Below are 144,179 nucleotides of genomic sequence, written 5' to 3' on the forward strand. Positions count from 1 at the left end.
ATAAGGGAATGGAGAATTTGGATATGATAAATGAACTAGATTTAACATACATTTACAGAACACTGCACCCCAAAACAACAGGATATACATTCTTCTCAAGGGCACATGGATCATTCTCCAGGACAGACCACATGTTGGGTCACAAAACAAGTCTCAATCAATTTAGAAAGATTAAAATTATAAAAGCATGTTCTCTGACCATAAGGAAATGAAGCTGGAAATCAATAACAGGTGAAGAACTGGAAATTTCACAAGTATGCGGAGGTCGAACACCACACTCATAAATAATCAGTGGGTCAAAGAAGAAATTACAAGAGAAATCAGTAAATATCTTGAGACAAATGAAACCACAAATACACAATATCAAAACTTATGGGATGGATGAAGCGAAGGCAGTACTGAGAAATTTGCAGACCTAAACATCAACATTCTAAAAAAAAAAAGCTAAATCAAATACCTAACTGCACACCTGGAGGAACTAGAAAAAGAACAGAAGTCTAATCCCAAAGCAAGCAGAAGGAAAGAAATAAAGATTAGCACAGAAACAAATGAAATTGAGAATAAAAACCAATAGAGAGAATAAACAAAACCAAAATGTTTCTTTGAAAAGACCAATAAAATTGACAAACCCTTAGCTAAACTGACAAAGAAAGAAAAGGGGAAGATGCAAATAAATCAGAAATGAGAAGAGGGACCTCACTACTGACCCTACAGAAATAAAAAGTGTCATAAGAGGTTACAGTTTGGCAGTTCTTCAGGAAGCTAAGTATAGAATTACCATATGACCAGGCAATCCCACTGTACTAGGTATTTACCCAGAAAATTCAAAGAAGGGTCTCGAACAGATATTTACACACTGATGTTCATAGCAACATTATTCACAATTGCTAAGAGATGGAAGCAACTCAAGTGCCCATCAACAGACAGATGGATAAATAAAATCTAGTATATACATACAATGGAATATTATTCAGATATAAAAAGGAATGAAGTCCTGATGCATGAGTCAATATGGAAGAACATCGAGGACATTATGCTGAGTGAAGTAAGTCAGACACAAAAGGACAAATATTGTTTAATCTCACTGATATGAACTAATTATAATAAGCAAACTCACAGAGTTAGAATCTAGAATATAGGTTACCAGGGGATAGACTGGGGTAGAAAATGGGGAGCTGGTGCTTAATTTGTAAGGAATTTCTATTTAGGTTGATTATAAAGGTTTATAAATGGATGGTGGTGATGGTAGTACATTATTGTGAGTGTAACTGAAGCACTGAATTAAGCATGTGAATGTGGGTAAGTTTAGAGTCATGTATGTTATCAGAAGGAAAGAGAGGTTAAAACAGGTGAAGGTACAACACCAGGGAATCTTGTGGTGGACTATAACTGTGACTAACAGTACAAATAGAGAAAAGTTCCGTCATGAACTGGAACACATGTATGACATTATTACAAGAAGTTAATAATAGAATGGTATATGGGGAAAAATGAACCTATTCCAACTATGGACTATAGTTAACAGTAATACCTTAATATGCTTTCATCAACAGGAACAAATGTACCACACCAATGCTAGGGATCAATGACAGGGCGGGGATAAATGGTATGGGTTTTTTTTTTTTTTTTTTAGTAATGTTCTAGGATTGATTATGGTGATGAATGCACAACTATGAGATGATACTGTGATCCACTGATTGTATACTTTGAACGGATTGTATGGTGTGTGAATATAACAATAAAATTGCATTAAAAGTATAAAGATGTTCTTCCAGAATTATAACAAATGAAGAACACTAATACAGGACCTAATAATAGGGTGGTGTAAGGGGAAAAAATAAACCTAATGTAAACCATGAAAAAAATTATTACACCAAAATTAGGCAATTTTTTTTTTAATTCAGTTTTTTTGAGATATAGTCATATACCATACAATCATCCATGGTGTACAATTAACTGTTCACAGTACCATCATATAGTTGTGCATACATCACCACAATCTATTTCTGAACATTTTCCTTATACCAGAAAAGAATCAGAATAAGAATAAAAAATAAAAATAAAAAAGAACACCCAAATCATCCCATCCCACCCTATTTTTCATTTAGTTTTTGTCCCCATTTTTTTTAAACAATGCCTAAGAATTTTTATTACGTGTCTGATAAATAACTAATGCCAAATAAAGTATCTTCAATAGTAACAACGTTGAAAAGCTGCAGCCAATAGAACGGACTGTACAGTTGATGTCCATAGTTATTATAGAAGTACACTGTTATTACTTTTGTATGTGTGGTAATGAAAATGTTCAAAAATTAATTTTGGTGATGGACACACAACTATATGGTGGTACTGTGAACAATTGTATGCTTTGACTGTATGGTATGTGAATATATTCAATAAAGTTGAGTTATTAAAAAAAAAGAAAATGAAAACACCATTCTTAGCTAGTGGACCCAACAAAAATAAAACGTAGGCCAGTATTGGCCTATGGGAAATAGTTTGCCAACCCATCCGCAGGTAGCTTTATAGCAAGCCATTAGATCAGGTAATGAATGTCACACATAATAGGGGAAAAAAAAAGTACATTGTTAAATATTTTGCACATATGAAGAGTACATTTAATGTATATAAGGTAACAGAAACTCAAAAAGAAACAGAGACCTTCCCACTTACCCACCATGCGCTTATCTACTAGAATAGAGCATCACCCGCAAGTACATCTGAAGCCTCTCTCTGGTTTTAGGCAAGGTTTTTAAACAGCCATGTAAGTTTTTTTGGTGTCACTTAAAAGATGTGTTAAAATATTTCTGAATGTTTATGAAACCAATTGAAAATATTCTACCATTAATAATTCAGCATGGAAATCAATCATCTATGGGGTTTGTGAAGTGATTCAGGGTTTCCTAATGCTGGTTACCAAAATAACTTGGGAGAGAAGAGTAACTGACCCCATGTCAGACATACACAATTACAATCTCTAAGGAGGCTTTTAGAAATTTATTTTTCAAAAGCCCCTCCATGTTTTCATAATTAGGCAGATTTGTGTTAATGTTGGTGCCTATGAGATAGTAACCCATTTTCTATTTGTGCAAACTGATTTTTTTTTATTAGAGAAGTTGAGTTTACAGAATAATCATGCATAAAATACAGCCTTTCCATTTACCACCTTATTACTAACACCCTGCATGGTGTGGAATATTTGTTACAATTGATGACAGCACATTTTTATAATCAACTACAGTCAGCAACGGTAACAGAATAAACATTTTTTAACATCCATGTAACTACACTACACAAATAGCAAGTTAATTTTTTAAAGCAGGTGTGGACTTTTAGTACAGAATTGTTCTCACACACACTCAACCTTTTTATCATGATTCTGCCTTTTGGAAGAGACCATGCCAGTTGTCTTGTAGAAGTGACATGAACTCATACTTGCTCCTCTAAATATTCATCCAACATTTATTGAGTAAATTGCGATTCAGAGATAGGCAGTGACGACAGAGGGGAACAGACCATCTTCAGACTCACAATAGAGATGCCTTAAGCACATGAAACAGTGCAAAATATTTTGTGCTATCAAAGAGCTGGGCTGGCAAGGTTGAAGGCCCAGGAGCACCCCAAATTTAGCTTTGTAAAGGGGTAGACGTGGGACTAAGGAAAAATGACTCAAAGGTGATAGTGCTTGAACTTACACTTGTGGGGCAAACATGCATTGCAGGTAAACAGGGCTTAGGAAATCGCACGTTCGCAAAGGGATGAAACCATGGTCCCTAGTGCTTGAGAGTTGCTACTGCAGTAAGATACACCTAGAGAAAGAATGGACAAGAGCCTTTTATATCATGTTAAGATGATCTGGCTTTTAATATGATATTTATATTTTAAGACAACCAAGCCACTCGGACTTGGAGAATAACTTAGGGAAAGACAAGAAGCACGGTGGCCCTGAGTACTTCTGTGGGTATTTACAGCCAGCTTTACACCTGTGATTTCCTGACTTTTAGATTTCTCCCACATTTCCCACTAGTCTCAATTTTTAGAGCTCAGCAGTGAAAAGGGAGAAACAAACTGATCAAGGACCTATTTCTTGGTTAACCAGACTGAAATTTATTTCTGGGTTCTTCATTAGTTTCAGAAATTCTCTGAATAACTATGATCAAGGAGAACTTGACAGATTCTTTTCTGCAGTTACCTTAGGGCAACAACTTTCTTCTCTATTAATATTCAACAAATTCAAAATAATCACTGAAGAAGCAAAACAACAAAGTAAGTTTGATTTATACTTCAGGAATATCAGCAAAAACACTGAGCTTAGTTTCTGGGACTGGCTTCCTAATCTTTTCACCATTGCCTTTATTGCATTTAGAAATTACATCTGACCATGTCTAAGCCTTAAAATTAAGACCATTTGTATTTAATAGCAAATTATTTTACATCTGATGTTGTCTCAGTGTCATCAGTACTGCCATTTGGGATTTAATTAACCAAAAATATGTCCCGGCCTTTAGAGCTGCAGATTGAAATTTGGTCTAAATTATAGGAATTAAATTACACTCAGTAGTTTCCCTTTGCTTAATTTATTGTAATCAACATTCTCTGAAATTCTGGGTATCATTACGAACATCCCAGTTACCGGGGACAAATACAAAGCATTTTCATTATTATATCTTGTATATTTATCTCTTTAGCCTCTCCCAACATCCTCTAAGAAATAAATACTTTTACTCACTTTCTAAGCACAGGAAACTTAAGGTAAGTAAATCATCTAGGAATAAGTGGTACTCTAATACATCTGAACCCAAAATGTGTGGTCTTTACCTCTTAATCCCCAAGTAGAAAATTTCACTTGAGTATAATCCAGTAGCTCTCTACAGAGGTGATTTTGCCTCTGGGGACATCTGATAATGTTTGGAGACATTTTTGGTTGTCAGTTTGGGGAGGGGGCTGTAATGCTAGAAGCATCAGTGGTTAGGGGCCAAGAATGCTGCTAAACCTCCTGCAAAGCAGAGAACAGCCCCCCACAATGAAGACTTATCTGGCCCAAAATGCAACAGTGCCAAGGTTGAAAAACCCTGGTATAAACAAAATATTCCTCCAAATGTCTTCTTACAGAAACACCATCTCATCCTGGTTTTTCCTGAAATCACTGTTTAGAATCAATGAAAACAGTTTTAAGCCATGACTAGTGTATGTATTTAATGCACATAGGCATGCACATTTTTAATGCATGTGAAACACCTGAGTTCACACTATAAATTCTGAAATCATAGAACTTCAGAGGTTTCAACTCCAAATATCATATCATATATATCATTATCATATATCATAAGCACTGTCAAAATCAATGCACACTTACCTGTTTGATATGGTTTCATTCATGTGTGACTGTTGTATTTTCTATTCTGTTTATTAAAGGCTATAAAGGAAAAAAGGAAATCCCAACTCAGGGAAGTAGGGAGGAATAATATATTGACACTTTAGTAGACATTAAAAAAAGGCACAATAAAGCCACACCACACTGAATTGTGAGGCAGAAAACTGCTTTCTTGATTTTATTTCAAAAGTATACAAGGTCACAAAACTAGAGCAAGTTTTTTTTTTTTTTTTTAAACAAATTTTGTTTTTACAAATTTCAAAATCCGCACCACTGAATACTTAAGCCAGAAACTTTAAACACAAAATCATTTTAAAACTGACACTCTCGATGCATGTGTAAAGTGTCAAAATGTTTTTTTCTCAGTAGTACAAGTGTATTTATCACTGAAATTTACAGGTAGGGACAAGAGTAAGTTAATCAATGAACTGTGGTTCTCTTTAACACCTGTGTCAATAAAAAAATTAATAGAACACACAAAGTTCTCCCTTGATTAGAGAGCTTTTAGTGTCCGTCCCCAGAACCAAACCCAACTGAAATTCACCGTATTTTTAAATTTTAAAACAGGGTACTTTGTAAAGCTTGATTTTATTTAATACTAAGAGGCCAGATGCAGCAAATACTTGCTAGTATCATCAGCCATGAAATAAATGATCAGCCTTACCTACAGGTATAAACAACCACAATTCACAAGTTTATTCATTATTCTTTCTTGTTTTATAATATTTATAAATGGAAGTTGTGTTCAGTTATAGACTAGTTTAGTGTCACAATAGGCAAATGAGTGATAAGTCCTAATGCAGAATGCATTGCCTTTATTGCAGGAATATCCAAAGGCATTTGAAATATTAAAACTTGCCCAGAGCATTTATACTACTAAACACAGGAATGTTCTAAAGTTTTATGTATATATATATATACATATATATATAATGCCACAAGACACTAAAGTTAAAATTGTGCCACCATTTTCTACAAACTACTCCTATCATGACACATCAAAGCATTAAAGACATAAAATATGGACTTTTTCTGTTCACACTAGAATAAGGCATCTGAAAGCCCTAAACACTGTTGAGACAAAAATTGAGGGGAAAAAAAAAAAAAACCAAAAACTTTAAACATTCATATAATTTCAAATTTACATGCTGTACACACACACAGACACCAAGAATAGTTATTTTAAGAAGCCACAGATTACAGAATTTGATATCCAACCTCATGCAACGGGTTCTTTTTATACTGAATCAAAATGTTTGTCTCTTGAGTTAATGCTCCCAATTTCTAGAACTCAATCTTAAATTAAACATAAATTGAACACAGGAATGGTAAAAGTAACCACATAAATTGATGCCCTTATCTTGAGGCAAATAATATTTCTTCATATCCACACTCTATAAGGATAATGGTTTGAATTTCTTTAAATTACCCCCCCCCCCTCCACCCTAAGACACACTCAGGTTGTGTTTCCGTTGGAACAACTCTATGGCAGATAGTCCAAACTGAAAGCAAGTTATTTGTTTGATCAATGAGACTTTATTTCTTTCTAACGGGGGAAAATTAGGATTGTCAATAAGAAAAACAATACTTGTAAACTACTCTGTATTCAAATCACAGAATCACAGAGCCTATAGTATCATTTCTTCTCAAGTTATCCTAAGTAACTTGAAAAGACAGTGTCAAGACTCTAGGTGTAATGTAAAAATGAACAATTCTGCTTTGGAGATGCAATCCCATCCTTGGCTGATGTTGTTTGGCTCTCTAATGGAAATGCTTTAATAATTTTTTGTGGAAATCCTTGGAGATCAGTAATAGTATTCTAGAACAAATATTTGATCTCTGGTTCAAGTGACAGTATCAGTGAGCATTTGGGGGAAGTTATCAGTGATATTTTCTGACCTTTGGATCGAATGCAATTTAATGAAAGTAGCTGGAGACATAAGCCTAAAAAACTAAATATCTGTCCCCTAAGCTTAATCACACCCACTAAGTCTCTTCAGGTTACACATGTGATTTCTTTATAAGCTTGATTCTCAGGTTGGAGTTGCTATTGATCTAAATATAAAGGCTTTCTGGAAGAGGCTACTGGTAGCCAAATCCTAGATAGACATGAAGGCTAAGGGAAAGGAGGTCTTACAATGTGTCCACCTTTTGCAGTAGTTTCTACTTAGATTAATATCATAATCTTCATTATATAAAAATCAAGAATAGGAAGGACCAAAACTTTTGTATTATTAAAGTTTGTGTTCTGCTTTTTATTTATTCTTTTGTCTTAGAAATAAATTATAGTAGTATAAAACAGGCCAGACACCTGGTATTCAAAAAGAGCTACTGTTATAAAATCAGAAGCCATGAATACATTCTAAGAGTGTTGGGGAGGGTGAAATTTTTAAATAATCTAAAAAGCACAGAGAACAGTCAAGATTGAAAGTGAGGATAGAAAGGTGTCACAGTGATGCATTTTGGAAACAGTACCTTCACCTCTAGCACCTGGCAGGTGATAGCATAGCTCATAGGCACCAGAAATTCATAATAAAAATTAAATTACCCAAAAGGCACAGATGAAAAGGTTAACACAAGTATAAAAGTAATTTTATGCAAGATTAAGAACCTATTTTTTAAATGCTTCCAAACATGAAAAACTACAGACTAATTCATCACACATTCAACTTAAACTTACCATGAGAGAGTGTATACAACACTCTGCCTAATAGCAAATTCATGCCAACAGTAATTTATAATATGGCATTGACCATCACAGCACCCAAACAGATTAACAGAAACCACTTCCCTATTAAAATCTAGGGAAAAGGTTTTAGAGACAGTGAAATAATTTATTGCAGACCTTATTCACTATAGAGAAACTGTTGGCTCACTCTACTATACCCACACTCCCTTACAATCCTAAGGGAAATACAATAAATTCACTTTCTTCTTCTAAACAGTACTGAACACATTTGGCAGTTAGAAGTGTTTTGTTTGTTTTTTAACTCCTTTTATTTCTTTTCCTTTTTTTTTTTTTAAAGAACAAATCACTTTCACAAAACTAAGACAAACTTTTTCAAGACCCAACTTGATTTTCTGGAACGACACAAAAAACATGTTGGCCATACAACAGCAAATATACATCTTCCCAAAGTCTCAAGTATAGAATTGATGGAGGAAACTTAATCTCTTTAAAATGTATTTGATCATTCTGCATCTATGAGGAAAACTTCCTCCAGGAACCACATTCAAGAGGATAAATTTAGGATTACATGTCTCTAGAACACAAAATATGCAACATCAAAAAACAAAACAAAACAAAACCAACCAGGAAAAAAATTAACTTGGAACCAATATTTAGGGAATTCCACTATAACTGCCAAATGATAAATGTGTAATACTTTTTTCTTATTAGGAGAGTACCACCTAAAGTAAACAGGCAGTGTTTACTTGGCAACAGCCTTTCACTGCGAAGAGCCTCAGTCAGTGAGTTCAGTGAAGAAAGCACACTAGTAAACCCCAGGTCCTGGACCTGGCCGGTCACTCTTCTGAAGACCACCAGACACCTCAGGGCTTCAAAGGCCTCGTATCACTCATCAACAAAATCCATGCCCACTACTGCACCAATAGTGTCATCTCGGCACATAGCTGACAGTGTCTTCCAACTGAATCTGATCGATGCTCCTTTACTTCAGCAAATAAAAGAGCCTACTATGTCCTTGTTGCCTGTAGTAGTCTATCAATTACATAGGTAAATCATTTCATAGACAAGGTTTATGACTAACTCAGACTAACTCAGAAGTAAAACCAGTAATTTCTAAACCACTGTAGTGTTTTCTATGCTATCAAAGTTATTCTAAACACATCAAGAATTTTAAAAGAAGCAATAACAACAATAACAAACATATATGTATGTCTTTTTGCCAATTTTGGGGTGGGGGAGGGGACAGGACTATTGGCTCATAAATTAAGTGAGAAAGGCATCCTGAAATTAATGGTAGAAATTATAAAGTACCACTTTCAGATGATTCAAGTATCAACTTGGTGTGCATGCAAGTTCACCAATTTCTTCACCTATCATTTTGTATTCAAAGTGCTACATATTACTTAAATATTGGTATTTAATCACCTATAATTCAACCTACTAAAGAAAATCCATCTGTTTTACATAGTGACTTTAACTTGAGCAACTTTAATGCCTTTACTGTTTCAATATAAATAAGCAAAACTTTTGAAGTAAATGTCTTATGGTCTCTGATGAAATTCTTTTTGATATATTTTAAGGGTGGTAACCTAACTTAGAACAGAATGGGTTTTACATGTCAAGAGAAGAAAAGAAACATGGAGAGCACAGAGGAAAGGCACGGACGCTCTCACACGATAGACCCATCCTTGCTCTGTGCAGGAATCATCACAGGCACTGCTCCCATTCTACTCAGATTAGGGGCAGCTACCTTGGCAGGTGCCAAAGTTGGGCTCTGAGGAGTACGTTCAAAGTCTTCACTTGGGACTTGGTTATACTGAGTCTTGGAATATCCTTCCATGTTGGAAGGAGACATGGATCCCAGGGATGAATGGTTGCTGCCGATGTAGCTCCTGGCTGTGGACGTGCGGCTCTTTGGAGGAGGCACATCTTCCCTGAAAAGTAAAGTCCTCAAACAAGTTAAAAAGAACAAGTTTTTGAAAGCCTATAATTATGTCAGCTGTGAATCATGGATAGAGAAAAGGGGGAGGATCATTCATTTAAGTACTGTGATGGTTAATTTTATCTATCAACTTGGCTAGACTATAATGTCAAGTGTTTGGTCAAACACTGGCCTTTATGTTGCTGTGCAGGTATTTTGTAATGGGATTAGCCCCTAGTCAGCCGACTTCAAACTATCCTTAAAAATGTGGGTGGGCTTCATTCAATTAGTTGAAGGCCGTAAGGGCCAAAAAACTGACATTTCTTGAGAAAAAAATTCTGTCTCAAGGCTGCAAAAATCAACTCTTGCCAGAATTTCCAGCCTGCTGAGCTGCCCTATAATTTCAGGTTTGCTAGCTTCCCCATCATGTGAGCCAGTTCTTCAAAATTAATCTCTTACCCTGTTGGTTCTGTTTCTCTGGAGAACCCTGACTGTACAAATACCAAGTATATAAAAAGTATATTTAAGTCACACAAAAAAGAAAGCAGAACAAGAGGCAAAGTTATGAACTGCATATATGTTCCCAATTTAACATTTTAATTTAAGACTGTATACCTTCACAGAAGATATAACTAGTTACTTATGTAAGATCTTAACTGAAAGCCTTGCTAACTTAAGTTTGCAAAAACTGGGAATTTAAGCATAAGAATTTTCCTACCAAACAGCAGCAAGGAACATATATATATACATATGAGTTATCTAGTGCATTTAAAAAATATAAGTGTCCAGACCTCATCCTCTAGTTCTACCGAAGGCCAATTTTTCCAGGGTATTACTTAAATCATGTGTTACTATAGTTCTATGAACTACCCATCTCACTTGATACAGCGGTTGGGGTAAAGTGGGGTTCAAGAAAATTGGTGGGGGTGGGAGGAACACAATGAAGGGTGGCTGATGCACTTGAAATTGAAAGAAATAGTTTTCAAAGGTGTTGAGGGGAGGAGCCATAGTTTTTATCCAATTCTCAAAGAGGTGATACTTTGAATGGTTAAGAGAACTAATACTTCAGAGACATCATAAATCTGAAATACACCAGTCAATCCCTGTTTCATTTAATTACCTGATATCATGATGAACTTCCTTTTCATATTTTTCTTCTCTGCGCTTTTTACGACAGCAAAAGATGATAAGACCAATGAGCACAAGAGCAAGCAAAATTCCTATAATAGCTCCCGCAATTGTTCCAGCTCTATTTGAAGCTAGAATAAGATATTAATAAGAATATAATTAAGTACAAAATACTCTATTTCATATTGAAGGCAGGATATATATTGATTACAATGCATGTATTGCATGTATTAACTTCCAAAGACAAATTATTGAGCCTTTCTTGATACAAGAGGGAAAAATCCATTTAAAGGACTTTCCTCTGAAATATATAATTTATTTCAAGTATAAAATATGATAAAGCCAGGCTAAAATATTTTAATGTTCAAAGCTATCTTGGTGAGCATATAAGAATGCCATAAGCTGCTCATACTTAAAATGGCTAAAGGTGGTACACAAGAGATGATGTGACATCTCTTACCATCTTAATATAATGTCGCTACAATAATTAAGGATTTATTAATAACCAAGCCACAGAGCACTTTGCTCAGTTAGCACCCAACTGCCCTCCATACACACTTGCCGACTGAATCAAAGGAGGGTTGTACAAAGATAACTGACACAAACAAAACAATGTTTTTTCAAAAGACAGAAAAAGGTACTTACGAGGAATAACGTCCAGGCTTAGCTTGCACTGATCTGAACCCACTCTGTTTCTGACTGTACAACTGTATGTCCCCGAGTACTCAGTAGTGGCATTTTTTATAGATATAATAGGTGAAGTCATTTCTTTGAGAAGAATGGGGGGAAAAAAAAAGAACAAGACCAACTTTTACAATATTATTTCACTCTTTGCTGAGATTTTAGTAAAGGCAAACCCTACCAATGTTGACAATCCAGTTAAAAGCACCATGGGCTGAAGCTGGGTGTAGAAAAGACTTCCAGAGAGCTACATTCTTATCTCCAGTGTTCAAACAATCATGCCTCCAGTTCATTTGTATCAAGGGGAAAGTACCCATGATCCCCTTAGCCAGGCATCAGGATCCAAAGCTGAAGCAGACACATGCACTGGTCCAGGGCACAACAGTGCACAAACCCATTTTGGGCCCCAGTACCCCATGCCACAAAATCTCTTCCATGCAGCAGGGAAACTTAGAAGCACCTATCTTATTCCCACAGACGGAAGAAACATAAAAGAAAAAGTCAGAAGGGATCTTAGACCATTTAGGTGGGCCTCTTAGTTCAAAAAAAGAAACAGAGGTGGAGAGAATTCCTACTTAAGGCCAGGGAAAGGAGGATGACGGGAGGGTAGATCATGTTCAAGTATTGCATTCCTGAAGCTGGTAATCAGTTTGAACTAACAGGTCAGTTAAAACAAACAGGTAACTTTCTAGTTAGCATTGCACAGGTTTTCTTATTTATATATCTACCATGGGTAAATTACCATATTTCCAATATGAATTATTAAGTAGGCAAAGCATTCAAGATCCAGCTCTTGTTATAATTTAGCCACTATCTAATGTATGATCACAAACATTTCCCATCAGTTATACCATCAATTAAAAAAAAATCCATCACAAAATAACTAAGAATAATATCCTAAAAGATGAAGTCATCATAGAAATATCATGTATTCCTTTAGAGTAAGATGCCATTACAGAACACTGAGTAAATTCCCATGAAAACTCTGACTGTTCTGTATAGAAAAGGAGAAGAAATTTTGGAATTAAAAAAAAAAAAGTACACAAACACACACAAGCCATACTACATTTAAGTCCAAGTTGTGTAATGTGCAGTACCTGAAAACCATGAGGTGGGCATTTTCTGTGAGTTAGACAATTTTTGCCATTCATATTGTAATGGAAGAGAACCTTCTTTTGATTCACATTTTAGTTTAAAGTCATTTCCGATTTCTTCTGATCCATCAATGTAACACCTTATACCTGAAGGCTTAACTGAAGAAGAAAATAAATTTTAACTTTATACAAAAGAATGGAATTTACTTTTGGAACGGATACATAAACACACAGCATGTTGCACAAACACGGACTCATTATCATTATCAGTTCATCCTGGATTCAGACCTGAAAAAAAAAAGATCTGAAAGCCACAATAGGTTCCCGACATCTGTTTACTCAGCTTTAACCAACACAAAACACGCAAGAATGAGCTCTGGCAAATAGCAGGTGCTTAGGAGGTCTAGCAACACCTTAAGTGCAGCTCTGTGCCCCTTCATTCCACAGGGTGTGCTTGAAAAAAGCAAAGATGATGTGGGTTGAACCACTGAAGACTCTACAAAGCTTCTCAATCCATTACTTATCTATGTCATTTTTTAAAAATTTAATTTTGAGATTGTTCACATACAATTATCCAAAGATCCAAAGTGCACAATCAATTGCCCACAATACCATCATACAGCTGCGCATCCATCACAATTATTTTTTTTCAATTTTTAGAAAATTTTCATTACTCCAGAAAAGAAACAAAGACAAAAAAAGAAAACTCAAATTCTCCCATACCCCTAACCATCCCCTCGATTACTGACTCATAGTATTGGTATAGTACATTTGTTACTATTGATGAAAGAATCTTAAAATACTACTAACTGTAGTACATAGTTTGCAATAGGTTTATTTTTTCCTATATACCCCTCTTATTATTAACTTCTAGTTATAGAGTCACACATTTGTTCTAGTTCATAAAAGAGATTTCTAATATTTGTACAGTTAATCATGGACACTGTCCACAAGATTCACTGTTTTATACATTCCCATCTTTTAACCTCCAACTTTCCATCTGGTGACATACGTGACTCTAAGCTTCCCCTTTCCACCACCTTCATATACCATTCAGCACTGTCAGTTATTCTCACAATAATGTACTACCGTTACCTCTGTCCATTTCCAAACACTTAAGCAAACACTTAAGTTCACCCCAGTTGAACATTCTGCTCATAATAAGCAACTGCTCCCCATTCTTTAACCTTGTTCTATATCCTGGTAACTTATATTACATGTCTATGAGTTTACGTATTATAATTAGTTCATATCAGTGAGACCACGCAGTATTTGTCCTTATGTGCCTGACTTATTTCACTCAGTGTAGTGCCCTCAAGGTTTCTTCATCAATCCGTCTTTTTTAAAAGACCTTTTGTTCACCCACCATACTTTCTGTCCTAAGTAAACAATCGATGGTTCCCTGTATAGTCATGTATTTATGTATTCACCACCATCACCACTATCTATATAAGGAAATCTCCATTTCTTCCACAAAGGAGGAAGAGTCAAAGAAGGCAGAGAGACAAAAGAAAAAGTAAAAGAATGAAAAACAAACAAACAAACAAACAAAAAATGATAGCTAAAAAGCAACAAAAGGAAAGAGTTAACCTAAAGCAGAATAAAAGAGTTAGACATCACCAATGCCGAGAGACCCATACCCCTTCCTTACGTCCCCCTCTTAAAGGCATTTAGCTTTGGTATATTGCCTTTGTTACATTAAAGTACACATAATACAATGTTTCTGTTAACTATAGTCTCTGGTTTGGTTGATTGTATTTTTTTCCCCACTACCACTCTATTTTTAATACCTTGCAAGGGTGACATTCATTTGTTCTCCTTCATGTAAAAACATATTTGTACCTTTATCACAACTGTTGAGCACCCTAGGTTTCACTGAGTTATACAGTCCCAGTCTTTATCTTTCCTCTTTCCTTCTGGTGTCCCACATGCTCCTAACCTTCCTCTTTCAACCATACAGTCATCTTTGTTCAGTGTACTTACATTTTTGTGCTACCATCACCCAAAATTGCGTTCCAAACCTCTCACTCCTGTCTTTTCTTATCTGTCTGTAGTGCTCCCTTTAGAACACCCAAATCATCCCCCAACCTCCTGCACTATTTTTCCTTTAGTTTTTGTCCCCATTTTTCTAGTCATCCATCCATACACTGGATAAAGGGGAATGTGATCCATAAGGCTTTCATAATCACATTGTCACCCCTTGTAAAGTACATTGTTATACATACATCTTCAAGAGTCAAGGCTACTGGGTTGCAGTTTGATAGTTTCAGGTATTTACTGCTAGCTATTCCAATACATTAAAATCTAAAAAGAGTGCCCATTAGTGACCTCTCGACTCCATTTGGAATCTCTTAACCACTGAAATTTTATTTTGCTTCATTTCGCATCCCCCTTTTGGTCAAGATGTTCTCAATCCCACAATGTTGGGTCCAGATTCATCCCTGGGAGTCGTATTCCGTGTTGCCAGGGAGATTTACACCCCTGGGTGTCAGATCCCACGCAGTGGGGAGGGCAGTGATTTCACCCAAGTTGGCTTAGCTAGAGAGAGAGAGGGCCACATCTAAGCAACAAAGCAGTATTCAGGGGGAGACTCTTAGGCACAATTATAAGCAGGCCTAGCCTCTCCTTTGCAGTAATGAGCTTCATAAGGGCAAGGCCCATGATAGAGGGTTCGGCACATCAAACCGCCAGTCTTCAATATCTATGAGTACATCAGCAACCATCCAGATGAGGAAGCCTAACATCTGTCAGAAAATATTTTAAACTCTCCCTCATATTTGAAGGACAGTTTTGCCAGATATAGGAGTCTTGGTTGGCGGTTTTTCTCTTTCCTTATCTTAAATACATCACTTCCTTCCTTTTTGCCACCATGTTGTCTTGCCTCCATGGTGTCTACTGAGACATCCGCACATAGTCTTATCAAGCTTCCTTTGTATGTGATAAATCGCTTTTCTCTTGCTGCTTTCAGGACTCTCTTTGACGCTTGATAATCTGATTATTAAGTGTGTTGGTGTAGGTCTATTCATACCCATTCTGTTTGGGGTACGCTGTGCTTCTTGGGTCTATAATTTTATGTTTTACAGAAGAGATGGGAAATTTTCATTGATTATTTCCTCTATTATTGCTTTTGCCCCTTTTCCCTTCTCTTCTTCTGGGACACCCGTGACACATACAGTCATGCGCTTCAAATTGTCATTCAATTTCCTGAAATACTGCTCATATTTTTCCATTCTTTTCCCTATCTGTTCTTTTGTGTGTAGGATTTCAGATGTCTTGTTGTCCACTTCCTGAGTGTTTTCTGTCTCTTGAGATCTGCTGCTGTATGTCTCCATTGTGTTTTTCATCTCTTGTGTTGTGCCTTTCATTTCCATAGACTCTGCCAGTTGTTTTTTCAAACTTTCAATTTCTACCTTATGTTTGTCCAGTATTTTCTTTATAGCCTGTCTCTTTTGTTATATCTTCCCTGAACATGTTGATTTTTTTTAATTTGCTTTAGCATATTTCTAGGAAAATCTTTAATAGATTCTTTTATTAAAGTGAAACAATATCCCAACTGTATTTTGATTGAGGTGTAAGTTTGTTCCTTTGACTGGGCCATATCTTTGTTTTTCTTAGTATAGATTGTAGTTTTCTCTTGTCTAGGCATCTGGTTTCCTTGGTTACTCCAGTCAGATTTTGCCAGAGCAGAATGAGTTCAGGCCTCAGAATGGGGTTATTTTCAGGGTGTATCTTAGAGGTATGACAGAGTTTCCTGTGAGGTTTCCAGTCACTGTGCTTTTCCTAACCTGCCCAGCAGGTGGTGCCTGTCAGCCTGTTGCTCCCAACTGGTGTAAAGAGGTGCGACCCCTTCAGTTTCTGTTTTGGCTGTTTTCCCCCAGGCTCTGGGGTCTGGTTCTGAAGGGAAACCTGGGACTCACCTCCCTCTTCTTAGGGAAGATATACCCCCTAGAGAGTTACCATCAGCATTTGAATTGTCTCTCTGACTTTGTTATCTCTACCCATGTCTGGGTCAGAGTGCTGTGAACTGAAAACGGCTGCGGATTTCTCCTCTGAGCCCCTCAGGTTGAGAGAAAAAGGGACAGAAAGCCCCTTTTTAGAGCCAGTACACGGCCCTCCAGTTTCATTCATTGGCCAGAGGTAACAACTGGTCTTCTGGGCTCCCCTTCCCAGGACAAATGAGTTCTGGTTCTTTAAGGTCGTCGTCACTAAAAGCCTCTGTCTGCTTGTTGGGGGGTTGTAGCTTGTATTCAGCAGTGCACATTTGTTAATTAAAACCCCAACTGGAGCTCAGTTGAGCTGTATTTGCTTGCTGGGAGAGTGCTGCTTTCTACCACAGTGAGGTCTGCAGCTAAGCCTGCCATGGGGGGTGGGGGCTCCTGACACAGTTCCACAGTTTTACTTACAGATTTTATGCTGTGATCTCAGGCATTCCTCCCAATCCAGGTTGGTGTACAATGTGTGGACAGTTACGGCTGTCCCCTAGCAGTTATTCCAGATTATTTACTAGTTGTTCCTGGTTGTGCATTAGTTGTTCCAGGGGACTAACTAAATTCCACTCCTCTCTATGCCACCATCTTGCCCCGCCCCCACCTATGTTTTCACTCTGTGCTTGACATGTAGCCCTTTGGGACTATGTGCCAAGTCACATCCCTCTGGATGCTGCTATGTCAACCAGGGAGTTTACAATAAATAATTCCACTTTCAACCACATTCATGTACATAATTCAGTGCTGCTAATTACACTCAAAATAATGTGCTACCATCACTCCCATCCATTTCCAAACATTTATAATCAACCTAAATAGGAATTCTGCACAAATTAAGCATCAGCTCCCCATTCTCTACTCCAATCTACACCTGGTAACCTAAATTCTAGATTCTAACTCTATGAGTTTGCTTATTATAGTTAGTTCAGATCAGTGAGATCATACAATACTTGTCCTTTTGTGTCTGGCTTATTTCAGTCAGCATAATGTCCTCAAGGTTCATCCATGTTGCTGCATGCATCAGGACTTTCAGGACTTCATTCCTCTTAGAGCTGAAGACTATTCTATTGTGTATATACATACACACAACACATTCTGTTTATGCATTCATTGGTTGATGGACACTTTTGCCTCCATCTTTTGGCAATGTAAATAATGCCGCTATGAACATCGGTGTGCAAGTATTGTTTGAGTCTGTTTTCAATTCTTCTGGGTATACCAAGTAGCGGGATTGATGGTCATATGATAATTCTATACTTAGCTTCCTGAAGAACTGCCAAACTGTATTCCACAGTGGCTGCACCATTTTATATTCCCAGCAGCAATGCAAGAGTGTTCCTATTTCTCCACATCCTCTCCCAACACTCGTAATTTTCTATTTTTTTAATCATAGCCATTCTAGCGGGTGTGAAATATCTCATTGTGGTTTTGATTTGCATTTCCCTAATAGTAATGTTGAGTATCTCTTCATGTGCTTTGTTAGTTATTTGTATATCCTTTTTGGAGAAATGTCTACTCAAGTTATTTGCCCATCACTTAATTGGATTGTTTGTCTTTTTATTGTTGAGTTGTAGGATTTCTTTATATATTCTGGATGTTAAACCTTTATCAGATATGTGGTTTCTATATATCTTCTCCCTTTGTGTAGGTTCTCTTTTCACTTTTGTGACAGACCTTTGGGCACAAAAGTTCTTAGTTTTGAGGAAGTTCCATTTATCTATTTTTCTCTTTCATTGCTTGTGGTTTAAGAAACCACTGCCCACCACAAGATCCTAAAGATGATTCCCAACATTTTCTTCTAGGGGTTTTATAGTCCTGGCTCTTATATTAAGATATCTGATCTATTTTGAGTTAATTTTTTGTATATGGTGTGAGATCAGGGTCCATGTTCATTCTTTTGCATATGGATATCCAGTTCTCCCAGCATCATTTTTTCAAGAGGCTATTCTTTCTCAACTGTGTGGACTCGGCAGCCTTGTTCAACTGATGAATGGATAAACAAAATATGGTATATACATATGATGGAATATTATGCAGCTGTAAGAAGAAATGAAGTCATGACATACTTGACTACATGGATGAACCTGGAGGACATTATGTGGAGTGAAATAAGTCAGACACAAAAGGACAAGTATTGTATGACTTCATTAATATGACTAATTATATCTAGAAAACTTAAAAAAAAATCAACTGGCCATAGGTATGAGGGTCTATTTCTGAACTCTCAATTTGATTGCTTTGGTTGACAGTATGTACATTTTTGCATCACTTCTTTTATTCAGCTGGTGCTTTTGAGATTGATTCATATCGTTGTACATACCAGTAGCTCATTGTTATTTATTGCTGAGCGCTACTCCACTGAATGACTATAAAACAGGGATGCTTATCTTTCACCTGTTGATAAGCATTGTTTTTAGTTTTGGGGCTACTGTTAAATCCTAATCAGCCAAAACCACTGATAGTGTGTTGTCTGTCAAAACCTGATCGACTGACCAGCGAGGAAGCCACTATAGAGACACCATGGAATGCCACTGGACAAGAGAGAGGAGGAATTCGGAAGGATTCTAAAATATCTACAGTAAGCAGACATCAATTCTGAATGGGATGCTGTTTCTGGGGCAGGATTAGGAGAAGCAGAGATTAAACAGGGACTGGGTGCTGTCAGGAGGTGAGGGCAGTTTAGCAACTGAGTATCTCCAGGAAAGGATGGGTAGTTTAAAGGGGGTCTGGGGGCGACATCAGGAAGACAGCAGTAGCCCTGTATTTTAATACTGCTCCCCGACCGTGGAAGAAACAATGTTTCCTATAAACTGGCTTTATCTGTGCCTGTCCTCTCAGCCTGGAAAATGGAAGGACTGCTTCCCTCCCCTTTTTTTTAGTCTGAGCTGATTTTCACTCTTCCTGTTCTTAATGGATTTTTCTTCTTTCACTACTATGGATAAACATAAATGAGTATTTACAGTTTTGTGCCACTGTGAAAGCACTGCTTGAGCATGCATGTTCATACTGGCATACTTCTTCTTTCTCTTGGTGATTGCTGTGTCATGTGGTAAGTGTATATTTAACTCTGTAAGTAAGACACTGCCTGTTTTCCAAAGTTGGCCAATAGACTTTGTCATATTCAGTGGGTTATATTCAATTAAAGCTGTCAATCACACTCTCACTCCTTCACATGTTTCTTGGTATTCTCCCCTTCATCTGTTACTACTTGTAGTTTTCAGTAAGGATCAACAGATGCTTCTAACTACTTTGCTGATTTTTTCTAAACACATCTGTTTCTTTTTCAGACTTCCTAGTTACTGTGGTGATTATTATATCAACTGGACGTTTAAATCAATTTTGCAAAATATTTCACCAATGAGTTTTCACCAAAGTAAGCCTTGTTCTCCTCCATTTCTTCAAACTACCAACAAATCCTTTATTACATAAACTAGCAGTGGGATATTAAAGCAAAGCTTTGTACATCAAACTCTTGGTAATACAGTATTCTAGTCTTAACCCTTGTCCTTTCTACTGAAAAGGTCCCTTTCCCATATACAAAACATATTCAATAATGGCATTTCCTAAAAGCCACTATTCAGGAAATTCAGGGCCCTACTGGGTCTGGGATCTCAACATATTCCAGCCACATAAGACTTAGATTTTACTAACACTGGTTTCCCAGTGTCATGCTGGAGCAGCCCACCTGCTTTCCACTGGGAGGAGACAGTACAAGTCTTACATCCCCAACCCCCCACCATTATGCCATTAGAAAGATTAAATCTTAATCCATGGTCCTCTTGCTGGAAGGGAAGAAACATAAAACCACAAAGAGAACATAGATAAGGCCTTGTCCCCTAAATGCTTCTTATCCTTGGAATTCCAGGATACCTGGCCACTTTCCTCAGAACATGTGACTCCATAATCGTTAGCTCAGGCAACAGTCCTTTTGAGTTAAATGCACATGACCCCCAGGTTGTACCTGGCCATGGTGTCCCACCAATTTAGTAATGTGCTCCATAAACAAATTGCAACATCATGCTTCCGTGCTGGTGGCCTGCTTGGTTTATAGGAAAAACACTCGGAATCTCTAACTGGGACAGGATATACTTTGATCATAATATACTTCCAGGAATGCCTTTTCTGCCTTGGACAGAAATTCCTTGACTCTGACAAATACTGTATGATCTCACTGATAGGCACTAATTATAATAAGCAAACTCACAGAGTTAAAATCTAGAGTATAGGTTACCAGGGGTAGTATGGAGTAGAAAATGGGGAGCTGATGCTTAATTTATACAGAATTTCCATTTAGGCTGACTGTAAAGGTTTGGAAATGGATGGTGGTGATGGTAGTATATAATTTTGAGTGTAATTAGCAGCGCTGAATTATCAATGTGAATGTGGTTGAAAGGTGAAGTTTTGGGTCATGTATGTTACTAGAAGGAAAGTTAGGAGATAAAATATATGGGACTGTGTACCATAGTGAACCCTGTTATGGCACAAGTATAAGAATGTTCTTTCATGAATTATAACAAATGTATGATATTTATCACAAGGTGTTAATAATAAGGTGGTATATGGAGAAAAAATACACCTAATATAAACTACGGACTATAGTTAAGAGTACTATTTTAATACCTTTTCATCAATTGTAACAAAGGTACCACGCTAATGTCAAGTGTCAACAATAGGAGAGTATATGGGAACATTCTGTTTTTGCTTTTTTTTTGTATTTTGTGGAATGCTGTATTTTTTACATGACTTTTCTGTAAACTTACAACTTCTTAATTAAAAAACAATTAAAACAAAAAATCATTATGCTAAGTGAAAGAAACCAGACACAAAGTACTACATATTCTATGAGTTCATTTATATAAAATGTAAATATAAATAAATTTATAGAGATAGAAATAGATTAGTGGTTATGCAGGGCTGGGGAAGGACAGAGGGATTGAGAAGTGATTGCTAAGGGGTACGGGATTTTTCTTTTGTGGAATAATGCAAATGTTCTAAAATTGATTGTGGTGATGAATTCACAACTTTGAATATAATAAAAGCAACTGATTGTACACTTTGGATAGACTATATGGTATGTGACTATATCTCAATATAACTGCTTAAAAAAAAATACCCTGACTCTGGACAGGATCCATCATAGATGCAAAAATCAGCAGACAAAAGTTTGAGGAGAAACTAAACATCCTGCATAGTCTCAAAGTACCTCCCCCAAGGTAGTTGTTAATTATAGAGGGACACATAGTAATTTTATAGTGGAAAAACCCATCAGACAAAATTAAACCAAGTGATCCTGACTAACAAGAAGACATATAGACACCATGTGGTATGATTGGATTTCTCCAATAAATGCAATGTGGATCCTGGACTTGACCCTAGTACAAAAAGGACATTAGTGGGAAACCATGAAATTCAAATTAGGTCTGTAATTTAGTTAATAGTGTTGTACCAATATTAATTTCTTAGTTTTGATCACTCTACTACGATTTTTGAAGATGTTAATGGGAAACTGGATGATGGTTAATATAAGAATTCTCTATTTTATAACTCTTGTATAAATTAAGATTATTTCAAAAGTGGGGGGAAAAAGAAAAAAAAAGCCCTGCCACTACACACTGTGTTCTGGTATCACCAATGCAGTTTGAGTGTACCATATATGTCCAGGAAACTGTTAACTGTATATGCTCTACTTTTCAAAACAACTTGGTCAGTTTATATAAAAGGTCTCAACAATAGGCCCTTTCAGAGCTCCAGAGGAAGTTTCCAAGGATATGCAGCCACCATATTAACCTATCAGCTCCCTTTGTGACCATCAGGACCTTTCAGCTTTTGTAGAGTTGCATCCACATGTGCTTTTGGTGTATCTGAAAGAGCAGGGCAGGCTCCGGCATATGGGGCAAGCTGCAAGAACACGTCACTGATCACATCCAGGCAGCTGACAGACTCAGGAGCATTCATAGCCATGCAGCGCACAGTGCATCTCCCCCAGATTTCCCAAAAAAGAACCCAAGTAGGAAGCACAGCTACTAACAGTGAGCCCACAAGAGCTCCTATGGACTACCTACCATTTAGTCAGGTCACCAGAGGGCACTTCTTATATTTCCTCCAGATAACCCAGGCAGCATTTCGGGCAAAGCTAAGAGATAAGCTTCAGTCCAACATCACTTTTAAGAGAAAGCAATTCTGGTGGTTCTCCCAGCAGTGGCCATGACTCATATGAAAACATGGAAGAAAGAGCTGGAGAAATTCTCTGGCGCTCAGAGAGCCTTGACTCATCACAGTATTAGTCACCCCTACTTCCCGGTTCCTTTCCCTCTGGCAATCACTTCTCCCTTTTTTCCTTTTATCCCTGGATTTAACCTAACCCTTTTCTCCCTCTCTAGACTGAAGCAGGGACTGCTTGACTGTGATAATCTCCCACAGGGTTATCAAAAGGAGTAACTGTGTCAACACTTGCTGCTTATCTATCCTGAAGATTTAATGTTAAAGGGCCTAACGTCCTCCTACTGAGTGCCACATTATGTACCATCACCACCCAACCCAGCTTCCTTCTGGGATATGTACTGCAAGATTTTAAGGTGTAGTTGCATTGTCTTGTGCTACAACGATCCCTTCAGCTGGGACCTGCAAATTCTACCCAATACCTGTTCCCAGGAGATCCAGCAGTATACACGCACATACACGTGCAAATTATACTTTGCCACAGCCCTTCTGGGAAATACATCCAAATTGCATTCCTCCTGGTACTGTTGCGTCATCAAAGAGGGGTTCCATGATAATAATATTGATAACCAGTTATCAGAATCATGACTCAGAATCATATCAGAATCGTAACGCTTGGTACATCATGAACTATTTAAAGTTCCATGCATATCTTAAACTCATTATTTCCTGGAGAGCAGTGTTGACAGAAGGTATATCTGGAATCACATTCCCAGGGATATTTGGCTCTGTAGTAAGATTCAGACAAGCTGTTGAATTGTTACAGGCTAACACATTTATAAAAAAGAAAGGTTACTCCATGTTTCCTTGATATAGATATACAGAGCAAGCCAAGATTTCCACCATTACCATATACCTTTCCCTAGTTCCTTCCTCAGGTCTAATCACTGACATACCATAACACACATTTTGAACCAGTGCCCCCTAGGAAGCAGTGCTTTTCACCAGGACACTCTTTTGTGCCCACTTGTTGATGCCAACAGTCATCTGGCTGTTTAAGCAACTAATACAACACCTGAAGTTGTCACCAGGATGCACCAACATCAGTTTTCTTGTTCCTAGTGTCTATCTTCTCTGATATTGACTTATTAGGGAAAAAAAATGATGTTCAGTATGACTCCGGAACCCAACACACCTGACTACTTCTCCACCCCACCTCTAATCAATTCTCTGCAAGAAAAGGGACAAGGCATTATCAACTGCCTTAATTAGTTTGTTTCCAGGTGCATGCTAAGCAATTTCAGAAATCAGCATTTCCTATGTAAGGGGGGTCCTTCAAGTATGCCCCAAAACAGGAGACCCTGGGTCCAAAACAGGGAAATTACGGTTACAGAACAGAACTAGACAGCTGTCTTTTTCTACATGGTAGCCATTTCACATTTTATGAAAAGTCTATCACAAAGTTTCAGAAGTAGATTTATGAATTATAACATTTGAGAGTTTCTTGGTTTGAAGGGGTTAAGATTGACAGTGTGTAGTACCACAGGATATAGAGGATAATAAATTTTGCAGCCTCTGACATTTTACAAAGCAATTCATACTTACTTCCTTGCTAACTATCAGATACAGAGTTATAAGACACTCTAATGACCATCTGTCTAATCCCGTCACTTTAAGGATGAGAAATAGTGATGCTCAGGGAAGTGAAATGACTTACTCCAATTCAATATTCCTTCTACCACATTCTAGCCCCTTTTCTACATACTCCAGTTATTCATCTCGGAAACCTCATTTATTCTCTGGGTAATAAAGGTAAACACTTAACTCACACAAAGAATTCTGAATCGAGTGAGATCTCACGGATTAGATTTAATAATTAAATCTTTTTATATATGAAAAAGGTAGGCCGAGGCCTAGGGAAATGAAGAGCTTCTAGTTCTTTCTGAGAACAAACAAAAGCAAAAAACCTGAATCTTCTAACCCCCAGTTTAGAGTTCTTCCCCCCATATAGTACTCCATTTATTTTAAACATGAATTTCACAAAGAAGTTGGCCACATTTTTTCTATCAAAAAGTGTGCTATCTTTATGTTTTATGCCATTTGAAGACATTAATAGTACTCTAAATCTTTAAAATTATTTCTGTAATAAATAGGCTTTTGTCTCACACAAATGCCACTACTTAATGTGATAAAGTAGCACTGTTAATAAGTAATATTAAAGCAAATAACTTACCAAGAACTGTGAGCTGAATCTTTTTATTTCCAACACCAGGAGCTTTTTTCACTTTGCACTGATAAGTGCCAATATCTGATAACTGTAAATTTGTTACATTTATTGAGGCATCGCCCGATTTGACATCACTGCTTGTAAAATGCACTCGTCCTTTCAGATCTTGATAGTAGTCATCATAAATCTTGTCTCCGGAATATAAAATAATCTAAAAGAAAACCAAGTAAGAGAGGGCGAAACAAACAAACAAACCTCTCTTTCATTAAAGGAGATCTGAAAACACCATGCTACTGTGCAATAAAGAAACAAAATAAGAACACAGCATTATGAGGAAATCTACAATTAACCAAATAACAGAATGAGAAAACGGCAAGGTCCAAGATGATTGACTACTATGGATGGCCCGATATAAAGGAGCTGAAATTGATATTGGACAATCACAAAGACCTGTTGATTCCTATACACTCTATTTTTCAACTGCCTCAGAGGTTGCAGTATGCCAATCAAGTGCTTAATATCAAGTTTAACACCTTCCCTTCCCAGAGGCTTATGATAATTTACCTATGGAATCAAACAAAAAAAAAATAAAGACTTTTTTTTCTTGTTACTTGATACTAAATGTCTTAAGATGTGTACCCAGGCTAACATCTTCTAAAGAAACTTCTGTGACTAAGAACAAACCCCTTCCTAATTCCACTGAACTTGCTGGACCACTGTTACAGGCTTTGACAGAGGTAACTGAAGGTGGCTAAATTTAGAGGCAAAGTAAAATTGCATTCAATTTGACTTAGAAGAGAACTGTAATAGTCATCTCTAACCATCACTAAAATTAATACAACATATTCTATTACATTTCACATTTGCTAATGAAATCCTTAATTCTGGCCATGAGACCCAAGAGCAGTGGTGCCAAACTCAAGAAAAGAATCAGGAAACAGGACTATACAGTCTACATCCTGCATATATATATATATATATAATCTGAGATGCTAATCATGGGCAGTACAATCAGATTAAATGTCACCAAGAACAGCTTTTCTAAGGATTATTCTGTAAGAACTTCATAAGGATAGGGACTTGGGTTCTTTCCTGTGTCATCTCTACCACCATGTTGACTCCACTTCTAATCCACTTAGGATCTTTTATTTACATTTTAGGTGCCTGCATCTAGGATGCATTTAATACCAGTTTGCTAAGTAAATACAAGAAGCAGTTAAGGGTCCAGAGCTGACTGACTCAGTAAACACAAGCCATTACTCTATTTGCTTCATTACCTTGTCACACCCACTCATCAGCAGCAACAGTGAGAACTCAAGGGAGGCAGTTATATCTTCCATTCTAACTACTGAGTCATTTGTTGTGAAAAGCTGTAGGGTTCGGCCCACCATGGTTTTGATCCCTCCATGTCTGCTTTGCAGACATTAATAGTCTTTGAAGGAAGTCCTGACAAACTATGTACCCATTGTTAGTAATTTCATAAACCATCTTGGTATTTTCCCATGGAAACAATATTATAAACAGTGTGTGAGAAACAATGAACTATCATGGATAGGCAGTTTTCATTGATTCCTCGTGACAGTCCTAAAAGGATGGTGGCATTAACCACATTTAACACTTACGATGAGGCAAAGCTGTGGTACTCACCCACCAACTTTGCAACTTTATACTGCTAAGATGCAAACGAGATCCACTCAAGATTAGCACAGTGTACTGACCTTTACTCAATCTTGCACCACTTTCAAGCTTACAAAATACTTGTGCATGCAGTAAGTCAATTCTCCTAACAATCCTGAGAGGTAGGTATACGTGTTACTATTTTACACACGAGGAAACTGAGACGTATGAAACAAACATGGGAGGTGGTACAGATAGTGGGAAGGATAATCAAAGCACAGGTCAGGTGTAAGAATTAGAGACCAGGGTTCAAACCCCAACTAGGTCAGTTACCAGTGTATGACTTTGGGTGTGCAGCTGTGTGGCCCTGGGTGTGTTCCTTCAAATCTCTGGGCCTCCATTTCCTTCTCTTTGTGTTTTTAATTCTCATTTTAGGGAGGTTTTTTAAGGCTTAAATAAGAAAATATAATTAAACTACATTAAAAACACTGCGAAGCACATAAGAAGTACATAATACATAGTAACAGTTTGCTGACTAAGGAGATCACATGGGGAATAAGAATGGAACTGTCTCCAGGTCACTCGTCCAGGTCCTAGTCCTTATCCACACTGTCTGCTTAGATATACATAAAGGGGGCTCACTGAAATTCTACCTAAGCATCCGTTTCTGCATCAATCTTTCCAAAACCCTTCTACCTTTTTTTGGTCTGATTTACTGTGTTAGAGGTTGGTTTTTAACCCAGAAACAGACACTCAAACCCCACTCCCCAGTTTCACACTTAACTCCTGTAGTCAGAAAGATGATTGCCACTCAGCATGGAAGGTTCTCTGTTCCCCTCTTCCATCCACTCACTAAAGACTACATGTAGTGCATTCAGGGCTTCTTGGTCCTGTATGCGCCTTGACTCAGGACTTCACCCGTGAGATAAATGTCTTAAGTCAGAAGCACTCATGCCCTCCATCTACCTCCCAAGCATCACTAATCTTAACCCAGGGGGGATCAGAGTCCTGGGCTCTGAAGGGGTGGGGGGCTGCTCTGGCAAGGGAGAGGCGGGATGTGCAGGATCTCAGGTAGAAAGAAGCCTGGATTTAGGATACTGACATTTCTGCAGAAAAAGGGGAAGAGCGAGAAAGAAAGGAAGCAGACCATCTGGGCTGGAGAGACAGAATGAGTAAGAGTCAATTTATTTTGCTTAGGGAAAAGAAGGAAGTTCCTATAACAGAAAATCAGGGTAGAGGTGAGTCCCTGGAAGGGGTAGCCACAGTCATTCCCAACATGGGAAAGTACCTTAAGTATTTCCTTCAAATAGTGCTGTGACTTGCTAAAAATCTCAATTACCCAACTGCACTGATTCAACTATAAAATGGAAAAATTTTGCTTTCAATTTTTAAATAACCTGTACTTTTGTATATACCATAAGTAAAAATAAAAATTCTTCCCCAAATACATATATTACTGTATTCCCCTAAATATGTGGGTTTTCTGCCCCTGCTCTAATATAATTTGTTAAAATTGAAACTTTTTTGTTCACTATGTCAGACAAAGCTACAAGGCAACATTCAAAATGCAACGAAATATTCTGGAAAGTTTAAAGAAAAGTGGGATATATATGTATTTGAAGGTGAGATTATTGGGCAATTTTCCTTCTTTGTGCTGTTTGACTTTCCAAGTTTTCTACAGAGGGCTCTTACTACTTTGTAATTTAAAAAGAAAGTCGTTGCACAGGATTTTAATTTGGAGAAACAAAGAAAATAAGACTGCAATAACAGTATACACCTTTGTTAGACTATCTCATGCTTAATGACCCTTCTAACACTAACAGAATTCTTGTGTAAATTTTACACATCAGTTCTAACTTTCAACAAAGCCTCCTTTACTCACAACCTTTTAATGCATTATGCCTATTTCTGCCATGCTATCACATCTGTTCCCTCTAACCCCTCTGATACACTCTGCCTCCGATGCATTTCCAAACCCAGATTTTCAGAACTATCACAAGTTCCTCTTCCTCCTTGAAGCCTTCCCTAAGAAGTCCAGTGACCTTTTCTTCCTCTGAAATCTGATGTCACTTATTATCCCTATCACTCCATTAGACATTACCATGTGTCCACCACCCTCAACAAGACTATAAGCCCGAGAAGCCTGCAGCTTTCCTCAGTCCATAATGCACCCAGTCCAGGTGATGAGCACAGAGAACAACACGTAACCCAAGTTACACAAACTTCTGCTGAATGAACAAGCACTATCAAAACTTACCACTTGATCCACCTTCTGATTATCGGCTGGTGATAGCAGCCACTCGATGTCCAGTGGTCCCTGGTCATCTGGACTCAGGGTGAATTTGCATGGCAAATAGGCAGTTTCCCCTTTGGCTTTTTCAATCATCTGATCAGGAGTTGTTATACTCAAACTTCTGGTCAAATCTGGAGAAAGAAACACGTCCATAGACTATCCATCTGCTATTAAATGGTGCCCTGCTTGGCACGCCACAGCTATTAAGGAGGAGCCCGTGATGTGGTGGAAACAACGGCTCTGGGACCAGTGTGACTGAGGTCAAACTCAGCAATCCCCAGTTTTTAGTTCATGGCCTTGTAAAAATGGCAAGACAATATTAACATCGGTCTTATTCAATAAAATTCCTTTTAAAAGTACTGTGAACTTCCCAATATTATATAAAATACAAGGTTTCATTAGTAGAGGGTATTCTATATTCAAGCATACATTTAAAACTGAATTGAGGAGGCGGGGCAAGATGGCAGACTGGTGAGCTGTATGTTTTAGTTACTCCTCCAGGAAAGTAGGTAGAAAGCCAGGAACTGCATGGACTGGACACCACAGAGCAATCTGTCTTTGGGCATACTTCATACAACATTCATGAAAACGTGGAACTGCTGAGATCAGCGAAATATGTAAGTTTTTGCCGCCAGGGGACCCGCGCCCCTCCCTGCCAGGCTCAGTCCCGGGGGGAGGAGGGGCTGTCAGCTCCGGGAAGGAGAAGTGAGAACTAATGGCAGCCCTTATCGGAAACTCATTCTACTGATCCACCCTCCAACCATAGATAGACTGAGACCAGACACCAGAGAATCTGAGAGCAGCCAGCCCAGCAGAGAGGAGACAGGCATGGGAAAAAAACAACACGAAAAACTCCAAAATAAAAGCGGAGGATTTTTGGAGTTCTGGTGAACATAGAAAGGGGAAGGGCCCTGAGGCGCATATGCAAATCCCGAAGAAAAGCTGATCTCTCTGCCCTGTGGACCTTTCCTTAATGGCCCTGGTTGCTTTGTCTCTTAGCATTTCAATAACCCATTAGATCTCTGAGGAGGGCCCGTTTTTTTTTTGTTTGTTTTTTTTTTTTAATCCTTTTTTCTTTTTCTAAAACAATTACTCTAAGAAGCCCAATACAGAAAGCTTCAAAGACTTGCTATTTGGGCAGGTCAAGTCAAGAGCAGAACTAGGAGAGCTCTGAGACAAAACGCAATAATCCAGTGGCTGAGAAAATTCACTAAACACCACAACTTCCCAAGAAAAGGGGGGTGTCCGCTCACAGCCATCATGCTGGTGGACAGGAAACACTCCTGCCCATCGCCAGCCCCATAGCCCAGAACTGCCCCAGACAACCCAGTGTGACGGAAGTGCTTCAAATAACAGGCACACACCACAAAACTGGGCGTAGACATTAGCCTTCCCTGCAACCTCAGCTGATTGTCCCAGAGTTGGGAAGTTAGAGCAGTGGGAATTAACAAAGCCCCATTCAGCCATCATTTCAGCAGACTGGGAGCCTCCCTACACAGCCCAGCAGCCCAGAACTGCCCTTGGGGGACGGCACTCACCTGTGACATAGCACACTCATCCCTCAACAGAGGACCCGGGGTGCACGGCCTGGAAGAGGGGCCCATTTGCAAGTCTCAGGAGCCATACGCCAATACCAAGGACTTGTGGGTCAGTGGCAGAGACAAACTGTGGCAGGACTGAACTGAAGGATTAGACTATTGCAGCAGCCTTAAAACTCTAGGATCACCAGGGAGATCTGATTGTTAGAGCCACCCCCCCCCCCAGACTGCCCAGAAACACGCCCCATATACAGGGCAGGCAACACCAACTACACACGCAAGCTTGGTACACCAATTGGACCCCACAAGACTCACTTCCCCACTCACCAAAAAGGCTAAGCAGGGCAGAACTGGCTTCTGGAGAACAGGTGGCTCGTGGACGCCACCTGCTGGTTAGTTAAAGTGTACTCCACGAAGCTGTAGATCTGATAAATTAGAGATAAGGACTTCAATTGGTCTACAAATCCTAAAAGAACCCTATCAAGTTCAGCAAATGCCACGAGGCCAAAAACAACAGAAAATTATAAAGCATATGAAAAAACCAGACGATATGGATAACCCAAGCCCAAGAACCCAAATCAAAAGACCAGAAGAGACACAGCACCTAGAGCAGCTACTCAAAGAACTAAAGATGAACAATGAGACCATAGTACGGGAGATAAAGGAAATCAAGAAGACCCTAGAAGAGCATAAAGAAGACATTGCAAGACTAAATAAAAAAATGGATGATCTTATGGAAATTAAAGAAACTGTTGACCAAATTAAAAAGATTCTGGACACTCATAGTACAAGACTAGAGGAAGTTGAACAATGAATCAGTGACCTGGAAGATGACACAATGGAAAATGAAAGCATAAAAGAAAGAATGGGGAAAAAAATTGAAAAAATCGAAATGGACCTCAGGGATATGATAGATGATATGAAACGTCCAAATATAAGACTCATTGGTGTCCCAGAAGGGGAAGAAAAGGGTAAAGGTCTAGGAAGAGTATTCAAAGAAATTGTTGGGGAAGACTTCCCAAATCTTCTAAACAACATAAATACACAAATCATAAATGCTCAGCGAACTCCAAATAGAATAAATCCAAATAAACCCACTCCGAGACATATACTGATCACACTCTCAAACACAGAAGAGAAGGAGCAAGTTCTGAAAGCAGCAAGAGAAAAGCAATTCACCACATACAAAGGAAACAGCATAAGACTAAGTAGTGACTACTCAGCAGCCACCATGGAGGCGAGAAGGCAGTGGCACGATATATTTAAAATTCTGAGTGAGAAAAATTTCCAGCCAAGAATACTTTATCCAGCAAAGCTCTCCTTCAAATTTGAGGGAGAGCTTAAATTTTTCACAGACAAACAAATGCTGAGAGAATTTGCTAACAAGAGACCTGCCCTACTGGAGATACTCAAGGGAGCCCTACAGACAGAGAAACAAAGACAGGACAGAGAGACTTGGAGAAAGGTTCAGTACTAAAGAGATTCGGTATGGGTACAGTAAAGGATATTAATAGACAGGGGAAAAATATGACAAACATAAACCAAAGGATAAGATGGCTGATTCAAGAAATGCCTTCACGGTTATAACATTGAATGTAAATGGATTAAACTCCCCAATTAAAAGATATAGATTCGCAGAATGGATCAAAAAAAAATGAACCATCAATATGTTGCATACAAGAGACTCATCTTAGACACAGGGACACAAAGAAACTGAAAGTGAAAGGATGGAAAAATTTCATGCAAGCTACAGCCAAAAGAAAGCAGGTGTAGTAATATTAATCTCAGATAAAATAGACTTCAAATGCAGGGATGTTTTGAGAGACAAAGAAGGCCACTACGTACTAATAAAAGGGGCAATTCAGCAAGAAGAAATAACAATCGTAAATGTCTATGCACCCAACCAAGGTGCCACAAAATACATGAGAGAAACACTGGCAAAACTAAAGGAAGCAATTGATGTTTCCACAATAATTGTGGGAGACTTCAACACATCACTCTCTCCTATAGATAGATCAACCAGACAGAAGACAAATAAGAAAATTGAAAACCTAAACAATCTGATAAGTGAATTAGATTTAACAGACATATACAGGACATTACATCCCAAATCCCCAGGATACACATACTTTTCTAGTGCTCATGGAACTTTCTCCAGAATAGATCATATGCTGGGACATAAAACAAGCCTCAATAAATTTAAAAAGATTGAAATTATTCAAAGCACATTCTCTGACCACAATGGAATACAATTAGAAGTCAATAACCATCAGAGACTTAGAAAATTCACAAATACATGGAGGTTAAACAGCACACTCCTAAACAATCAGTGGGTTAACCAAGAAATAGCAAGAGAAATTGCTAAATATATAGAGACGAATTAAAATGAGAACACAACATACCAAAACCTATGGGATGCAGCAAAAGCAGTGCTAAGGGGGAAATTTATAGCACTAAATGCATATATTAAAAAGGAAGAAAGAGCCAAAATCAAAGAACTAATGGATCAACTGAAGAAGCTAGAAAATGAACAGCAAACCAATCCTAAACCAAGTACAAGAAAAGAAACAACAAGGATTAAAGCAGAAATAAATGACATAGAGAACAAAAAAACAATAGAGAGGATAAATATCACCAAAAGTTGGTTCTTTGAGAAGATCAACAAGATTGACAAGCCCCTAGCTAGACTGACAAAATCAAAAAGAGAGAAGACCCATATAAACAAAATAATGAATGAAAAAGGTGACATAACTGCAGATCCTGAAGAAATTAAAAAAATTATAAGAGGATACTATGAACAACTGTATGGCAACAAACTGGATAATGTAGAGGAAATGGACAATTTCCTGGAAACATATGAACAACCTAGACTGACCAGAGAAGAAATAGAAGACCTCAACCAACCCATCACAAGCAAAGAGATCCAATCAGTCATCAAAAATCTTCCCACAAATAAATGCCCAGGGCCAGATGGCTTCACAGGGGAATTCTACCAAACTTTCCAGAAAGAACTGACACCAACCTTACTCAAACTCTTTCAAAACACTGAAGAAAATGGAACACTACTTAACTCATTTTATGAAGCTAACATCAATCTAATACCAAAACCAGGCAAAGATGCTACAAAAAAGGAAAACTACCGGCCAATCTCCCTAATGAATATAGATGCAAAAATCCTCAACAAAATACTTGCAAATCGAATCCAAAGACACATTAAAAAAATCATACACCATGACCAAGTGGGGTTTATTCCAGGCATGCAAGGATGGTTCAACATAAGAAAATCAATCAATGTATTACAACACAGTAACAAGTCAAAAGGGAAAAATCAATTGATCATCTCAATAGATGCTGAAAAACCATTTGACAAAATCCAACATCCCTTTTTGATAAAAACACTTCAAAAGGTAGGAATTGAAGGAAACTTCCTCAACATGATAAAGAGCATATATGAAAAACCCACAGCCAGCATAGTACTCAATGGTGAGAGACTGAAAGCCTTCCCTCTAAGATCAGGAACAAGACAAGGATGCCCGCTGTCACCACTGTTATTCAACATTGTGCTGGAAGTGCTAGCCAGGGCAATCCGGCAAGACAAAGAAATAAAAGGCATCCAAATTGGAAAAGAAGAAGTAAAACTGTCATTGTTTGCAGATGATATGATCTTATATCTAGAAAACCCTGAGAAATCAACGATACACCTACTAGAGCTAATAAACAAATTTAGCAAAGTAGCGGGATACAAGGTTAATGCACATAAGTCAGTAATGTTTCTATATGCTAGAAATGAACAAACTGAAGAGACACTCAAGAAAAAGATACCATTTTCAATAGCAACTAAAAAAATCAAGTACCTAGGAATAAACTTAACCAAAGATGTAAAAGACCTATACAAAGAAAACTACATAACTCTACTAAAAGAAATAGAAGGGGACCTTAAAAGATGGAAAAATATTCCATGTTCATGGATAGGAAGGCTAAATGTCATTAAGATGTCAATTCTACCCAAACTCATCTACAGATTCAATGCAATCCCAATCAAAATTCCAACAACCTACTTTGCAGACTTGGAAAAGCTAGTTATCAAATTTATTTGGAAAGGGAAGATGCCTCGAATTGCTAAAGACACTCTAAAAAAGAAAAACGAAGTGGGAGGACTTACACTCCCTGACTTTGAAGCTTACTATAAAGCCACAGTTGCCAAAACAGCATGGTACTGGCACAAAGACAGACATATAGATCAATGGAATCGAATTGAGAATTCAGAGATAGACCCTCAGATCTATGGCCGACTGATCTTTGATAAGGCCCCCAAAGTCACTGAACTGAGTCATAATGGTCTTTTCAACAAATGGGGCTGGGAGAGTTGGATATCCATATCCAAAAGAATGAAAGAGGACCCCTACCTCACCCCCTACACAAAAATTAACTCAAAATGGACCAAAGATCTCAATATAAAAGAAAGTACCATAAAACTCCTAGAAGATAATGTAGGAAAACATCTTCAAGACCTTGTATTAGGCGGCCACTTCCTAGACTTTACACCCAAAGCACAAGCAACAAAAGAGAAAATAGATAAATGGGAACTCCTCAAGCTTAGAAGTTTCTGCACCTCAAAGGAATTTCTCAAAAAGGTAAAGAGGCAGCCAACTCAATGGGAAAAAAATTTTGGAAACCATGTATCTGACAAAAGACTGATATCTTGCATATATAAAGAAATCCTACAACTCAATGACAATAGTACAGTCGGCCCAATTATAAAATGGGCAAAAGATATGAAAAGACAGCTCTCTGAAGAGAAAATACAAATGGCCAAGAAACACATGAAAAAATGTTCAGCTTCACTAGCTATTAGAGAGATGCAAATTAAGACCACAATGAGATACCATCTAACACCGGTTAGAATGGCTGCCATTAAACAATCAGGAAACTACAAATGCTGGAGGGGATGTGGAGAAATTGGAACTCTTATTCACTGTTGGTGGGACTGTATAATGGTTCAGCCATTCTGGAAGTCAGTCTGGCAGTTCCTTAGAAAACTAGATATAGAGTTACCATTCGATCCAGCGATTGCACTTCTCAGTATATACCCGGAAGATCGGAAAGCAGTGACACGAACAGATATCTGCACGCCAATGTTCATAGCAGCATTATTCATAATTGCCAAAAGATGGAAACAACCCAAATGTCCTTCAACAGATGAGTGGATAAATAAAATGTGGTATATACACACGATGGAATACTACGCGGCACTAAGAAGGAACGATCTCGTGAAACATATGACAACATGGATGAACCTTGAAGACATAATGCTGAGCGAAATAAGCCAGGCACAAAAAGAGAAATATTATATGCTACCACTAATGTGAACTTTGAAAAATGTAAAACAAATGGTTTATAATGTAGAATGTAGGGGAACTAGCAATAGAGAGCAATTAAGGAAGGGGGAACAATAATCCAAGAAGAACAGATAAGCTATTTAATGTTCTGGGGATGCCCAGGAATGACTATGGTCTGTTAATTTCTGATGGATATAGTAGGAGCAAGTTCACAGAAATGTTGCTATATTAGGTAACTTTCCTGGGGTAAAGTAGGAACATGTTGGAAGTTAAGCAGTTATCTTAGGTTAGTTGTCTTTTTCTTACTCCCTTGTTATGGTCTCTTTCAAATGTTCTTTTATTGTATGTTTGTTTTCTTTTTAACTTTTTTTTCATACAGTTGATTTAAAAAAGAAGGGAAAGTTAAAAAAAAAAAAAAACAAGAAAAAAAAAAGATGCAGTGCCCCCTTGAGGAGCCTGTGGAGAATGCAGGGGTATTCGCCTATCCCACCTACATGGTTGCTAACATGACCACAGACATAGGGGACTGGTGGTTTGATGGGTTGAGCCCTCTACCACAGGTTTTACCCTTGGGAAGACGGTTGCTGCAAAGGAGAGGCTAGGCCTCCCTATGGTTGTGCCTAAGAGCCTCCTCCCGAATGCCTCTTTGTTGCTCAGATGCGGCCCTGTCTCTCTAGCTAAGCCAACTTGAAAGGTGAAATCACTGCCCTCCCCCCTACGTGGGATCAGACACCCAGGGGAGTGAATGTCCCTGGCAACGTGGAATATGACTCCCAGGGAGGAATGTAGACCTGGCATCGTGGGATGGAGAACATCTTCTTGACCAAAAGGGGGATGTGAAAGGAAATGAAATAGGCTTCAGTGGCAGAGAGAATCCAAAAGGAGCCGAGAGGTCACTCTGGTGGGCACTCTTACGCACACTTTAGACAACCCTTTTTAGGTTCTAAAGAATTGGGGTAGCTGGTGGTGGACACCTGAAACTATCAAACTACAACCCAGAACCCATGAATCTCGAAGACAGTTGTATAAAAATGTAGCTTATGAGGGGTGACAAGGGGATTGTGAAAGCCATAAGGACCACACTCCACTTTGTCTAGTTTATGGATGGATGAGTAGAAAAATAGGGGAAGGAAACAAACAGACAAAGGTACCCAGTGTTCTTTTTTACTTCAATTGCTCTTTTTCACTCTAATTATTATTCTTGTTATTCTTGTGTGTGTGCTAATGAAGGTGTCAGGGATTGATTTGGGTGATGAATGTACAACTATGTAATGGTACTGTGAACAATCGAAAGTACGATTTGTTTTGTATGACTGCGTGGTATATGAATATATGTCAATAAAATGAAGATTAAAAAAAAAAAAAAAAGACATAATGCTGAGCAAAATAAGCCAGGCACAAAAAGAGAGATATTGTATGTTACCACTAATGTGAATTCTGTGAAAAATGTACAATGTTTTATACTGTAGAATGTAGGGGACCTAGAGATAGCAATTAGTGGAGGGGGAATGATAATCTAATAAGAACAGATAAACTATGGAGGGTAATCTCAATGTTATGGGAATGCTCAGGAATGATTATGGTTTGTAAACTTTCTTGGATATAGTAAGATCATGTTGGAAGTAATAGAGTTATTTTAGGTTTTTTTTTTCTCTTATTCCTTTGTTTTCTTAGGGGTTGTTAATTTTCTTGGGGTATGGTAGGAACATGTTGGAAGCAATGTAGTTATTTTAGATTATTTGTTTTTCTTACTCCTCTGTTTGGACAGGGTTTATTAATTTTCTTGGGGTATGGTAGGAACATATTGGAAGCAAAGTAGTTATTTTAGGTTATTTGTTTTCCTTAATCCATTGCTTTGTTTGAAATGTTGTGGGGTTTTTTTTGGTTGTTGTTTGCCTGTTTGTTTTTAATTTTTTGATAAACAAAGTTAAAAAATTGAAAAAAAATCAGTAGAAAAATGGGAGTAAAAACTAAATGACAAATAGGGTGGGATGGGGGGATGGTTTGGGTATTCTCTTTTCACTTTTATTTTTTATTGTTATTCTGATTCTTTCTAATGTAAGGAAAATGTTCAGAAATAGATTGTGGTGATGAACACATAACTATATGATCATACTGTGAACAGTTGATTGTATACCATGGATGACTGTATGGTTTGTGAATATATTTCAATAAAACTGAATTAAAAAATAAATAAATAAAATAAATAAATAAATAAATAAATAAAAACTGAATTGAACTAAACCCTCGAAAAGGTCAGTTATGCCTAATTCAAGGCTGTATAAATTCAAGCTTGCCATAGTGCCACATGCACACTTGGAGTTCACTGTTGGTAGGGCACATACTAATGGATTTTGACAAGTTTTCTGCCAGGCTTTTAAAATCCTAAACCTTTATTATATTTAGCCTATAACCCTTACTGAATGTCTGCAAATATTTCTAAGCCATACATTTTTTTATTATTTTTATTTTAAATTCAGTTTTACTGAGATATATTCACATGCCATACAATCATCCATGAATCACAATCAACTGTTCACAGTACCATCATAGTTGTGCATTCATCACCCCAATCTATTTTTGAACATTTTCCTTATACCAGAAGGAATCAGAATAAGAATAAAAAATAAAAATAAAAAAGAACACCCAAATCACCCCCCCCATCCCACCCTATTTTTCATTTAGTTTTTATCCTCATTTGTCTACTCATCCATCTATACACTGGATAAAGGGAGTGCGATCCCCAAGGTTTTCACAATCACACTGTCAGCCTTTGTAATCTACATTGTTATACAGTCGTCTTCAAGAGTCAAGGCTACTGGGTTGGAGTTTGGTAGTCTCAGGTATTTACTTCTAGCTATTCCAATACAATAAAACCTAAAAAGTATTACCTATATAGTGTGTATGAATGTGCACCAGAGTGCGAATCTCTACTTCATTCGAAATCTCACAGCCACTGAAGCTTTTTTCATTTCATTTTGCATCCCCCTTTTGATCAAGATGTTCTCAATTCCATGATGCCAGGTCCAGATTCATCCCTGGGAGTCAGGTCCCACGTAGGGAGAAGGGCAGTGTGATCCCCTGCCAAGGTGGCTCTAACCCATACATTTTAATGAAGACACATCAGAGAGAACACTATAAATTTACATGTGTTAAAAAATTTACAAAATGTTGATCTCAATTTCATCTTTAAGTGATTTCCTATGGATCAAGATCCTTCCTACTTCCCTTTTGAAAGTCACCAACCATATGTTTTAAATGCTTTTTCAAAAGACATCTTAAAATTCCATAGCTTATTCTGAAAGTTGTATTCTAAAAAATCTCATGTATTTGGGGTGTTTGGGGTTATGATAATTGTTTAAAACTGAGAGTGATGATGATTGTACAACTAAGCAAAATGGTATGAGACATTGATTCTTAGACAAAACATATGCCATGTGAAATTAGGAAAGCCCTGATTAGTAAATCAAGCCCTTGATCTTGAGGCTTGCTCTAGTGAAACTTATGGCTGTAAAGGGGAAGCTAAGCCTACATATAATCATGCCTAGGAGTCACCTCCAGAGAACCTCTTTTGTTGCTCAGATGCCTCCCTAAGCCCAACTCAGCAAATTAATTCATTAACCTCCTCCCTAAGTGGGACATGACTCCCAGGGGAGTGAATTTCCCTGGCGACGTGGGATTCCCGACTCCCAGGAATGAACTGGCCCTGGCACTGAGGGATTGAGAATGCCTTTTTCACCAAAAAGGGGAAAAGAAAGTAACAAAATAAGGTTTCAGTGCCTAAGAGATTTCAAATAGAATAGATAGGCTATCCTGGAGGTTACTCTTATGCAAGCTCCAGCTAGACAATCCGAATGCCCACATTATTCCCAGCCTTCATCAACAGTAGTCCTGAAAATACTAAATACTGAGGACCCCATCTGACACTCTATAAAAGTTTCACTCATTAAATTTACTTTTCAGAAACTTAAATCCCCAGAGTGTTCCTATGCCAGATAAATCCCCAGACCCAGAGGCAACAGCCTCTCCAAAAATATCAACCAGATACATCTCCCTTCTTCATAATGTCGACACCCCTTTTCAATATGAACAAGTTAGGGTGGTCACTGCCCAGATATCCCCGAAGACTGAGAAAGTGATCAAACCAGACAGAAGAGGGGTAGCAACTGAAAAGACAGGATTTATCAAAGGATTATGAATACTGAATCTTATATATGTATATATATATAAAATATATATATATATTATGTATATTAGTTTCTAAGGTACTAGAATAGCTAGAAGGAAATAATTGACATGGTGGAACTGTAACATATAACATGCTTCAAAATTTGCTTGATTGCTACTTGTTAAATCGTACATTGAAAGTATCACATTTCTGTATATATGTTATACGTCACAATAAGGAACGACCTGAAATTGTGGAACTGTAACCCATAACACTCTTTGAAATTTACTTTCTAACTACTTGTTAAGTAGTACTTTGAAAGTTAACCTTTTTCTGTATATATATTTCACAATTAAAAAAATGTAAAAAATAAAATTCTCATGTAGATCAAATGAAAAAGAGAAAAATTAACGCTGAATGGCAATTTTTTGAAATACAAATAAATGCCCAAATAGGAGAACCTGAACTTCAAAAATAAATAAATAAATAAATAAATAATAAAATAAAATAAAAATAAAAATCTCCACAGACATTTTTCAAGTAGTGTTTGTTAAAAAGAAATGACTTAACTTGGCAGGTGAACTCATTGCCCCTCCCCACCCCCCCGACATGGGACCTGATTCCCAGGGGTGTAAATCCCCCGGGCAATGCAGGATTTGACTCCTGGGGATGAATCTGGACCTGGAATCATGGGATTGAGAACATCTTCTGGACCAAAAGGGGGATGCGAAATAAAACAAAATGAAGTTTCAGTGGTTGAGAGATTTCAAATGGAGCAGAGAGGTCACTCTGGTGGACATTCTTACGCACCACCATAAATAGCCTTTTTTATGTCTTAATGTACTGGAATACCTATTAGTAAATACCTGAAATTATCAACTGCAACCCAGTAGCCTTGACTCATGAAGACAATGTAGCTTACAAGGGGTGACAGTGTGATTATGAAAACCTGGTGGATCGCACTCCCTTTATCCAATGTATGGATGAATGAGTAGAAAAATGGGAACAAAAACTAAATGAGAAACGGTGCGATGGGGGGATGATTTGGATGTTCTTTTTTATTTTTATTTTTTAATCTTATTCTTTCTGGAGTTAAGGAAAATGTTCAAAAATAGATTGGGGCCTATTAAATTCAACAAAGGAAATATACCAAAGCTAAATGTGTTTGGGAGGGGAACATAAGGAAGGGCTATGGGATTCTTGGTAGTGGTGTTATTGTCTGATCCTACTATTATATTGTATTGTATGATATTTTAATTTTCTTTTTATTACCTTTTTTATTATTCATTTAAAAAAACTTTTTTTTGTAGTAATCAATATGTTCAAGTGCTGACTGTAGTGATAAATGTACAACTGTATGATGATGCCATGAGCAACTGACTGTACACTTTGGATAATTATATGGCACGTGAATACAGCTCTATAAAATTGTAGGGAAAAAATACAAATAGGGATAAAAGTGCTGGAGAAAACAAGGAAAAGAGGGATGTACGTATTTACTGTTGGTTAGGAGGCAGAATAGTATAGCCTTTTTGGAAGACACTGGGGTGGTTCCACACGAAGCTAAGTATGTGGGTGCCATAAGGTCCTGCAACCTCATTAGGGGGCATTTACTTGGAGGACCTGACAGCAGGGACATGAATGGATATTTGCACACTGGTGTTTATGGAGAGAGTGTGCATGATTTGCAATGGGTGGACGTGGCCTAAGGGTATATTGACTGAGGAACAGAATGGTGAACTGTGGTGTGTACGTATGATGGAATACTGAGCAACTGCAAGAAGGAGTGAAGCTGTGAGACATGTAACGAGGTGAATGGAACCTGTAGACAGCATTTTGAGTGAACTATGCCAGAAACAAAGGCAAACACTATAATGCCTCACCAATATGGACTAACTGCAATGTGTAAACTCAGAATTGAACCTTAAGAGCACAGCTTATCAGGAGAATGCTTATTGTAATGGTCCCTAGATTGTAAGCTCTTACAGTAGTCATATCTATTCCTGAATTGTAACGGCTATCTCCAGATTCCGAGATGCTGATCCCTTTATGTATAACCTGATCGATCCCTGGAACTTTGGGTATCTGTGTGACACCTGAAACTCAGAGCTAGAACTCGGCAGATATGAATGTCAGTAATAGCGCATATAGCAACTGTTAAAAAAGCTGCAAGAGTCCAGACTTCAACTAGAGATATGAATGAAGCAGATGTGGTTAGGACTAGGGCAAATTGGCCAAAGGGTAAAGGATGATACTGACTTTGTTTTGAAACTTCAAATTCCATATTAGACCAAGGAAAGAGATGTTTAGTTGGTGATATGCAGGGCCCCTCCTGAGGAGCTGGGGGAAAATGCAGAGGTGTTGGGCTTCCTCACCTGGATTGTTGCTGATGTTCTCACAATCACTGAGGACTGGTGGTTTGATGTGCCAAGCTCTCTATCATGGGACTTGCCCTTATGAAACTCATTACTGTAAAGGAGAGGCTAATCCTGCTTATAATTGTGCCTAAGAATCTCCCTGAGTACACTTTATTGCTCAGTGTGGCCCTCTCTCTCTAGCTAAGCCAATTTGGTGGGTGAACTCACTGCCCTCCCCACTATGTGGGATCTGACTCCTGGGGAAGAATCTGGGCCCAACATCGTTGTGACTGAGAACATCTTGACCAAGAGGGCGATGCAAAATTAAACAAAATAAAGTTTCAGGGGCTGAGAGATTCCAAATAAAGTCGAGAGATCACTCTGGTGGGCATTCTTATGCACTATATAGTTATCCCTTTTTAGGTTTTAATGCACTGGAATAGCTAGAAGTAAATACCTGAAACTATCAAACTGCAATCCAGTAGCCTTGACTCTTGAAGACGATTGTATAGCAATGTAGCTTACAAGGGGTGACAATGTAATTGTGAAAGCCTTGTGGATCACACTCCCTTTATCCAATGTATGGATGGATGAGTAGAAAATTGGGGACAAAAAACTAAATGAAATATAGGGTGGGGGGGTGATTTGGGTGTTATTTTTTACTTTTTTTATTCTTATTTTCACTTTTTCGGGTACAAGGAAAATGTTTGAAAAATAGATTGGGGTGGAGGAGGAAGAAGATGGCAGCATAGAGAGAAGTGAAAGTCAGTTCGTCCCCATGGAACAACTAATAAACAACCAGGTACAACTAGTAAATAATCTGGAATAACTGCTGCGGGACAGCCGCGACTGTCCACACATCGTACACCAACCTGGATTGGGAGGAATGCCTGAGATCGCAGCATAAAATCTGTAAGTAAAAACTGTGGACGAGAGCTGAGAGACCCTTCCCCCCACAGCAGCCAGAACTGCAAAACCTTGCTGTGGTAGAAAGCAGCATTCCTGGAGCAAGCGAATACAGGTCAGTCCAGCCCCAACTGGGGTTTAAATTAACAAATGTGGACTGCTCAATACAAGCTACGAATCCCCAACAAGCAGACAGAGGCTTTTTGTGATGAGTGGCCTTGGAGTGCCTGAGGACCTCTCTGGGAGGGGAGTGGGCCCAGAGGACTGGGTGCTGTCTCTAGCTGACGGGTGAAACTGAGGGTGGCCACGGACTGGCCCTGAAGGGGGGCTTTCTGTCCCTTTTTCGGCTCAGTGGAGAAAGCCTCAGCCATTTTCAGTTCCAGCACACTGACTGAGACAAGGGTGGAGACAGCAGAGTCAGAGAGACTATTTAAATGCAAATGATATTTCCCCAGGGGGTGTATCTTCCCTAAGAGAAAAGAGGTGGATCCCAGCTCTACTACCCAACTTCCATCAGAACCAGACTCCAGAGCCTAGGGGAAAACATTCATGGACCACACTTCCTTAGACCAGTCTGGAGCTACAGGCTGACAGGCACCACCTGCTGGGCAGAAAAGTACAGTGACATGAGGCCTCATGGTGTACCAATCTTCTAAGACACCCTCAGGGAAACCGGATACTATTCCCACCCTCCTAGACCTGATCCCATTCTGGTCTGGGAAAACCTGATTGAGGTAACCAAGGAAACCAGATGCCTAGACAACAGAAAACTACAACCTATACTAATAAAAACAAAATTATGGCCCAGTCAAAGGAACAAACTTACACTTCAACTGAGACACAGAAATTGAAACAATTAATACTATATCAATTCAAAAAGTTTAGGGAAGATATGGCAAAAGAGATGAACCGTATAATGAAAAAACTGGGCAGACATAAGGTAGAAATCAAAAGTTTGAAAAAACAACTGGCAGAATCTATGGAAATGAAAGGCATAACACAAGAGACAAAAGACACAATGGAGACATACAACAGCAGATCTCAAGAGGCAGAAGTAAACACTCAGGAACTGGAGAACAAGGCACCTGAAAGCTGATACACAAAAGAACAGATAGAGAAAAGAACGGAAAAATATGAACAGCTCCAGGAACTTAAGGACAACATGAAACACATGTTTCATGGGTGTCATGGGTGTCCCAGAAGGAGAAGAGAAGGGAAAAAAAGCAGAAGCTATAATAGAGGAAATAATCAATGAAAATTTCCCATCTCTACTGAAAGACATAAAATTATAGACCCAAGAAGTGCAGCGTAACCTGAACAGAATGGATCTGAATAGGCCTACGCCAAGACACTTAATAATCAGATTATCAAACATCAACGATAAACAGAGAACCCTGAAAGCAGCAAGAGAAAAGCGATCCATCACATACAAAGGAAGCTTGATAAGACTATATGCGGATTTCTCAATAGAAACCATGGAGGCAAGAAGGAAGTGGAGGGTATATATTTAAGATACTAAAAGAAAAAAACTGCCAACCAAGAATCCTATATCTGGCAAAACTTTCCTTCCATATGAGGGAGAGCTTAAAATATTCTCTGACAAACAGACAATGACAGTTTGTGAACAAGATACCTGATCTACAGGAAATACTAAAGAGAGCACCACAGACAGATAGGAAAAGAGAGAAGTGAGAGGTCTGGAACACAATTTTGGGTGACAGTAGCACAGCAATGGAAGTACAAAGATGACTGTGAGTATGGTTGAAAGAGGAAGGTTAGGAGCATGTGGGACATCAGAAGGAAAGAGGAAACATCAAGACTGGGACTCTATAACTCAGTGAAACCTAGCGTGCTCAACAATTGTGATAAAAGGTACACGTTTTTACATGGGGGAGAATAAATGAATGTCAACATTACAAGGTATTAAAAAATAGGGTGGGATTGGGGGGAAAATACAATCAATGCAAACTAGAGACCATAATTAACAGAAACACTGTATTATGCTTCCTTTAATGTAATAAAGGCAATGCCTTTAAGAGGGGGACATAAGGGAGGTGCATGGGAGTCTTGGCATTGGTGATGTTTCCTGACTCTTTACTCTACTTTAGTTTAATGCTATCTTTCCTTCTGTTGCTTCCCAGCTGTCATGTTTTTTTTTTTCTCTTTCTTTTCTCTCTTCACCTTCTTTGACTCTTCCTCCTTCTTTGTGGAAGAAATGGAGATGTCCTTAGATAGTGGTGATGGTGGTGAATACATAAATACATAAACCATTGATTGTTTACTTAGGATGGAATGTATGGCAGATGAACAAAACCAACTTAAAAAAATGGGTTGATGAAGAAACCTTGAGGGCACTATATTGAGTGAAATAAGACAGACACATAAGGACAAATATTGCAGGGTCTCACTGACATGAACTAATAAGAAAATGCAAACTCAAAGACATGAAATATAAGTTACCAGGATATAGAATGAGGCTTAAGAATGGGGAGCGGTTGCTTATTATGAACAAAATGTTCAGCTAGGGTGAACTTAAACGTTTGGAAACAGACAGAGGTGATGGTAGCACGTTGTGAGAATAACGAACAGTGCTGAATGGTCTGTAAATGTGGTGGAAAGGGGAAGCTCAGTCATGCATGTCACCAGAAGGAAAGCTGGAGGTTAAAAGATAGGAATGTATAAAACAGTGAATCTTGTAGTGGACAATGTCTGAGATTAACTGTACAAATATGAGAAATCTCTTTCATGAACTATAACAAATGTATTACACTATAAGTAGAAATTAATAAAATTTAGGGGCCTATATGAAAAAAATATATTACCTATTGTAAACTGTATACTACAGTTAGTAGTATTTTAACATTCTTTCATCAACAGTAACAAATGTATTGTACCAATACTATGAATCAATAATGGGCAGGGGGTGGTCAGAGGTATGGGAGGATTTGTCTTTATTTCTTTTCTGCAGTAATGAAAATTTCTAAAAATTGAAAAAAATTAATTGTTGTGATGGATGCACAACTCTGTGATGGTACCATGAGCAACTGACTGTACACCTTGGATCTTTGGATGACTGTATGGTACGTGAATATATCTCAATAAAACTGAATTAAATGAAAAAAAAAAGAGAAAAATGGCTTAAACCACCGTAACTCTGCAAGAGCTGAAAGAAGTGTTTCCTCCTTGCTGCTAATACTTTAGTAACAATAATAGCATCTCTCACCTGCATATAGGTTTAAACAAACTATGAGCAAAATGTCACTATTTCTTGGGGAAAAAAGTTATAATTCTGATCTTATAACATCAAAGTTTAAACAAGCTAACTGGATTTAAAATGCAAACTCAGTCTGTAAATAAACTGTCACACAAAACTTCATGTGTTTACTATTTATGCTGCAAAGGTTTTGTACAGCATTAGTTCATCCCGTCTTTATATTCTTTGTGATGACCTAACATTTTCTTAGGTGTAAATTCAAATACCTAACATATGCAGAATTTTACGTTTCAAACGAATACACCATCCTCTTTTAAGCAGCTCTCCCACTTTGGACCTCTTTGTCACCTGACACTGACATTTATGGGCCATATGATGACCTGGAAGAGGCCCTAACTCTAAGATTATGGTGCATGGGGCTTGCCTCAACCTGTTCCCCCCACAAAAATGAACACAACAGAGCAAAATCACGGGTAAATAAATCCAAAGTCTTAATTCTCCATGATGACTACTGTGTTGCTATTTTATGAATAATAAATTTCAACAGAACAAATAACTAAATTATTCACCATCTCATGTCCTTTTTTTTCATTTGCCCTAAAATAAACTTAACACATATGGGCCACCAATAGTACAGTAATAATAAACTATTAATAGAGTTGAAGCCAACAGATTGAGAACAAAAGAAAAGTCAGCTTACATTCAACACCATTTATATTTGGGCACCATTATAAGCTTCTAATCACATTCAAGTACACCTCTTACGTGGTACATGAAAAATGGGCACAATCCTCTGCAGTTCCTCCTTCAAACCTGAGGCTGGCAGTTTTGAGCCATAGAATGTGGCCTCAGTGATACTGTGACCTTTCCACTTCCACTCATGCCCTAGTGAACACACTGTGGAAGAGAACTGAAGTGTCCAACCAAAAGCTTCATGTAGCCTAACATGTAGCCTCCCTAGAACACTCAGACCAGCTGTCTGCAGCCTCAGGACGGAGCTCAGATATTCCAATATCTCAGCCTGGCCTAAACTGCTAACACATAAAATCATGAACTAACGTTTTTTTGTTTTAAGCCTCTCAGTTTGGGTTGGTCTGTTACACAGCCAAGATTGAAGATACACCACCCAAACTGACGAATGCAGTCCAAATGGACTGCTTATCATGCCCCCCAAAGTCCATACTATTCCTGTCTCCATTTTAATTTCCACTTTCCTATTTACAACCATATTCTTTGATATTTATGCTTATAATCTGAAGTGCTTCTCCCCAACAAATATTTAATCCTCTGAATAAACATTATGCACTGTTTCTAATAAACTCAGTTCCATTCCTACCACATTCGCTAAAGGATTCTTCTACTTCTCCAACATACAATGATTTTTCTTTCCTTCTTTCTATGCATGTTCACATAGCTACAATTTCTACTATCTGTTCCACCCATTTGGCACCTTGTATTTTCTTTTTAATTTTATTGTTCAGCTGACTTCAGAAAGCTCCAGGGTTCTGTCATATCTCCTAGAGGTTGATGAGTTTCTTATCATCTCCTACAATCTTTTATTTTTAATCGCATGTCCTGATTTACCAGTGCATGTCATTAGCTATGTTAGAGTAGGAGAAACTACAGATAGCTCTATTTCCTATTTTGGTTCCTTACACACAGTAGGAAAGAACTGGCAATGAGATTGAAAGTTTGATCAATTTTGGAAAAAACTGATGAACTGTATGGTATGTGAATACATCTCAATAAAACTGCTAAAAAAAAAAAAAAAGGGAAGAAAATACATTAATCTACCATATAAAGTTAGCAGATTTTTCCTGCAACTTCAGGAGCTCCTTTCTATAGCTACTGAAATAGTCTGCTCCCTACATTTAATTTGTTTGGGTATTAATACTTTATGTTCTAAGTAAGATAAAAACAATAAGTACACTCCAGGAAGAAAATTTCATTTCAAAATCCATCAAGAGATAGCCCAAAAATATGGAGGGTAAAAACACACAAGTAAGAATGAAGACAAATAACAACTAAAATGCCTTGGTAAAATGTATACTTCTAAAGTTTTTATTCTATGGAAATAAAATAAAAAGCTAAATGACATCAATAAGACATCTAAATGGGTAAAAGTTCAAATCCTCCTAATCCAAGCTCTCAGTATTTCTACTACACAAAGTCATCAGAATAAAATGCAACTTAGTTTTTATTATACAATCTTTCATGTTTCTTGTTGGCTACAAAAAATACATACATATCTTTTTTTATTTTAAAAGAGTGACTTAAAAACAGTTACATATATGTGTATCAATGATCCAGAAAGATACACACCACACTGTTGATGGCAGTTATTTTTGAGAACTGAGATTTTAAGAGCGGTGATTGCCCATATCTGTCTTATATTGAGATTTTCTTATTATGTGTGTACTGCTTAAAATTTTAAAGATTTCTAAATGGTCTTTTGAAAAGCATACCTTTTTCAAAAACTGTTTAAAACATTTCAACTGCTCTTGTTGTGCTGCAGTAAAAATGAACCAAAATCTTCAAGATCATACAAAACAATTACTGGGTTTCCTAGCAACATTTAACGACCTCTTTTCACAGAAGCATGGTTTTTCTGTACTGAAGTATGAAAGAGCCATAAATTGTGTAACACAAAAGGAAGACACTTGAATTTTTTCCTAATACTCTTTATAGATTCTTTCTTAATACACTCAATTTTATTTATACAGCAAATGAGTGATAAATTTAACTTGCAAAATACTTGCAGGTTAAAACATGGTCTGAAAATTAAATCAAGTAACAAACCGTCTTGTAATCATATTCAAAATTACATTCAAAGTGTGATGAAACATGTAGCACATCATCAAGCCACAAGTACTTTCAGGGTCCAGTACGTAAGCACACAGCTCTGGATTATATAGATAACAAACTGAATCACATCCCACTTGGCGGTGACTGAAATAGTATCTCCCAGTTTTCTGCTGCTTCTTTTTTTTTTATCTCCAAATTCTCAGTCTCTTGGATCATTAGAGCTTCTCTTCTTCCCAAACTGCCTTCTACCTGAGCATCAACTTTTGACGCAAATTCATAAAAGTGGATTTTAGTCCTTAATGATGCCATGTCCCACAAAGGCCTTAGAAAAAAGATCCATCTATATCCTAGGGATGAAACCTGCAGAGCTGGAGATAATGGCAGAAGCTGAATTTTGAACTGATGACCTTCCATTTCCTTAATTTCCTTTTTCAGGTTTAAGCTGTATATTAATCTGGATGGTCTTCAGATACCTTTGTCTACTAACAATCTTGAAATCATAGAAATAAAGTGCTCATGAAATTTGTGGTTGATTTAAAAAAAAGTAGTAAACGTGAGAAATTGTAATAATGTTTTGAGTGAGGAAAACCTTAGAAAAAGGTAGGGAAGAAACACAATAGGTATGAAGAAAAAGACATAAAATTTAACTATATTAAATTTTTTTAGGTTATAAAATCAACATTTGGCAAAAAGCACAATATTACTCATTCCAGATAAGAATCATCAATGGATGCTGAAAATTAGTAGGCAAAAGTATGATGAGAAACTAAATATTTACAGTCTCTAAGAATCTTTCCACAAGAAATTTATGTATTACAGAGGGAAACATTTTAACTTTATAATCGAAAACCCTGGCAGAATCCCCTTAACCAGCTATTCAAACTTACTTTCACTAGAATAAATGAACACATGTGATATGAACACTCCTGATACGATGTACTTAAAAATGATGCAGCATTTACTTTGAAGGTACTGGCAAGAGCCTAGAATCACATTTTGGAAAGCAGTATGGCAGTGCCACAAAAAAAGTTAAATATAGACCTGCCCTTGTCAAGATAGTGGAGTGAGACACTTCAGAGCTCCGTCCCCCCACAGATGTTCTGACAACTAGCAAGAACTGGCAAAAACATCTTTCTCAAAGATTCATAAAATTAACCAAAGGACACAGTAACAGGGAGAGCCCCAGTCAAGAAAAAGACTACATGAAAGTGGCTCCTTCTCCACCCCTCAACAACTGATCCCAGTGCAGATCCCTGGTCCAGGTTCTGGAGGGAGCAGAATAACCCCCATGCACATACTGGGAGCATTTATGTCTGGCCCAATCTATCTGGCGTTGACCTGACGGACTTGCCATCCCAGAACTTGCCCTGTGTGTAGAAGGCAGCTCACAGAACACAAGGACAGGCATACAGACCAATGAAATCAAACTGATTGTTCAAAAATCAACCCTCACATTTATGGCCAACTGATCCATGACAAGGGGGCAAAGACCTTGTCTTTCGCAAAGACAGGGAAAGAATAGTCTCTTCAACAAATGGTGCTGAGAGTACTGGATCCTCATTTGAAAAAGAATGAAGGTGGATCCCTACCTCATACCCACACACAAAAATTAACTCAAAATGGATCAAAGATCTCAATATAAGTGTCAGAACTAGAAAACTCCTAGAAGAAAACATAGGGGAGTATCTTCAGAACCTTGTTAGATAATGATTCCTTAGACTTTACACCAAAAGCACAAGCAACAAAAGAAAAAATAGATAAACAGGACAACATCAAAATTAAAACTTTCGCTTACTTTATAATAAAAGTAAAACAACCCATACCATGGGAGAAAATACTTGGAAACCACATATCCAATAAAGGTTTACTATCCACAATATACAAAGAAATCCTTCAACTTAACAACAAAAGACAAACAACTCAATTAAAAAAATGGGAAGAGACTTGAATAGACATGTCTCCAAAGATATACAAATGGCTAAAAAACAGCACATGAAAAGATGCTCAACATCATTAGCCATTAGGGAAATGTAAATCAAAAACATAATGAGATCCCAGTTCACATCACTAGAATGGCTACTATTAAAAAAAAAAATTACAAGTGTTAGTAATAGGGTGAGATATGGAAACCATGTGTTTTATGTATGATATTTCTGTAAACCCATACCCTCTCCAACTAAAAAAAAAAGAACATAAGTGAAACAAATGGCTAAATTCAAATAATATCTACCCATTAAATACTGGTACAGTATCACTGTTAAACTCCTGATTTTGATTACTGTATTGTGGTCATGTATGCTTACATATGAGGAATTCTTTTTTACTGTTTTTGTAACGTATTCATTAAGTCTGAAACTATTGAAAAAATGAAAAGTCAGAAAATTTCAAATTAAAATTTTATATTTTGTAAAGCATAAATAGCATACTCAAAGACAAACCCTTGTACATATCAATACGGGAGATATGTACAACATTTTCTTATATGGAAGAGACTTGGAAATAATCAGAGAAAACGACCACACTGAGACAAAAATAAAGCTGCAGTTCATAGAAAACTAAATACACTTAACCAAAAACTAATGAGGATTTTCAACCATACACAAAATTAAGGAAATGCAAATTAAAACAATGCGATACCATATCTTATCTATAAGACTGGCAGGGATAAAAAGTTTAACAAAAGCCAAGCTTAGCAAGCGTCGGAAACTGACACTTGCATATATTGAGAATAAATGAGTACAACCTATTGTAAAAGCAAGAGAAGACCTGGAGGATTGTATGTTATGTGAATGTATCTCAATAAAATTGCATTTAAAAAAAAAAAAGCAAGAGAAGACCTGTGAAATGCAAATGTGCAAGTTCACTGTGAGGAACTGAAACTGAACTCTCACAAGTGAGGATATAAACATTCATCAAAGGAGTATGTACTAGGAAAATATCTGAAAACAATGTACATGTCTAATAACAGTCAGGAAAATGGGAATAAGAAATCCAAGCTCATCTACCTGAGATAAGAAGCCAGGGCAAATATCTGAGGTGAGAGCCAGTCCCCTCTAGCAAAAAACCTTACTAAAATTTGGCTTTGGGGTGGTTCAATTGACTCCCACTCTTATTAAAAGAGTATAACTAAATCTTACCGCAAGTTGAATTCCATTTAACAGTTAACAAAGATAATCATCTAATCAAATTGGAACTTACAAAAGGGTCATAATCTTAAACATATAATAAATGCTTTTAATTTTTTTTTAAACTGCCCGCAATTCCCTGGAGTGATGCAGTTTTTCATCACAGAAGAGGTATGATGCTGTTCAAATGAATATGAGGTTAATGCATTCAGAAAAACTCTCATGAAGATTAAAACAAATTGAGAATTCACAAAACAATGGGAAAAATGTGCTTATCAATCCATAGCCAACAGACAACTACATGGGATCTAGTTGGTAGATCCTTCCAGCTAAGAGGGAAAAATAATTTATGTGACTTAAGTGTAAAGGAATTTACACTAACTGCATTATCTATAAGTTAGGCATTGTGCAAGGGGATTTACATACATTATTCCATTTAATCCTCACAAAACCTGTGCAACAGGCATTATAGACAATGAAACCAAGGAATAGTTTCATGTGAAATTGAGATAAATTCCTTAATTCAAACTACTATGGAAGGAAAAGACAGAAGATAATGAAGGCACTGATGTAAGGAAAATGAGGAAATGGGGTAAAAGAATTCAGAAGAATGAAAAAAACTGTTTAGTAATAGTGATATGTTTACAGAGCCCTAAGAATCCAAAATGAGGAAGGCACAAACCACTAATGGTTTTTAAAAACTGGCTGGAAGAACCCTTATAGCCCAAGAAAATAGGATGGTTAATTTTAGAATTAGATCCACAAACCTGATATGGGTGGGTAGAGGGGGGAATAATGATATCAAATTGTGATGGTTTTGTTCCCAGGCCCAATCCCAAATGTCTCAGATGTATCCCCTATATCAGGAGTCTACAACTATCACTTTCTCTAATCAGTTCATGCTTAAGACCAGACACATAAAAACAGCTGCAATCTACTTGCACCAACCTGGAAATAAAATTAAAGAGAGGAAGACTGTCAGTGTTCACTTCCTGTCTCATTCAAACAAGATGTTCTTTTACTTCTGCATCCTTAATATATCCTAAATCCAACTTTTTATTTTTAACCTAAGTCCAGGCCATTATTATTTCTCAAAAGGACTAAATCTAATTGGCTTCCCTGGATCCACCCTTCCTCATTCTAATCCATTCTCCATAGTTCACCCAAAATGTTCACTATACAATTTTTTTTTTCTTTTTTAAGAAACATAATGTCACTGCCATGTTTGAAAACCTCAGGTGTCTCCCCATTGATTCAGATATCTTAATTAACCTTTCAAGGTCCTTTCTGATGAGGCACTTCCCTACTTCTAGTCCCTTATTACTCCCCACTCCCACTACCTGCTTTAGCCAGTTCATCCTCTCTCCCCAATGAGCCTTCTCACTCATTATGATACCTCCTTCTATGATCCCTCACACCTTCTAAGCAAACTCCTACTACTTTGGTCTCAGTTCGGATTCACTTCTTCCAGAAACATTCCTTTGGCTCAAATAGGGATTGAAACAGATGTCTTCTTGTACTCCACAGGCAACTGATAATGCCTCCATCTCAGAAGCACTAATCCCACTTTATTGAAGTCACTTTCTTACTGTGTATCCCCTTCCCACTCCTCAGCCCCAATGAACATTTCACATTTGACTTTGAAAACAAAGATCATGCCAGTCTTGATCATTATTGGTTCCCCGAGGCTAGCAAAATTTCAGGAATTCGGCAAGCATTCAAACATTGGCTGAATGCATGAAAGAAGGTTTTCTGTTGTTCTATCACTGAGAATATGTTTTGAAACATATTTTTCAGTTTTTGCCTATACCAGTAAGATCCTAATTGTGAAGTCTGATCAGTGACTGCATATGCACAGAGATGTATAAGATCATGTCTGAGTGTAGAATTTAAGTAGTGAAAGGTGAGGTCCTTCCACCCAGATGTGAAGAGCACTATGAATTAGGAGATGGGCAACTACATGATCTGTCTTGAAGAGGAACAATTCATCACAACAGAATAAAACAGCAATCAAACAACTCTGGGTACCTAGTGGTAAGCAGGTCACAATTTCGGGTAATGAAAAGTATTCCAAGAAACCACATTTCAACAACAGTCAAGGAAAGAGGAGGCCAAGCAAAGCTCCTAAGCAAAAGTACCTTACTATAAGAGAAGGAAAATAGAGAATCCACCAGAGATGAAATAGGTACATATAAAAATAGTAGAGAAACATTAACAAGATGATAGGCAGCTAAAAGGCGATAAGAATAAGTTAAGATCTTTTTCTAGTAAAGACTGAACAAGAACAGTGAAGGTGTCCTGGTCTGGGGCCAATCAGAAAAGGAACAAACTAGGAGAAGCACTAAGGGGGGGTGGGGTGCAGACTAATAAATCAACATTTGTGAACACTCCGTTTGTGCATGCTTTCCCTTACATCTGAAACATCCATCTTCCCCTTTCTCCACTTTCTCCCACTCACAGGATCTCCAGCCATTTATTAAAGTACGTCTTGCCTGTCACTTGCCTTTGAAGCATTCTCTGATCCTCACAGGCTGTATTAATTGCTTCCTCCTTTGTATTACTCAACCTGTTCCTCTATTTTAGGTTGCTGTTCACATGTCCCTACATTTAAGTCCACACTTTTACTCACTTAACAGGGTCTCAGTGCCTCATATCTGGAGGGCATGGACCAAGTCTTAACAAGTAGCCCAAGACCCAGTGCTGCTGAACTTCAAGTAGTAGGAGGGTGCTCCAAACTGAGGGTAAGTGAAGGAGACCTTAGAAAGAGGAGTGGTGATGGGAGAGGGGACCATCAGACCTTGTGCAGGGAAAGCAAGGGAAGGAGGGCCACCAGGGAAGCAAAGGAATGAAACACAGCCAGGAGATACAGCTTAGAGGGAGCTGAGGGAGCCTGGTCAGTGTTGACTAACCATGTGCCCTGATGGAAGCAAACACAGAATACTTATTATTTAAATATCCATATTACAAGAAATGCTAGCAAATCTGGTAATAAACTAAGGTGAATATTATTTTTTACATAGCTGTGTTACCATAAGAGAAGTAAAATGTTTAATAAAAACCTTAACTTGAGGGCATTCTAAAATCAAAACTGCAGATGAAAAAAAAGTTGCTTGTCTATCTTCCAATTAACTCTAGGACAACTTGAAGCAAAAAGGAAAATACAATGATGCATGGTTTCTCTCTTAACAAAATTAGCAATAAAAACAAGAGGAATTTAAACTACATTCCAAAAGCCTTGCATATTTCTTGGAAAGGGTTGTGTCATGATGACCTTAATGCCAACTGTTATGAATGACACATTTAATACTGAACTTTCAGAGAAATGTCAAAGAATGTCAAAAGGGTTACTAGTTCAAATAATACTGCTGAGTTCAGATCACAGAATTCAGGAACCTTACTATATTATATATTATATAATAATAATGATAAAAGATTCACTAGAATAATAGAAAAAAAATAGGAGAAATCAGGAACTAGTTATTATATTTAAAGGATGGACCAGGACAAGTAAAATGTTTTTAGTGTAGATGTCTGGGTTAGTAAACAAGTGACTGGGGTATTCCAAAATCTGTGCAAAAATGCAACCACTGTGTTTTCTGCACCGTCTCCTTTGCCCCTTTCACCAGAGCCTAACTTCAGCCTATGCCCCATCTCACAGCAAGGGGTTGGCGGTATTTGTAAGTCATCTAAATAGTGAGTGTCCCTGTTTCTGGAAAGAAAAAGAAAAATATTTATATATGTTGATAGTAATTAACTACTCCAACTGGGCTCTAAATATTGCTGGGGAAGAAGAAAAAAGCTACATGGAGGAAGAGATCATGCTCCTTGCTGTGTAGGAGTATTAGTTTAATTCCCATGTGTGCTACTCAGTATAGTATGTTAATAAGTACTTAGAGTTAAGAAAAGTAATACTTACAGTCAGGTAAGTTAATAACAATAAGAAGCAGCATAAGTATACTTATTTGCTCTTCTATGTGGTTCTTTTCTATCAATTCTCAGCTCTCCCCACCCCACAACGAAAAAATGAAAAGCAGGCACCGAGGAACTAAGGTGAACTGGAAAGGGGGAAACCGTCATCTTAACAATAAATAGCAAATCACAGCAACCGAGCACTTACCACCTACCCAGCACTTTTCAAAATACTTTATACATATTAACTCTTTCAAGTCTCCTAACAACCCTTCAAATTATCCCCATTTTACAACAAAGAAACAGACATTGAGAGATTCAATAATGAGCCCAGAATCACATGCTACTAAGGGAGCAAGATACGAATCTAGGCAGATTGGCTCATGAGTCACAACCATCCTGTAAGCAGAAGTTGACTGATGAACACACCTAGATCTTGAGATTCCATTTTTTTAAATCACTACAAAACACAATGAGTACATTATTGGAAATCCCACCGCAATCTTCATGGTAGAGGAAGCTTTAGAAATTACACTATTCTTTCCCATACAAAATTTCTAAGTAGCGCGGCAGGCAGCACAGGATTCAGGAGTCTGGGTGAACCTTTTTTTCTTTTCTTAACAGAGGAATAAATTCCAGACTAGGAATTTATTTATCAAATTTGTAACCAAAGAGCTTGTATTATTTTGGACAAGTTGCTTCTCTAGGGCTCAAATATAAATTAAGGGTATTGAACTAAATTATCTATTTCACCTCTAAATATATTCTAACCCTACACCATCAGTCAACCAACAAGAAGCCTTACCCTGACATCCCCTCCCTTCCACTCACATCTGAAGAGCATTAGAGCCAGTTCTCTGAGCTCACCTCAAAAAACGTGCAGGCATTTCTTAAGCATTAACACACAGAATTACAGGAGCAATTCTGCCCGTTAGCAAATTCTGGTTCTATCCTACTGCATGACTATGGGTGTTTCTTACCTCTTTAAGACTCAATGTTTGTCTCTTTAAAATGGGGAATTATAGCAATGATGATGATTTTACTGTGAGAATTAAATAATGTGTGTAAAACTCTTGGAACACATTTCCAGGTAACTGCCTGGTAGTCATTCAATAAACAGTAGCTTTATGACAATTTACTGACATTATTAACTACTAAGATATAAACTCCTTAAGCATTGGGAAAGTGGCTTTTAATCGTTTATCTCTAACACTTAGTGCCCTCCATACAGTAAGAAGTTAAAATTTGTTATATAAATAAACAACATGAAATGGATCCACTAGGTTTGACAATTCCTAGGCCAAATCTGATTTAGTGAATGCTTTGTGGAGTTGCAACAAGATATACAGTAGTGCCCCGGTATCCACTGGTTCAGTTACCCGCTGTTAAATATGGAAAATTAATGAAAAATTGGAAAATTCCAGAAAATTGAAAAACAAAAACAAAAAATGGCTCATAAGTTTTATAATTGCCCACTGAGTGAGTACAGGCTGTAACATGGTGAAGTCCCTGCCAACCCAGCACATGACTCATCTCCCTTTGACCCCATATCCATGCTATTACCTGAAACCTTCCTCCAGTTTGCCCCTAGGGTTATCCCTAATTGCAATCATTGTAGGTTATCCTCATCTCAGTGCCTTTAAGGAAGCCCTGTTACTGTAATAATGGCCCCAAAGCACAAGAGTGGTAGTGCTCGCAGGGCTTCTGGTAGTGCTTCTAAGCCTAAGAGAAGCCATGAAGTGCTCCCTGTTAGTGAAAAAAGTAAAACTTCTTCATGTAATTGAAAAAGAAAAACTTGTATGTGGAGACTGCCAAGTTGTACTGCAAGAATAAATCTTCAATTCGTGAAGTGAAGAAAGCACGCGACAAAAGTCAAGCTCGTTTTTCTGTTGCACCTCAAACTTCAAAAGTAACTGCTAACAGTGCTTGATGGGGTGCTGGTGTTTGCATACATTTGCCATTCCAGCTGTCCATGGTAGGTCTTGGAACATATTCCCCATGGATATGGGGACCCTACTGTATCTGACTATAGGCGTTGACAACATACGAGTAGAAGACAGATGGACCTGTTTTGAGGAACTTGGCTCACAAGGGAAGGAGAAAAAAATGCAGTAGACATAGGGTGATTAGTGGTCAAGGAAAAGTTGTTTTCAAATGAGAAATGTTGATTGTGTTTATAATATAAATTGAAAAGAAAGAGCAAGTAGAGCTAAGAGAATTTGCACAATAGCCTCGATTTCCCCCATGAAAAAGGAGGCACGCAATATTTACTTAGGATAGAAGAGCAGAAAAATGTGGGTAGGGGTTTTGGAGACTGGTCCAGTGTGAAATATCTGTGAGGACTAATGGGAGAAATGAAGGACTGCAGAATGGCATCACGTTTCCAACTGAGGTGACTTGGTAGTTGGCAAAGCTGACTGAAAATTTATTGATGTTTGTTATACCATTTTCTCCGGTTTTATATGTTTGAAAATTTCCATACTAAAAATATTTTTAAAAAAGCCTACACACTGAGATGGTACTATGTACCATCAGAATTGCCAAAAAAGAAAAAAAAAAATCAAACCAACTATGGAGAAGATGTGGAGCAACTGGAACTCTACAACTCTATTCAGGTGCTACTCTGGAAAACAGTTTAGCAGTATCAACTAAAGCTAACGTGTAGAACCCAGGAAATAAAGAAATTCCACCCACAGGTACAGAAATGTATGCATATGTGAGCTAGGACACACAGATGAGAATGTAATGGCAGCACTATTCATAATAGCCAAAAATGGGAGTGGGGTGGGTTCTCAACAGGAGAATGAGTAAATCAGTGTGGTACAGTCTCACAAGGGAATACCATATAGCAATGAAAATGAATAAACTAGAGCTTGACAACATGAATAACCTTAAAAACATCAATATAAGTGAAAGACATTAGACAAAATGTATATACTATATAATTCTATTTACATAAAGTGTTAACATAAATTGTTAGGAGAGGAGAATGAGAAAATAACTAGAAGGGACACAAAGGAGGCTCTCAGATGTGGGTTATGTCCTATTTCTTGATCGGTGTAAATAATTATACAGATGTGTTTACTTTGGGATAACGCTCTGAACTGTATACTTCTGATCTGTGTACTTTATGTATACACATCATTCTTTAGTAAGAAAAAGTTTATTTAAAAGAAATTTAAAATGCTGAAGGAGCCAGACAGAAAATAAAAGTTATCTTAAAATTTTCCATGTTAAAGGCATAATATAAAAACAACAGCATAATGTAATAATGCTTTATAAATGTACTTAATTACAAAAAAAATTAATAACCCAGCCAAGTTGGACAATAAAACAATGCAGTGTCCCCAATTCATATTTGTTCTCTTTCCCCAGCTGTGTACCACAGTTCATGTACAGGAGCAAATAAACAGGCCCATAGAAGTGATCCATGGGCAGGGACAGGTGCTAGGGTCTGAACATGAGATCCAGGGTTAGTAAAGAAATTCTAGTTTAAAAGTGGCCAGAAAGACTGCCTTTAAAAAAAAAAAAAAAAGTGACCAGAAAAGCAGTGGTGGGGTGGGAAGAAGGCAAGGCCCTAGAGATTTCACAGATATGAAGCTGTGATGGAAACATGAGAAAGTTGGGAGACAGTGACATAGCAGAGTTTTAAGATTTCAAAGGTGGACAACTAAATTTAAGGAGAGGGTTGCCTAATTAAATGGACAGGAAGACATTATTTGAAAGGTCAATGAACTGTGACATAAGGATGTGAGAAAAGTGAATTTTAAAATGTAAATACCAAAATGCCAAGATGATGCTTACAAGTGGGCGTGGATGGGTAATGGGTAACTATGAAATAGAGCATTTCTTCGTCAATGTGGAGAAGCAACTAGAAGTATGGTATAAGCAGAGGGAAGAATTCTCCAATGATGAGGGTTGGTACACAAGATGGATGGGAAATGGTCTGGAGAGGCCAATGAGGCCGAAAACTGTAAGTTTTTATATTGTGCTTCAGCTAAGATCCCTACCTTGCTGTGCCTGGTTTTATAGCTGCGTGCAATCGTCTGACTCCTCCCTCCAGAGAGGATGGGAAGGATGTCTTCCTCATTTGTATCTCCTGAAATACCTATTAGAATGCCTTGCCCCTAAGTGCACATCACATCATTTATTTATTCCCAAACCTCTTCTACAGGGACCGGGGTTGCTTATAAGAAGTATTTAATAATATATAAATCTAAATTCACACTAAGAAAAATATACATTATAATGGGAAGCCAGACAGGAGTTAAGAATGTGGACACGCAGACAGATTTTCTATAAGTATTTACTGAATCGGACTGTGTGCTCCCCACCCCCACCCCATACACACATAATACACTTACGCATACACACTTCATCTCAGGGAAGCACTCAAATTTCAATTATGATCAAAATTATTCCCATTGTTTTCACTCTAAATATCTTTCCCCTGTTCGCCAATACCCAGATGCTAATTCAAAATTGTCTGGTAAACAAAAAGAGAGAGAGAAAAGAAAAATGCAAATAGAGTATTTTGCATTATGGGTAAAGCAGACTGGTTGCCATGGTGAATATTTTCATCACCTTCATAAAATACTACATACTGCTCCATTTTAAGAAATCTGCCTTTGCCTCCTTGCTTATGAAAAAGACCCTCAAACTCTTTTCTCATCCTTTTTGATTAACATTAAACAGGAAAAGTGACTGTGTACTTGGCAAAAACAAAACAAAAAATATCCAAGTGAAGTGTCTTCTAAGAGATCAGAGACAATAGGAAATCAAAGAAATCGATAATATTAAAATAAGTAAATAATCTATCTCCTTATGGAAATTTCCTGAAATTATTAAAGAAAAGGTTAATTACAGTAAGAAAATCATCCCTGATTTTCCTGAGCATCTCTGAGCATGTCTAACCTGATTGCATCAATCTTGACATTAATTCCTTTCTAACATCCTGAAGTAAATGTGAATTTCCCCAGCAATCCATACCAGGGGCCATTCTATTCCTGCTCACTTTACACCTCTCAATAAATGCATTTATTCCCCCCACAGGAAAGTTAAAAGCATGATTTTTGTGCATATATTTATTTTTCTGCTTCATACTTAAGAAGGGAATGTCTATAACTGTTTGACAGGAAGAGTTGATACAATTTTTGTCCGTATAATACTCTATTTTAGAAGTGAAATCTCATGAGAGCAACTCCAAAGGCAGTTCCACTCGACAAAGCTGTTTTGATGGCACACCGCACCCACTCTTTAAGTCCAGAAGGTAACCAGAACAAAAGCTCCAACTTCTAGACCTGCGCTCTTCAATATGGTTATCTCCTAACTGCATATGGCAACTGGTGACTTGAAATGTGGCTACTTCAAATTGAGATGTGCTGTAAGTCAAACACAGACTAGATTTCTCACAATTGGAATGAAAACTAAGTATGAAAACTTTAACTATTTCATTAATATTTATTTTTATCACATATGGAAATGATAATATTTTGGATAGATACATTGTGTTAAAACATATTAAAGTTAAATTCAACTTTTTCTTTTGACTTTTTAACGTGCTGGTAGAAAATGTAAAACTACCTATGTGGCTTGCTTTATATTTCTGTTGGACAGCACTGTTCTTGACCAATGCCGTAACTTATTGGGCTTGGCCTTAAGACTTGATTTCCATAAAATGAGAATATCATGTGACCTTCCCATCCCAAAGGCATCAGAAGAGTGGATTCAACTGAGAAGTTGTGTGTGAAACTGTCTTATAAATATAAGGTATTATCACTTCTCAAGCCCAGATTTAAGATTTCATTCTAAAAGTATCAGATTTTACACTGTACAACAGAGGTAGGCTAAAGTTTTCTCAATTCTTACTGCCAAAATACCTTGGCACTAACAAAATCAAGCAAAAGTTTTTGTCCAGTCCATTAGAGAAAACCTCCCTGGGAATTGTCCAGTATTGAGGAGTTCAAAGCACTCTTTAGTTGCTAACTGAAAATAAGACTGAGGCAGGTCAGCTACAGCCAATTTGACAAAGATTTTGTTCAACAAATCTGGTTCACTTGTATCTGGATATCCCTTGGGATTCCTCAAGAATGCTTATCTGCAGCCAAACCATCCTTCCTTTGGAGAAACCCATAAAACTCATACAGAACATACATCTGCACTATGGAAAGCTAAAAAAGTAATCACAATTAGTTACGTTGTTTCTTCTTGAAATCTAAACACATTTTTATTTCTTATAGATAGACAAAATCAAAATCATTCCCATTTCAACTTGCAAAATATCTTTGAAAGAATGAAAATGATTTAATACTTTCCAAAGAAATTTGTATCATCTCAGTGTACACAAATGTTGAAATGCTGGTTAATTTGACTGTTGATGCTTTTTCTCACCAACTAAGAAAGGACAAGTTGAACCATGCCATAGATCTCATACCTACCCAAACAAGAGATTATCTCCCTCTCTTATCTTACCTTCCCTTTGTCAGAGGGCAATAGTCTTTTCTTCTACATGCAAATACTGAGTCAATTAAGACCTGTAAGACCTAAATTCTAACCGGCTAACTCCTTATTAGAAATCAAACTGGGTGAGACACAAAATGGATCAATGACCTAACTATAAGCACCAGAACTATAAAACTCCTAGAAGAAAACATAGGGAAGCATCTTTAGGACTTCATGTTAGGCACTGGTTTCTCAGACTTCACACCCAAAGCATAAGAAAAAAAGAAAAAAACAGATAAATGAGACCTCATCAAAATTAAGAACTTTGTGCATCAAAGGACCTTCGCAAGAAAGTAAAATGACAACAATCTACTCAATGGGAGAAAATATTTGGAAACTCCATAGTCAATAAGGGTTTACTATCTAGAATATACTAAAGAATCCTTCAACTCAACAACAAAAAGACAAACAATCCAATTTAAAAATGGGCAGGACTTGAACAAACATTTTCCCAAAGATACACAAATGGTCAAAAAGCAAATGAAAAGATGCTCAACATCATTAGCCATTAGGGAAATGCAAATCGAAACCACAGTGAGATACCATTTTATACCCATTAGAATGGCTACTATTAAAAAAAGAAGAACTACAAGTTTTGGAGAAAATGTGGAGAAACAGGAACACTTATTCATTGTTGGTGGGAATGTAAAATGGTGCAGCCACTGTAGAAGATGGTATGGTGGTTCCTCAGAAAGTTAAGGATAGAATTACTACATGACCAGGCAATCCCACTTATAGGTATATATTCAAAAGAACTGAAAGCAGGGACTCAGACAGGTTTGCACACTGAGGTTTACAGCGGCATTATTCACAATTGCCAAAAGATAGAAGCAGGGATGATTTGGGTGTTCTTTTTTTCACTTTTATTTTTTATTCTTGTTCTGGTTCTTTCTGATGTAAGGAAAATGTTCAGAGATAGATTGTGGTGATGAACGCATAACTATGTTATCATACTGTGGACAGTGGATTGTATACCATGGATGACTGTATGGTGTGGGAACGTATTTCAATAAAGCCGAATTTAATAAAAAAAAAAAAAAGAAGCAACCCAAGTGTCCATCAACAGACGAATGGATAAGCAAAACATGATCTATACATACAACTGAATATTTTTCAGCCATAAAAAAGGAATGAAGTTCTGACATGCAACAACACAGATGAACTTTGAAGATATCATGTTGAGTGAAATAAGCCAGACACAAAAGGCAAAATATCATATGATCTCACTAATGGGAAATAATTAGAATAAACAAATTCATAGCATCAAAAATTAGAAGACAGGTTACCAGGGGCCAGGATGGGGGTAGGGAATGGGGAGTAAATTTTACATCAAACAGTTTCTATTTGGGGTGATGGGAAATACTGATAATGGAAGGTGGTGATGATAGCACACACTGTGGATATGTATTTGAAAGTGGTTAAAAGGGGAAATTTTAGGTTGTATATATGTTAACAGATTAGAAATTTTATGAAAACCATAGGACTATACAACACAATCAGTGAACCCTAACGTAAACAATGGACTCCAGTTATTAGTACAATCAAAATAAAACTCTGTCGTCAATTGTAACAAATGTACTACACTAAGTCAAAGTGTTAAAGATGGGGGAGGGTCTTCATGCTTTAGGTGGGGGTGGGCATTAAAGATTCCAGGCCGTTGGCTGTAGGCCACCTCCAGCATGGTGGGAGGTAGCACGGGGGACCCCAGCCCCCAGCAGAGGCAGCCAGGAATGTCTACCATCACAGGGAGATCTCTGCCCCCTGGGGCTGAGAGACCCCAACCTTTCCACAAGCTGAAGCTGCAGGGAATTGAGGTACCAGCCAGATGTCTTCCCACAGAGGATCTGTGTGGCACAAGGCAATGGGGCTCCCACCAGTAACAGGGAAACTGACATGGTGGAACTGGCTGAACTGGGACCCAGCTAGAAGAGAAGAGCAAACAGGGAACTGCCAACCCAACCAAAGCTGAAGAAGAGCAAACATGCCCAGTGCCCCAGGAAGAAAAGGAAGAGGGGTGGGTAATTGACACTTCCCCTTCAAGCCCACCATGCCATGGAGAATATGGAGGAGTTTGCATATAAGATCTGGGAGGGATGTTGGAGGGTCACCCCACATTACGCGTCCGCCGACTGGCTGAAGGACAATGACAACCTGCTATATGGTCACAGACCACCCCATGTCCTCCTTTTGGGCTTGCTTCAAGAGCATCTTCCACATCTGTGCCAGTTTGGATGTGTTGTGTTCCCCCAAACGCCATTATCTTTGATGTAATCTTGTATGGGCAGACCGATCAGTATTAATTAGACTGGAATTCTTTGAGTGTTTGCATGGAGATGCACCCCACCCAACTGTGGATGATAACTCTGATTGGATCATTTCCATGGAGGTGTTGGCCCGCCCATTCAGGGTGGGTCTGAATTAAATTACTGGAGCACTATATAAGATCACACAGAAGGAGCAAGCTTGCTACAGCCAAGAGAGACACTTTGAAGAAAGCACAGGAGCTGCAGATGAGAGACAGTTTGAAGATGGCCATTGAAAGCAGACTCTTGCTCCGGAGAAGCTGAGAGAAGACAAATATCCCAAGTGCAACTAAGAGTGACATTTTTGAGGAACTGCAGCCTAGAGAGGAATGTCCTGGGAGAAAGCCATTTTGAAACCAGAACTTTGGAGCAGATGCCAGCCACGTACCTTCCCAGCTAACAGAGGTTTTCCGGACGCCATTGGCCATCCTCCAGTGAAGGTACCCGACTGCTGATGTATTACCTTGGATACTTTATGGCCTTAAGACTGTAACTGTGTAACCAAATAAACTCCCTTTTATAAAAGCCAATCCATCCCTGGTGTTTTGCATTCCAGCAGCATTAGCAAACTAGAACAACATCCTTACAGAAACTGGTTGGTTTTGTGCTGTTTCTCTTTTTGGAAATCTTGACCATGCTTAGGCCAAATAGGTACTTCATGGCCCCTCTACAGGAGAAGGTGGTTTGAGAATGTTCTTTTTGAGTGCAGTGCTCTGCCTCAGTTTCTCCTGGCTCTTTCACACTGTCTGTTGTCATTCAAAGAAAGTCTCTCAGACTTTTTCCAAATTTGGACTATGTGCTCAAACTCCTGAGTGCTTCTTTCATGGAAAGCCTGACATACGGTTCCAGTCTCATCAGATTTTCCACGTCCTGGTGGTAGCAGCTGCCTCTGTACACTTTTACGGGGTCTCCAATCTTCAGGAATTCTGCTAAGGCCTAGAAGGTGGCTGTACTGATGATTCCCTTCTCCGAGCCTTCCCACCAGAGGGGTAGTAAGGAATTTCCCAAGTGCTTTTAAAAATAACTTCTTTGCTAAAGGGACAGGAAGAATCTGAGTTGTCTGTTTCTAAAAGAAGCCTCTTAGAGAATTCTTTACCATCAAACCTTCAGCCCACATCACACTCACTGGGCAAAAACTTTCCATTTCCATTTCCCTAGCTGGGGAAGAAGGGGATGGTACAACTTAGCCATTGTGTTCCTCGGCAAGGCAAACACCACCCCCCTCAAAGAGACAGTACTTTGATGCTCATGTTGAGATTTTACTCCCTCCTCAAACCATTTTGAGAAAACAGTGATGGACTGGGACTCTTCAGAAATTCTGTTTCTGAAAGAAAATGTCCCACCCTTACCCCCATCCTTACTTTGTAACCTGGCATATAACAGACCACCCATTTCTGTAGCATACATTTTAAAAACAACTATAACCTGGTCAAATCCTTCTACAGCCTAGATCTGATTACACAACAGCAAGAACAAAGCCACCAACTCTTACACAGCCTGGCTAATGATGGAAGTATGTTCAGCCTTCAAATAACTTGAGTTTTAATTTTTTTCTTGGCAGAGTAATGTAAAATTAAAATGGGAAAAGACATTTAATACTTAATACTAAGATTTAAAAAGAATCCTGTCCAAAAGGAGCCGAGAGGTCACTCTGGTGGGCACTCCTGCGCACAATATAGACAACCCTTTTTAGGTTCTAATGAATTGAGGTAGCTGGCGGTAGATACCTGAAGCTATCAAACTACAACCCAGAACCCATGAATCTTGAAGACGATTGTATAAAAATGTAGCTTATGAGTGGTGACAATGGGATTGGGAAAGCCATAAGGACCACACTCCCCTTTGTCTAGTTTATGGATGGATGAGCAGAAAAATGGGGGAAGGAAACAAACAAACAGACAAAGGAACCCAGTGTTCTTTTTTACTTTAATTGCTCTTTTTCACTTTAATTATTATTCTTGTTATTTTTGTGTGTGTGGTAACGAAGGTGTCAGGGATTGATTTTGGTGATGAATGCACAACTATGTAATAGTACTGTGAACAACTGAATGTATGATTTGTTTTGTATGACTACGTGGTATGTGAATATATCGCAATAAAATGAACATTAAAAAAAAAATTACATCGTATGTTATTCACCAACCCAGAGTTTATCTAAATATGCTATTTCTGTTCACTGATAAAATCAGCTTTGAATTTTCATATGGCTGACATGAAAGCACACATCTACAACCTGTCTCAAGGCAAACTGGGTTCAGTTCCACCTCTGCCCTGAATTCAGAGAGAAAAAATGGTGTATATTGACATGGAAGTTCTGTTCTTAACACAACTGTGGATCTGTTAAGCAAGACTTTTATTGCTTTGGTGTTTTAATTTGGAGATGAGAATACTGCTGCCTTACCTTTACATCAAAAATGTTTTAGGATAAATAAAATAACACACAGTGAAAGTGCATGCATGTTAAAAGTAGAACAGGGAACAGGTATGACTAACATAGGTTTATTTCCAAAAAACAAAAAAAAAAAAAAAGAAGCCTGCTGGAGACGTAAGAAGATGGCGACATAGGAGTGGAAGGTACTTTGTCCCCCAGAACAACTAATAAACAACCAGGAACAACTAGCAAATAATCTGGAATAACTGCAGGGGGACAAACATGACCGTCCACTCATCATACACCAACCCGAATTGGGAGGAATGCCCGAGATTGTAGCATAAAACCTTTAAGTAAAAACTGCAGATCCCAGCCGGGAGCCCCCTCTCCCCACGGCCTGAACTGCAAAACCTTGCGGTGTTAGAGAGCAGCACTCTCCTGGCAAGCGAATATAGCTCAGCTGAGCACCATCTGGGTTTTTAATTAACAAATGTGGACTGCTCAATACAAGCCATGAATCCCCAACAAGCAGACAGAGGCTTTGGGTGACGACTGACCTTGGAGAGCCGGAGGGTGGCCATGGACTGGCCACGAAGAGGGCTTTCTGTGCCCGTTTTGGCTCAGTGGAGAAAGCCTCAGCCATATTCAGTTCCCAGTGCTCTGACACAGACAAGGGTGTGACACAGTATGGGCAGAGAGAGATCACTCGAATGTCAATGACCCCTCCCTAGGGGGTTTACTTTCCCTAAGAGGAAAGAGGTGGGGCCAAGTTCCTTCCATTCAGAACCAGACCCCAGAGCCTGGGGGAAAACAGCCACGGGCCACACCTCCTTACACCAGTCTGGAGCTACAGGCTGACAGGTGCCACCTGCTAGGCATTAAAAGCACAGTGACTTGAGGCCCCACAAGGTGTACTAATTTTCTAAAACTCACCCTCAGGGAAACCAGATACTGAATGTTTCTTCCTTCTGGGACCTGAGCCCTTTTTGGTCTGGGAAAATCTGATTGGGATAACCAAGGAAACCATGCCTAGACAACAGAAAACTACAGCCTACACTAAGAAAAACAAAGTTATGGCCCAGTCAAAGGAACAAACTTACACTTCAACTGAGATACAGGAATTTAAACAACTAATACTAAATTAATTAAAAAAGTTTAGGGAAGATATGGCAAAAGAGATGAACCGTATAATGAAAACACTGGGCGTACATAAGGTAGAAATTGAAGGTTCGAAAAAACAACCGGCAGAATCTACAGAAATGAAAGGCACAACACAAGAGATGAAAGACATAATGGAAACATAGAACAGCAGATCTCAAGAGGCAGAAGAAAACACTCAGGAACTAGAAAACAAGGCACCTGAAAGCCTATACACAAAAGAACAGATAGAGAAAAGAATGAAAAAATATGAACAACAGCTCCAGGAACTTAAGGACAAAATGAAATGCAGGAATATACATGTTACTGGTGTCCCAGAAGGAGAAGAGAAGGGAAAAGGGGCAGAAACAACAGTAGAGGAAATAATCAACAAAAATTTCCCATCTCTTATGAAAGACATAAAATTACAGATCCAAGAAGCACAGCGCACCCAAAACAGAATAGATCTGAACAGGCCTATGCCAAGACACTTAATAATCAGATTATCAAACATCAAAGATAAGAGAGAATCCTGAAAACAGCAAGAGAAAAATGATCCATCACATACAAAGGAAGCTTGATAAGACTATGTGAGGACTTCTCAACAGAAATCATGGAGGCAAGAAGGAAGTGGGGTGATATATTTAAGATACTGAAAGAGAAAAGCCACCAACCAAGAATCCTATATCCAGCAAAACTGTCCTTCAGATATGATGGAGAGCTTAAAATATTCTCTGAAAAACAGACAATGATAGTTTGTGAACAAGATACCTGCTCTACAGGAAACACTCAAGGAAGCACTGCAGACAGAAAGGAAAAGACAGGAGTAAGAGGTTTGGAAAACAATTTTGGGAGATAGTAGCACAACAATGTAAGTACACTGAACAAAGATGACTGAGTATGGTTGAAAGTTAGAAGCATGTGGGACACCAGAATGAAAGACAAAAGATAAAGACTGGGATCGTGTAACTCAGTGAAACCTAGGGTGCTCAACGATTATAATAAAATGTACAAATATGTTTTTACATGAGGTAGAACAAATGAATGTCAACATTGTAAGGTGTTAAAAATAGGGTGGGACTGGGCAGTAAATAGAATCAATGCAAACTAGAGACTATAATTAACAGAAACATTGTATTATGCTTCCTTTAGTATAACAAAGGCAATATACCAAAGCTAAATGCATAGGGGGACGGGGGACATAGGGGAAGCGTATCAGATTCCTGGCACTGGTGATGTTGTCTGATGCTTTATTCTACTTTAGTTTAATGCTATCTTTCCTTTTGTTGCTTTGTAGCTGTCATACAGGGAACCAATGATTGTTTGCTTAGGATGGAATGTATGGAGTGTGAACAAAACCGTCTTAAAAGATATGGGTTGATGAAGAAACCTTGAGGGCACTATATTGAGTGAAATAAGACAGATACATACGGAAAAATACTGCAGGGTCTCACTAATATGAACTAATTATAATAAGTAAACTCATAGACATGAAATATAAGTTACCAGGATATAGAACGAGGCTTAAGAATGGGGAGCGGTTGCTTATTATGAGCAGAATGTTGAGCCAGGGTGAACTTAAACATTTGGAAATGGACAGAGGTGACGGTAGCACATTGTGAGAATAACTAACAGTGCTGAATGGTGTGTGAAGGTGGTGGAAAGGGTAAGCGCAGAGTCACATATGTTACCAGAAGGAAAGCTGGAGGTTAAAAGACGGGAATGTATAAAACAGTGAATCTTGTGGTGAACAATGTCTGTGATTAACTGCACAAATATTCGAAATCCCTCCCATGAACTAGAACAAATGTATGACACTATAACTAGAAGGTAAAAACAGAGGGGCATATAGGTAAAAAATATATACCTATTGCAAACTATATACTACAGTTAGTAGTATTTTAACATTCTTTCATGAACAGTAACAAATGTACTATACCAATACTAAGAATCAATAATGAAGGGGGGTGGTTAGGGGTATGGGAAGATTTGAGTTTCCTTTTTTTGTCTTTATTTCTTTTCTGGAGTAATGAAAATGTTCTAAAAATTGAAAAAAAAATAATTGTCGTGATGGATGCACAACTGTATGATGGCACCATGGGCAACTGATTGTACACTTTGGATCTCTGCATAATTGTATGGTATGTGAAAAATCTCAATAAAAAATTAAAAAAAAAAAAGAAACCTGCTATCACTGCTATGTATCTTGATGCAAAGACTGATGATAATAAAAGAAAGTACAGAAGACACTTGGCATTCAAAGATTTAAAAAAAAAAAAAAAGAATGGGGAAAGGGAGGTATATGAGAACTCTATTTTCTGCACGACTTTTATGTAAACCTATAACTTCTCCATTAAAAGAAAACATACTATATATATGAATGAATGAGACAATGAGGTGAGAGAAAAAAGGGTGCTGAAAAGACAAAGCACAAGACATAAAATGTCTCCCTAAATCACCATTTTGTCAGTATAGCTCTCAATGACCATGCAGAAACATTTTCAACTTTTTTTCCCATTTTCTTTTACATGGAGAGAGTAATGGACTCAACAAAATGAATGAATTATAAACGAATACCATTAACACTACTTCAGGAGACCACCAAACCATGGACTTGGATCCAGTTTCTGACCCCTCACTTCAGCATGCAAGGCCTTGTTCTTCTGGCCCCCTCAAACTCCACCAAAGAGATTAAGTAGAAAGTAGGACAGAGAACCAGAGCTAGAAAAGGTTACTGCTCTTTACTTCTACTTAGCACATTCTTAAAAGAAACACATTTAAATCCAAGACCAATATAGTAATTATTATTACAGATTGTTAGATTTGTTCTCCTAACAAATGCAAGACAGATTTTAGTTAGCTTCTAATAGCTTTCTTTGTTAGCTTAGTAATTATTTTAAACTTCACATCCACTACTTGCTGGCCACCAAACAAGCCAAATCAAAAGCTCCCAACCTCAGTTCTTTCCTTTACTTTAACTGCAGACAGCATCAAGTTCTCACCTGAAATGACTTGTGTATTTTAGTAGAGGGAAAGGGGAGGGGAGTGACAACAGGCTGCGAATAAGAGATTAAAATTCGAAATTGAGGTGGCCATATAAATTAACTCAGTTACTGAACATACAATGAAGCTGACACACACCTGACCTGTGCAGGCTACTGAGGATGTGAGGATAACCTGCTCACCTCCTCCAGGCTTGATCTTCAAATGCTCATCATCTAGGTCCTTACTCGAGGAACACACAACTGTGCTATATACTAGGAATGGAATTAAGAGTAAATATACAGCCCCTGACCTAATGAAATGTACCGTTTGGAGAAAACAATTACAACAAAGGCATGCTTAATAAGTTAGAACATGTTACAGTAATAGATGGTACCTTAATCAGAGACCACTTTATCAGGGAACAGTTATGAAGATATTACAGTAAGCTTCAGAAATGATGGTGCAACCAGGAAACAGGTAGTGGTGGAGAGGGAAGAGACTTAGAAGCTGACTGGCGGTGAGCAGGTGAGAGAACAGGAAGTCAAGTTTGGTGCCCAGATCTCTGCCTGCAAATTTTGGTGGCTGACGGTGCCATTCAACAAGGGAGTAAACAGTGTTTGGGCAGGTTCCACTGGAGGCGCCTGTGAGAAGTCTAAGCAGAGATGTCAAGTGGGTGGCTTTAAATTATGGATAAAACTGGGAGACAGACCAGAAATAGACTGGAGGCAATAAGCATATAAATGGTAACTGAAGCTATAAACTGAGGAACCCAATATTAAGGGAAAAAATATTGTAAGGAAGAATGATGAAGTAAGTAAGATTCAGGTCAAACTGGGGGCTGCTGGCCTGGGGGAGGGAGTGGGGGTGGGGAGCATCTGAGTCCTGAAAGTGCCTTGAGGTTTGGGATGGGCTGTGGAGTGGGGATATGCGGGGCCTGGGTTCTGGGTCTCACCCCTGCCCTGCCCGCTGGAGAGTACCTCAGGAACACCCTCAGGGTGGGGGAAGCAAAGGAATTTCTATTTGCTGGCTTCTACCTACTTTCTCCCCTGGAGTCTGCTATTTCCTTCTGGAATTAAGGCTGCATGTGCTGCAGTGTGTCCCTTTGCTGTCAAACCAACTTCAAGTGCAGTTATATTTTTTATTCTCCACTTAACTGATGCCCAGTTTTTGACCTATTAAAATCTAGCTACATTCTCACCACTATAGAAACTGCCCTCCCCATGGAATCAACAACTTTCTGAACATTATCAATAACCTCCTAATAGTAAGATCCACAGACCTCATTTTCTGCATCGTCTCTAGGATACCAACGCCTCTAGATTATCATTATTGTTCCCAGGTTCCTCATCTTCTGTCTACTTATTAGATGTTGATGTTCCCCAGGTTCATTTCACCTTCTCTTCTTGTTCTACCTGCTTTTCCTGGTTAACCTTACACAGATGCCACCTATCAGCTACTATTACCAATTCTATATGATCAGTCATTGCCTCTCTCCTGAGATTCAGTCCTTTGCTTAAATCTTCTATGGGGCATTTTTTTTTTTACCTCCGTTCCCCATAAGTACCCCAAATAGAACCTGTCCAATCTTAAGCTCATATCATCTCCCTAAAACCTACTACTATTTTCTTCCTGTAGATTAGTGATATCCCACTCACTCAAGCCAGAAATCTTAACTACTTTTCTCCAACTTCTTCTTGCCACTCAACCAACGAGACACTAGGTTCCCATGCATGATCCTCAGGAAAACTTTCCAGATCAAAAAGGATGGCCCAATTCGGTGCTCTGCTGTGTTCCAACAGGGGCCACCTTTGTCCAGATCATCCCCCATGAATTCATCTTTTAGACCTATTGATCTACCTACCTGTGGAAAGCCGCCTCCCGAATCGGGCCTAGCGTATGCGCTGCAGCCTGCTCTAGAGTTACCCCCGCCCATCGAGTGAGCCAAGATGGCGCCTGCATCCTGTTTCCGCATAGTGACGCATGTATCCGCCACCCGCTCCTACCAATCGAAATCCTGTATACGCGATACTAGCCTAGAAGCTTATTGGTTGTTAATTGTGTATAAAAGGTCTTACCCGGACGGGGTAGGGTGAGACAGCCCACAAGGAGCCGTGCCTGACGGCCACATCGAGGCTGCTCTCCCACGAGGCGCCGTGCCCCGTGTGGGAACCAGTAACACAGAATGTTCATCTAGCTGTAGTAAAGGGCTTGCTTTCACAACTGCCGTGTGGTTCGAGTCGTGATTCATGACCAGGTTAGTTCGCGCAGTCTGCATCTCTCTCTCTCCTTCCCTGTTTCCCCTCGCCGGCCGGGAACCGGGGACCGAGCGGGGCAGCGCCGGACAAGTGGTGGCCCGTACGGGGAAGCTCCTCCTCCTGCCTCGCTCTCGACGGTCCCTCTGTGAGGAGAGCAGCGCTGCGCGTCGAGCTTACGGCGGACTTCCCGCGCCTGATCAACGCGAGAAGGTGAGTGCGTCTTATTACATGATAGTTAGGGCCCGTGGGTTTTCAGGTGACCCCGGGGGACTCGGAAGAGCTCTCCGAGTGACTGAAGTATAGTGCCGACTGCAATCATGGGGCAGTCCGGAAGTTCACCTCTCTTAGCTCCCTTAAAGAACCTTTTGAAACAACGGGGTATCTCGGTCAGGAAAAGCTCCCTTCAGCGTTTTCTTGATGATGTTGATACTTTTGCCCCTTGGTTTGCCTGCACCGGCAGCCTTAGCCTACCCTCTTGGATGAAGCTCGGTCGCGACATAGACCGAGCGCGCCAGACGGGCGTGTGTATGGACCCGATTCTAGTACCCGTATGGGAGACCGTCCGTGCGGTCCTTGAACTAGAATCGGCTACCGGCCTAAGCCCGTCCTCTGTCTTGCAAGAAGCACGGTGCGCGCTCCAAGAAACCCAGTCAGTTTCGTCAGCGGACGGCTCCTGTAAGGGCAAACCGCCGGAGTCCAGTGACTCTGACTCAGAGTCAGATAGCGATACTGACGAGAAGGCGGAAGCATCCCCGCTAATTGAGTGGGAGGAGCCTCCCGCCACACCCGTGCGGCCTTCCGCCCCGCCAATGTCTACCGCTGCACCCCCAGGGACACCCCAGCTCCCAACTGACGCCTTGGGTGGTCCCACCAAAGGACCTCGCCGAGAGCTCCCTCTAGTGGCCATGCCCAGTAAATGTAATTATCCTTTGCTGCCAGACCCGGAAACCCCGATGGGTCGGTCAGGGGAGGGGCAACCTTTGCCGTACCCCCCGCCCGAGTATACAGGCCCTCAGGACCCTTTGCCATTAGGTAGTGGTGGGAGACATTTCTGGAGATGGAACCCTTTCACAACATTTAGACCTTTTGGCATGCTGGGTGGCTACCAGCCACTTGAGCCGCAGCCAGTCTCAGAAATGTACCCGGTTATTATCAATCCCCAAGGTGGCAATCGGCACGAATCATATGATTACAAACTATTGAGGGAATTGAGGCAGGCCGTCCATCAGTATGGCCCCAATGCCCCTTATACCTTGAACATGATCGAGAACCTCTCTGCTCTAAATCATACACCCGCAGATATTTTTCAGCTAGCCCGTGCTTGCTTGCCGTCAGGCCGATTCATAGATTGGAAAGCATGGTTTGAGGAGTTAGCTGAAGAGCAGGCCGCAAGGAATGCGGCGGGGAGACGTGGCGGGTGGAATGCTGACATGCTGTTGGGGAGAGGCGCCCATGCCCAGAACCAAACGGGTTTCCCACAAGAGGTCTATGCCCAGATCTTCCGCTGTTTTGTGGGTGCCTGGAAAAAGCTAACAGGTGAGGGAGAGGCTCAGGCCTCACTCAGCAATATACACCAAGGCCCCACAGAACCATTTGCGGATTTTGTAGCCAGGATGCAAACCGCAGCTGAGAGAATCTTCTCAGATCCAGGAGTAGCAGAGACTGTGGTTAAGCAAATGATTTTTGAGCAGTGCAACAAGGAGTGCAAAGTTATCCTGGCACAAAACAGAGCAAAAAATTTGACAGAGTGGGTCAGGCTCTGTAGAGATGCTGGCAGCCCTTTAACTAATGCAGGTCTAGCTGCCATGCTAGCCAGCTCCCTACAGGTGGCTACAAAAAGCCCGAGAACCTTAGGGGCAAAGTCTAACGGGTGCTATGGCTGTGGCCAATCAGGGCACTTTAAGAGAGATTGTCCCAATAGACGTCAACCCCCTGCCACTCAACGGTTTGGCGAACCAGGTGCAGCAACCAGGCCGTGTGGCCGTTGCCACAAAGGCCCCCACCGCGCAGAAGACTGTAAATCGGTTTTCGATGCGCAGGGTAGACGCCTCTCTGGCCGCCCCGAGCAGATTCCAAAAAACGGGAAGAGGGGGTCCGCCCTTTCGACGGACCCCCTTGCATGCCATTCGACAACACAGGATCCGATCAAATTCGTGCGTCCCCCGGCTCAGCAGGACTGGACCTCTGTGCCACCTCCAGACTCGTACTAACCCCCTCCATGGGTGTCCAGTTAGTAGGGACCTCCTTCAAGGGGCCCTTACCGGCTGGTACTGTAGGGCTCATATTGGGAAGAGCATCCACGGCCCTGAAAGGATTAACAGTTATACCAGGACTTGTAGATTCAGATTTCACAGGCCGTGCCCAAGTTATGGTTCAATCTCAGCGGGGCACCTTAGTCATTGCAGAAGGTGATAAGCTGGCGCAGCTCCTGCTCTTACCCAGCTTACATGCAGTCTTTCCAAGCAGAATCAGACAGAGAGGGGAAAAAGGGTTCGGATCCAGTGGAGCGATTTTTGAGGGACTCCATATGTCCCTGGAGTCTCGACCTATGCTAACCATTAAGGTGCAAGGCAGATCTTTCTTGGGCCTGCTCGATACAGGGGCCGATCGGTCTATCATAAGACAACAAGAATGGCCCCCCACCTGGCCAACGAGCAGGGCGGAAGAGCCCATTAGAGGAATAGGCCAAATTTCAGCGCCCATGCTCAGTGCAGCTGCCCTTCATTGGGCCGATGAAGAAGGACACCAAGGCAGTTTCCAGCCTTATGTATTAGCCCTGCCTGTGTCTTTGTGGGGAAGAGACATTCTGACCCAAATGGACGTTACTTTAATTAGCGGCTACTCCCCAACCTCTAAGCGACTGCTAAAAGAAATGGGGTATACCCCCGGCAAGGGTTTAGGAGCTTCACTGCACGGACGTGCGGAGCCTATACAAGCTGCCCCCAAGTCTGACAGACGAGGCTTGGGTTTTTCATAGGGGCCACTGAGGAGAGATTCCCACCCACACCTATAAAACTAAAATGGAAAACCGAGGCTCCGGTGTGGGTGCCTCAGTGGCCCTTGCCACAGGAAAAACTTGCAGCGTTGCACGCCCTAGTATCAGAACAACTAGAAAAGGGCCATATCGCCCCTTCCACGTCACCGTGGAACACCCCTATATTCGTAATAAAAAAGAAATCTGGTAAATGGAGACTGCTACATGATCTAAGAGCTATTAACGATTGCATGGAGCCTTTAGGGCCCGTTCAGATGGGACTGCCCCTCCTCTCGGCATTACCGGAGCACTGGTCGATTTTCATCATAGATCTGAAAGATTGCTTCTTTTCTATTCCGCTCCACCCTGAAGACACCCCTAAGTTTGCCTTTACTGTGCCCTCTAGTAATCAAGAGGAGCCCTGTCAACGCTTTGAATGGACAGTCCTGCCCCAAGGCATGGCTAATAGTCCTACCATGTGCCAGCTGTATGTCGCTGCGAAGCTAGCTAGCACTCGGCAGCAGTTCCCTCAAGTGAAAATCATCCATTATATGGATGACATTCTCTTAGCCCATAGAGACACAGATCTTCTTAAAACAGTTTTGTCACATTTAGTCCTTAGTCTTAGAGAAGCTAACCTAGAGATTGCCCCTGAAAAAATCCAAATGACTGACATTACCACTTTCCTGGGGGCGAAAGTCGCACCCACTCATGTTTCCCCCCAAAAGGTGTCTCTCAGGCTAGACAATATACACACTCTCAATGATCTACAAAAACTCATGGGGGATATCAATTGGATCCGTCCATACCTAAAAATACCCAATGTCAAACTAACACCTTTGTTCGACCTGTTGAAGGGGGATTCTAATATAAACTCACCTCGAAGCTTCACTCCAGAGGCAAGGCGAGCACTATGCCAGGTGGAACAGGCGCTCAGTGGCGCTGCATTGAAGAGAATAGACCCTGATGAGCCTTTTGAAGCCTGCGTGCTGCCGACAGAATTACAGCCCACTGCGGTACTGTGGCAGCGGGGGCCGCTGCTCTGGGTCCACCCTGGAGTTTCCCCCAAAAAAAGTCCTAGAGCACTATCCTACAGCGGTTGCAGACTTGGCCCTAGAATGCATTAAAAGGGCTGTGCAGCATTTCGGTCAGCAGCCCAAAAATCTCAGGGTGCCTTATTCTTCCCAGCAGCTTGAGATACTCACCGGATGCATAGATCAATGGGCCATTCTCCGGTGTACATTTCTTGGTCCCATTAACAATCAGTTCCCTAAGGCTCCTCTCTTGCAGTTTGTCACCCGGCACCCAGTGATTTTTCCCAAAGTAACCTCTCCTAGGCCACTAGCAGGCGCCCCCACCGTATACACGGACGGCTCCAGCTCTGGAACAGGGGCGTATTGTGTGGAGGGGGACACTCCTAAAACAGTGCTCTTCCAACCACAAAAGCCTCAATGGGTAGAACTGCAGGTTATCATTGCAGTCCTGGAAAGCCTTTCCGAGCCCTTAAATGTCGTCTCGGATTCTGCTTATGTTGTGAACTCTGTACAAATTTTAGAAACGGTGGGCATTGTTAAACATTCCTCTACAGTAAGGACGTTCTTTGCCAAACTACAGGAGGTTATATGGACCAGGCAACACCCTTTTTACATAACCCATATTAGAGCCCACACAGGTTTGCCTGGCCCTATGGCCCAGGGGAACCATAGCGCAGATGTAGCCACTCGACAGCTGCACATCTTTCCGACGCTGGTACCGTATCAACAAGCCCGAGAATTCCATGCCAAGTTTCACATCAACGCAGGTACCCTAGCTAAGCGGTTCAGCATACCACGTGCAGCTGCTCGAGATATTGTCCGAGCCTGCAACAATTGTGCAGAGCAGAGAGCAGTCCCCTCGGTTGGGGTCAACCCTAGGGGTCTCACCCCAGGGGATACTTGGCAGATGGATGTCACTCATCATTCAGAGTATGGTAAGATCAAGTACTTACATGTGTCGGTGGACACATGCTCCCAAGTTTTATTTGCCTCTGCTGAACCAGGAGAAAGAGTCTCCCACGTCATTGCACACTGCCTTGCTGCATGGGCAGCTTGGGGTAAGCCAAAGACGTTAAAGACGGATAACGGGCCTGCCTACACTAGTAAATCCTTCCAAAAATTTTGTGACAACATGGATGTCCAATTAAAACATGGCATCCCCTATAACCCTCAGGGGCAAGGAATCATTGAAAGAGCGCACAGATCTCTCAAAGACTTGCTTAAAAAACAGAAAGAGGGTATAGGCCACGGCCTGTCCCCAAAAGCTCGACTGTCTGTAGCCTTGCTCACATATAATTTTTTAAACGAAAATTCACAAGGAATGACACCTGCCCTGCAACACACCACCCTGAGTCCTCCGCATAGAGGTCTAGTCCGTTGGAAGGATGTCCTGTCGGGGCAGTGGAAAGGCCCTGACCCGGTGCTCAGCTGGGCCAGAGGCTCTGTTTGTGTTTTTCCCCAGGAACCAGGACGTCAACCAGTGTGGGTTCCGGAAAGACTGGTGAGAACCGTGACATCACCTGAAGAAGCCAAGGAACAGCTGTCAGAAACGCCAACGAATATACAACCTGAACCATTAGACCAAGCCTCCGACCCTGCTGATGATGGCGACGACCGACAAGACGATAATAGTAGGACTGACCACCCCGCGGTTGCCCAAAAAGAGGATCGGTAACTCTGTTCTTTGCTCTCCTATAGCAATCCTTCTAATCTGCCTTTTTCTTTTTAGTGGAACTATATTTCCTCCACAAGCTTCAACGAGTCCTTCCCCCTCACCAATGACACACTGATCCTCTCTTTTGCTAACCTCTCTGTCAAGGTTGTCAACACCACAGTTGCGGCGAATGCTACTTGTGAAACTGGTAATGGCGAGTTAAGTAAGGGAGTCTTGCTTGAATTTCTTAACGTTACAGGGAAGAGCCGCCAGTCTTGTGAAGGGATCTTGAGTAAAAAGGAGACTCAAAGGTGCCTTTTCCTTCCAGGGCTTGCTCCTACAGTCTGCAACCGTTCCAACGACCCGGATGCCTCGCCGCCCCGCTATCCTAGTGTATCGCCCAAGTTATGTCTGGCTCCCCGTCAAGGCAACCGACTGGGTTGGCCCTGTTTCTCAAGTTGTTTCACTTAACAATACCCCCTTCTCTAAGTCTAGGCGTCCAAGAGGCATAAAAGAATGGCTATCGAATGCTGCCAGTGTAGCTTCCTCTTTGTTTGTCCCAACGATCGGGCAGGCTGTGCTACAAGCATGGACAGATCGGCAGCTCGCCATAACGATGGAAACGGTAAATGGCTTGGTCAACCTTACCCGAGACGTGCTACGCCGCCACAATCAGATGCTGAACTTAAATTTCCAGGCCATTCAGAAACTCCAAGCGGAGATAGATGAACTTGGACTGGAAATAGATGGACTCTGGAGAGTGCTTCAGCAAACATGTGACACCCGGTGGCTTACGGTTAAACTCTGTGTCACTCCTGTCAGGGCCAACGTGACCGGAAGCATTTCCAGAGTCTCTGATTGGCTGAAAAGGTCATATTTTCCTGAATTTGTTAATCTCTCCCAACAGGTGGAATCTAGTTTAGACACAATTGGGGGGATCAAGTTAAAAACCCGTTAAAGTCGATCTCTCCGGGTTAGGCGAGGTTCTACAGAAACTATTGCACAGTGTTTCTTCCTGGTTCTCTTGGCCCAATTTAACTAATTGGATCCTCATTGCAGTGGGATTATTGGTGGGATTAGTCGTTGTTAAATGTTTGCTAGAACGCCTGTTTCAAGCGCAGCAGCAATTGCGTGTTACCACTATGATGGCTATGACTCCCACCTCTGTTACCCCCGATAGTGACCGATTTATTAACCATACCCCTTCCTGGTCGCCTCAGGTGGGGCGCTTTGGAGCAAAATTTGTAGCGAATCGCATGGCTGTTTCTCGGGTGTAAAAGGCGACACCAGTAGTCATAATTTTGTCTCAGGTGGGTCTCTAGGGCAGAGTCCTAGTTGTGGCCAGACTGGACCCTAGCCATTGCACAGAGACACCTAGTGACACCCCCGACTCTGGTTACTGCTGTTCCTGCCCCCGTCGTTGTTCCCCAGTTGCCAGGCAAAGCACTGCAGGGAGAGTCACGTTGTTTCCAGCTTACGGACTCTCCGGTCTCCATATGACGTGAGCATTCTGGTTGGTGCTAGAGGCTCCGCCGCTGGATGGCTGAGGCCTAGTCCAGACTCCCCAAAGCACCAAAGAGGTTGTGAACCATTTGGGTTCACGGGAGCACGCTCATCACTGGAGACACTGGGTCAAAAATAAATAAGAAAGGGGGAGATGTGGAAAGCCGCCTCCCGAATCGGGCCTAGCGTATGCGCTGCAGCCTGCTCTAGAGTTACCCCCGCCCATCGAGTGAGCCAAGATGGCGCCTGCATCCTGTTTCCGCATAGTGACGCATGTATCCGCCACCCGCTCCTACCAATCGAAATCCTGTATACGCGATACTAGCCTAGAAGCTTATTGGTTGTTAATTGTGTATAAAAGGTCTTACCCGGACGGGGTAGGGTGAGACAGCCCACAAGGAGCCGTGCCTGACGGCCACATCGAGGCTGCTCTCCCACGAGGCGCCGTGCCCCGTGTGGGAACCAGTAACACAGAATGTTCATCTAGCTGTAGTAAAGGGCTTGCTTTCACAACTGCCGTGTGGTTCGAGTCGTGATTCATGACCAGGTTAGTTCGCGCAGTCTGCATCTCTCTCTCTCCTTCCCTGTTTCCCCTCGCCGGCCGGGAACCGGGGACCGAGCGGGGCAGCGCCGGACACCTACCTTCAGACCATGTTCACTACTGTACAGTTATACCAAAAATAAATCTCAGGGTATAACCACACTTTTTAAAAACCTCTATAAATTCTTTAGAGTCACAGGGGTAAAATAAATGCACTTTTCTCCTACCAAGCCTCTCCATACAGCTTTTCGATCTTTGCCCACCCAAAGAGTGGCTCTCAGACAGGCAATGGGGCAACACTAAGAAAAGAAAACGTTAGAAAAAAAACTCAGGCCCCACCTCAGACTTCCTTAATCAAAATGATTCATATGCAGTTTGATAAATGCTGCCTCAAATCCAAAATGTTTAGATCTTTAGTAGACTGTTAGACACTGACGTTTTTGATTGTATTAAATTCCCAAAACTAGTCTAAAAACTGGTTTTCTACATGCATGAATTCTATTTTATTCATCTTTTGGCTTAGATATTACTCTTGTCTACTCTAAACTGCCTCCTCCCTTTATTTAATTTTTATTGTGGTAACATATATACAACACAGTATTTCCTATATTAACCACTTTTAAGTATACAATTCAGTGATGTTAATTACAGTCACAATGTTGTGCAACTATCACCACCATCCATTACCAAAACCTTTCCATCATCCCAAACTGAAACTCTGTACCCACTGAGCATTACTCTCCTTTCCCCACTCCACCTCTGCCCCCTATACCCTGTAACAGGTTCTTAATAAGTAACAGATGATTGCTGGTAGAAATTAAGATGGTGATTAGAGGTAATCAAAAAGGGAAATGTCTGCTGCTTGAAAGGTAGAATAGCATAGTGGTAAGAGCAGTCGCCAACAGCTTGTTTGTATTCAATTCTTAATTCTTGGATCACCATTTACCAACTTTGTGATCTTACCAAGTTATATAACCTCCCCATGCCTCAGTTTCCCCTCATGTATACCAGGAGTAATTATAACACATACCCTCTAAGGTTGCAGATAGATTGAGTAATGTAAAGCTCTTTAAATAGTGCCTGCCATCTAACTGGTGCCCAATTAAGGGTTTAATTTTACTGTCCTTGCTACTGCTACTGCTCTACTACTATTACCACTACTATTACTAGTAGTATAACTTGCTACTAGGTTGGCAAGTAAAAACGCATTCAAAGGAATACCACTAGCATTTATAATACTCTTTACAAAGTATATGGAGACAGACTAAAGGAAGATCTATCAGAGGCAGCATGGCAATTCCCAATATAGCAAGCCACAGCCTTATTTTGTTAAGGTAGGACCTGATCATTTTAACAATGAACTCTAGTTCTTAGCAACAAATTTCTAAATAGTCAGAAAAAAACTGAAGTTCTCAAAAGCAAACATTAATTACACAGTTTGAGTTGTTTCCTAAGCTGGAAAACTGGAATAAAAATAATTGCCTTGTTCAGCTAAAGGCAAGACATTGTCCGCTAATGAAATGCCTGCTCCACTCTAGTACACTTTATCAGCAGAATGACTCTATACATATAAAAATATCCTTGGCTAAGACTGTGCCTACCAAAGTGAGAAAAAATGAAATCCAGACAATTATATGAATATCCCCGGGAAAAAAAAAAATTCCTCTACATGATTTGTTCTTTGTTCTTCCATTTTTCTGCTTTAGATATTGTTTAAAACTCTTTTTCTAAGAGAACATAAACACTTCCAACTTCAACTTCAGTTTAGGCCTTAATGAGACAAAGGTTCCCTGTGAACTGTTTTGGTAACCCATCATCTTTTCTAGAAGCTTTACATGGGGAATTTAAGCCAAGTCTGAACGATATGTACTAAAAAGATGGAGGCAGTGCTATAGAATCAGATAGATTAGACTTGTTAATAGAATATGTTGATCCCATGAGTAATGCTCACAGCTGTGTCATCCAACAATGGAATTAACATTTCAACAGGAAGCAGAGAGCCATCCTAACAGAAGCGGCCACCCGACCCTAAATTATCCTTCCGGAGAGTATTCTAAGTGTGCCTCCCATGGCCCCACCATGGAATTTTTAATGTATCATCTGATTACAAAATACAACTGCTTAGTTTGACAAACATCAGATGGTTAAAACGCTGATATGGAAACAAATCAGTTTTTTTTTGGGGGGGGGGGGCAAAATAATTTATGCCTTCTAATGGTCCACTTATTTTTAAGTTCCTGATTTTTTGCCCTTTCAGAGAAGGGCACATTCGAAAAAAACTGTACTTAATGAATCCTTTAGAAACTAGCTAGTGCAAGATCTCGTCTTATCTTCAGAATAAACCAACTCACCACGAACTCAAAACCGTGGTTGACTAAACCCTTCTTTGCACTTTGCCCTGAGACTGCAGAAATCAATACGCATTTCTGCAGGAACCTGCTTTCGATTACCCGTGGTCTACTTCCTAATTCATCTATCTACATTCACCGTCTAGTTAGCAGCTCTTGCCTGAGCTGCCTCTTCTGCGAAACCAAGAACGCCTAGGCTAGAGATCGTTCAGCTCCTCTTTCTTAGAGGTAACTTGGGCGATCCGAGACACTGAAAAGCTCAGTATCCTTTTAATAATAGCGTTTGTAATTCAGCCTCTCCGCTTGGACTGCTCGACACCTGAACACTCGCCGCCCAAGGCTTTTAAAATCGGGTAACCTTGGACGAACACGAAACGGAGACTAACAAGAGAAAGGACAAGAGAACATAAAGCAAAGCCGGCATCCGCGGCAAACCGTCTGGGAGAGAGACCACAGGCGCACCGGGCACGCCGCGCCCACCCACCCGAGCCCAGCGAGCCCCTCCACCGCCACCCCTCATCCCGGAGCTCCGTCCCCGACTCCACCAACGCCACCGAGGCACCCCGCGTTCCCAGGGCTCAATTCCGAGCCGCCGCACCCTCGCAGCTCGTGCATCCGACACGGCAAAATCATCCCCGTGCAATTCCGCCCGCATCGCCAACCACAGCGGCAGCGCCCCCAAATTGCTCCACCCCCTCCCCCACGCCCCATTGTTCCTCGGTGGCCGCAGGCAGCGAGCGCCCCAGGGCTGAGCTGGCAGCGGGGTCGTTGAGGACCGTCCTGCTCCCCACCCCACCCCCCCACTCACCCGCGACTCCGCATAGGAGCACGAAACGCAGGAGAAGCGCCATGGTGGCTGCCCGGCCGTGGGCGGTGGCTGCAGGTAGGCGGCTCTCACTGAGGTCTTGCACTCCCGGAGCCTCGCGCTCTCCCGACTGGCTCGCGGCGGCTGCAGCGGCACCTCGACGCCCCCGCCCCTCCCCCGCCCCCGCTCCCGCTCGGCAGGTGAAGTCGCGTCACTTCCGGGAGCCGCACGGCCCAGCCGCACGCTTCTTTCCCTGCGGCGGGCGCCGGGTCAGCTAGCCGCGTGGGGTTGCTGTGGCAACCGGGCTGGGTTCGCGGACTGCCCCTGGGGAACCCTCCCGGCCCCGACAGTTACCGCCCGCTGCGCTATGCATCGGGTAGTTGTGCGGGCGTCCCTGCTTTCCGTCCCTTTAGTTAAAATATCCAGGTTTTGTGGACTAGGGGTGGGCCAGTCCCTCTCCTCAGGCGACTGAAACTGCGGTCGCGCCCTCCCTCGGGGCTCTCGCGCGGGACAGTATTTGTCCTCCTCTCCGCGATCCTCAGACAGCTCGCGCGCTGTCTAATCCGCCGCACCCACCCAGCCAGTTCTCTGAGTGGCAGGGCGTGGGGAGCCTCCAGCCATCTCCACGCCCGGCATTCTGCTGTAAGGGCGGTGTTCTCCGACCTGAGACTGGGGGAAGCAGACTGCATAGATTCGCGGCTGATTGGATGGAAGGGCCGGTGTAGAGGAAGGCGTGAGGAGGCTCTTCTCAATCCCTAGTAATGACTGAACTCCTAAACTGCAGCTTCTGATTTAGGAAATACCTGGGGTTTTTGTTTGTTTGTTTTTGCTTTTTGTTTATTTTTTACCCCCATTGCCTTTAAAGGACTTGTAGCTCTGAAATTGGCCATCGAGGTCCAGTGAGTTTAACAGTGACGCCAAGTAGGGGTGGGTGAAAGGGGGGGGTGCAGAGATTTAGGGATCTTGGTCGGCCCCATCAAGTGTTCAGTATCACTTTTGCCCTGGTGTCCTTCAATACTTGTGTCATTTTTCTGCCTGTTCTAGGGTTGCTCTTTCCAGATAACGTTTATTTATACCCACAGAGAGACTAGAGTTCCGAACAGTTCCATATCAGGAGTGAATTAGAGGAGGGTTGCAGTGTAGTACAATGGTTAAGCTTGGACACCGCACGGGGGTCAGTAACCTACCTCGGGCGGTTGCTATGAATTAGGTAAGATAATGCCCAAAAAGTGCGTGGCACATTATCTGGCACGTAGTAAGTAATCAGTAAGTGGTACTACTAATGAAAATAATATTGGAAAATTCCTATTACTTATTAAACCAGAAAAGAGAGAAGAGGGAGTAAATTCAGGGGTCATTTCAACCACTTATTTGAGTAAATCTTTAGAAATTATCCAAAAAGTTTTTCATCTTAATCCATTTCCACCTAGTGCTAACCTTTACCTTTTATCTCCTGTGGTAGCATTTGCATACCAGTCCAATCACTTCTCTTACTCTGAACCTTTACATGTGCTAAAATGGCACGTTATTCATCTTCATTGCTCTTGAAAACACAGCACATAGTAGGTTCTCAAGTATTTGTTGAATTGAATGTTTATTTTCTAAATCATGTTGATAAAAATTATGTAAACATCCATGCATTAAATCACCTTAATATGTATATTTTTAGATTGTGCTTTAAAAAAATGTAAATTTAGAAACTTGGTGTTTTAAACTTCTCTAGGTAACTGAACTCAAAATTTTAAAAATCGTCTTTAAGATTTAAGTAACTATGAAAGGAGCAGCTTACCTTATGTTCTTTAATGTTCTTTAAAAAGTTTTATGAAGTAATCTTTAGACTTTGCTTTGTGACTAAATTATTTCTTATAAACAGCAGCCAAAATTATTAATGACACTTTACAAAAGCCTTTTCTGGTTGTGCTCCTATTATCAGCTGGGAAATTATATCTCCTGGAATCTGTAATGAGAAACCTCATTAATTCTGACATACGAACCAAGCTAACAAATAGCATACAACCATTAAATGAATTGTCCTGTCTTAGTAAAGCACCAAGAACTTCACATTGCATGGCCTCTGAAGTAGCAGAAAGGTGATTCCTAGTCTCCATCAAGAAGGTGATAATTACAGAGACATACATAACTCTGCGGTTAATAAAACAGCCATCCTTACAAAGATTTCTCAGCAATAATGAATCTGTTCATAGATGATTAAAATCCTTCTATCACATTCAGAGGTTGACTTATACTTAAAAATAAAAAAAAAAAAATCACCTCTTCCCAGCCTGGATTATGAAAGCACTTGAAGTGAGAAGCTTTCTATCATACAGGACACTGCTGGTTTTTATATTTTCTGGAAAATGATAATGCTCAACAAGAATTGAAGGTTTCTGGCTACTATGTGCTATTTACATTACTGTGAACAGTGGTTTTATAGATTTAATACCACCCGAAAATCCACATGTCAATTTTTTCTTTTGAGGAACATGCTTCTATTTACCCCTAAGCAATGAATTTATAAGTATAGACATTTTTAGTTTTATGACATATACATAAGTACAAATACTCTAATATTTATAAACCAGCCCTTAGTGACCCAGAATTTTTTTAGGCTCCTCATAATGCAGATTCCAAGAGGAATAAACAAAAGAGATAAGTTTATAAAAACCAAAAGTTAGGATATGAATACTGAATCTCTATATAATTTTCTTCTTCTTAGTTGCTAGAGTATTAGAATAGCTAGAAGGAAAGAATTGAAATGGTGGAACTGTAACCCACAGCATCCTCTGAAATTTGTTCTGTAGCTGCTTGTTAAATTGTAATTTGAAAGTTACCACCTTTTTGTATATATGTTTGACAATAAGGAAAACACTGAAACTATGGTACTGTAACTTATAACATTTTTGGAAATTCCTTTATAACTACTCATTAAATCAGACTTTGAAAGATATTACCTTTTTGCATATATGTTATATTTCACAATAAGGAAATAACTAAAACTGGGGAATTGTAACCCATAACATTCTTTGAAATTTGCTCTCTAGCTACTTGTTATATTGCACTTGGAAAGTTAGCACTTCTATGTATATATATATTATATTCCACAATTTGAAAAATATGTATAATTAATTAAAAAAAAAACAGAAGTTAAGATTTGACTTTATGAAACCCATAAATGAAAAGTTTTTTCCCTGTTAGGTAGTTAAAAAAAATTTAAAAAACACATTTCATTTTAGGACCCTTTCAGAATTTGACAATTTGATACAGTGATGGAATCCAAATAAAGTAATATGTACAGACACACTAAACCCTGCATACAAAGATCTTTGAAACCTGTACAGGGACCCTCAATTGAAAACATCCACTTTAAAGATCCCTACATTAAGCTGTAGTTCAAAATTTTTCTTTTTGGCTGTGGTAACTTCCATTTCCCTCACAGTTTTGAAATTTCATAATGGTATGACATAGTTTAGTTTCATCCACTGTTTGAGGCATTGAGCGGGCTCCGTCAGTCTGCAAATGCTTGTCTTTCTGGGAAATTTTCTTGAGTTAATTGATGTAAAGTACTTAGCACAGTGCCTGGCACCTTGTAATCGCTCAAATCATGCTATTTGTTATTATTATCAGTATTATTTCTTTGGTTTTCCCCCAGATTATCTCTGTTTCCTCCTGGAATTTCTTATATTTCATTGCTGGGCTTCTGGACAGGTCCTCTAATTTTACTTTTCTATTTTCCAACTCTTTTTACCCGTTTTTTAGAGGATTTCCTAACATTTATCCTCCAATCCTGCTTTTGAATTTTTCATTTCTTTGGTCATATTTTTCATTTCCAAGAGTTCTTTCTGGTTCTCCCAAGATTCTTGTTTCTGGCATGCAATGTTTTCTCTTTTCTCCCTGAGTATTTCACTGATTTAAATTTTTTTATCCAAGAATACTGTTTCTTCCAGTTGCTTCCTTCTCTTTGTTTTTTTTTTTTTTTTTTTTTTTCCCCTTCATACTAATTGCTTTCCTCAAATTTCAGTTAATTCATGGCTTTCTGTTCAAAGTTTACAGAAAGGCAGAAAAAAGCATATTGAAAGTTCTGGGCATGTGGCTGGTATTTTTCTATTGTGATTTCAGGTTGGGTCAATTTTGGGGAACTCCAGTAAAATTAAATTCATGAAAGATCACTAATTGGCACTTAACATAAACACCAAGTGACCAGCTTTCTGGAAGGAAGGCTGGAAGAGCACTGTGGCCTCAATTTTAGTATATTAATGTTCACTTAATCCCTCTTTATACAATATAATTACCTCTCCCCATCCCCAACCCTGCTTGGTGTCCTCTTGTCCAAAGACCCTCTTTTTCACCCACTGGAGAGAATAAACATCCATTCTCTTGCCAGGGTGCAGAAGGGAGCAGAGATGAGATCTTGATGTTTATCTTCTTTCTAAACTAACTTTGAACCAGTCCCCTTCTTTTTAGTCCTACTTTTGTCCCACTTTCAATGTGCCTGACACCACCGAATCCCCAAAACTCTTGGAAAGTTCGCGTTCCCTGCTGCTGGTTTAGAATTTAGCTTACCTGGGTTTGTTCAGTCAGTAAACTTTCATCTGTGTTCTTTCCAGCTTCCAAAATTTTGGTGTTGCTTTCTTCTCTCCTGTTATTTTTTCTTTGTGCATTGAAACCTTTTAAATAAGTCCATTTACTATAGATTTTAGTGAGGTTTTGGGGAAGAGTAGAGGAAAATGCCTGTATGCTTTATTCTCAATCTTTATTCAGAAGTCTGCTCTATTATATGAAATGTTCCCATGCATATTTAAATTGTAAAAGTCTAAAGAGAATTTTATTCTTCTCTTGAATAGTACAAGGTTCTTAGACTGTTTCTCACATCCTCCTAATTTATATTGTTACCCAATGTTTTTGTTCTGTTCACTCTATAAATTATGTTGTCATTTTTATATAGTTAATATTTAATTAGATTTATCTACTTATTGACTCACCATTCCTTCTTGCATCTCAACCCCCTTCTGAAATCATTTTCCTCTTCCAGATGTATGCCCTTTAGAAATTGCCTTACTGACTATCTGTTGAAAGTACTCTTTGTTTTTGTTTGTCTAAAAATATGTCTTTAATTTCCTCATTCTTGAAAGGTAGCTTTCTTGATACAGAATTCAGCATTAACTAATCTTTTCTCTCAATGCTTTCAAAATATTATTCCACTACATTCCAACTTCCTTTGATGCTCTAGTGAAGTCAATCTAATGATCTTTGTGATTAATCTGGCTGTTTTTTAAAATCTTCTCTTTGATTTTGTTCTGCAATTTCGTTGTAATGTCACTAACTTTGGATTTCTTTTTATTTATCCTTACTAGGATTTCCTGAACCTGAGAGAATTCCTGTCTTCCCTCAATTCTGGAGAAATCTCAATATTTAAATTCTTGTTGAATATTGCTTTTCCAACATGCTCTACATTATCCTCTTCTGAGGTTCCACTTAAAAGTATGTTACAACCTCACATTCTATCCTTTATATCTCATTCTCTCATATTTTCCATGACATACTCTGAGCTGAATTGTGACTGATTTCTTTGTTTTATCTGCCAGTTTGCATCTTTGTTCTTCAGTTGTATTGAATCTATTATTTAATTCATTTGGGTTTCGATTCCAATTATATTTCTCACTTATAAATGTTTAATCTTTTTTCAAATCTGCTTCATCTCTTATTCCCTACCCATACTTCCAATTATCTCTTATATTTCTATAAATGTATTAAAAGGACTGAATATGTATTTTGTGTGCAATAATTAAATGGTTTGAAATATTTATGTGTCTCATTTTGGTTTTTGTTATTTATGTTAGGCTTCTTTTTCAGGTGTTTTATAATCATTTTTTATTGTAAACTCATCTTTGTTGGAATTTTTTGCAAATTATTTGAGGGTTTTAAGAGCTTTTCTTGAGAGAAGATTACTATAAGCTTTTGCCAGGATCCTAGCGGCATAACCAATTTAGGAAAACGTTTAAAATAATTTCTTGGAGTTAGACTTCTCAGATTACAGTTAATATAAATCCCAAAATATAAATTTGGATCAGAAATCATAATGAGGATGGGCTTATAGTTACAAATTCTTAGATGAGGCTCATCACCCTCATCCCTCCAATAACCCTTATGAATAAAATAGTATCAGCTATGCTCTGCAGATCAACTGCATGGAGACTATCAGATCTTATCTTCCTTTGTTGATAGCCCTCCAGGTTTTTTTACTTAGCTTTTTCCATTTAGTTTATGGAATTACTTCAAACACAGTGTACTTTAGATGTTCACTAGTGTCTGTCTGCGTAGAATAAATAATTTTTCTGGGATTTTCTCAGCATCTTTACCTCAAAATATGTGTTAGGCCTTTGCCGGGGCCACATTCTAATTTAGGTACTTTTCCCTTCGTGGGCCCCTCCTACCATAAATATATATATATATATATATTTAAAATTACATTTTACACCTGCTTTTGGTATTAAGAGAAATTTAATCTAGCCTGGATTACATCAATTTTTTCCTTTTGATTCTGAAAGAAATGAAAACATTTTCATGGGCTCTAGATAAGTCAGCTCTGGGCACTACTTGTCTCTCCCCCTTCTACCCTCAATATAAGTTGTTCTGGGATGCAAAAAATATGAAAGATTTCTGTGGTAAAAGGAGTGAAACTATAAATTTCCTTTTCATCCCTGTCTCTATTTCATTTCTTCCACCAAAACCTATATCCTTATTGAGGCTTTATTTCCAGTTCAGTCCTTTTCTCTGCTTTCCTTCTTAAAACAAAACAATCTACAAATACTAAAGATAAGAAAAAGATAGGACCTTTATCTAAGAATAAAATGGGAGAAAAGTTTGTTGCTTGTTTTGTTTAAACTCATCCTTCATCTCCATGTTGGTATTTTGGTTTAGAGGTGTTTTTGTTTGGGCGAGAAGAGATAGGGCTAGCAGAATAGCCTCTTTCTGGGATTTTAAACTAGTTTTGATGGTGACCTTTAGGGAGAAAATTAAACTCTGAACTCCATCATAATCCTCAGGAAGAAAGAATTATGATGGCTGGTGTTTGTGACATACACACCCATTGGATATTTTGAAAACAGATGACTTAATGTTTTCACGGTGCTTTGGGCATTTTAGATAAAAGATGCTGAATTTACCAAACTCAGATTATGAATTAAAATATTACATAAGTGGATGGAGCCTTATACACTTTATATTTTGATGGGTTAGTTTTGGCTAAAGACAGCTTTCTGTTTGATAAATAATAGCACGGCACATTTATAGGTTGTATAAATGTGTCATCCAAGAAGTTTGAAGAACACAGCAATTATTACTCATTGTGCCCTAAAATACCTCAATAAAACTGGAGGTGACAAGCATTGAGGTAAACAGGTTATAGGTAAAGAAACCCGAGAAGGAGGTGTGTTAGCCAGGCAATTCAGAGTTCAGAAATAGAATTCAGAATAAGTCCTCCTATCCTTGATTAGACTGTAACCAGGAGCACACATTCTTTCCCCCTAAAGACATATGGTTCAAGAGCTTCAGTTGTGTTTATGAAAATGATCAGACCTCCTAACTCTGAAGGGGCTTAGCTCTTAACTACCTCTCCAGGCTCGTCTCACATTCCCCATTCTCCTTGCTTCTAGGACACTTTGCAAATGCTGTTCTGTCTTCCTGAAATAGTATTTCTTTTGCAAGTGGGTATCTCTTTCACGTTTCAGCTGGAGTGTTCCTTCCTAAGAGACCCACCACTACCACCACACACACAGCGATTAAATCAAGTTCCCCTACTACAATTTCTCAAAGTACTTTCAAAGCACTTGTCCTTCAGAGCACTTGCCACAGTTGCAGTTTATATTTGAATATGTAATTATTAATTATTTGATTGTTTGGTTAATGCCCTTCCCACTCACCAAACTGTAGGCTCCATAAAGATAGGAAACATGTCTGTTTTTCCTCACTATTATAACCCAGCATCGATGTTAGTGCTTGGTGCTAAATATGGGCTCAAAACATATTTGTTGACTGAACTAATTTAGATTCTATGAAAAGTGTTCTTTCGGAATTGAACCTGAGGCTTCAACTTTGAATTATATATCAAGGGGGAAATGGTAGGCATTCTAAATTAATATTCAGACATAATTGAATAGTAAAAATATATATTCCTTAACAAGTTAATGCAAACTAAAACCATGAAAACTCTAGTAAAATGATGAGACAAATTAGCAAAGTGGTGAAAGGAGGAGAGAGAAAAAAGACTGGTAAAGGGACTTACCATAATTGAATACAAAACTTATCTCCAGTCTTTGGAAATCTGAGATGAGACAGGAAAGCAGGGGACTATTTCTGTAGCAGGCTTCCCCACTTGACATCTTTACATGTTCATGTGAATGGTGAAGAGGAGCTGATACCGATTTTTCTAGGGCATTTAAGGAGAGATTAGATGTGTTTGAGTTGCTCACAGCACAAGCCTTAGCTGTACAGCCCAGGTGCTCAAATGTGACAGAGTGGACCAGAATCCCTCTTCTGAAATCAGGCTTTTTGATATAGCAGAAAGAGCAATCCAAGATGTGCTTTTTAGAAAAAATTCAGGGACTTGGCATAATCTCTTCTGTATTTTTGGAAACAAACTCTAGAGGCAGTGCCAAGGATGTTGTAAAGAAGGTAGGGGAAAACAAAAAAGGAAGGAGGTCATCAAGCAGCACAGTCACAGTATAGTGGGGTCTGAACTCAAAGTATAGCAGTGAGAGAGGTTTGGGAGATATTTCAGAGGAAGGGTTAGCAGGATTTGAGCAGTTGGATGTGGGCAGTGAGGAATAGAAAAGAATCAAAGCTGTCTCAAGTTTCTAAGTTTGGGTGAGTCAGTGGATAAGGGTGTTATTAACTAAATAGAGACGAGAAGACAAGCAGGTTTAGTGGACTGTAAATGTTAGGTTTTCAGCTCCTGGGGGACATCCAAGTGACGCCAGAAAGAGAGACGGCTTGGCTGGAAATCCAGATATTTGGGAACCCCAGATTATACTCCTTTGAGGAATTAGGTATATATATATATGCACACACACGCATATATATATAGTGCAAATGTAAATACATCTTTTCATAGCAGCCATGCTATTGAAATGTTAATTTCTCAAGGAAGCCCACAAATACTTAGCCCATAGTGTTCCTGAACTATCATATGATGAAATGCCATTTGTAAGACTGTTGTCTAGCGACTTGCATTCATAGGGCCAATTCAGTACTCCAGTAAAGCATCATCTATTCCTAAATGAGGAATTGGAAGCCAATATTTCTCTGCCAAATCTTACTCTCTTTTCAGTGACAATGGAGCCTAGATTGCTTCAGGGCAAGTTTTAGATTCTGTGATACAGAACTTGGGAGAAGGGATTGTGTTCGCATTTAAGAGAGTGAGAGGGAAAATGAGCAGATATTTCAGGTAAGTATAGTGGTTTGGCATGGATAGATGCTAGGGGTGGAGGAGACAGGCACGGAGTGGAAAATTTGAGTGAAGGACCCTGATTAGGGTTGAAAGAGTGAATACTGGCAGTGGCAAGTCAGCAAGGAATGGGAACCCTGGGAACCTCAGATACTGGGAAGTTTAGGAAATGTGTTTGGGGAAATAGCAGATGTGCATTTTGCTAGTCAAGATGAAGTGAATGGGTGCTCAGGGGCAGCGGGGGTGGGCAGGGAAGCGCTGTTCTTTGGTTTATCAGGTGACTCCCTGATTATGACAGCTATTCATAGGTATGTTGGATATTTCAAATCTAGGATTGCTGGTAGTGAGAACATATTCCAGTTTACAACTCAAGCTCCAAGGGACTAGGAAAATTCTAAATTTCTGAGAAAGGTGAAACTCTATTGTTCTGCAGATGGGCATGCTGTCAAGGTGATCCTATCTGACCCTAGTTTTAGGGGTTTAAAAGTCAGTTAAAAATTGTAATTTGCAAGTTATCACCTTTTTGTGTATGTGTTATATTTCACAATAAGTAAATAACTGAAACTATGGTGCTGTAACTCAAAACATTTCTGGAAATTTCCTGTATAACTACTTGTTAAATCATACTTTGAAAGATACTATCTTTTTGTATATATATTTTACATAAGGAAATAACTGAAACTCTGGAAGTATAACCCATAACATTCTTTGAAATTTGCTCTCTACTTGTTAAATTACACTTGGAAGTTTATCACTTCTATGTATATATGTTATATTCTACAATAAAAATATGATTTGAAAAAAGAATGGAAAAAAGTGAAAAAAAAATCAGTTAAGCATTTCTTATTCTAAAGCCCTTCAAAAGTATAAGGAAGTCTCCTTTATATTAAAAAGTATTTTCGTCACTATCGAGCATTATGATTTCACTTTTATGTAAACCACATTGCATATAAAAATAAACTGCTTTTGTTATTTTTTTCCACTTTCCTTGTGCCTCTATTGTTATTTATGTTTTATTTATTTGAAAACCAAGCATTCCCTGGCTTGACCAAGTAGAAATTCATTCATTGCATATATTGGATTCTGTTACCTTAGCAGGAATTTTGCAGACTGTATCCTGCAGATGTGTTAGGCCACATCTTTTTTGAGTTCTTCATTCCAGTCTTATAAATTTCCTACTTGCTTGACTCAGGAGAGACATGAACTTCTGGTGAGTAGTTCTAGCATATCCTGTATGACTCGCAACAAATGGCTGCTGGTTTTCTGAAATTCATTTGGTGTAAATGCTCTATCATGCACCAAAATTGCTTAATGGACAGAAGAAGAATCAAATGGACAAACATTGGCAACTCAAATAAAAACTCAGATGTGAACTCAAAATGGATAATTAGGATTAGTCTGCAAAACTACAAAAAAAAGTGCATCTGCCAACAACATGCTCAGTTCAGAGGCTGACTTTTTGTAACAGCTACTAAGACTCTAGTTCATCTCTTAAAAAAGAATGAGAGCCAAGTAAAGGCAGTAAGAAGGAAAGGTCTCAAACCAAGTCGCAAGTAAATAAGCCAAATTAGATTAAAAATCTTTAGTAAAATTAGGAGATAAATTAAACATTTAACCTCTTGGTATCCCAGGCCAACTCTGTTTTCATTCCTTCCATTTTTATTTCTATCTTGATCACAAAAGGCTAGAATATTAGGAAGAATAATGTATTTTTTCCATATGATACTTCTAGTGTGGCGTGGAGTGTGGTGAGGTTGAATAAAAAATGCGCTCCAATTTAGCCAAGTGAGGAGGGATCAGTGAAGCAAAGGTAGATTTCCAAAGATGGACAGAGAACTGAAATCATTTAGCAGGCATTCTGATTTTACTATTGGTTAGTCTGAGTATAGATGACCCAGCTGATAGCCAGAATGGATTGCCTATATGGAAAACAATAGGGTATTGGTTTGACTTGGCTTGGGTTCTTCTAGAAGCTGACCCTGAAGTACTGATTGGACGATAGGTTTTTATTTAGTAGGTGATGTCAGTAATCGCCAGCAGAGGAGTGGGGAAGTGAGACAGCCAAGAAAGAAAGCCAATCCAGGACGTGTTAATGAACAGGCTGCCTTTGTGGATAACTGGAGTCAATCCCAGTGGGACCACTGGGAGACTGTGTGGATTAGGTCTTGGAGTTGTCCCATCTGAGGGGTGAGGAATTGGGTGTTAATTCACCAACTCCTGTCTCTCAGTGGTCGAAGGTTGTTCCTGAGGGCATTAACCCCCAGAATTCCCCATCTTGGTCTTAGGGGTCTCTAACACACTCTGGCAGCTGGAGAAAGCCCTCTCAACCAGTGAGTTACTGAGGCTTACCCATAGTAAGTAAGGGAACAGTAATATGGAGTAGATAGGGGCCAGTTACCTACAGCATCTGCTCTATGGTTCTTTAGGTTTTGAGGTGCTTATCAATCACTTTGCAAATTTGTTTAAAGTTATTGATCCTCTCACTTGAAAAATTAATCAGTGCATTTATGTACATGATTTTGCATTCCATTTATTGAGATTTGAAGAGTTTCACCTAATGTGCCAATGAGTTTCTGCCTTTGGGCATAGCACCGATCCATAGAAAATTTTTACCTTGTCTCAGCTTGTTGGAAAGTGAATACAGGGTGGTTAGGGCCAGCTAGGGAATTATCAATTTGGGGACAGCTTTGTGTGAGAAAGTATGTATGAGGTCTGTATGGTAGACTCCATAGTTAAGTTGAGACCCAGCCTTCTTATAGATAAATGGTATTATTAGCAAGACTCAGAGATGTAAAAGAGAGAGACCCAGGTGTTCTTTAACAGGTGATATAACTAAGGAAGAAAGTGTAATTGTAAAGGTGTTGGGCTGGAGAGAGACCTAGAGGCTGAAGGACAGTATGTTCCCTAATTGGGTGAATTGTGAATGCTTATTTGATACTGGTAAGGCCATCTTAAAATCCTATGGGAACAGCACATCTTATTTGTTGAGTGGGTAATGCCATCATATGGATCCAACTTCAGTAGGGTGTAAAAGGATATAAAAGTGAATTTTTTTCCTCGTATTCTGTCTACCAATCATTTAAAATTCCTCCAGAAGCAGTAACTGTTATCAGTTCCTAGCAGTTTGGTTTGTATAACTGTGGGAGGGAGAATTCCCAGTACCTAGGAAAAAAACCATTATTGAAACAGTATTCACAATTGTCATGATGTCATCATGACCTTGGAACAGTGCGACATCATAAAACCAGTAAATACAGTCCATCGTGATGCTCTAGGTTAAGGCTTTTTGGTTTACTGGCAAGATCTCTGGAGTGGCACAACCTTTGCATGTACTGACATGCAAACTTTCTCACATTGTGGTGGATCAGGAATCACGGGATGAAAACTCAGGCGATCTTATTCCTGAAGTTTGTTTCACTTCTAAGGATGTGTTAAGACCCTGGGGCCATTGTGCCTTGCTTCAAATCCTGGCTGCACCATTTATTTATTGTGTGATTTCAGGAAAGTTATTCTCTCAACCTAGGTTTCTTAGCTGTAATGTGGGAATAACAATAGTACTAATATCTACTGTTCCTCTGATAATTAAGAGAGACGATGTAGGCAAAGTTCTTAGTAAAATCTCTGAAACAGAGTAAGTGCTCAATAAATGTTAGTTGAAACTCTATTGGTGTTATTATTATTATTTATTAAACTACCAAATTAAACCACTTTAAAAACATTCATGTTCATAGATTTAGTCTACTTTTTAGAATCTATTCTGAGGAAATGATCAGACAAGGATATGGCAGGCAAAAATTTAAGTACAAGGATGTTCCTTGAGCTTCTATAAAAATTAAATTTCAGAAGAAATTTAAATGTGCAACTAGAGGGAAGTAGTTAAATAAATGATTCCATATGATAGACTATTAGCAGACATTAAAAGAAATGTGTCCAAAAAATATTTAGTCACATGGTGTGCCAGTTTGGATATATTATGCCCTCCACAAAAAACCATGATCTTTAATACAGTCTTGTGGGATATTGGGATTAGGTTGTTTCCATGGAGATGTGACTCATCCAAATGTAGGTGAAACTTTTGATAAGATTACTTCCATGGAGGTGTGGCCCTGCCCATTCAGCCTGGGTCTTGATTGGTTTACTGGAGTCCTTTAAAAAGCTGGCACAAACTCAGATGCTTGCTGGCTTAGCTCAGAGATGTTTGGAGTTGCGGACCCCTGACTTTGGCTGACACTTAGACATTTTGGAGAATGCCATTTTGAAATGCAAACTGGGAACAGCTAACAGTGGTTTTCCAGATGCCTACGTTCTTTCTCCAGTGAAGTTAAACTCATGTTTATGCCTTGGTTTGGACACTTTTATGGCTGTGAACTGTAAATTTGTAGCCAAATAAACCCCCTTTGTAAAAGCCAATCCATTTCTGGTATTTTGCATATTGGCAGCATTAGCAAACCAGAACACAAGCGGTATAGTTTATTATATGAAATAGGTGAATAAAGGGAAACACAAATCTGTAAGTACTACATTATCTTAATTTAAAACCATTTCTTAATTAATTTAAGAAGTGTTTATTGAGCACCAAGTATGTGCAGGCACTATCCTGGGCACTGGGGATACAGCAGTGAACAAGCAGTCACTGTCCCTTTGGAGGAGGGATTTTCATTCTAGTGGATTGTATATACGTGAAGGAACTGGAAGAACACATATAAACTTGTTTACAGAGCCTACTGTTGTGCACTGTAATATAGAGCATTGGTCCTTTACATTGAGGTATTTCTCATTTTTTAAAGAATGAGCGTGTGTTATTTTTATTATAGTCAATAAAATGTAACATGTATGCGATGTAAAATAAATACATCAATAATTACATGCATTTTAGGGAAAGTCTTTTGAACACCTGTTGCTCTTTAAAAATCTTTTTTTTTTATTCATTCACATTTTGAAATACTGAAAAGTACAAAAAAGAAAATCACAACCATAAATATTCCCAGCATCTAGAGTAAACCATAGTTAGCAAATGGAATGCGAGTGGGCCTTAATCCAGATTGCAGGAGTCCTCTGTAAGTAGAAGAAATCCACACATAGAGGGAAAGCCTGGGGAGGAGCCGGCAGAAGGAAGTCAACGGAACTTGGAAGAGGAGGAAGATGCTGCCATGTGATGCAAAACAGGAATACAAGCCAAGGAACCTTGAAGATCACTGAAGCCAGCACCAGAAGTTTACAGACTTTGGGGAGAATGCATCACCTTGACAACATCTTGATTTTGTACTTCTTGCCTGAAAACCATGAGCCAATAAATTCTCATTGTTTAAGCCAACCCATTTAACTGTGGTGTTTGTCATAGCAGCCTGACAAACTAAGACAATTATTATCATAAAATGATGTACGCAGATCACAAATAATGTATACAATGTCAGAAAGAACAAAAATGAACGGGGAAAAAAATAGTCAAATCCTGTTGTCCTATGAACCTCACTCCAGACATTTTTCAGTGGAAGGAAGAAAGAAGAATAAAAGACAAACTTCTATATAAATGAGGTCATAATATAAATCCAATGTCTAAATCCAGCTGTTACTAAAATTTACTTGATACACTAGAAGGAAAAGAAACAATTGGGACTAAAGAAATTATTGAAATTAAAATCAGAACTATTTCTTTATCACAAAAGATGCTATTTCCTAAAATATTCTTAAGAATTTATGAAAAATATAAAGAGATTGTCTTTTTCGTTCCTCTTTCACTGTGATTATTTCTCTCCACTTGTGTTTATGATGTCCCTTACCACTTATTATCAGTTCATTAGTTGTATAATAATATTGCTTTGAGTCTCATTTTTTCCTTTGGGACTGCAATCTTTCTCTCCTTTTAAAATATTGCATTCTATTATTTCATCATTTTATCTCTGGTTTCTTGATTTTTTTCATGTTTTCTTTATTAAACTGTTTTATAGTATAAAACAATTGTGAGAAAGTTTCTTCTGTTTCATTCTCTATAATATGTGGCCCTAAGTATCTCCCAGAACAGAAGTGAGAGAATATGTTGATAATATTAAATTAATCTTTCTAACTTTCAGTTCTCCCAGGGCTGAGGTGCCACAAATAAGTGCTTTAAACTCAGAAGTGGCCTTACCACTTCTGAAATGTTGATAGTAACCCAGAAAGGACAACCTGTAGGCAGGTTTGGTAAAATAAATTATCATTAATTAATCTACAGTTTTTTTAATCTCCCTCAAAGTATATAACCATTGATTCTTCTTACATCAAACTATTAGAGACCATCGCAATACTTCACCATATTAAATATTGTTTCAAAAAAGTAAACTATCAGGAAATGGGTTTTAGGTATTATTTTGATTCCTAAACATTATAGATATAATGATGTGCCCTTTGTCCATTTTGTGGCTGTTTATAATTTTATGGAAATCAAAGTTAGCAAAGTGTTTAATCAAAACATCTGAAACAGGTATCACCACTAACCTCCCCACTTCAGTAGTTTCTAGTATATGTTCCCAGAATTGTTTTATATGTATAAACCCAGATATGTATATATCTTTCAAAATACTAATATATATATATATATATATATATATATATATATATATATATATATATATATACATCCATACACACACACACATACACACATACAAATAGGAACATTCTAAAATGCTTTTCTATGTCTACTTTTTTCACTTATCAATATTGGAAATCTTTTCATATTAGAACATAGAAATTTATTTCTAATTTTACAAAAAAAGGGAGCATGATATAATTATCTTGTTCTCTACTGTTAAAATATTTCCTTTCATGTGTATATAAACAACACTGAAATAAGCCTCTCTGTTAATATACCTATGTGTATACATTAAAGAATGTCTAAAGGACAAATTCTTAGGTGAAAGTCATGAAATTCTTGATGTTGGTTGGGTGTGATGCACTAAGAAAAATAGGTCTTTTTCAGGCACCATTCTTCACTTTACTGGTACATCCTGAGTCTGAGCAATAGAAATTTCACTGGTTATTTTACTGGAGTTTTTGGGTCCCTCCATACCATTAACTGAAAACCCTTGCAATTTGTATTTTCTCTCCTTTTTACCTGATAATTCTTAAAAAAAAAAAATTGTACTTTAAAAAGACTAAAAAATTATTGTAATGAATTATGTAATTAATGAGCTAATGAAAGTGGTTAAAATGGGAAATGTTGGGTTGTATATATATATATTATTGTAATGGGAATGTTATGTTGGGTTGTATATATATATATATTATTGTAATGGGGAATGTTATGTTATGTTTTATATATATATATATATATATATATATATAAAATCACAATAAACATTAAAAAAAAAGGAAAGAGAGAACTAATGATGCGTATATTTCAAGAGAAATAAGCAAGATTGTTCTTTCATAGCTTATAGCGAGCTTTGCCTTTCGGCTCCAAGTCTGTATCATTTCTAAGCAATCCCCCTGACATTTTATTTTAGCTTCTCTGCTCAGTACCACAGAAGAGTGATGTCCAGACATTGACCAGAGCACCTGGTTCTATGGGGTCAGCCAGTGCGAGGACCACCTCAGGGGTGAGGGACTGTGCAGCCCCAAGTCCTATAGCCTGAGCTGCCTGGGGCTGGGGTCCTGAAGGCAGCCCCAGTGGCTCCTGCTACATTTGAGAAGAATCAGCCCTGGATCTGGTATCTTCTTTTCAGCCCTGCTCAGCTGATGACCCTTCCTTTCAAGCCTTGAATTCCAAGCCAAGGACTCCAGCTGGTTGGACACCCACCTGCGAATGCCAGCTCAGTTTCTACCCCACCAGGAATTTACAGTTCAGCAACCTAGTCCTGTTTCCTCCCGCCCAAATACTGACCTAGTAAAGGCATGCTAGACCTCTGGCGCTTATCTGTAAATTGAAGAGGGTGAATTAGGCAATCTCTAAGGTATTTTGCAGCTCTGAAGTTGTTACTCTCCAGTTAAGAAAAACAAATAGCGGTACTGCTGTAACAGGCTAGATAAGATTCTCCTCTTAAAATCTCCTCTCATGCAAGTGTTTGTCATATTGTGATATAAATACAAATGCTGAAGACATTATTTTGGTTTGAAAGGTCATTTAATGGGCAGCAGAGAATTAATTATGAGTCAAAGCAGGAGTGAGAGTTTGAAAACATAAGAATTTAGGAGAAAAAATATTGACCAGTACCAAGAATTTCATCTCCTGAGTATAATCTGAAAAAAATTGGAGTTCTCCTAGGGGCCTGTGGACTGACTATTTTGTCTTTGTATAAAATGTTTTTGGCTTTCACCTGATGCAGACTTAGCCCAGGTAAAGGCAAGAGGTTTGCCATTTGATAGGGCTATTTGCATTTCAAAGTTAATCAGTATTAAATAATCGACTGGTAAAAGAAGAGTAAGAGGGTCATTGTGTGTATTTTATTATTGTGTAAACTTGGGAAAACAGACTGAGAGCTTGAGAGAACTCACTCAGTTTCTAGCAGATAAAACAGTGGCTTGTGTAAAAGATCTCTTAATGACTGAGTTACTTATTACTTCCTGAAGAGAGTCAGACCAGTCACACTGCTAGGGTTTATAAGGAAGTGAAAATAAAGTAGGGGTGGAAGATGGGGATCTGTATTTATTTTCAGTACAGATTTTATATTTAAGGTAAAAGCATTTCTTGCTAGATCTTTAGCTTTCATTCCTCTGTAACTGGATGGTTACTTTTGAAGACCTTTTAATATTTTGACTTAATTAAAGATTATAATATTTCATTGGCAAATTCAGATCAAACTTGATTGTAACTAATTCAGTGGTTCTTTTCCTGAACACATTAGAATCACCAAAGGAGAAGAAAATTATTGGTGCTGCTTCTCACTTAAGAGATTTGATATAATTGGTTTGGGGTGTGGCCTGGTCATCAGTATTTTCTAATAACTCACCAGCTGATTTTCTGCTAAGAATCATTATTCTAATTTATATTCTGATCATGTTCCTCCATATGACTCTCCCATGTCTGCAGCTGTGGTCTCAAATTTTGATCGAACACTGTTGCAGTTTGAATGTATTATGTCCCCCCAACCACCATTATCTTTGATGTAATCTTGTGTAGGCAGACCTAACTGTTAATTAGATTGTAATTCTTTGAGTGTTTCCATGGAGATGTGCCCCACCCAACTGTGGGTGATGACTCTGATGAGATAATTTCCATGGAAACATGGTCCCACCCATTCAGGGTGGGCCTTGATTACTGGAACACTATAAGCTCAGACAGAAGGAGCAAGCTTGCTACAGCCACGAGGGACACTTTGAAGAAAGTACAGGAGCTGCAGATGAGAGACAGCTTGAAGACGGCTGTTCAAAGCAGACTCTTGCTCTGGAGAAGCTAAGAGAGGACAAATACCCCAAGTGCAACTCAGAGTGACATTTTTGAGGAACTGCAGCTAGAGAGGAATGTCCTGGGAGAAAGCCATTTTGAAATCAGAACTTGGAGCAGAGGCCAGCCACATGCCTTCCCAGCTAACAGAGGTTTTCTGGACACCATTGGCCATCCTCCAGTGAAGGTACCCAATTGCTGATATGTTGCCTTGGACATGTTATGGCCTTAAGACTGTAACGGTGTAACCAAACAAACCCCATTTTTTTTTTTTTTTTTTAATCTTCATTTTATTGAGATATATTCACATACCACACAGTCATACAAAACAAATCGTACTTTCGATTGTTCACAGTACCATTACATAGTTGTACATTCATCACCTAAATCAATCCCTGACACCTTCATTAGCACATACACAAAAATAACAAGAATAATAATTAGAGTGAAAAAGAGCAATTGAAGTAAAAAAGAACACTGGGTACCTTTGTCTGTTTGTTTCCTTCCCCTATTTTTCTACTCATCCATCCATAAACTAGACAAAGTGGAGTGTGGTCCTTATGGCTTTCCCAATCCCATTGTCACCCCTCATAAGCTACATTTTTATACAACTGTCTTCGAGATTCATGGGTTCTGGGTTGTAGTTTGATAGTTTCAGGTGTCCACCACCAGCTACCCCAATTCTTTAGAACCTAAAAAGGGTTGTCTAAAGTGTGCGTAAGAGTGCCCACCAGAGTGACCTCTCGGCTCCATTTGGAATCTCTCTGCTACTGAAGCTTATTTCAATTCCTTTCACATCCCCCTTTTGGTCAAGAAGAAGTTCTCCATCCCACGATGCCAGGTCTACGTTCCTCCCCGGGAGTCATATTCCATGTTGCCAGGGAGATTCACTCCCCTGGGTGTCTGATCCCACATAGTGGGGAGGGCAGTGATTTCACCTTTCAAGTTGGCTTAGCCAGAGAGACAGGGCCACATCTGAGCAACAAAGAGGCATTCGGGAGGAGGCTCTTAGGCACAACCATAGGGAGGCCTAGCCTCTCCTTTGCAGCAACCGTCTTCCCAAGGGTAAAACCTATGGTAGAGGGCTCAACCCATCAAACCACCAGTCCCCTATGTCTGTGGTCATGTTAGCAACCATCGAGGTGGGGCAGGCGAATACCCCTGCATTCTCCACAGGCTCCTCAAGGGGGCACTACATCTTTTTTACCTTGTTTTTCTTTTTTTTTTTTAACTTTCCCTTCTTTTTTAAATCAACTGTATGAAAAAAAAGTTAAAAAGAAAACAAACATACAATAAAAGAACATTTCAAAGAGACCATAGCAAGGGAGTAAGAAAAAGACAACTAACCTAAGATAACTGCTTAACTTCCAACATGTTCCTACTTTACCCCAAGAAAGTTACCTAATATAGCAACATTTCTGTGAACTTGTTCCTACTATATCCATCAGAAATTAACAGACCATAGTCATTCCTGGGCATCCCCAGAACGTTAAATAGCTTATCTGTCCTTCTTGGATTATTGTTCCCCCTTCCTTAATTGCTCTCTATTGCTAGTTCCCCTACATTCTACATTATAAACCATTTGTTTTACATTTTTTAAAGTTCACATTAGTGGTAGCATATAATATTTCTCTTTTTGTGCCTGGCTTATTTCGCTCAGCATTATGTCTTCAAGGTTCATCCATGTTGTCATATGTTTCACGAGATCGTTCCTTCTTACTGCCACGTAGTATTCCATCGTGTGTATATACCACATTTTATTTATCCACTCATCTGTTGAAGGACATTTGGGTTGTTTCCATCTCTTGGCAATTGTGAATAATGCTGCTATGAACATTGGCGTGCAGATATCTGTTCGTGTCACTGCTTTCCGATCTTCCGGGTATATACCGAGAAGCGCAGTCGCTGGATCGAATGGTAACTCTATATCTAGTTTTCTAAGGAACTGCCAGACTGACTTTCAGAGTGGCTGAACCATTATACAGTCCCACCAACAATGAATAAGACTTCCAATTTCTCCACATCCTCTCCAGCATTTGTAGTTTCCTGTTTGTTTAATGGCAGCCATTCTAACCGGTGTTAGATGGTATCTCATTGTGGTCTTAATTTGCATCTCTCTAATAGCTAGTGAAGCTGAACATTTTTTCATGTGTTTCTTGGCCATTTGTATTTCCTCTTCAGAGAAGTGTCTTTTCATATCTTTTGCCCATTTTATAATTGGGCTGTCTGTACTATTGTCATTGAGTTGTAGGATTTCTTTGTATATGCAAGATATCAGTCTTTTGTCAGATACATGGTTTCCAAAAATTTTTTCCCATTGAGTTGGCTGCCTCTTTACCTTTTTGAGAAATTCTTTTGAGGTGCAGAAACTTCTAAGCTTGAGGAGTTCCCATTTATCTATTTTTTCTTTTGTTGCTTGTGCTTTGGGTGTAAAGTCTAGGAAGTGGCTGCCTAATACAAGGTCTTGAAGATGTTTTCCTACATTATCTTCTAGGAGCTTTATGGTACTTTCTTTTATATTGACATCTTTCATCCATTTTGAGTTAATTTTTGTGTAGGGGGTGAGGTAGGGGTCCTCTTTCATTCTTTTGGATATCGATATCCAACTCTCCCAGCCCCATTCGTTGAAAAGACCATTATGACTCAGTTCAGCGACTTTGGGGGCCTTATCAAAGATCAGTCGGCCATAGATCTGAGGGTCTATCTCTGAATTCTCAATTCGATTCCATTGATCTATATGTCTATCTTTGTGCCAGTACCATGCTGTTTTGGCAACTGTGGCTTTATAATAAGCTTCAAAGTCAGGGAGTGTAAGTCCTCCCACTTTGTTTTTCTTTTTTAGAGTGTCTTTAGCAATTCGAGGCATCTTCCCTTTCCAAATAAATTTGATAACTAGCTTTTCCAAGTCTGCAAAATAGGTTGTTGGAATTTTGATTGGGATTGCATTGAATCTGTAGATGAGTTTGGGTAGAATTGACATCTTAATGACATTTAGCCTTCCTATCCATGAACATGGAATATTTTTCCATCTTTTAAGGTCCCCTTCTATTTCTTTTAGTAGAGTTACGTAGTTTTCTTTGTATAGGTCTTTTACATCTTTGGTTAAGTTTATTCCTAGGTACTTGATTTTTTTAGTTGCTATTGAAAATGGTATGTTTTTCTTGAGTGTCTCTTCAGTTTGTTCATTTCTAGCATATAGAAACATTACTGACTTATGTGCATTAATCTTGTATCCCGCTACTTTGCTAAATTTGTTTATTAGCTCTAGTAGCTGTATCGTCGATTTCTCAGGGTTTTCTAGATATAAGATCATATCATCTGCAAACAATGACAGTTTTACTTCTTCTTTTCCAATTTGGATGCCTTTTATTTCTTTGTCTTGCCGGATTGCCCTGGCTAGCACTTCCAGCACAATGTTGAATAACAGTGGTGACAGCGGACAACCTTGTCTTGTTCCTGATCTTAGAGGGAAGGCTTTCAGTCTCTCACCATTGAGTACTATGCTGGCTGTGGGTTTTTCATATATGCTCTTTATCATGTTGAGGAAGTTTCCTTCAATTCCTACCCTTTGAAGTGTTTTTATCAAAAACGGATGTTGGATTTTGTCAAATGCTTTTTCAGCATCTATTGAGATGATCAATTGATTTTTCCCTTTTGACTTGTTAATGTGTTGTAATACATTGATTGATTTTCTTATGTTGAACCATCCTTGCATGCCTGGAATGAACCCCACTTGGTCATGGTGTATGATTTTTTTAATGTGTCTTTGGATTCGATTTGCAAGTATTTTGTTGAGGATTTTTGCATCTATATTCATTAGGGAGATTGGCCGGTAGTTTTCCTTTTTTGTAGCATCTTTGCCTGGTTTTGGTATTAGATTGATGTTAGCTTCATAAAATGAGTTAGGTAGTGTTCCATTTTCTTCAATGTTTTGAAAGAGTTTGAGTAAGATTGGTGTCAGTTCTTTCTGGAAAGTTTGGTAGAATTCCCCTGTGAAGCCATCTGGCCCTGGGCATTTATTTGTGGGAAGATTTTTGATGACTGATTGGATCTCTTCGCTTGTGATGGGTTGATTGAGGTCTTCTATTTCTTCTCTGGTCAGTCTAGGGTGTTCATATGTTTCCAGGAAATTGTCCATTTCCTCTACATTATCCAGTTTGTTGCCATACAGTTGTTCATAATATCCTCTTATAATTTTTTTAATTTCTTCAGGATCTGCAGTTATGTCACCTTTTTCATTCATTATTTTGTTTATATGGGTCTTCTCTCTTTTTGATTTTGTCAGTCTAGCTAGGGGCTTGTCAATCTTGTTGATCTTCTCAAAGAACCAACTTTTGGTGATATTTAGCCTCTCTATTGTTTTTTTGTTCTCTATGTCATTTATTTCTGCTTTAATCCTTGTTATTTCTTTTCTTCTACTTGGTTTAGGATTAGTTTGCTCTTTATTTTCTAGCTTCTTCAGTTGATCCATTAGTTCTTTGATTTTGGCTCTTTCTTCCTTTTTAATATATGCGTTTAGTGCTATAAATTTCCCCCTTAGCACTGCTTTTGCTGCATCCCATAGGTTTTGGTATGTTGTATTCTCATTTTCATTCGTCTCTATATATTTTGCAATTTCTCTTGCTATTTCTTGGTTAACCCACTGATTGTTTAGGAGTGTGCTGTTTAACCTCCAGGTATTTGTGAATTTTCTAAGTCTCCGATGGTTATTGACTTCTAATTGTATTCCATTGTGGTCAGAGAATGTGCTTTGAATAATTTCAATCTTTTTAAATTTATTGAGGCTTGTTTTATGTCCCAGCATATGATCTATTCTGGAGAAAGTTCCATGAGCACTAGAAAAGTATGTGTATCCTGGTGATTTGGGATGTAATGTTCTATATATGTCTGTTAAATCTAATTCATTTATCAGATTGTTTAGGTTTTCAATTTCCTTATTGGTCTTCTGTCTGGTTGATCTATCTATAGGAGAGAGTGATGTGTTGAAGTCTCCCACAATTATTGTGGAAACATCAATTGCTTCCTTTAGTTTTGCCAGTTAAAGCTCAGGAGTAATGGTGACTGATGCAAAAGCTTACAATCTAGGCCCTAATTTTCTTACAAGCGCTTGCTAAATGAGGCTATTTTCAGAAATAAAAACATTTGACCATTGACTTATATTGGGATCATCAACCACAAACCATAGCAGAAGTTTTGTCTTGTCTCACCTTTACACATTTACCAGGGTTATGTTAATTAATAGGTAGAACACAATTTATACACTTATCTTCTTCTCTTTTAAAGTCCCTTTTTGTTGAAGATGAAATTCTGACTTATAGCTGACAACATGTACTTGTAGAGAAGCATTAGAGCAAAGTAGTGTAACTGACAAGTAAATTTGGTTGTTTCCGTGATCTGTAACTTTCTTCTCAGGAATACCAAAACCATGACTAACATCATACTGTTGTGTAACATCATGCAGATCAGTATCCGGATATGACGTGGACAGTGAGAACACTGTCAAGTCTTTAGGAATTTATAAAATTCATTTCACACATATAAATTTAGCTAACAGAAGGATAGGAAATTACTTTTAATTATTGTAATACTTCCCATACACCTCCTATGTAATATGTTAAACTATTTTAATACCTCACGTTTACAAGGTGAAAGAACAAATCTTTTGCAGTGTATTTCCTTTAAACGTGAGAGTTGTCTTCTGAAATAAAGGAGGATAAGGTCAATATAATCATCAACAAGTATATTATTCTGATATGATTTAAAATCTTTGTCTTCTAGACAGGGTAGTCAGATGATTAAGAAAAACTTTTTATAACTTTTCATTAATAGGAGGTCAACAATTCACATTGTATTTTTAACTTTTAAAATTGTTGTTTTAAAAAAACTGAATACATTATCAGAATTGAACAATAATTTAAATACCATTCAGTTTCTATATGTACAAAACTAAGGCCATAGAGATCCACTTTGATTTGTTTTCTGTTGACATTGTCTTCTCCACACAGCCGTCATCTGTTAAATTATAACACAGGAGAGCCATGGGTCTGACGCTCACCACACTCACTTACTCCTGTACAAGGACAAACTATGTACACAAACCCAGTTAGCAACTGGAAAAAGTAACTGGTTTGGAGCTTAACAGACAAGTGGGGAGAAAAAGTCAGGTAAGGTGACTGGCTCACTGGCCAGGTGCCAGGAGATCCTGAAATTCCATTTGTTGAAGCACACACCACAGTTTTCATTTGTCAAATCTTGATACACTATCATAAAGTGGGAGAAAAGTAAACCCAACGCTTCACATCATATTTACATCATGTTGTTTGGTTTCTCTGATCTGACAGAAAGGCTGGTTGAGGGCCTCTGGAAAGGAACATGTCAGCAATTTTTAAAAATCAAAAGGCCAGTGGCAGTCTCTTCCATTATCAGTGTGGGGGAGGGATGGGCTGGGGGGATGTCAGGTTTAGAGAGACATCTTTTTCTTCTCATGCTAATCCAGGTGACAAAATGCTCAATTGGGAACTTATACACACAAAATAAACTTTTGCTGGAAAACTGCAGCTTTTTCAGAAAGAGAGTATATTTTAAACTATCTAGCCCTCCTCTTTTTTCCTAATTGTCAACCTGCCCATCTTTGAAAGTCACACAAATTACTTCAGCTGTCATAACAATGTGGCAAAGGAAGGAAGGAAGGAAGAAAGAAAGGAAGAAGGAAGGAGGGAGGGAGGGAGGGAGGAAGGGAGGGAGGGAGGAAGGGAGAAACAAAGAAATTGGGATGGGTTTCTATAAAGCCCTCCAGTTTTAAGAAAGTACAGAAACAGCAGAGGGCCCATCCTGCAGTCCATGGGGGTTGGTGAGCCTGTTTAGGAGCCACTTAAAAGAGGTTTAAAAGAGCCCACCCCAATTATGGGTGAACTTTTTTGTTTGTTTTGTTTTTGCTTTTTTAGTGCAATTTTATTGAGATATATTCACATACCATACAATCATCCAAAGTGTACAATCAGTTGTTCACAGTATCATCACATAGATGTGCATTCATCATGGTAATCAATTTTTGAACATTTTTGTTACTCCAAAAAAAAGAATAAAAATAAAAGTAAAAAGAACACCCAAAACATTGCATACCTCCCATATCCCCCTATTATTTAATTACTCTTGGTCCCCATTTTCCTACTCATCTGTCCAAAGACAGGATAAAGGGAATGTGAGCTACAAGGCTTTCACAATCACATGGTCACACCATGTAAACTATATAGTTATACAATCGTCTCCAAGAATCAAGGCTACTGGGTGCAGTTCAACAGTTTCAGGTATTTCTTTCTAGCTATTCTAATACACTAAAAACTAAAAAGGGATATCTGTATAATGCATAAGAATAACCTCCAGAATGACCTCTCAACTCCATTTGAAATCTCTCAGCCACTGAATCTTTATTTTTTTTTCATTTCTCTTCACCCTTTTGGTCAAGAAGGCTTTCACAATCCCATGGTGCTGGGTCCAGGCTCATCCCCAGGAGCCATGTCCCACATTTCCAGGGAGATTTATAATTCTGGGAGTCATGTCCCATGTAATGGGGAGGACAGCAAGTCCACCTGCAGAGTTGGCTTAGAGAGGCCACAGCTGAGCAACAAAAGAGGTTCTCTGGGGGTGATTCTTAGGCACAGTTATAAGTAGGCTTAGCCTCTCCTTTGCAGTAACAGGCTTCGTAAGGGCAAGCCACAAGATCGAGGGCTTGGCCTTCTGAATTGGTAGTCCCCAATGCTTGCCAGAATATCAGGAATTTCCCAGGTGAGGAAATTTAATATTTCCACATTTTCCCCAGTCCCTCAAGGGGGCTTTACAAATACTTTTTATTCTCTGCCCAAATTACTCTGGGATGTACCAGGACTTCACACTAACCTGTACAAACCTATAGGGATCTCATTTCCTATTCAAGGTTCCATTTAATTATGGTGTTTGAATAAACTGAGTATCCAAGTTAAATTATATAGTGTCTTATATGGGTGGGAGGAGCACACTCCCAACTGTGCAAATGATTTCTGTAAAAGGGTGCTCTGCAGGAAGAAAGCAGAATATTGCATCCAATTGCCTCTAAACCTCAAGTAGACTCCAAGAATAGGGTGCTCTGGGCAAACATCTGGGCTGTTGACTGGCTATCTGCAGGGAAATCAATGTTCCCTGGGGGATCGGAAGAGCCCAGGAACCAAGACCAGCAGAGAAGCTGTTGGTGTGGGTGGGAGGATTCCAGCTGATGGAATGATTTCCCTCAACACTTGCTCCTCTGTCAGGGTGAGACCTGGACGCACTGCCTTCTTCCTGAAGCATGGCACAAAATGGAGAAAACTCGGACCTGAAGCTGGCAAGGCAGGCACCTCCTCCTAGAGTATGCCCTGCCCCCCATAGAGAAGTTAAACGAAAGAGCCCCAAATCTTTCCTCAGGCGCTTTGCACATTCACATCTCAGTAAGCCTTTTGGGAAGACTGCGTTCACAGCCACATTAAAGTCCTGGACCACTTTTTCCTTGAACAATAACCCTCCCACCGGCAGTAACTCTTCAGATTCATCATTCAAAGACAATCAGTCTAGCAATGGCCATCTCTCTCAGGGGCCATGCAATGTAGTGCCCCCTCCAGGTGAAATGATGGCAGCTTCCCAGTGGGTGGGGGTGGTGGGCACTGCCTTAGAGAACTCCCCTGAGCTCTCCAAAAAAAAAAAAAAGTGCATAGCTCTTGGATGGTTAGCATGTGTTCCAGTTTGCTAATGCTGCCTTATGCAAGATACCAGAAATGGATTGGCTTTTATAAAGGGGGTTTATTAGTTTACAAATATACATTCTAAGGCCACAAAAGTGTCCAAATTAAGGCATCAACAAGAAGATACCTTTACTGAAGAATGGCTGATGGTGTCTGGAAAACCTTCTGTTAGCTGGGAAGGCAGGTGGCTGGCATCTGCTCCAGGGTTCTTGTTTCAAAATGGCTTTCTCCAAAATGTCTCTAGGTTTGTCTCTCTTAGCTTCTTTGGAGCAAACTCTGGGCTAGCATCTCCAAAGCATCAGCAACAGTCTGGGCCTGTGATGCCTCTTTTTAAAGGATTCCAGTAAACTAATCAAGACCCATGCTGAATGGGCAAGGCCACTCCTCCACGGAAATAATCTACTCAAAAGTACCACCTACAGTTGGGTGAGTCACATCTCCATGGAAATAACCTAATCCAAATATCCCACAAGATTGGATTAAAAGATTATGGCTTTGTGGGGTCATAATATATCCAAACTAGCACAGCACAGGAGAGTTAATGCCTGCAGAGAACCAAATGGCCCTGCTTATGGCTGCATCTCTGAAAAGTAACTTGCTTCCCACTTGCTTCACGGTGAGGGCTGGTTGTGAAGGCCAAACTGGCACATTCTAGAACCTGGGTATGTGCGATGGAGAGCAAGCCATCACCTAGAGCAATTGTGGTAACTGTGAAACCACCACAGAATTCTAGGCAGGGCTTTGCGACCAAGGCAAATAGTCTCAAGAACCTTATTATATCCGTTAGGGTTTAGGAGTTTCCTTCCCTTCACTGCCCACCCTGCTTTGGCATCCCTCCATCCACAGTGCACTGTCTCTCTGTGGTCCCACCTGAGTAGGACAGTTGAGCCCACATCTCCCCTCTCTCTCACCAGCATTGTGAGGGAGGAAGAATTCTCCCCGGCTGAGCAGGAACAGGACAGTACCCCATGAGCAGGCGTGGCTGGTGTGATTCTGGCATATGCCAAACTCTGGGGCTTCTGCACTGAAGCTCTTCAGTGCAAAGAGAGGAGAATAGATGACCATCAAAGAGTTCTAGAGGGCCAGCCTACCTGTGATGGGAAAGTTGGTCTTGTAGCAATGGTTTCTGCCCTTCATGCCTTGGTCCTATACTCAGAAGCCATGAACTTCTAAGACATACAATTGCAAGTATTGAGCCTACAGAGAAAAGAATGCTATTAGCCAAGCAGAGTTCCTTAGCCCAACCTTTATGCCCTCACTATGGCCCTATGCTCATATGCAAGTCTACACTGTGAGTACCTTAGCATTGATTGTGAGTGTGTGTGCATGTGCCACTGGCTTTCTTAACACAGATTAATTTGAACTAAAGATGACAGCTTCCCCCTTCTAAGCCAAAGCTCCTTGGAAGGCAGCTCAGTTTCACCTGCAGGGCCAGGATGGGCTGCTTTGTCCAAGCCTTCCCTTCCCCAAGCACACATGCTCCCATGCCCAAGTCAACTACACACTCACCCAAAAAAGGGCCCTTCCTTTTTGTTTGCCATATGGATCATGGTGAAGGGAGACAAGGACAAGAGCCCCTTCTAAGGTGCTCCCAAACCAGACACCAAGCTTGGAGCAACACATGTGGCCAAGTCTAGACGGCCAAAAAGGTGCTTCACTCTCCATTGCCATCCCCAGATCAAACCCACCATCTCAGCTTTCTTTGGACTCAGGTGAAAGACATCTGCGAGGACGAGGTTCTCTGGACACTGAACTTGGTGCCTGCCTGGCCTCGAGGGAAAGAACAATGACAGCTCTGCATGCCCAGAAGTCTTTGGTCAGGATCTGGCTGGTGCTCTTGGTTCTGCCAGGGGTGGGGATGGATCTCAGCTTCAGAAGTCCTGTTGTCAGCTCTGACCACGGAGAGGTGACCACCATGTTTTCATAAATATAATCCTGATTGTGTTTCCTTTTATTTTTCTTCTTCTTCTTCTTCTCGTTCTCCTCCTCCTCCTCCTCTTTCTTCTTTTTTTTAAAAGCAGTTTGGAAGATTTACATTGTAATGGGGAAGTGAATAAGTACCAGCACTTACATTTCTTATAAATTTATGTTTTGAAGACAGCATAGCACTTAAGAGGAATTTGGTGGTTAAGGTCAGTGAAATCTTATTAAATATCTACTCAATTCATGAACTTCCATTTCAGTACTTTTAAACTCATTGAGCTCCTCGCAAATGGCAGCTTTTTCAGCCATGATGAGGCAGGTCCATGGCTTCTCTGCCCTTCAGAAATAGTCCCGAGCATCCGCCTCTTCAAGGTAGTCACTGAAGCAAATGAAGATCTTCCTTTCCCGAAGCTCTTCCACCGTGGGCCTTTGGCTGAGCTTTTGAGATAGCCTCCCCTTGATCTCCCTTTTCTCTTCTTGTTCCTCTTGTTCTTTCTGAGGTTGCAAAATGTTACTTTGTTCCAATTCCTCTGCAGTTGGTCTCTAGCTTAGCCACCTATGGAAAAAATCCAGGAAAAGTTTCTGAACCACATCATATCCTCCTGGGGTTATTAATGTCCCCAGCTTATGTAGAAGCATGAGACAAGTCAAAGGCTGGTGTTTATGTTCCATCCTGGACTCTGAAAGAGTGACTGTCAACCAACCAATCCACATTATTTTAACAGAAAACTAAACTCCAATTTTGTATGAATACATGGTTTGACACAAAATCTCTTAAAATATAAACAGGCCTATCAAATGTTTAGTCAGCACTGACTATGACAGACAATTCACTTTCACAAACCTTCTACAACTTTTCTATTCAATCAAGCTGTGTCCTACATATTCTCAAGGATAAAACTACACACTTTTCTTCAACAAAGAACATCTTGACTATTTTACATACCTGTATACTTTAAGTTACCAAAAAGATCTTTGATACTGTCTTTAAACATCTCAAAAAACGTGATTATTTTAAAAATAGTTTGTCACAAGAATAACATTATGTCATTGAACACAAACTTCATTTTTTCTTTTACCATCTAGCTTATTTTATCAGCAAACTTGTTTAAATTTAGGGAGAACATACCTACATTGAGTAAAATTGTATTTGATTCAAAAAGTCATGATAAAAACAAGACTAGGGCTAGACTTTGTCTCTGCATTTTTTTTTTTTTTTTTGCAGCTGTATTTGCTTTTTTTATTCCTTCTATTGGTGGTTAAAAAAAATCTCTTTGTTTTCATAACATCCTAAAATTATGAACAACCTCAAAAGTGTATTGACTATCAAGCTCTGGGAAATATACTACAATTTCTTAGTTTGTCCCAAACATAAATCCAAGAAAACTTTTTCATAGCTCTCAAGGACATTTTCTTTTACTTACTGAAATTCAGCAATTAGATCTTATTCAATTACTTCTATCCCAAGGCTATTTGTGTTTTAATAATGATTTACTTACCATGGTTACCATTGCAAAGGTATTATTGGAAAAAAATAATTTTAAGTGGGGAATTCTTTCAGAACAAATATGGCTTTACTCCATAGCACTTCTTTTGCGCCTACCATTTCTAATCTCTGAGCCCAGTAAAAAGAATTCTAAACCAAGCCTACACCTCCCCCATCTTTCTGCATCCAACCCTTCCCCCATAGCTGACTTAACTGTTTGGGCCCTGAGGGCAGGGAGAGGTGAGACAGGTTTGTTTTCAGTAATTACAAAAATTACAAAAAGTAAGGCTTTGAACCCTGGTGCCCAAAGGGTTTTTTTCTTTTTATTTAGGACCCCAGGAGTACTAATTTATATATGCACTTCTTTATCTTTAAGCAATTCGAATAGAGTTCTTTAAGAATTTTTTTTTTTTGTTAGTTTGCTCTTACTATCTGGAGGTATGAAATATACACTGAACAAGCAGACAAACACAAATAGAAAGTTAGTCACACACACACAAGAACAGAAACACAGAAATATACTTTCAAGAGGGACAAATAAAGGATTGAATACACATCATCTCACCCTGTTAGAAACAAGCATTATACCTTAAAAATGCCCACCCAGTTGTGGAGGAGAAAAGAATTTATTCACGATCTTGCAGGAACTGATGCACAGCCAGACACATGGCAGGCATACTAAAAAAAGAACATGGCTATAGTTATAGCCTACCCCTAATACGCAGGTTCCTCCCCTGTTTCCCCATTGGCTGGGTATTCCAGAGGTTACAGCCTATCTGAGAGAGCTAACTAGCCTGTCTTTGAGATTTTGAATTGTACAGCCTATCAGAGAGAGTTAACTAGTTTAAATTTTCCGCCGAGAGTTCCTGCCTTTGATTATACCACATATCCCTTTATGTTCCGGTAACCCTGGTTATTTTTCCCATATAAGGGGCTGGCGCTGATTCTAGACTTATGTCATGGTGCTCCCTCTCTCTTTCCTTTTCCTCACCACAGGGCTAGTTTAAGCCAGCTTTTCTGCACAACCTCCATCTTCCCTATTCCATACAACCTTTATGTGAAGGCTAAACTTAATTCTGTCTTACAATCCTATTTCTGCTTTCTTTTTCAGAACAACTCTAACTGTGTCCTCTTCTATAGAACCATTTTCAGGCCATTTCTTTCCTGACTAAATCATACTGAGGCTAGAGTTTGTTACAGAGATAAATTACTATTTTTTTGTTTTTTTCATAGGCTCCTCACTAAAATCTTTCCAGTTTTTCAAAATATAGTGCAACAGGCTATATTCAGGAATGCTAATAGAATTAGAATTTCCCATTTTAAAGAATTTCTGCAGTCAGTAACCAATTAGGAATACTTGAACAATACAAATGCAGTAACATACCAACTAACAAACTTAAACAGACACTGAACAGTCACTAAATATTTAAGTAACACCACTTAATAACTGGACTGGACACACCAATTAACAATTAAACAGCCATTAAACACTTACTATACCTAAGAAACACAGCAAGTAAACAGTCATCATACACTTCATTTCATTAAATACCACTTAATTGTTGGGTTACTTATTTTCTAGGAGTATATGCAAGAGATAAACTCAGGTCAGGGCTTTGAACACTGTACAGAATGGTACTCAAAAGCAGAAAGGTGTAGAGGTCAGAGCAAAAGGGGGTCATTCTAGAAGCAGGACCTGGGCCTCAAACCCAGGTCTAGGGGGACTTGAATCACTGTACTGACTTCCCGACCCACTTTTACCTTGATGACCCAGTCACCCAGTCTGATGTCTGGACATGGAACTGGGAGCAGAGAAAAATCCAGTTGCTGAGCCTCTTTTCTACAAGAGGCTCAATTTATGTGCTCACCTGTCCTGCTGGGGCTTTGGAAATTCTGGCAGTTGGACTTCGTCTTCTTAGGAACCTTTGTCTCATCTTAGTTGCCAAACTGATACCAATCAAAAGCAGTAGGTTCTCTGCTCGATGCACTCAGATGACCAATTCCTCAGACACTGGAATTCAAAGAGAGAAAGAGTTTTTTGCTTAAGTGCAAAGCAGGAGATCAGACATCCTGTTGGCCTAAAACTCTGTCTCCCTGAACTGTAGTAACTCTGATGGTTTTATAGTAATGATCTAACGATTGAGCATGCACACACTGATTACATGCTTAGTCACAGAATGTATGTAAGAAAGTTTAAGCTAATGCACATGTCAGGCCGGCCAATTTTGGTTTGATCCAGCTCCGTCTATCAGATAGCTTTGGAATTGGGGTAGGTTAGTTCTGGGCTGATGCAAGGCCCTTCATTAGGGGCTGTCTTTAGTGATCATAAGACTCTAAAGTTGAAAAATGGGATAAGGGGGTATAAGTGAGAGTCAGTCACAAGGTTTTTACAATCACAGGATAAAGGCTATATAGCTATACAATCATTATCAAAGATCAAGGCAGTTGGATTGCAGTTCAGTAATTTCAGATATTTGCCTTTGTCTATTCTAATATACTAGAAACTTAAAAGAAAATATTTATATAATGATTCAGTTGTCATAATCATTTCTTAAATCCCAACTTCTCAGTTGCAGTATAATTATTATATTCACCTGCACCTTTACACCCTAGCTCATTACATACATACCATATATTTTTAACTTTTTTGTAAGGATCAAATATTTGTTTAGCACCTATAACCCCTACAATGTAGAAAACATTTTAAAATTAAATTCAGTTTTATTGAGATATATTAACATACCATACAGTCGTCCATGGTGTACAATCAACTGTTCATAGTACCATCATATAATTATGCATTCATCACACCAATCTATTTTTGAAAATTTAGAAAACATTTTAATTAGAGAAACAAAAAGATAAAATGTGACCCTTGTTTTGAAGGAGTTTAAAATTATTTAACTGATGAAAAAGTGCTCAGAGAAGCTAAGAGATGAAATCCAGAGTTTGCTCTGGAGAAGCTAAGAGAGAGAGAAATCTCACTCCCAAAGCACAAGCAAGAAATAAAAAAATAGATAAATGGGAACTCCTCAAAATTAAAAGCTTCTGTACTTCAAAGGAATTTGCCAAAAAGGTGAAGGGACAACCAACTCAATGAGAAAAAATATTTGGAAACCATGTGTCTGACAAAAGACTGATATCTTGCATATATAAAGAAATCCTACAACTCAACGACCACAATACAGACAGCCCAATTTTAAAATGGGCAAAAGATATGAAAAGACAGATCTCTGAAGAGGAAATACAAATGGCCAAAAAACACATGAAACAATGTTCAGCTTCACTAGCTATTAGGGAGATGCAAATTAAGACCACAATGAGATATCATCTCACATCAATTAGGTTGGCTGCCATTAAACAACAGGAAACTACAAATGCTGGAGAGGATGTGGAGAAATTAGAACTCTTATTCTTTGTTGGTGGGACTGTATAATGGTTCAGCCACTCTGGAAGACAGTCTGGCGGTTCCTTAGAAAAAACTAGATATAGAGTTACCCTTTGATCCAGCAATTGCCCTTCTCAGTACATACTCAGAAGATCTGAAAGCAGTGACACAAGCAGATATCTGCACGCTAATGTTCATAGCAGCAGTATTCGCAATTGCCAAGAGACGGAAACAACCCAAATGTCCTTCAACAGATGAGTGGATAAACAAAACGTGGTATATACACACATGATGGAATACTATGTGGCAGTAAGAAGGAATGATGTCATGAAACATATGACAACATGGATGAACCTTGAAGTCATAATGCTGAGCAAAATAAGCTAGGCACAAAAAGAGAAATATTGTATGATACCACTAACATGAATACTGTGAAAAATGTGAAATGAATGGTTTATATTGTAGAATGTAAGGGACCTAGTGATAGACAGCAAACAGTGAAGGGGAAATGATAATCTAATAAGAACAGATAAGTCATGGAGGGTAAACTTAATGATATGAGAATGCTCAGGAGCAACTATGGTTTGTTAATTTCTGGGGGGGATGGGAGGAACAAGTTCACAGAAATGTAGTTATTTTAGGTTATTTGTTTTTCTTATTCCTTTGCTGGATTATAGTCTGTTTATTTTCTTGGGGTAGGGTAGGAACATGTTGGAAGCAATGTAGTTATTTTAGGTTATTTGTTTTTTCTTATTCCTTTGTTTTGGTTTTGTTTGAAATGTTTTTTTTTTATTGTTTGTTTTTAAATTTTTTGATAAAGTTAAAAGAAAACAATGAATGAGTGTTGAAGTAAATAAGTAAATGAACAATGAGGGGAGGAGGGGAATGGAATGTTTTGGATGTTCTTTTTTATTTTAATTTTTATTTCATTTTTTGGAGTAATGAAAATGTTCAAAGATTGTGGTGATGAATGCACAAATATATGATGATACTATGAACAACTGATTGTACACTTTGGAGGATTGTATGTTATGTGAATATATTTCAATAAAATTGCATTTTAAAAAAAAGAGAGAGAAGGAGAAAGAAAATGCCCCAGGAGAAGCAAGAAGGACCCATAGGAGAAGCAAAGAGAGACAGAAACCCAGAGACATTTTGGAGAAAGGCATTTTTTTTTTTTTATTTGTGGGGGTGGGGGGAGAAGGTTAGTTTGGGAGAGGGGACTGACATCACACTTCAGACCCCAATGAACAGTCTCGCCCCTCCCCCTTCTAATGAGAACTAGCTGTGGCTCCAGAGGCCCATATGTGGGGATAGAGGAGGAGGGCAGGATGGAGTCAGAGGACAGAGTAACAGGACTGGGGACAGAGAAGAGGCATGTAACTGGACAGAACTGAGTGAGAGAAGAGAGGTGACAGATGTGGGCTAAGAAGGGGGACAAGTCTGGGCAGTTGAGAAAGGCTTTTTGAAACGAGAACCCAGGAGAAGAAGGACTAGCAGACATCACCATGTCCCTTCCCAGATGACAGAGGAACCCTGGATGCCATTGGCCTTTCCTCAGAGAAAGTATTGTCCTGTTAATGCCTTAATTTGGACATTTTCACAGCCTTAGAATTGTAACTCATAGTTTAATAAATCCCCATTGTTAAAAGCCAACCAATTTCTGGTGTATCGCATTTTGGCAGCTTTAGTCAACCAAAATAAATAATACACAATTCAAATAACATTTTTCATAAATAAAGAGACCTGTAAGAAACAGTTTAGATCAATTGCATAATTGGTACTATCTAAACTAATCTTAGTTTCCCTGATGCTGAAACAATTACTATACAATGAGTTGGCTTAAACAGTGGGAATTTATTGACTCAGATTTTCAGTTTAGGACAAATCCAAAATGAAAACTTGGCAAGGCAATGCTTTCTCCCCCCCGTAGAATGTGGCGTTAGGTTGGCCGCTTGTAATCCTTGCCCTTGGCTTTTCTGTCCATAGCAATGCAAGCAACACTGTCTTCTTTCTCCTCCAGGTTCCATTTACTTCTGGCTTCTTCCCAAGGTTTTCTCTATGTCTGAATTTCATTATGTTTATAGAGGACTCCAGTTATCTGGATTAAAGCCCAATCTGATTCAGGTAGGCCACACTATAACTGCAAGTAACATCTTTAATGATATGTCCTCACCCATCAGAATGGGGACAAAGGCCAAGAACAGGTCCAAACCGGGGTACACAATTCAATCCACCACACATAACATTAAATTCACATTTAAGATGATCACCTTGGGCCAAGCTGGTCTGGAGAAGTTTTCTTAAAGGATAGGCAAGATTTAGATAGACAGTAAGCTCCCCAAGTAGTAAGGACCTGATCTAGTGTAACTTTCTCTACTACATACTGCTTAAAATATGCTATGCCTTCAGTTAAAAAAAAAAAAAAGACATTCTATTCTAATATATTTATAATATGTATATTTAAATATGTGCTAGAGTGGGTAAATTGGATACAGGAGAAGAATGGGTGAAGAATTCCAAGTGGGTGGCAGGGCTTGAGGTAAACAGAGGTGATAGAAACACATGCTGGGCCATCAGAGAGAAATTCCGTTTGGTAGAAGTGAAGTGGTTTTACAAGAACAGAACGGATGAGACCAATGACAGAAGGTAAGTTCGGAGAAATTTTAGATAACACATTTTAGACTGTGCACTGTATGGAATAGGGAGAACACGTAAGACCTTGTTGAGAAAACGTAACTCTGAGCACATTAGCTCTGAGTCTCAGGACATACTTGTGTTAGGTCTTCATGCCTCAACCGGACTTCCATTCTTAAATTTTTCAAGTCTCTCTTCATTCCTTAAGCTGCTTGTTTCCTCATGCCCCTGACATCCCCACGTGGTTGCTATGCACACTTAGAAATCCCCCAGTTGGAATTAATCTTCCGTATTCTTGAAGCACTTTGTTTAGTCCACAGTTAAAGCCCTTGTTAGTTGACCTTTAGTTTAGATTCAGTAAGTAGATGTACCTCTCAGGCACTAGATTGTATGCATCTAAAGAACACAAATAGTATTTTTTCATCTTTGTATCCACCCTCCTCCCAGTGCTCAGTATGGAGTAGTATTTAGCAAAGGTTATTCGAAATGGTGATTTCTTGTTATAAACTAGTGGAAATGCTGGAGGCTGTTTCCTCTTACAAGCTGACATTAACACACATTACAAGTAGGCCCAACATAAAAATCTGCTTAATGGATGATAAAAGGCATAGTTATATAAATTCCTCTGCTTGAAGAATTATTTCTACCTGAATCCCAAGTTGTTTTTGATACAACTAATGTAAACAGCTGTGTCAAGTCTTAGAAATGTTTGACAGGGGTGAAAGAAAATTATGGCAAAGGTCAGTTACTATGAGGAAAAAGTTTTCTTACTGAAAGGAGACTTTCTTCCCCTTTTTGGTCAAGAAAGTTTCCTCAATCCCATGATGCTGAGTCCAGGCTCATCCCTGGAGTCATGTCCCATGTTGCCAGGGAGATTTCCACCCCTGGGAATCATGTCCCAAGTAGTGGGGAGGGCAGTTTGTTCACCTGCCTTGTGGGCTTAGAGAGAGAGACAGGACCACATCTAAGCAACAAAGAGGTTCTCTGGGGCACAATTATAAGTATACTTAGACTCTCCTTTATAGTAACAAGCTTCATAAGGGCAAGCCCCAAGATTGAGGGCTCATCCTACTAAATTGTTAGTCCTCAAAGTTTGTGAGAATATCAGTAATAACCCAGAATGGGGGGTCCAACATTTCTGCATTTTTCCCCAGTTCCTCAGGCAGGCCCTGCAAATATATTTTTATTCTCTGCTGAAATTACTTCGGGATGTATCAGGAAGGCTGTGCTGAGTGGAGGTTGAACTTCATTCCACTGGTTGATAAGAGCTATCAACATTTTAGAAACAGAAACCTGATATGAAAGCCAGCATTTTTATTGCCTTGTTCATAGTTGGTTTTGAATCTCTGCCTGTTTCGGGCTTGCATTGATAGCTAAGTGTACTTTCATGTCAGGGACAGAGAGAGGCTCTGGCAGTTGAGAAAGCTACCGGATGGATACCAAGGAAGGCATAAACCTGGGCTATTCTTTAATGAATAACTGGAAGGTATGAATGAATAACAAAGGCACAATAATCTACTTGTAGTGAAAAAATGTTTTACTAATCACTTCCAGAGGGCCAGGCCTAGGTGACTAAGTCAGACATACCTTTCTATTCCCAAGGGTCAAAAACAAAACTGCAACTCTGAGAATTGAATCTTAGAGCACAGCTTATCAGGGGAATGCTTATTGTAATGGTCCCTAGATTGTCATCTGTTATATAGCAGTCACATCTATTCCCAAGTTGTAATGGTTATCTCCAAATTCTGAGATGCTGAGCTTTTTGTGTATAACCTGGTTGGTCTCTGGAACTTTGGGTATCTGTGTGACACCTGAAACTCAGAGCTAGAACTCAGTGGCTATAAATGTCAGCATTGCCTCATACAGCAACTGTTAAAGAAAAGCTGAAAAACAGTTCAGACTTCAATTAGAGTTATAAATGAAAAGGATCTGGTTAGGGTTAAGGCAAATCAGGCCAAAGGGTAAAGAACGATACTGACTGTGTTTAAAACTTCAACTTCTGGGTGAGACTAAGGGAAGAGAAGTTTATTTGGTGCAGGATCTATATTTTCTACAGCACACTAAATAATTTAACTTGCATGGTCAGTTTATTCAAACACCATAATTACATAGAACTTTGAATAGGAAGTGAGATCTGGTAGGTTTGTACAGGTTAGTGTGAAATCCTGATAAATCCCTAAGTAATTTCAGCAGAGAATAAAAATATATTTGCAGGGCCTGCCTAAGGAACTGGGGAAAAATGCAGAAATGTTGGGCCCCCCATTCTGGGTTATTACTGATATTCTCACAAACTTTGAGGACTAACAATTTAGTAGGATGAGCCCTCAATCTTGGGGCTTGCCCTTATGAAGCTTGTTACTATAAAGGAGAGTCTAAGTATACTTATAATTGTGCCCCAGAGAACCTCTTTGTTGCTTAGATGTGGTCCTGTCTCTCTCTCTAAGCCCACAAGGCAGGTGAACAAACTGCCCTCCCCACTACTTGGGACATGATTCCCAGGGGTGGAAATCTCCCTGGCAACATGGGACATGACTCCAGGGATGAGCCTGGACTCAGCATCATGGGATTGAGGAAACTTTCTTGACCAAAAAGGGGAAGAAAGATGAAACAAACCAAAATTTTGGTGGCTAAGAGATTTGAAATGGAGTTGAGAGGTCGCTCTGGAGGGCATTCTTGTGTGCTATATAGATATCCCTTTTTAGTTTTTAGTGTATTGAAATAGCTAGAAGGGAATACCTTAAATTGTTGAACTACAACCCAGTAGCCTTGAGTCTTGAAGGCCTTTGCATAACTACATAGCTTACATGGTGTGACTGTGTGATTGTGAAAACCTGGTGGCTCACATTCCCTTTATCCAGTGTATGGAAGGGTAAGTAGAAAAATGGGGACAAAAATTAAATGAAAAATAGGGTGGAATGAGGGGATGAAATGTTTTAGGTGTTCTTTTTTACTTCTATTTTTATTTCTTTTGGAATAAGGAAAATGTTCAAAAATTGATTCTGGTGATGAATGCACAACTATATGATGATACTGTGAATAATTGATTGTACACTGTGGATGATTGTAAGGTATGTGAATATACCTCAGTAAAACCATATTTAAAAACACACACACACACACAACTGCAGGGAACACCCCCTGGAGCTCAGCTCCCAAGAGCACAATGAGAATGGTGTCTCCTGGAGCTGGGGAACATGGTGGCCATGCCTACTATGGAAGGTATTCTGTAATGATTTCTTGAAAGAAGGAACAAATGCATTAAAAGGGTTCATCTCAGGATGATAAGATAGAAGACAGTCTGATAGAAGCCATTTTAAAAACCAGGGCCATGCTTGGAGTTGTTGTTGTAACACTAGTCTAAACAGTGGGACCTATGAATAAACATGACAGTGCCGTATTAGCAGACACTTAAGGAAATGTACATCCCCAGGTAAATCAGATTAGAAAAAATATTTTTTACATGAAAGCACTTGCACATATGTTTCCTGCTGGAAATACCCAGGGACAAACCCAACATCAATATGAAGTTTAAAAAATTTCTGATTATTGGTGCTCACCTTCTTTTCACATTGCCCTCCTTCTCTCTCCCATCCCTGGGGCACAAGAGCTGTCCTTTTAGTTTGAATAAGTAAGAAGCATTAGTGAGTCATGTTAGCTATTTTTAAATTACTGACATGTGAGAGAGCTATGTGAGAGAGCGATCTGCTTGCCAGCAATTGGATTTGAGGAAGTCCAGGGCTTCGTGCCAGATTCTGGTGTAAGGCAGAAATGGGGACTAGACAGAAGAGCTTGTAGGCTTTTCACCTCAGAACAGGGAGAATACAGATATAAAACTAGGGTTTTATTTGAGCAGTGATTTAGGGTAAGCGTTGATTTAGGAGGATCTAAAAGAGCATTAATGGAAAGGTTAGTGATGGGTGGCCTCTTGAAGCAAGAGAACAATGACAGATTATGGAAGTATATTCCATATATACTTAGCTCCTAATCGTTATTTATTTTAATATGAAGGTGCTAAAAATAAACAGTGGTATATTTGTAAATAGCGGATTTCTTCCCTCCCCTGAATTTTTTTTTATCTTCATTTTATTGAGATATATTCACATACCAGTCATACAAAACAAATCGTACTTTCGATTGTTCACAGTACCATTACATAGTGGTACATTCATCACCCAAATCAATCCCTGACACCTTCATTAGCACACACACAAAAATAACAAGAATAATAATTAGAGTGAAAAAGAGCAATTGAAATAAAAAAGAACACTGGGTACCTTTGTCTGTTTGTTTCCTTCCCCTATTTTTCTACTCATCTATCCATAAACTAGACAAAGTGGAGTGTGGTCCTTATGGCTTTCCCAATCCCATTGTCACCCCTCATAAGCTACATTTTTATACAACTGTCTTCGAGATTCATGGGTTCTGGGTTGTAGTTTGATAGTTTCAGGTATCCACCACCAGCTACCCCAATTTTTTAGAACCTAAAAAGGGTTGTCTAAAGTGTGCGTAAGAGTGCCCACCAGAGTGACCTCTCGGCTCCTTTTGGAATCTCTCTGCCACTGAAGCTTATTTCATTTCCTTTCACATCCCCCTTTTGGTCAAGAAGATATTCTCCGTCCCACGATGCCAGGTCTACATTCCTCCTGGGGAGTCATATTCCACGTTGCCAGGGAGATTCACTCCCCTGGGTGTCTGATCCCACATAGGGGGGAGGGCAGTGATTTCACCTTTCAAGTTGGCTTAGCTAGAGAGAGAGGACCACATCTGAGCAACAAAGAGGCATTCAGGAGGAGGCTCTTAGGCACAATTATAGGGAGGCCTAGCCTTTCCTTTGCAGCAACCGTCTTCCCAAGGGTAAAACCTATGGTTATCCTTATTTCACAATCAGAAACCTAATTTTAAAAGTAAAGGAACCTCATACTGGGCAGCAAAGCAGACAGACTATATTAATTCTATAACTTACAAGTAGAGAAGTACTGATTGAAGTTGGAAGGTTACTTCTTTGCTTGCTTATTTATAGTCCTTATTTACATATCTGCTATCTTGTTCCACAGATGATAGTGTCTCAGTATAACACCACACCTATATACAACAACTCCACCCATTAATCTTGTATGTCTAGAACCCAGATTGGAAGCTGAAATTATCCCCCCAAATCTCTAAGCATATAAATAGAGTTACAAGATTCGTGCATTATCAGTCAGTTCTTTCAATCATAAAAAACCACTCAGGTCTTCACTTATTATTTATTTACCTTAATTTGAGACATAATTATAATAAGCTTGGTTATCTGGGTTTATCTAGCTCACAGGAGACCAGAGCGGCACATTTCCTTGGCATTAACAATTATATACAAAGGCTCTCACATCCATCATTAGCTGCTCGAAGCAGACACAGCAATAGTTTCGAGAAGTGGCAGTTGACTGCTTGGCAGCCCCAACAAGACAAGAGAATTCTAAATAGGAGACACATAAACCACAAGAACACACTTGTCTGTAGCCATGGCTATGGGGAAGAGCCTGGCATTCAACAGTATTCCCAGAAGGCATCACCACGATCCATACTCAGGACTCCAAGTGAATGTCAAAGTTGTCCAGTCCCACCTCCCAGTGAGCACAAAGTTTACCTCTATAGTTTTCCTCTAAGGTGGTTGGACAGTCTCTGTTTATGTGTTGCCAGTGAGGAGATTCTCCCCGTCCCTTTCCAAATTTGGAATAATAAATTTTTTAGCTCCGATTGTGGCCTTACTTTGTTAAAAGTTTCTTGATTGGCAATGTTCATTGCAGCTGTGGTTATGTTTGAAGCTGTTAAATACCCCAGAAAAGGCCATGTTCTCTTAATCCACTCCTGTGGGTGCAAACCTATTGTGGGTGGGACCTTTTGATTAGATTATTTCAATTGATATGGGTCCCACCTCATTCAAGGTGAGTCTTAATACTCTGATTGGAGTCCTTTATAAGAGAACAAAACATATACAGAAGATAAGAGATGAAATGAAGAGAAGTTTGGAGAAAAGCCCTGGAGAAGCTAAGTGAGGACCCAGAGAAAACAGAGAGGAAGCCACTGAAGCCAGAAGCTGAAAGCAACAAAACCCAGGAGAGAAGGATCAGCAGATGCCAGCCATGTGCCTTCCCTTGTGACAGAGGTGTCCTGGCTGCCAGCAGCCTGTCTTCAGAGTCCAGGTATCTGTTGATGCCTTGAGTTGGACATGTTCATGACCTAAGAACTGTAAATTGTAAATTAATAAATCCCCATTAAAAATCCAACCTATTTCTGGTATATTGCATTTTGTCAGCTTTGGTAAATGGAAATAGCATTATTTGCAAAAGCAATAAACTGGAGTAAACCTTAATATCCATCAATAGTGAATTGAGTTAATAAATAAAAATAGGAGATTTCCCATACAGTAAGATACACCATGGAAAATGATTGAGATAGAGCTGGTCTTGTGTGTGCTAACATAAAAAAATGTCTAAGATATATCGTTAGTGAAAAATTGCAAATTGCAGTGAAGTATACATATTATGATCTCATATATATATAGAAAAAGTTATACAAGGTACAGACTAGTAGGAAAATAGTGTAATAAAAATAGCTGACTCTCAGTTAAAGAGTTTCTATTTGGGTTTCTATTTTGGTAATGGATGGTGGTGATAATAGCACAATATTGTGAATGTAATTAATGTCTCTGAATTGTACACATGAAAATGGTTAAAATGTATAATTTTGTGTTATATATATGTCACCAAAATAAAAATTAATTAAAAAGTAGCTAGTACTACTAACACTTACTGATTTAGTAAGTGGGCTTCCTATGTAAAGGCACTGTTCAAGGAGTTTACATGTATTAATTCATTTCATTCATTCAATTCAAGAAATGTTTATTGCATGCTGTGCTGGGTGCTAGGCATTCTGCAGCAAATCAGAACAGTTCTCTCAACCAGGGGTGGTTTTCTCCCTCCAGGGGACATTTGACCACGTCTAGAAACATTTTTGGTTGTCACAGCTGTGCAGTGGAGAGTGCTACTGGTATCTAGTGCGTGGAAGCCTGGGATGCTGTTAAACATCCTACAATGCACAGGACAGCCCCCTGCAACAAAGAATTAACCAACCCCAAATGTCAATAGTGCAGAGGTTTAGAGACTCTGAATTAGACAAAATTCCTGCCTTTGTGGAGTTGGCAATAATTCATTTAATCCTTGTAACAACACTATGAGGTAGGTGTTGTCATTTTATAGCTGAGGAACCTGAGTCACAGAAAGGCTAAGAAATTTGCAAGCTAAATTGTATGTGGCTACTTCTGGGAATTAGAATTGGGAGTACGTAATAGACTTTAACATATTTGAGGGTTTTTTTTTTTAAATATAAGCTTGTTTTACTTTTGTAATAGTTATTTTTGCAATTAAAATTTGTATTAAAAAGGAGTTAAACATGCTTCATCACTCCCAATCGTCTTTTTAAAACAATACAATATCCTTGACTTAGCACTTTAGATCCTCCATAACTGGGTTCCATTTACTTTTCCAAGTCTCTTTTTTCCCCCTATCTCATGCATTCTATGCTCTGGTTATTTTTCAAGGCTTGAACTTTGCTTTGTTCATCTTTCTATCACCTCTGAAACCAGGTAGGATATTGTCCATAAATTGTGAACCAAAATGAATTTTAAGGTAAGTTCCTTTTATATTGAATCAAAATCTGCTTCCTTATAATTTTCTCTTATAATAGTTTTTTCTGTACTCTAGTTCTTTACAGACTGTATCTAATGCATCTCCTCAGGACAGCCTACTACCAACATTTAAATGGCCATGTTCACTAAGTTTTCTCCTTTCTAGTTAGGCCTCTGTCATTCTTTTGGTCACTGCCCTAGGTGAACCTTGTTTCTAGACCATTTATTGTCTTACTGTACTTCTTGGGAAGGATGCTCCACTTTGCTGATGTCCTCCCTAAAGTGGGAAATGCAGTATCGTGACACAAGAGTCCAGGGATGAAATGAGTAGTGACAAAGAAAACAGTCTTCTATGCCTTATTTTTCCTGAAATTTGTACATGTGTGGAGGCTTTAATTGCACTAGCTTCTTTGGAAATCTTTTCACAGATCATTGAAGCACACTCACTATAATAAGTGATATTTTTCATGATGCCAAGTCATCAATAAAATCTTGAATCTATTTCAGCACATCTGCTGAAGACAGCAGAGAAGGATTTAATACAGTTTAGATTTTTAATAAAATGGATAATAATTTTTTTAAAAAGTGATGCTTCTTAAAGAGGTAGTCTTAAAACCATCTGTAGCATTTAGTTCTCCAAAAAACCCACAGATTTTCCTGAATATCTAGAGCAACAACATCTAATTGTACCATGAATCAAAAAAAAAACTTTTCTTAAAGCACACACACGCACACACACAAATCCTAAAGACTAACGCTAAACTGTCAGTGATTTCAAAGCTTGTATTTTTTTTTTGAGGATTAGTGGTTTATGATTCCATTTATTTAAAAAGTTTTTAGTATCATTCACCTTTTTATTTATTTTTTGCTGCTTTAAGCTGTACAGTTCTTTTTTTAATGCAATTTTATTGAGATATAGTCACATAACACACAATCCTCCGAAGTGTACAGTTTTTCTCATTATCATCATATAGCTGTGCATTCATTACCACAATCAATCTTTGAACATTTTCATTACTCCAAAAAATAAAATAAAAAAATTAAAATAAAAAAGAACATCCAAAACATCCCATTCCCTACCTCCCCCATATTGTTCATTTACTTTTTTTAATACAGTTTTATTGAGATATATTCTCACACCCTATAGTCATCCACAGTGTACAATCAATTATTCATAGCACCATCATACAGTTGTGCATTCATCACCAGAATCAATTTTTGAACCTTTTCCCTACTCCAAAATAAAAACAAAAGCAAAAAAGAACACCCAAAACTTTCCATTCCTTCCATCCCACCCTATTCTTAATCTAATTTTTGTCCCCATTTTTCCACTCATCTGTCCATACACTAGATAAAGGGAGTGTGAGCCACAAGATTTTCACAATCACACAGTCACACTGTGCAAGCTACGTAGTTATACAATCATCTTGAAGAATCAAGGTCACTAGGTTGTCTTGAAGAATCAAGGTCCCTGGGTTGCAGTTTGACAGCCTCAGGTATTTCCCTCTAGCCATTCCAACACACCAAAAACTAAAAAGGGGTGTCTACCAGGGAAGTGAATCTCCCTGGCAACGTGGAATATGACTCCCGGGAAGGAATGTAGACCCGGCATCGTGGGACGGAGAACATCTTCTTGACCAAAAGGGGGATGTGAAAGGAAATGAAATAAGCTTCAGTGGCAGAGAGATTCCAAAACGAGCCGAGAGATCACTCTGGTGGGCACTCTTACGCACACTTTAGACAACCTTTTTTAGGTTCTAAAGAATTGGGGTAGCTGGTGGTGGATACCTGAAACTATTAAACTACAACCCAGAACCCATGAATCTCGAAGACAGTTGTATAAAAATGTAGCTTATGAGGGGTGACAATGGGATTGGGAATGCCATAAGGACCAAACTCCACTTTGTCTAGTTTATGGATGGATGTGTAGAAAAGTAGGGGAAGGAAACAAACAGACAAAGGTACCCAGTGTTCTTTTTTACTTCAATTGCTCTTTTTCACTCTAATTATTATTCTTGTTATTTTTGTGTGTGTGCTAATGAAGGTGTCAGGGATTGATTTAGGTGATGAATGTACAACTATGTAATGGTACTGTAAACAATCGAAAGTACGATTTGTTTTGTATGACTGCGTGGTATGTGAATATATCTCAATAAAATGATGATTAAAAAAAAAAAAAAAAAAGGGGTGTCTATATAGTGTATAAGAATATGCTCCAGAGTGGACTCTCAACTCCATTGACATACCTTAGCCACTGGAACCTTATTTTGTTTCATCATTCTTCCCTTTTGATCAAGAAGATTTTCTCAGTCCAGCAGTGCTGGGTCCAGGCTCATCCCAGGAGTCTTTCCCACATTTGCCAGGGGGAGTCACACCTCTGGGTGTCATGTCGCACGTAGTGGGGAGGGCAGTGAGTTCACCTGCCGAGTGGGCTTAGAGAGAGGGGGCCACATCTGAGCAACTAAGAGGCTCTCTGGGGGAGACTTCAAAGCTTGAGTTTTAAAACTCCAAGGTGTCTCAAGTTTTTATATGCTACCTTATATTTCCATAATGTTCTATATTTTAAAAAATATGTTTACCTAATTATCATACTTGTTCTTAAAGGAAATGTTATAAACAATGTAGGAAAGACATTGTTATATTGATCTTACAAAACAGGAAATTTAGAATTTAGAAACTTACTTGGGACCTTTTTAATAAGTTATTTCAGTTAGGTATGCCCCAGGAGGGTCTTAATCCTTTTTATGAGAGAAGACAGAGAGAAGACACAGAAAGTCAATCAAGAATTTGGTGACAGAGTTCTGAATTGCAGGTCAGGGTCTGAAATGCTCAAAATAAAATTAACTTTATATATGTTTCCTCTAAAGTTTCATGCATCTAGGAGATGAACAATCATGAACAAATGATTGGTGTGCATTTAATTGGGTGTTAAAATCTTCACAAACTTTTCTTTGTATCTTTAGTTGGCTTACCTGTGAAACACTTTGGCTTTCATCTCTTACTAGAAGTTATTCTTTCTACGTCAATTTGAAATATATAATGGCTGCTAGTGACATCTTCAGCAGTACTTCAAGTGACCAAAATGTTATCATTCTACCTTTTCCATGATCTATTCTCATTTATGTTCTAAACATGTGACTCTATTCTCAAAAGCCTATAGTCGGTCCCAAGTGATTTTGAAAGCAAATGAAGATTTGTAGTAATAGACTTCGAGACCTACCTAATTGACCTTCCTTTATCACAAAAGGCTGTAATTTTTCTCCCAAACAGTTTTCTACTCCACTCAGGAGAGACTGCCTACTTTCCTGCAATCATGACTCACCACAGCTGGATGTGACAATGTTAATTCGTCCTTCCTAAGAACTGTCTCCGGGGACTTCAGTCTTCTCAAATGTCTCAAGTTTGGTAGCTAAAATGGACTCAGTTAAGTTACCTCTTCACAAACTGAAAGTGCTGTAGAATCAAGGATCAGAAAGGATGGCCTGAGGGCCTTTCTTTATTAGGAGGCAGGTTTGGGAATTAATACATATTTTTGATTACCCTTCTCAACCTTTTATTTATCACTGAATCCTTCATTATTCCCTCATTTTTAACCTCATCAGTCAGAGACTGAATACAGAGAAGAACATAAAGGAAAATAGTAAAAAATAACTGCTAGCACTTGACAATTGCTTCAGATAATGCCAGGGCTCTTTACCTACTTTTTCCCTAATCACCACAATAATTATAGTAGGAAGCGATGGTTATCCCCTGTGATAGTTTGAAGCTATATGGACCCCAGAAAGGATCATGCTCTTTCAGTCCATTCTTGTGGTAATAGACTATTGAGGGTGGGATCTTTTGAATAGGTTATTTCAGTTGTGGTATGCCCCAGGTGGATCTTAATCCTCTTTATAAGAGGATAAAAGACAGGGAGAGGACACAGAAAAAAACCCCAGAGAAGCTAAGAGACACAATTCTGAGAAGCAAACAGAGAAGCTAAAAGAGAGAAAAGCCAGAGAAGCTGAGAGACAAGTACACACAAGGAAGCTCAGAGAGGAAGTTACTGAAGCCAAAATCTAGAAGCAATGAGAGAAAGGAGAGACCATGTGCCTGGCCATGTGACAGAGGAGTTGATGATTATCACCAGTAGCTGGTCTTTGGGGAGAAGGTATCCTTCTGTTGATGCCTTGATGTGGACATTTTTACAGTCTAAGAACTGTTAACTTGTAAGGTGATGTGTATAGCTCCCAAACTGATAAAGGGTGGACTGTGATGGTTAGGTTCATGTGTTGACTTGGCCAGGTAGTGGTGCCCAGTTGTTTGGTCAAGCAAGCACTGACCTGTTACTGTGAGGATATTTCATGGACTTAAATCACCATTAAGTTGATTGCATCTCTGGCTGATTACATCTACAATCAACTAAGGAGATTGCCTTCAGCAATGAGAGGAATCTTCTCATCCAGTCAGTTGGAGGCCTTAAAAGAAGAACTGAGGATCTAAGCAGTCAGAGAGAAGAATTTCTTTCTTTACTTCAGTCATCCAGTTTCTTCTGGGGAATTTACTATCACCTTCATTGACATTCCCAACCTGTGGCTTCCCCTGGGGAATTCAACTTCACCTTCATCAAGTTTACAACTTGCAACCTGCCTTACAGAGTTTGGATTTGCCAATCCCCCGGCCATGTGAGCCAATTCCTATAATGAATCTCTTAATATTTCATATCTATCCATTGGTTCTGTTTCTCTGGAGAACCCTGACTAATACAGAGGGTAAGTTCTGTTAACTGGAAGTCTGTTTGGCAGAGCATCAAGACAAGTTGAGGAAGCAAGTTGAGGAGAAGAACTGATTTGGTTGCAACCACCTCCTACCCCACCCACAGATATAGCTGATGATGGATAAGAACCAACATGTCCACAGGGATTTTTTCTGTGGGGTGTGTTTTGCAAAACCTGTTCTCCATCTTCCCTATGAAAATTCCAGTAATATTTACATATTCACCAATGTTTTTGTGTGAGAGGATTCTTTAGGGAATCAAAGACATGCTGAGTTCATGTGTCCTGGTAGTCATGAGGCAGGGGACAAACACAATGACAGCTGATGTGGGCACTGTGTTCCTCCTACTCCCCCAAATCAGGGTACCTCTGAAATCTGTATTACCTTGCAAAAAAGTTTGAAATATTTTTGACATAATCCTAATAACTATATAACAGATCCATCTTATAATTCAGTTAGGAAGAGACCAATAAGAAAATATAAGGGCAAAGGCAATTGAAAAAATAAAAAATAAAAATTGTTATGGGTTGAGTCATCTCCTACAGCCTGAACCCTGGTCCTGTGAATGTGGACACATTTGAAAAAAAAGTTTGGAAATATTATAGTTAAGGTTAGACCAAACTGAATCAGAGCAGGCCTTACCCCAATAAGACTGTAATCCTTATAAGCAGAGGAAATTTCAGCATAGGAGATGGAAGGAGACAGATGGCCATGTGATTGAGGCAGAGGTTGAGTGATGGATTGCCAGCCATCTACCACCAGAATGCTACAGACTTTGGAAAAAGCATGATCCTGCCAGCACCTTGACTTTGGACTTTCTAGCCTTCAAAACTGTGAGACAATAAATTCCTTTTGTGTAAATCAACCAGTCTGTGGTACTTTGTTACAGCAGTACTAGCAAACTAAGACTTAAGTGGCCAATAAACATAGAGAAAGCATACAACATAATTAATAATCAAGATAAAGCACATCAGGAGAATAAGAGAGGTATAAATTATCAACAATCAGATTGAAAATATCTATCATCTATATCTTATTCATCTATCTATTTATCTTCCCTCTGAAAATAATCCCTAAATAATGGAAAAACTTTGAGAAAAAGAGATATTGTACATTGACGGTGGGATATAAATTGATACCATTCCTTATGGGGCAATTTAGAATTTTATTTATTTTTTTTAAATGTTCATTAAAACCTTTGACCTATTAATTACAATTTTGAGAATTTACTCTAAAAAATAATCAGACACATGCACAAAAATGTATGTAAAAGGATTTTTATGTTTATATAATAATAGTGGTAATGAGTTGCTTATAATGATAAAAGTTGGAAAGGACTCCAACAATCAACCATATGGCATTTGTTAAATATCTTATCGTACAACCACTTAAGAGAATACTATACACCCATTAATAATGATGTAGTAGATATTTATTTACTGACATGGAGAGGCTTTCATTCTCTATTGTTAAGTGAAAAAGGCAATTTATGCAATAAAATATAATTTATGATCTCATTTTAAGAAAAATTTCTCTGTGTGTATGAGAATCTATACTGTATATATATGTATAAAAATGCATACACATATAGTCTACAAGTGTTTATGTATTTAGGTATTAGAATTGTGGGTGATTGTGATGATTTTTTGATTCTCTTTGTTTTCTAATTTTTAATGAAATAAAAATGATTAACTTGTATGCTGCTGATGATAGAGAAAGCAAGTTGCATTGCAACCATGAGACCTTAAGTCTCTAATATTTTCTTATGCCCTGAAAATTATTTGTGTTGTGTTGTCACTTCACTCTAGTTCCTAACTTTATACCTACTCATTTAAAATAAGCAACAGCTTCTCTCCCTTTCCTTCAGGGAGCTAACATCTTTCCTTGTATTTTTTTTGGCATGAAAAATCTGCAAAGAGGGTGGTGTTTACAGGTAAGAATGTTACTATTTTGGCTCCTGTTCTAACACAGTCACCCTAGGCAAATTTATTTAACTGAGAACTTTCTCAGTGTGTGTATTTAACATTCTGAGAAGTGATCTAGTAAAACAAAAGAAGAGCTAGATGAGAGGTCCTGGGAAGGTATGCATATATGCTTTCAGACAGAAGACCTAAAACCAAGCCACTAAGCATAACAATAAGATCATTCTTCTTACTACATTTCTATGTATATTACAATTCAAATCAATGTTTGGAGACAATCTCGGAGTTTAAACACAAGCAAGATACAGTTCCGGTTTGCTAATTCTGCCGTTTTGCAAAACACCAAAATGGATTGGCTTTTACAAAGGGGGGTTATTTGATTACAAAGTTACAGTCTTAAGGCCATAAAGTGTCCAAGGTAAGGCATCAACAATAGGGTACCTTCACTAGAGAAAGGCCATTGGCATCTGGAAAACCTGTTAGCTGGGCACATGCTGGTGTCTGCTTGCTCCCAGTTTGCGTATCAAGATGGCATTCTCCGAAATGTCTGTGTCAGCTTCCAATGGCTGTCTTCAAAATGTCTGTCTCAGCTGCAGCTCCTCTGAAGTCCTTCTGTTTCTGAACTCCTTTATACAACCCCAGTGATCCAATTAACACCCACCCTGAGTGGGTGGGGTAACACCTCCATGAATATTATCCAATCAAATGTTTCACTCACAGTTGATTGAGTCACATCTTCATGGAAACATTCAATCAAAGGATTCCCATCTAATCACTAATATGTCTGCCCCCACAAGATTGCATCAAAGAACATGGCATTTTGGGGGACAAAATACATCCAAACTGGCACAGATACACTTTAAGATACTTTCCAATGTGCCTTCTTGACAAGATAGAATAAATGCTGTTGGGATTACAGGGCTTGAGAAAAATAGAGTACTTGGGTCAAATAGGCCACTTCTTCAGCCATGTTATTTGATGTTTTAAATATTAACCCATCTTTTAACTAAAAAATTTTAGGATGGCCTAGAAAGAGAAGCCACTTGAATCTTAAATGTAGGATACAGAATCTGACTAGTGAAGTATCTTAGCAGCCTCTGGGTCCTTTGAGGTACTTTGGATTTATAGTAGAATTTACACTATAAAAGAATGTGACCTACTTTATTTGTTCTCCCATGCATATGTGCAAACTTTTGCAGATAACAATGGAATAAACTTTCATTTGCTCCAGTATGTGCTTCTCTGTATCTGACTGTTCTTCATAACATTATCTCTAGACTGTTAAAAAGTCTGTCCTGCTTTCCAGATTTGCTAGTAAATTATTAGGCTAAAATATTATTTTTAAAAATCCAAAGAAAGATAGCTACGAAGCCACTTGAGTCAAGCCAGTGGAACAAGTAATTTGCCGCAATGCCTGGTTACCAGGTTCTGGGAGTAAGATTTCTACAGAGGGAGTTATTGTGGAGGTAGGAATTGAGAATTGATAAATTCCTTTATACCTTTTACATTCACTAAGAGAAAGGCTGGTTACTACAAAAGTGTCTGGATATTATACTTTTCTGCAAGTGTGGTGTTACTTATGATTTATGTACTCCTCATTTCCTATAGAGGAAGGAAGGATGCAACTGAATGACAAACCAGACAATGGCAGTGGTTTAGTGGGCCACAGTGCCTTCCTTTTGTTTTTTTTCCAGCCAGGTTTGCCTTTTGCTGAGATAATCACAGCACGTGGTATGTAAGTAGGACAAAGGATTCGCTACTCAGCACTTCAGCCTTTATTGGCATCACTTGGCAGGAGTAAGGAAACTCCAGAGGATTTACTGTGAATGTCATGAGCAGGACTTGCTGACTCCCATCTGGATCTTACTGTATTGTCCACACACTGAGGCCTATCCAAATGATCATCAAGATCCCAGACCATCCCAATTACCATGCTGTCTCTTGCTCTCTTAACCACATTAACTGACAGAAGGAATAGCCCAGAACTAAGGGAATAGTTGTAAAGTAAAAGGAAAAAAATGATATTTTTTGAATGGATATGAATTGGTGGACTATCCAGGAAATAAAACAGCTCCAGAATAGAATGGAAAAAGATAATTTAGGAACCCTGTTGGGTATAGCCTTTAAAACAGATCAATGCACATGTGGCTCTTGAGTCTATTATGTTTCCATAATTGAGACTGATAAACATATTGAAGGTCCTTTATTCTGGGGACCTCACAAAACACTCTTAAGGCAAAGTTTCATTTTTCAAGGAGTGGGCTCTCTTAAGTCTTTAAAGTCTGTCCTTTTCTACACAGTGTCAAAAGAATATGGGTGGGGCAAGATGGCAGCATAGGGAGGTGTGGAATTTAGTTAGTTCCCTAGAGCAACTAGTAAATAGCCAGGAACAACAAGAAAATAGTATGGACAAATGATGAGGGGACATCTGTGATCAGATAACATTGTAGACTTGTCAATAATGAGTGGAACAGCTGAGATCGCAGCATAGAATTGGAAACCTGATACTGAGTACAGCTTCCTCCTGAGACCTGTGACCATCTGGTCTGGGAAAATCTGATTGGGGTAATCAAGGAAAGCAGATGCCTAGACAACAGAAAATTATGGATCACACTTGGAAGAGTGAAGATATAGCCCAGTAAAAGGAACAAACTTGTAATTCAACTGAGATGCAGGAATTGAAACAGTTGATAATTAATCAAACAAATCTCCTAAATCAATTCAAAAATCAAATAATGAGTTGAGAGAAGATATGGCAAAAGAGATGAAAGATATAAAGAAGACACTGGGCAAACATAAGGAAAAACTTGAAAGTTTGAGAAAATGATAGGCAGAACTTATGGGAATGAGAGGCACAATAGAAGAGATGAAAAAACACAATGGAGACATACAACAGCAGATTTGAAAAGGCAGGAGAAAGGATTCATGAACTGGAGAACAGGACATCTGAAATCCTACACACAAAAGAACAGATAGGGAACATAATGGAAAAATATGAGCAGTATCTCAGGAAACTGAAAGACAACATGAAGTGCATGAATGTACATATCATGGGTGTCCCAGAAGGAGAAGAGAGGGGAAATGGGGCAGAAAGAATAACAGAGGAAATAATCACTGAAAATTTCCCATCTCTTATGAAAGAAATAAAAGGACAGATCCAAGAAAGGAAGCATACCCCAAACAGAATAGGTCTGAGTAGACCAACTCCAAGACACTTAATAATCAGATTATCAAATGTCAAAGACAGAGAGAGAATCCTGAAAGCAGCAAGAGAAAAGTGATGCACCACATACAAGGGAAGCTCGATAAGACTGTGTGCAGATTTCTCAGTAGAAACCATGGAGGTGAACAGTCAATGGTATGATATATTTAAGATATGAAAGAAAAACTGCCAACCAAGAATTCTATTTCTGGTAAAACTGTCCTTCAAAAATGAGGGAGAGTTTAAAATATTTTCACATAGACAGACTCTGAGAGTTGGTGAACAAGATACCTGCTTTACAAGAAAGGGAGTACCACAGGCAGATAGGAAAAGACAGGAGAGAGAGGTTTGGAGGAGAGTGCAGATGTGAAGACTATCAGTAAGGGTAAAGGGACAGAGAGGGAAAAATAAGAATAAAATGAGATATGACATAAAAAAATCCAAAAGAGAAAATGGTAGACAGCAGACATGACACTGACTGAAATTAGCCAAAAACAAGAAACCAGATACTGCATGGTGTCACTAACATGGACTAACATTGATGAGCAAAATTTGAGAGTTGAGAACACAGGTTATCAGGAGATAGAAAGAGGTTAGAGACTGGCCATTTGATGCTGAAGGAGTACAAAAATTTCAGTAAGATTGATTGTATAGATCCAGAAATGGAATGGATAGCATAATAGTGTGTGATGGTAACACAATATTGTAAGTACTCTGAACATAGATGAGTGTTAGTACAGTTGAAAGAGGAAGGCTAAGGGTATGTATGACACCAGAAGGAAAGATAGAAGATAAAGACTCAGATTGTATAACTTAGCAAAACCTAGAGTCGTCAATGATGGTGATTAAATGTACAAATATAAGAATGTTTTTAAACGAGGGAGAAAAAATGAATGCCAACATTGCAAAGTGTTGAAAATTGGATGGTATAGGGGAAAAAATACAATCAATGCAAACTAGAGTCTACAAGTTAACGGTAACATTGTAAGATGTTTCCATTAATTGTAACAAAGGTAATATACCAAAGCTAAATGTCTATAAGAGGGGGATATAAGGGAGTGATATGGGATTCTTGGTGGTGATGATGTTGTCTGTCCTTTTCACTGTATTATATTTTTATTTTTCTTCTATCTTTTGTATTTTTATTCTTCATTTTTCTTCTCCTTTTCCTCTTTCTTTGGGGAAGAGATGGTAACGTTCTCGTATAGACTATGATGATGAGTGCATAATTATGTGATTATACTGGGAATCATTGATTGTTTACTTAGGGTGGATTGTATGGTATGTGTGATGGTTAGGTTCATGTGTCAACTTGGCCAGGTGATGGCGTCCAGGTGTCTGGTCAAGCAAGCACTGGCCTAACCATTACTGCAAGGACATTTTTTGTGGCTGGTTAATAAATCAGAAGTCTGGTTTATTAAATCATCAGTCAATTGAATGCACCTGTGACTGATTACATCAATGAAGGGCATGTCTCCCTCAATGAGAGACTTCAATCAGGTGGATTTAATCTAATAAGTTGAAGGCTTTTAAGGGAGAAAGAGAGAGAACTTTCACTTCTTCTTTGGCTAGCCAGCGAAGCATTTCCTGAGGAGTTCATCAAACACCTTCATCGGAGTTGCCAGTTTGCTGCCTGCCCTATGGAATTTGGACTTTTGCATCCTGCCCTATGGAATTTGGACTTGCGCATCCCTGCAGTTGCATGAGACACTTTTATAAAATCTTATATTTACAGATATCTCTTGTTGATTCTGTTTCCCTAGACAACCCTAACTAATACAATGTGTGTGAATAAAACTGTTAAAAAAAGAAACAGAGGGATACAAGTGCTGGAGAAAATGTGGAGAGAGGGATGTGCCTATTTCCTGTTGGTAGGGAAGTAGAATGGTGCAGCCCATCTGGAGGGCAGTGTGGTGGTTCCACAGGAAGCTAACTATGAGGTTGCCACATGGTCCGTTATTGGGTACATACTTGGAAGAACTGAGAGCAGGGATGTGAGTGGACATTGCACACTGGTGTTTATGGCAGCCATATTCATGATTCACAGTGGATGGAGGTGGTCTAAGGGTACATCAACTGATAAACAGACTGGTGAACTGTGGTGTATACTTACAATGGAATACTGGGTGGCGGCAAGAAGAAATGAAGTTGTGAAGTATATACCTAGGTGAATAGAACTTGAGGACAATATGTTGAGTGAAATAAGCCAGAATCAAAAAGACAAACATTATAACACCTCACTAATATGGACTAACTGTAATGTGCAAACTCTGAGAATTGAATCTGAGAGCATAGGTTATCAGGGGAAAGCTTATGGTAAAGGTTCCTAGACTGTAAGCTTTTACAGAAGTCACATTTCTTCCTGAGTTGTAATGGTTACTTCTAAATTCTGAGATTCTGAGCTCTTTGTGTATAACCTGGTGGTCCCTGTAACTTCTGGTATCTGTGTGACACCTAAGATTCAGAGCCAGAGTTCAGTAGCTATGAATGTCAGCATTACCCCACATAGCAAATGTTAAAAAAGCTGAAAAAGAGATCACACTTCAATTAGAGATATGAACAAAATGGACTTGATTAGAACTAAGGTAAACCAGACTAAAGGGTATAGGATGATATTGACGGTGTTTTAAAAAACCTCAACTTCTGTGTGAGACCAAAGGAAGAGATATTAATTTAGGGCAATATCTATACTCTCTGTGGCATGCTATATAATTTAACTTGTATGGTCCGTTTATTCAAACACCATAATTAGATGGAACCTCAAATAGGAGGTGAGAGCTGGTTGGTTTGTACAGGTTAGCATGAAAACCTGATACATCCCAGAGTAATTTGGGCAGAGAATAAGGAGTATTTGCAGGGCCCCCTTGAGGGCTGAGGGAAAAATGTGGAAACATTAAACATTCCCACCTGGGGAATTCCTGATAATCTTGCAAGCATTGGAGACTACCACTGTAGTAGGCCAAGTCGTCAGTCTTCAGGCTTGCCTTTAGGAAGCTGATTACTGCAAAGGAGAGGCTAAGCCTACTTATAATGGTACCTAAGAGCCATCCCCAGAGAACCTCTTTTGTTGCTCAGATGTGGCCTGTCTCTCTCTAAGCCCACTCAGCAGGTAACCTCATTGCCATCTCTCCTATGTGGGACATGATTCCCAGGGGTATAATTCTCCCTGGCAATGTGGGATATGATTCCCAGGGATGAGCCTGGACCCTGCATTGTGGGATTGAGGAAGCTTTCCTGATGAAAAGGGGGAAGAGAAATGAAACAAAATAAATTTTCAGTGGCTGAGAGATCCCAAATGGAGTCAAAAGTTCATTTTGGAGGTTATTCTTATGCATTATATAGATATCCCTTTTTATTTTTTAGTGTTCTAGAATAACTAGAAGGAAATACCTGAAAATGTTGAACTGCATTCCAGTATCCTTGATTCTTGAAGACAATTGTATAACTATATAGTTTATATGGTGTGTCTGTGTGATTGTGAAAATCTTGTGGCTCACACTACCTTTATCCAGTGTATGGATAAATGAGTAGAAAAAAGGGGGACAGAAAGTAAATGAATAATAGGGGGGAAAAGAGTATGAGATGTTTTAGGTATTCTTTTTTACTTTTATTTTTATTTTTCTTCTTATTTTTTGGAGTAATGAAAATGTTCAAAAAGTTGATTGTGGTGATGAATGCACAACTATGTGATGATACTGTGAACAATTGTACTCTTTGATGATTGTATGGTATGTGAATATATCTCAATAAAATTGCATTAAAAATAAACAAACAAAAAATTGATAGAATCACTTAAATTCTCTACATGGCAGTAGTAAAGTTAGATCCTGCTGACTAGAGCAGAAACACAAATGCTTCCAGAGAACTTCCAGAGAACTATGATCTTCTCATAAAACAGTTGGCACTGCCTGAAAAGGAGGTATTGTTGGTAGGTAAGCCAACGTCCTGGGGGCTGGAACTCGGCCAGCAGCATCTCATGTAACAGCCATGCTGCCGATCCTCTTTTGTTTGTTTTCCCAGACAAAAAAATGATCGCAACACATTTCAAGGCCAGGGCTAAAACACTGCCCTTGTAATAATGCTCTTTTAATGAGATGTTTTAAATTGCTAAACTAGGCAGCAATACTCAATTAAAAAAAATTATTTTTTAAGGCCCAGTTAAAGGCTCCATAAAGTTGGCCAAGAAGTTGCATTATTTTTGGAAAGTGATCAGCAATTTTATTGGGGGTGTGGGTGTGTCTGGAATTTTTCCAAAGAATAAACATATACATACTCCTGTAAATATTTTCTTAAGTTCCTTTCACTAGACAGCTCTGGTTTAGTGGGATACATTCTAGATGAAGTTTCAAAACACTTGGATCCTAACTGTGTTACTTCCTACAAGTAATTTAACCTCCCTGAGCCCAGTTCATTCACTTGTAAAATTGGAGATAATAATACTTTCACTGACTACCTCACAGTATGGTTAAAATGATTAAATAAGATATTGGATGTGAAAGCATTTATCCAATACAAGTGTGAGGACTCCAGGGGCCATGTTTGTTTTCCCCAGGGCAGATGCTTGTCCTGGGGCTCTGGTTGAAGTGGGAGATGTTCCACCCCAGTTCTACCACATTTCCCCAGGTCTCTGAGGCTAGAAGAAGAGACAGAAGTATATCCTAAGTTGGTAACTTCCATTTTGCCATAAATATGAAGAGAAAAATGAT

The 144,179-nt window shown here is 39.0% G+C and overlaps 1 protein-coding gene across 2 annotated transcripts; it reads right to left on the reverse strand.

Annotated features, from left to right (window-relative positions):
* Positions 1 to 3,740: 3,740 nt before the first annotated feature.
* CXADR (CXADR Ig-like cell adhesion molecule) lies at positions 3,741 to 85,080 on the reverse strand. 2 transcript variants are annotated; one of them, XM_037833322.1, is made up of 9 exons: positions 84,945 to 85,080; positions 29,134 to 29,300; positions 25,266 to 25,470; positions 12,891 to 13,046; positions 11,758 to 11,880; positions 11,105 to 11,243; positions 9,814 to 9,997; positions 5,357 to 5,416; positions 3,741 to 3,809 (listed from the first exon to the last, which is right to left on the reverse strand). In XM_037833322.1, the coding sequence occupies exons 1-8, from the start codon at positions 84,985 to 84,987 to the stop codon at positions 5,372 to 5,374; spliced, it is 1,062 nt and encodes a 353-aa protein (XP_037689250.1). In that variant the 5' UTR covers positions 84,988 to 85,080; the 3' UTR covers positions 3,741 to 3,809; positions 5,357 to 5,371. The 2 variants fall into 2 exon arrangements, with proteins under 2 accessions (XP_037689250.1, XP_037689242.1); XM_037833314.1 differs by lacking the exons at positions 3,741 to 3,809; positions 5,357 to 5,416 and having other exon boundaries at positions 5,524 to 9,997.
* Positions 85,081 to 144,179: the final 59,099 nt, after the last annotated feature.

Source organism: Choloepus didactylus, chromosome 1, assembly GCF_015220235.1.
Source record: "Choloepus didactylus isolate mChoDid1 chromosome 1, mChoDid1.pri, whole genome shotgun sequence".
In the NCBI taxonomy this organism is placed as follows: domain Eukaryota; kingdom Metazoa; phylum Chordata; class Mammalia; order Pilosa; family Megalonychidae; genus Choloepus; species Choloepus didactylus.

Coding starts and splice junctions, on each gene's coding strand:
- CXADR (XM_037833314.1), bottom strand. CDS start 84,987: ATGGCGCTTCTCCTGCGTTTCGTGCTCCTATGCGGAGTCGCGG. Junction 13,047..25,265: donor GATTCAGCTCACAGTTCTTG/GTAAGTTATTTG, acceptor TTTCTTCTTCAG/TTAAGCCTTCAGGTATAAGG. Junction 11,244..11,757: donor AAGCCTGGACGTTATTCCTC/GTAAGTACCTTT, acceptor ATCTTATTCTAG/CTTCAAATAGAGCTGGAACA.